Raw genomic sequence first — 107,560 nt, forward strand, 5'->3', positions numbered from 1 at the left:
TCAGATGCCAAGGCTCCTCCTACAGCCCATGGGGGGTCCTAAGCACCCAGGAAAGTGAAATACACAATGTGGCATGCTGAGAAAGGAGCCACACAGCTAACAGTCAGATCAGACTTGTCCTTCAGAAGTACTTAAGTATGTAGCTCCAGGCAGCTTCCTCTTGAGATTCTTGGTTGTAAACCCTCTCCTATGGTTTGTTGTCTAAGATATTCTATTTCCTTCTCATTGTCCTCTCTGCTCTGCTGTTTCTTTCCCACTCCAAACAATCAAATATGCAACGCAATTAGGAAGTGGGAGAACTAACTGAAAATGTTCCCCCTCCTCTGAATCAGAGAAAGGACTCTGCATCCCACCTCTTGCTCAGCAGTCATTCTCTCAGACTCTGCAGAAGTCTTTCATTTTTAGGACTTATAGCACAGAAAGATCAATGTGTCAATATCAACTGTTCTCATCCATTGAGTCATATCACAGAATGGTTTTGGCTGTGAGAGGCTTTTAAAGGTCTCCTAGTTCACCCCCCTTCAATGAGCTGGGACATCTTCAACCAGATCAGATTGCTCAGAGCCCTGGCCAGCCTGGTCTCAAATCTTTTGAGGGATGGGGCATTTACAGACTCCCAGGGAAACCTGTCCCGGTGCCTCCCTACACTTATTGTAAAAAAATGGCTTCTTTATATCTATCTAAATCTGCTCTCTTTTAGTTTAAACTAATTATCCCTTGTTCTACCACAGCAAGCCCTGCTAAAATTTGTCCCCATCCTCCTTGTCACAGGAGAAGTCTTCCAGCCCTCCAACTATTTTAATGACCCACTCCAACAGGTCCATTTCTGTCTTGTGCTGGGACCCCAGAGATGGATGCAGGGTTCCAGCTGGGGTCAAGCAGAGCAGAGGGGCAGAATCCCCTCCCTTACCCTACTGGCCAGGCTGGTTTGGATGCAGCCCAGGACACATTTGACATTCTGGGCTGTCAGTGCATATTGCTGGGTCATATCCAGCCTCTCATCCATCAGCACTCACAAGTCCTTCTGGGCAGGGCTGTTCTTGATCTGTTCATGCAATACTGTGAAGGCAGCAGGGAGCTTCTAGAAACTTGGAGGCCTGTCATTGTTGAGTGACAGGGTCAGAACAGCAAGGTGTTTGAAACAGATGTGCAAAGTACATCACCACTCATGAAACAGAAATACACGTGGGTTTAGAGATCCTAATTCTGAAAAGAGATTTCTGAAACTGGTGTCTGATATCCCATCCCCAAACATGCAGTAACAAAGGTTATGTCTACGCTCTCTTGAAACTTCTGGCATTTTTTAAACACACCCTATAGAGAAGATTTTTACCACATTTAAAAAAAGAAAAAATCATCCTAAATAATCCATACTGATAGCCTGCTTCCGAAACGAGAATCTCTTTTAACTCCATCAATTGCAAAGGAAAATAAATTAATTTATTTCCGTGCAGCAGGCGCACACCCATTGTCCCCGCACGGCCGAGCTGCCGCAGCCCAGCCCGGACGGGGGCCGGGGTTGCGGGATGGCTCTGTGGCACCGGGCTGCGGCTTCCTCGAACAAAGCGCGGGTGTGCCGGGCCATTTCCTGCCAGTCGGTGCCGTCGGGCTCCCGGCGCGTCCCCGCGCTGTCCCCCCGCGGGCGGCCGGGGAGGGGCATCGGCGGGGGCAGCCCCCGAGCATTGATAACCCCGTGTCGGGCCCGCCGCGGGCAGCCGGGAGCGCCCGTCCCCGCACCGCACAGCGTACCGTGAGTGCTCGGGACAGGGCGGGAAACACCGGGGTGCCTGGGGAAAAGCGGGTGCGGGGGAAAGGAGGAAAGGAGGGGGTTGCCCCAGCCGGGTCTGATGCCGCTCGCAGCTGTGATGCCGCAGCCGGCGACCGCGGGCTCCGGCTGCTGCTGTCCAGTCACGGCTTCCCGGCCGGGGCGGTCCCGGGACGGAGCTGAAGGACGGACGGACTCGGACTAAAAGCCCCGGGGGTTAGGAGCCCGGCGGGATCGGCCCGCTCCGCTCCCCCGGGGCACGGCCAGCCACGCTCCGTGTGTCCGCAGGGCGCGCAGGATGCGGCGGCAGCGCGGCGGCCGCTCGGGGACGCCCCGTCGCTGAGGCACGCCGAGGATGAGGCTGCCCCTGGCGCTGCTGGCCCTGGCCGCCCTGGGGGCCGCCGGCGGCGGCGCGGACCGGGAGGAGGCGCGGGCGGGGCGGTTCTCCACGCCGGAGCGGCAGCGGTGCCGCTGGGAGCTGCGCTCGGCGGCGGCGGCCAGCGAGCTGCGGCTGAGCTGCCGGGCTGCGGGCGGCGGGCCGGCGCGGAGCTGCGCCTACCGCGGGGAGCCCCGCCGCTGCCCGGCCTTCGGCGCCCGCAGCCGCCGCTACTGGCGGCAGATCCTGTCCCGGCTGCGGCGGCGGCACCACCCGTGCGCCCCGGGAGCGCCGCTCAGCGCCCGCCTCTGCGGCCCCGGCCGCGCCCCGCCCGAGGCGCAGCTGCGCCTGCTGCCCCACCCCGGCCCGGCCGCGCCGGCCCCCGGCCCGGAGCACAGCGAGGACACGGCGCAGAGCTACTGCGCCGAGCGCTGGCACTCGCTGTGCAGCTTCTTCGTCGGCTTCTGGGAGGGCTGAGCAGCTCCGGCCCGCGGGAGGGAGCGCGGCCGCCCGGCCCCAGCACCCGGACGTTCCCGGCCTCGCCTGGCCTCAGCCAGCGCCGCCAATGCCCCCCGACCCTGTCCGCTCTCCTCTTTTAGTCCCCAATAAAGCGGTAACTATTTTGTGACAAGAAGCTCGCGTAATTCTTTGTCTCGTCAAAGCCCTGTAACACCTGCAGCACTGTTAGTGTGTGACTAACCCGGGTGAGAACGCCGCGGCACAGCTGCACTCAGGTACCTTAAGCGACATAAATATGAAGAGACAGCCCTTCCCTCCCCAAAACAAATCTCTATGAGACTAAAGTTTAAAGTTACACTGAAATCACCCAAGTATATAACCATACATTTATACCAGGATGAGAAACGACAGAGACCTCACTGAACATTAAGTCCTAGAAAAACCTGCCTTGGTGACAGAGATTTCACGAGCTGTGTGAACCAGTCCTGTCCTGATTCCCACAGGACAGCTGGTCAACTATCTCCAAACAACAGTTTGAACAAGGCTGGGTGAGAAACTCAGAAGCATCTAGATACAAAAACTGGATTTAGAAGATGGATGATATTTCAGCCAGCTAATGGCACAGTGTTGAAGCAGGCAAATTGTTTTACCAGGGGGGAAGGAGAGGTTTGAGGGATACTTTATACACACAAAATGTGGCACATTTTGGTAAGGAAAGCTAAAGTTTTCCTTAGCTGTCTGGGGTCCTATACAGCCCTAGACACCTGCCTATGACCAGGAGCAGCTGCAGACTCTTTCTGTACAGTTTTAAGGACGGCTTTGAAAAGGCCACTAAGAAGTAATCAGGATCTGTCCAGTGGCTCTCACCAGGCTCTGGACTGTTGCATGCAGCTCTTAGTGCCAAGACAATTTCCTTTCCAGCAAATAACTGGATAATGCTCAGCAGCACAATGCAAAAGCTTCATCATCACTGAATGTGACTTGGATGACTATTTTTTTTAATGACTGCTCACTTTTCCTTCATGTGCCTGTCGCCCAAGCAGCCACAGAGCAGGCTGCTGGCCAGAGCATTGCACAGTACCTTGCGAAAATGCTCAGCTTTGTTTTACTTCCATGGCCCTGGAACAGCAGCTTTGTGCAGGGCTGCTAGAGCTTGTATTTCTCACCATCAGATGCAAAGGTGGAACACCATGGCAACCAAGCTGATTACCCACATCACTCTGCATTTAAAAACCCAGCTAGGAACTCTGAACAAATTCATTGTTTACCCGAGAAGGAGAAGAAAGAAGAGGATCCCTTTCTCTGTGTTTAACCACAATATTTCCCTGATTCTCCAAAACAGCTCAAAACCTTCCTTTTAGCACCACTAACTAATAAAATACAACAACCCAAGAGACTGTATTAATTGCATTTACTGTGGTTAATAACACCAAAGTGTACTAGTGCTGAATAGCAAACAAATACCCAGTTTTTCTACTGAAGAACTGATCTCCAGATCCCAAAGGCTGGAAAACCATAGTGAGATCCTCAGATTTGTTTTTAAGGAGGAAGACCATGGCTTTTTGCTTCCTATCTCAACATTTTCATCCTCTCCCAACCAAGGCAGCCAAACCAGAAACACTTTGTAGCCAAGATCTTAACTTCCAACAGAAATCATTCCCTTTAGTCCTGTGGCAGCTGCATAAGATGTACTTGTTACACTGCCCACCCCTGGATTTAGTTCAGCACCCCAGATCTGCTCATGCACCCACTCTGCAGCCACCCTTTACCTCTGCTCTCCCACTGCAGCTGTGGCAGCCCTTCATCACTGCTCTGGTTCCTGGCTTGGCTGGCTCCTGTCATCCATCCTTCCCTCCTCAGCACCTCCTTACTGTCCTCAGCAAGAAGAGCCAGCATGGCCACCCTGCAAGGCCCAAACCCTGACTGTTTATCCCGCTGGCCTGATAAACTCTTCCCTTCCAGAGGAAGCTGGTACTGGGCATAATTAACTTTTCCCACTTGCTTGGGTTGTCATCACAAGGGTGCTGCCAGCTGACATATCAGGATACTTGCTGTGTTTTTCAAGGAAAAGCATAAGCTACCTTAAAACAACCAAATGATTGACATTTTAGCTTCTGGAATTGAATTCTGGGAGCTCTAACTCAGGAAGTTTTCAGAGGCAAAAAAAAAAAAAAGAATAAAAAGAATCATCTTTGTGCCATATTGCACACAGCATTGTTTTCTTTCCTCTGGCTGCTGAGCTAATCTTGGTATCTGGAGGTTCCAACAGAATCTCGAAAGCTGGCAATAGCATTTCTTGATTTTCCTTTGGAGAAAAATCAGTGATGCTGATCTGGGCATGCAATTAGAGTATCTGGTTTTAATTACTCATTTCATACATAGAAAGCCCTTAATCCTATTAAATAGCAGTCATCCCTCACCACCTTCTGATTTTGAAGGAACAATTCAAAGATGTTACTCTAATTTGCAAGGTTAAAGAAGGCATTAAGCTGTCTTGCTGTGTGTAGCAATCCTTTCCTGTAAAGTGATATAAAAAATTAATAAATGGAATGGAATAACTTTTTCATTACTGTCTGAGCAGAGCTTCTCCCACAATGGGTCTGGAGCTGCAGACCTCAGCCTTTGAGCAGTTCAGTCTTTTGTCCCAGTCCACAACAGAAATTACTCTTTCCTGGGTTCTGTGCTAGGCACTTCCTTCTGAAAAATGCTGATTTTCCTGTCTCATCATTCTTCTGAATTCAGAGGTTCAACAAGTGAAATCTGTTCAGGCAGTCATAGTTCAGCCCTCAGCTCTACCAGCTGTACTTGCCTGTATTTGCATATTAATGTTTCCACATGTAATTTTGACACTGATGTTTCCTACGTGAGTTTATGACCAGCCTTGGCTGGGGGAGCCTGCAAAGGGATGCAATGCTTTTGGAGGTTTGTGGTGCAATTTAAAAGCCATCAGACTATTAACAAATAAGAATAAGGAGGAGGCACAGAAAAAAAAAAATTAAAACCATGGAAAATTAAAAAAACAACTACTCAAGCTGGAGCTCGTTGGATAACAGAACCTGAAATCTTTGGGAATCTCTCTTTAATTGGCCCTGACATATTTCAGGTCTCCCTTGTGCTGTGAGCCCTAAGACTTACTGTAAAGCCAAGCAGCACACGAGGTGAGTGAATGGCAGGCTTTGTCAATTTGCCAAACAACAAATCCCCTCCTCTGTGATAATCTGGATTTTTAAGAATTCCAAACTCAGTTCATGAACACAGCTACATGAAAGAGACTTTTAACCGTACAGTATTACAGAGTTTAGATTAACTCTCCCAGCCCTCACTCTCCTTCCTTGTGTGGAAGGGATCTGTTAAGTACAAGTATGAATGAAATATCTACAGCTTTAGAAATAATTTTAGGGCTTAGCTTCATCCGGTCTGTGCCTCGTGAAGCTGCCCTGCCTCTCAGAAAGCAGGTACTTAGCCCAATTTATTTCAAGCCCTCAGCAGGTAAACGATGCACGTTTCTTGGAGGGGCGGCAGGCGCAGCCCGAGCCCTGAAGGCTGAACAGCGGCGGGGCCCGAGCCCCGGGCTCTGCTGGAACTGGGCTCCAGCCCTTCCAGAGCATCCCCGGGCAGAGCCGCCTCCCCTTCCAGGGGCATCCCCGGGCAGAGCCGCCTCCCCCGGCGGAGCTGGGCTCCAGCCCTTCCAGAGCATCCCCGGGCAGAGCCGCCTCCCCCGGCGGAGCTGGGCTCCAGCCCTTCCAGAGCATCCCCGGGCAGAGCCGCCTCCCCCGGCGGAACTGGGCTCCAGCCCTTCCAGAGCATCCCCGGGCAGAGCCGCCTCCCCCGGCGGAACTGGGCTCCAGCCCTTCCAGAGCATCCCCGGGCAGAGCCGCCTCCCCCGGCGGAACTGGGCTCCAGCCCTTCCAGAGCATCCCCGGGCAGAGCCGCCTCCCCCGGCTCCCCCAGCCCGGCCGGCAGGGACCAGCACAGGGCTGCTGGCCCCCAGAAATGTGCCCCACCACAGCTCCCGGCACCCCAGCACCCCTGGGGCACAGCAGCTGCTTCACTGACACAAACACACACACAAACAAGCAGGATCTCTTGATAGACACATTTCAGAGCTCTGTCCCTGCTGCTGCTGCTGCTTGCGCCCTGCACAGGCACACGCGTTTGTTTAACAAGGGCTCTGCTGGGGCACACAGCACAGCCTCGGCCTGCAGCTCACTCACACCTTTTACACACACCCCACAGCTCCGGGATGAGCTCAGAAACTTTCCTGTTAATCTCTTCAAGGAAACCTAGGAATAACTGCTCCATGTAAAATAAGACTGCTCAGGACTAAGTGGTAGCTAATTTTAGGGCTCTAACATGACATTATTTTCTGTTTAGACTGGCATAAAATGAGAAAATGTTTGATGGAAGCATCATGGTGAAACACAGAACTAATTTCTTATTATACATCCACAACGTACTAAGATACCTATTCAACAAAGGAAATCCATAGGACAAAATTTGGTCCAATTATAGAGATCCAAATCCTAAAGTACAAAATTGTATGTAATACCTACTTCAGCAGACAGTCTTAATTTATTAAAGAATGTTTTAAGGTATTTTATTCTCCAGATTATTTACAGATCCCGCATTTAACCTGGATACTGGACCCAGCAGATATTCTCTTATGAGTAAATTAAAGTCTTAGGTCCCAAAATGTCTATAGGGCTTGAATTCTGGGTTGAAAAACAACAAAAAAATCCTACAGTAAATTATTTTTTTTCAGACTGCTGTTGTAGCATGAAAATAAATGAAATGTATCATTCTTAGAGTTAGTTTGGTGAAAAGCAGAAGAAAGTGTAGTGGCTAACCTTTTAAAGCTGTTTCTTTTCAATTTAAAAAATACTGTGCACTTCCCAAAATCACCATCCCCAGCAGCAGCATAATTTGCAGTAACAGGAATAAATATAGCCTTAACTCCATGTGTTTGCTGCTTCTTTTTTAATTTTAAGAGCAAAACCTTCCAAAATTATGAATAAATTTATCACCGATATTCTTTTGATGGGAAAAGAGTAACGAGACAGCCACACAAGGCAGTATTATTTCGTGTTAGTCGAGACAAGATGTTGAGGATTTAGAGCTGATCTTTTGTTTCTGCTCAAAGACAAATGGTATAAAATTTATATGCATGCTTCTGTCCTGACAGCAAAGGGCTTCAGCACGACTCTCGCTGAGAGCTAATGGCTCTTGGGGATGCTGCTCTCTGAAGTCCTTTGGCATGAAATGCTCTCTTGCAATTCATCTCCCGTTAATAGCAGCTCCAAGACTACAGTTTCTTTTTTTTTAAAATTCTTTTATCCCTGGCTGAAGCTGCCTGCCTTCTCATTGGAGCCGAGAGGGTGTAGTGTGATGGTTTTCTCCCCTCGGCTCTATTCTCTCGCAGCCCTCAGCAGACGTCGGGGCAAGCTGGAGGCCCTATGGAAAGCGGGGCCTGATGTCATCCCACCCAGCACGGGGCCAATGAACGCCTGCAGCCCCCTCCCCGCCGCACACGGACACACCGACAGCATCTCAATGGCTCCAGGGGCTCTCCAGAGCTCCACCAGGCCAGGGCAAATGGCAGCTGGAACGGGACAGCTTCTTACAGTGGGCATCTCTGAGCCGGGAACGCCGCGGTGCCACGGTCACGTTGGAAAACAGCAGCAGAAAACACAAAGTAGTTTGGTTTAAGAAGGAAGTTATTATAGACTCAAAGGAGATAAAGCTTCTGTTTTCATTTCTGGGAGATGAGGTAGCCCTGGGGTGGGGGTCAGCCATGTGCAGGGGGCACCTCTGGGGAAAACACACGACTGGGACACCAAACGGAGCCATCCGGCCCTTTCTGCCAGCACCAGGCTGGTGGGGAGAGCCCAGACCACCTGGCATTGGCTGACTTCTTCCTTCTAATGTGCCCATGTGGTAAACATGGCTTAGTAATGAAATAACATCACAAAATAAGGCGTATATGCCTAATGATAATATAATCAGTCACAGCTTGGTCTGCCTTTGACATAGGTCCTCCTCACCTGCAATGGTTGTGCAGATGTTTCATTGCCTTCTTCACACTCTTTGCTGCCCCAAGAGATCACTCTGACGCTCATCTGTGTTTCCACCTCTGTGGTTCCTCTGCCCACAACCTGATGGTTTGCTGGGACTCTCAACAGCTCCTTTCAAATTATTCAAACTAAGGTGCCAGTGTGGAGTAGACTTCTTGTGGGAAATTTGGAGCTAACCCCTGAATGAGGTTAATGAAAATATTTTCATCACACATCAGTTGCAGTAGAAGTCATTTGCACTTGAGAGGAAGTACCAGCTAATTTTAAATCAGTGAAAGTGAGAGTAAAAAGTTGGCACGGGTAACTTGGAAGACAAGGCTGGAAAAGTCAATTTCCTGAAGAATGATAGCTCATTTATTTATTATTACAGTCTATGTAAGGAATAAGTACATATAAATGTTCTTTGTAAATTTAAAACAGTGGTTTGTTGGATACCCTCTCTTTTCTAGGCACCTTAGGAATCCTGTCCAGCACAGGCTTGTGTTGTTAACCCTGTTATTCCACACAGGCACCCCAAGGCTGGGGAACATCGTGAGGGGTGTGTGGCCATTGTCACTCAACACACACAGCAAACTGAAGCCATCTCCAGTCTAGTGACCAGCACAAACTATATTTTACCAACATTGGATAATCCCCATTTATAAATAAATATAAAATAAAAATAAATATGTGGTCTAAGTCTTGTGTGGTGAGGGGGTGAAGGGACAGAGATTTAAGGCTAACATTTTTCAGCTACGTTTCTATTGGTAAATTAACCTTTCCAAGAGCTTCAATAATTGCTCGAAGCTGTAGAAAAGTAGCATTTGTCAGATCTTCTCTCTTTAACTCCTTTAACAACTTTTGTGGACACTCATAGAAATGCATTATCATTCAACTTCATGTGTGTGTGTGTGAGCTCACCCTAGCGAAGAGCATCCTTCCCTGAGCAAAATGGCTTTTACAGCTGTTGCTGCTCTTAAGTTGCATTAAGGTTGTAGCAGGAAGAAGTCAGAACAAGAAGCATGATTTCTGTTAGGTCTGTTAAACCAGTGCTGCCATGCCAAGACTGACTGGAAAAGTGTAGGATGTAAAGAGAGAAAGCCCCCTGTGCCTCCCAATCTATTAAAATGAGCCATGGACACAATACTGATGTGGTAAGTCAGGGCAATATGCAAATGTCTGCATGTCCCAGAAACCCTAATCCTATCGAGAATGCAGAAGATGTTAATTTGGCCATCTTTCACAGCTCATAAATCTATCTGTAGCAAAGCCAGGCTGCCAGATGTCATCCAGTAGCACTTCTTTGAGGCTGGCAGTCCCTGCATACATGCCCGATCATGCCTCAGTAAAGACCAATAAAGAGCATTGTTTGTGTGGCCTGAGGGCAGCTTCTCACATTTTGCTACAATAGAGGAAAACAGTGGGAAATGTGAATGACTGATTGGCAGAACTGGTGGTCTTGGTTGTCCTGCTTTCCACACGGAGCTACAGATTTCACATGCAATTTTCAGCAGCAGAAAGCAATTTAATCTACCTTGTTCTTAACAGTTAGTGATGTATGTATGATGTGAGTTTTTGAATCCTAAACTATAAATACAAGCTGACCATAGTTCCTTTTCTCTCAGGCAGATACTCCTTATTTACTTCAAACTACTTAAAAGAGCAAACAGCTTTATTATGATATGATCTTACTGCTAAGATTTAACACCTAGAATAGATATATTCTATTCCAAAGCAAGTAAAGGACTGTAAATAATATACCTCTAGAACAATACACACATTTTATCCTTCTCAAATACAAGCCCTAGAATTACCAATTGCAATATAGCTTCTCTAATACCAGCCAGAATTAATCCAATTTTTACAATAAGGGTGGTAAAATGGTGACACAGATTTCTCAGATCACCCATCCCTGGAAACATTCAAGCTGGACAGGGCTCCAAGCAAGCTGATGTAGCTGAAGATGTCACCGCTCTTTGAAGAGGTTTGGACTAGGTGAGTTCCAAGGGTCCTTTCCTACCTAAACCATTCCAGGATTCTATGAAAATTTGCTTTTAAAAGGTGTATATTGAAAGCACCAAGCAGATATTTTGTGTGAAGTTACCTGGGAGCAAGGTGGATGAACCTCACTTTTCTGACCTGAAATGTCTTTCAGCTTCTCAGTGGATATCGTGACTATCAGAGAACTTCACGTCAAATCACTTTATTACAGAGTTGGGCTGAAAAAAGAAACGAGATAAAATTATAAAGAATGCTGTAGAGAAACAGGAATTTCCAGCAATAAAAATGACACGTGACTGTCTGCTATTACAGGTACAGACATCTCCATGGAAACTGCTGTTCACTTAGGATGTGTGCATTCCTGTCATAAGCCACCCACATCACTTCATTTTAGATCATAAAGCCCCACAGAACAGATTTCTCCTGCTTGTTCAGATCAGACAGAGGGTCCAGAGAGGGGCAGGCTCTGAACTGAGAGGCTGAGGTGCTTAATGCTGGCACATCCCTGCTCTCTGCAACAAGGGAGAAGGTGCAAAAGGCCATCACACTTCAATAATTCTGATGGGTCTAAAGAGACAAAATGCTGCAACAAAGGAGAAACCTGAATAAAGTCAATTTTAAAACTAAAGGACACAATGAATTTGCTTGGGAAATCCTGTTTGCATTTTGCTGTTAGAATCAGATATGACAGGGGAGAATGCATTGTGTCCAACTATGAGATGATAACTATTTCACTCAACCTTAAAACACTGTATTGCTAAATTATGGTATAAATATAGTTCTGATTAATTTTCTTGAGACTAACAGAATTGTGAGGCAAATACATGTTTACAGATATAATTCATTATGCTAAAACTAGTAGGTCAGTGAGTTCAAACCTGTATTTTAACAGTATTTTTAGTAGGTTAAAGATGCTGAACCACAAACTCCACTAAATGCGTACTGTAAATTCAGCCCAATGAAAGAGACATATTAACCACTATTTTGTAGTTTGTTTTTTTTTAAAGGAAAATATGTTATTTATTGATATTGCAATGAAACATCTGTAATACATAACAATGTACCCTATTACACAATAATATTGTAACTAAATATTTAATTGTACAAAGTCACCCCATTATTTTTTCTTCTTTACAGAAAACTAAACACAACTGAAACTTGATATATGAAATATTTAACTCATACATTTTGTTCAACTGCTTTACTGAAAAGCTAGTATTTCTGAGAAATGGGAGGGAAGTCTCAGAAGACATAGAGGAGGCATACCTAAACCCAAGAGTTTATGGACTATTTTGACTGAGTCCTTGGCTTTTAAAATTTGCCACATGTACAAGGTTCTCATATCTCTTGCAAAGTACTGTCATGATTTCAGTATTTCTGCTGGACTGTGTCCCTACAGCAGACACATGGTACTTATGTGAATAAAACTATCCAAAACTCAGGTTTGGATTTCAGGTCTGAAATCACTATTATTTCTTTCTGTATTTTATAAATATATGTTCCTTTTATTAGTGTTTCCAAATTTATAATTGACTACAAACACTTTTAATAGCAGGTGGTATTTCAGAAGTGCTTTGGAATACAGTCTAATACACAATTACATAAAAATCAGGTTTCCACATTTGTCCAATCCTATCCATAATGGGTGATTCCCATTAGCATTCCCCCCAGGATTTATCTGCTCTGTGCTACTATTGAGAATTGTTTGAAATGAGCTAGCTCATCATTCTGCCTCTATGTATCATTTTGAGTCTAATTATACAAATGCCAAGAGGCTTTTAAAGCTACTCAAAATGCTTACATTGCGTTTATACGTAAGATGTTGGATAGAAGGTTCACTGTAATTTTTTACTTCAGAAATTCAGCAATCTGACACACTTAAGACCAGCATGTTTCCCTAATTTTTCCTCCTTATCAATACATTTGGTGCCTTTCACTCTAATTCAGTGTGGACTGCTTCAGAACTTGTGGTGTACCACTGACCTGATTTTCTCTGTTAATGTAGTTGTCACCACTCTGAGACGCTCAATTACACCCACACCCCTGCTCCCCCTTTTTTTTTAAACTTCACTTTTTTCTCAAGGTCTGTTCTGCACCTTCAGAAATCCATCTCTATAGTAATGTGCTAAATGGTTCTCCATTCAGAGATTTACTCCCAATAGGAGAACATTTTCTTAAAACCTATCATTTTTTAGTTTCTAGTGCATTTTCACGTTCCTAATATTTTGAAATAAGCTCTAACATTCAGTCCATTTAGTCTGAAGTCAGATTTATTCCACTGTCTGATTATTTGGTTTAGAACCTTTGTATTAAATAACACCTTTGACACAATGTACTTTGGGGGCCTCATGTTATTACTGGAACTATGTTGCCTGTAAAATTGCACTTGTGTATTTTTCAATTATTTATAAATCTTTAAATTTTAGTATCAACCTGCTAAGTAGGTTTTTTGCCTAAATACGGCATTAGACTTTGATGAAAACAAGTGCTCTAATGAATACTTACTATTCAAAGTAAACCTTTTTAATTTCAAATCTAATTAATTTCATGTTTACAATGGTTCAGTCAAATACTTTCAAATAGGGAACCACTATCAGACACTGGTCATCACATACAGGTTTACTTATTTAAAGATGACACTTTTGGACTGCTTAGTAGCTCACTATCATTAATTAACACAATACTTAATGTAACTGTTGTCACCTCCTATTTAAAAATAGAAAGCTAGATACAATAGATACAATATCCCTCTTAGTGGGTCATATATATAGACCAATTGATTTACTGTTACTCATTTTTGCAACAAAATCTGTTTTTTCCTTTCACAGGATCAGTATGATTGGAAAAGACCTCCAAGACTGAGTCCAACCTATTTGCTTAATTTATTTACCTGCTTAATTTACTTACCAGCTTCCTTATCAGGCTAGCAAGAAATTCTATTTCTGTACACTTCTATTGATCTATGATGTCCACAGCCCCACAAAATTGAATAAATTTCTTGTGAAATAAGTTTCCAAATGCATTGCTGGCAAAAGTTACCTTTAAAAGTAACTGGACAACACAAAACCAGACCCCTCTGGCCCTGAAAAAAGCAACTACTTCCCAGTCCATTTCTCAGGCTACTTCTATTAGCTACACTATTCAATATTAATCCTTCCCCACATGTACCACCCCAGATCTGTACACAGTACTAGCAGCTGACATGAAGCTGCTTTTCCAACTATAAAAGGCCTCAATTGCACATTCTTAGGCACTGGTGTATGTTCTTCTGCTCCTTAAACAATTCATATTTGTTTTAAATGTTAAGGTTTGCAAACACTTCTGCTGTGGTCTTTTGAAAATTGCTAAAGGGCCTAGCTTAAAAACTCTGCAAGGAAGTGTTCCGCTGGCTGTGTCACTGCACATGCCAGGAGCCCCCCAGGAAGACCCCAGCTGAAACACACTTATAAATGAGCCAGTTTTATCAAGACCGCAGATGGAGAGACCGATCTCACCTCCATTTCAAATTTTCTGGCTGCATTAAAATCCCCACCTCCTCCATATACATCCTACCAGTATACAGAACCACGTGGATAATTTAATGTGACATACTTTGCTCTTATGCTGTCTGCTGGGGATTTTCAGCTTGTCTCTGATAATTAATGCTTCAAAACCAAAGTTTTGAAGACCTATTGTGCAGGGCATTTGCCTTTGGTATCTAAATCCTATTTCTTTTCTTGCACACACTTTTTCCTCAGGTCTAACATTAATGTTTTGAATTGGCTGCAACCTTACCCTTCTAAAATATGTGTGTTCTTCTCAAGAGTAGCCCTTTTGAAATCCCTATAATGTCTACACATCAGTTTTTGTTTGCTTTTTTATGTCAAACAAACTGGGAAGCTGATGTACTATGATTACTTTGGCCATTCCTAACAATTGTATTTATTATTACTACCATGCCTTTTCAGTGCATGTAGAATTTGCCTTTTTTTTGCAGATTATTATTTCTTCTATTCTCTCCCTCCTGTCTTCTATCAGTTGCCAACCTTGCCTCTTTTAGGGCAGGACTTGTTATCTTCAAACCAGTCATCTACATGCTTTTTCTTCTATGTTCTATTCTGGCTCCCTGTAGCTTTTCCTGATCTGGTGAGCCACAGGGAGAGGGAAGAAACCCCTTAATACTCTCAGAAGCACCACTGCTTATGCTTGCTGCACAGGGGCAAGAGGAGGGACATACCTCCCCTGGTGCCCTCCACTGTAGCATTCCCTTGATGGCACCACCTCCACCTCCTACTGCTACTTAAGCACAGCTCCAAGAACCACAGAGGGGCAGGCCTCAGTCAGACTCACTGCCAGGTCACTGAAGGAAAGGGAGCAGCCTTGGTTGCTTCAGCTCAACAGTAACCAAGTCTCTATGCCATTTTTTTAAACTGGAAGTCAGAAGGAAAGCCACCCATGGGGCTGTTTCCAGTGGAAAAAAAAATCCATTTTATTATTTTGTTACATCAAGTTCAGGAGATGGGCTGAAGAAGGGGTCATGGCTCCTAGGCTGCAGCACTCTCACTGACAATGAAGTTTTGCAGGAAAAGAGACATTTAAAACTTTTTATTTTTTTTTTTTTCAGAGAGTGAGCAAGTGTGTGTGTGTACTCACAGATACACACATGGCTAATGAGCAAGTTCAGGCTAGAAAGAAGAGTGGCAATTCCTTTATATATGGTCATTTGCACTCAGAATGAATGCCAACACACCTCTGGATCATCAGCTTTTTCAATTCTATAAAAGAGTATGGTTGAATTGTTTCTTTTGATTTTTAAAAACTAAAGTCTAACTTACGAGTGAATTTTTTAAGATTCTAATATTTCAATTTGTTTAGTTGTATCACTTCTTTTTATACTAATTATTTAATTGAACAAAACCAAACCTAATGCAGAATGGAAAGTTAGTTTTTTACAACCTAGATACATGAAATTTGCAGAGGCAATTTTATCAGCTACATTCCCAAGACCCTTTAAAGACTTTCATTACCACTGATCTTAGAAAACATTTGCTTTCCTGCCCTCTAGTGCTCATGTCTATTTAAGTCTTCTATAAATCTGGTTTTGGAAACCTACCACCATATAAATGGTCCTACTGAAATAAAATTACTTACTTATTGCAATACTACCAGTGATCTAAACATTTCCTTCTGTTGTTGCTCATGTATGTATCACAGCCATGCAGTTATCTGAAAGGTAAGACTCTTGAGGTTACTTTTCATTTTACATAGCCAATGTAAGCAAGTTTTCTTTCTCAGTTTTGGACCATATAATGGAGTTTTAAATGCACAAATTGAAGCTTACTTCTGGGTTTATTATTAACACCTTTGCACTGCTAGCTAAAGCTGTTAGTGAGCCATAAATCAAACTACAAGTTGCCACAGTATTTACAGGTTTTCATCTGCATTAAAAGCTCTCCTATGTAATGTAATTAATTTTGCCTCCACTGATGCAGTTTGTTACAGCACTGTGCATGCCTACATTTAAAACAACGGGTTAACATACTACATCTGTAATTACTCCCATGCAACCAGAAAACCAGTGAATTAAATTTATTTAGTGTTAAATGGATATGGAATGTCATACAGTACATGTAAAGACACTTCAAGATGAGTAAAGCAGAACTAATTGCACAAGGGATTAAAGGTTCACCTCAACAGTCAGTATTATCAAATCATTACAGCTTCCGTCTTCAGAGTGCAAGGTATGTCATGCAAAAAAACAGCTCAAAAAATCCCCAAACAGACAAAACCAACATTGTGGTACCACTTAAAATGCTATCATACCACAATATTTTACAAGACATTAGGTGATCATTTATATAGAATGAAGCATTTTAGCAATAACAAAAAAGTTTTAAACATAATTAACAGATTCTGCATGAACACAAATTCCAGCATTACTATACCTAAGGAACAGGCAACATGCTGGGAGAAAGTACCTAAAAATCAAAGCCTTTTTTATTCATAGCCAATATTACTTTCTGCAAGAATTCTGCAATCTTATTCAGTTTCCTCACATAACTGGGTAAGGTTCAATACATTTTTACATAGAGCATAATCACATAACCACCACATCAGCAAGAGGATTTCATTATCTTGACCAGTTACTACATTTAAAACCATGGTAAGGTAACATGCCCTGCAAACAAATTGTCTTCTGGGACAGTGTTCCATATGTAGAAATATTAAACAACTAAAATATACTCCTACCCACTTCAACCCCAAGTAACTTATAATTTGTATTTACATATTTTTGAAATATGTAGATAAAAACTGCAGATGGCAGAAAAGCAGAATACACACAAGAGCTATGACAGAGCTGACTGAGCAGATGAGTGTAGTCAGGAACCCCCAGTGACACCTGGACAGGGGCTGTACCTTTTGCACTCTTCCTCTGTCCAAGGGGCCTCACCAGGGCTACCAAAGGCAGCTGCTGCTGCAGCAGAGCTGCTCCTCCCCTCCCAGCTGGCTGAGCCGGGAGCAGAACATGCAGCCCCACCAGTTCCACTCAGCTGAAAGCAGACAAACACACTCCTACACACCTGCTTCAACCACAGCTTGAACGTTAACATGGAGAGACACAGGGGATGGCAGGATGGCTTTCAACATTTCCACCTTGCAATGCTCACATTAATCTACTTGCACCAACAGGTAGATTAATCTACCAAAATAAGCATTCAAAAAAGGCCAAGTTGTTTGCCCTCATGTTAGGAATAAAGTATTTAACTTCCTGGCTTAAATGTAAGCAAGAGATACTCAAGAAAGAACTTCTTGAGGTTAATTTTCCATCTACATTCAAAGAAAATAATTTACTAAAACTGTAACTTGCAAGGCCTACTAGCCTTGAAGTGAGGACACAGGTTAACTATACCTATAGTTAAATAAAAAATTTCAAAAGGCATTTTATAGAAATAAAATATGCAACTCTAGGAAGTAGGTGGAAAACCACTTTAGCATTTGTCTGGAACATTCTATTTTCATAGCCCATCATTCCCAGGAATGTATATTTCATAAATAAAAATACAGAACAAAAATTTTTGTATTCAATCTAAAGTTGGATATTTCTAAATCTCTTTAGATAAAATTTGCTTTCTCCCTCACAATTAAGTGATAAAACCTGAAAAAAATTGACAATCTATCTTGCATGAGAAAACAGAGATGAACAAACCAACATCTGGAAAGAACATTTTGTACAAGATTGCAGTTCTAAAACACTTATATTACAAAGCAATGTAAATAAATACCAGGCTAGTACAAAAGCTCTTATTTACAGTTTTACAAATGAAAACGTTTTCAGTGTAAATGCAGTGTTTTAAAGAACACAATATTAGTAAAATGAGTTCCTGTATAGACCATTACAATTTCTGCTAGATTTGAATGCAGTATTGTATAAAACCATTGTTTCAAGTTAATTTTTGTTTATAATTTAGTACAGCCAAAACCCAGTTTATGCCTGGAAGGGTATCTGTTAAAGTGCTGAAGAAGAGGACATTTCTGAAATTTTAGAAAAACATACTGTACATTATTAAAGCTTTATCAAGTCAAAACTGGTATATTTTGTTCACATTTGCTACCACACCACCTGGGAATGGGAAGTTTTCAACAAAAACTTGTAATTATCGGGATGGCAGCCATTGATATCTTCGCATCCAAAGTCTGACGGTTTCCCACAAGTAACTTTTCTTAAGCATCAGTGGTGGCTTCAGGTTTCATAATCTGGTAAGTAATCAAGTATTCTGGATAAGCCTAGAAGAGTGACACACACATTTGTTTATTACTATTTCATTCTCTGGATAAATTCAGAATGTTTGCTAGGGAGGAGAAAAAATTATTAAACACCAAAGGAAAAAAGGGCAAGATGTCAAAGATAAAAATCCCTGGATTGTTCAGGAAACATGCATCCTCCTTCCACCTGCAAGCACAGCTAGAGTTTGTTCTAAGACAAAAGCAAGTCACAGCACCACAAACTACCCCAATGCATTACATGCCTTTGAAAAAGACAAAAGAGAGTCTGTAAAACCAGCCCAAAAGCTATTTACCTGCTCTCCTCTGTAAATGACATATTCTGCCAATGCCAATCCATTTACACTGGGCCGCCCAGTCACTGAATGATGTCCCGGGGGAGAATGAGCCATTTTCATTGCACTGAACTGCAGGAAGGACTTGCCCAGTGTTACACGACAGAAGAGCAACTGCCTGTGTCAAAAGGGAAAAAGGACCATGAACACACAATGCTTATGACTTTGAACCTTGAAGCAACTTTAGTCAGCTTTCATATTTCATAAATTTCTCAGGTTCTGTTTTGCTGAACAAATATTACACTCACTTTGGAAAACTCTAGCCCAAGGAAAGGGTTGGTAGTAACATGGAAAAATGTTTATCTCAGTTACTGGAAACAGCATGCTTAACAATGTACTCAGAGATTGTCACCATCTTTCCTCTGTCTGTTACTTATTTATTTTCTTTTTTTGCATTTTTTAGGAAAAAGTTTTTTATCCCCTCCCCCCATTACTCATCCTGACAACATAATTCACCAGTGTTCTAATGCTAGATTTGTATCCAACAGCCAAGTCAACATCAAGGCCAAGTGCAAACTCTAGGTCAATGCAAAATATGTCAGACTAGCATTTGTCAGTTTGTTATGCTGTTTTCACTACTAAAAGACTCAACAAGGGCTCTTATTTCTGTACACATGTACCAACTGCAATGACAATGGAATCCTGGCATTTTTATAGACCAAGGTAATGTACCATTTCACTCTGCCAAAACTTTTGCTTTTCTCACTCTTTGTAGAAGACAAACTAAAACCCCCTTCTTATTCAAAACTTCAGAAAGTATGAAAAAACTCTTCACATTCTCTGTAACTTCAGAAGACAATCCTCATTATTTAAGTGCCAGAAAAGAATATGCAACATGAAAAGGAGGAGTGACTCAAAAGAAGGATACTGGAAAGATGGCATTATCCCTGTATACCAATGTAAAAACAGGATATACACAAACACTAAATATTCTTCTGAAATGACTGTCATCACCAAAACTGACTCCATGACCTAAGAGTTTATTCTGTACTGATGGTATTGGTAAGACAGAACAGGTGTTTCTGTTGAAAAGTGGATTCAAGAACTCAGTTAGTGGCAGAATCCTCAAATCCATGTCTCTACTTCAGTGTGTGAAAAAGCAGCAATGTGAGGGCTGATTGTTACAAAGTACATCCCCCTTGAAGAATTACTTTATTTGAATATCTCTGAATCTCTTCTTTCTCTACAAAAGGCAATGAACTAAACTCTCATATTGCTGCATCTATCACATAAGCATCTAGCAGATCCTCTTAACTTTCTGTCTCCCTAAGTCTGACTTTTATAGTAAGTTAAGGGTAAAGATATGGTTAAATGCACTGAAGATGATCAAAACTGCTTTAGGACTTAAATGTCAGTTTTCTGAAAGTTTCTACTAGGCCCAGCGCACAGAGAGCACTGAGAAGGTCTGGTTATCAAGCAAATGTTTCTTCAGAGAGAAACTGCTGCATTGATAGTCTAGGACACAATATACAAAAGCAAAATCAGAGTCTTTCAAGGGATTTACCTGTGGCAAACATAGCAAGATCTATCTTTGTGAATTGGACATCCAGTGCCACCTCCAATTCCATACACATACTGATTGCTTTTCGAAGAATTCTCAGCAAAATAAATCCCAGCTCCAAACATGCCGCCTATATAGGCATGTCTCTCATCAAAGCCTTTGTGAATGATTGCATTCACAAACGGGGAGCCTAAGAGAAAGGAAGCAAAATATTGAAAACACAGTTCATAGATTTTTGTACATGTCACAATTCAATCACTCATTCCCACTGTGTTGGGAGCTGTGTAGCCTTCCTTATGAACAAACACTGTGAACTTGGCTCACTGGGACAAACTCTGTATCTGTGCACAGGAAAAACTTCAATTGGCTTTACCATGCTAATGATAAGCTATCTTTTCTGGAACGCTGAACAAAACTAACTTATCAACTTATAATCCAAGAAAACAAACAAAAAAATCCCACAGCAAAACAATCCTTAGCAGAATAAAGTTTGACCTTCAATAATTTTGGTGATACAGTTGATAAAACAGACTCAAGGAGGCACACTACTTAATCTTCATTCATAACTGCTTAAATGTTTTCACTTAGATCTTTGAAGTCCCCTCCAGGAGGAGACAAGGAGATGCAAATTTCAGAACAATGATACAGTACATTGTACCATCCTTTGTGGTACACAAACACTCGTTCATAGAAACTCACCTAAAACCTAGAACCTACTTCCACTGAGGAAATTTACTTTGAGACAGCAGAAACCCTCCAACAATAAAGAGTGCTGATGGTCAACTAAGTTTGTAAAGTGCATTTCAAATTCTCACCATGAAACAGCATTCTTTCATTGGCATGGTTATGATTCTCCTCAGAGACCTCTTTCCTCCTGTGAGTGTATCTTTCCCAGAGTTTTTTGTTGCACACTTTCTGAATCTGAAACAGTCAAAATGACACCGAAAAACTGTTCACTTTACTGGACAGCTGAATAACCAAGTTATAGGCACTACACTACAGTACAGTTACACTGCCACTGGAAGAATACTCTCCTTGGGACTCAATGAAACAAAAATTGACTTATCCTTCATAAGTTGATTGTTGCAGTATGACAAGTAAATAATAGCTATATACTTAAGAATCTATTAATTTTACAGAGCCCCTAGTTAATAATCCTTAAATTAAATACTCTCTAATTTAAATGTAGCAGGCTCAGTCATAATGTCTTATATCTTGATGCCAAATCACTAGTAAAAAGATCAAGCAGTAAATTAAGAAATGTCTTCCATGTACACTTGTGAAGCACTTCTAAAAGAAAGTAAATTACAAACTCCCTGCAGAGGTATGCTGGGCATTGCAAAGTCTTGTGCACACAGATATAGCATAGCAATTCCACTGTTACTTCAGTTCAGACTAAAACTTGGTAGTACTTGCTTGAAAATCAAAATATTTATGATTTTAATGAAAATTACAGTTGCTTCAGAGGCAAAGCCACATAAATACAAACCAAAATTACACTGGATTATTTAAACTTCTCCACTGCCTTTTTTTTTACACTCATTATGATGTTAAATCAAGCCAAAATAAGAGATCAAAAGTTTTGCTTTTCATTCCTGTGTTTTTTTCTGCCATTCTCCCTCAAAAGACACCCTCTTCTGTTTCCTATAAAACCTTCTGCCTTTTTCTTCAAAAATTCTCCAGTTTTAAGTGAGATCCTTCTACGTCAATTCCTCATAAAATTTCTTCCTGACTATTAACCCAGAAGAACCTTTTCCATATAAACTTAAGTCTTCGAATTTCCCTAGAAGATGATCTTTATCCTGTGCATGTCTCAGAATAACACATTTTGTCACATTATAGAACTCAAGCAAGTATAGAGTGTTTTATTAATATGTTCCTTTTAGACAAAACTCCAAAGGTGTAAAACCACTGGCCATAAAGAATAACAGGCACCTTTAAGATGTTGTATCTATTGAAGACACCACCAGCATGTCCTCCATCTCTGTGCTCTCGGACAGTACTCTGCATCTGAAAATTCAGAATTTTTTAAAGAGGATTACATTCTTTCAGTAAACATTCAACACAGGTTTAATTACACAAGTCAAATATGGAAAGAGCTAATTATGTCTTAACACGATTACCAACCGTAAGAGAAATTTTTAGGTGACTGGCTGTTAAGTAATGCCAGATTTTGTGAAGACACATGAACAGGTTTAATGATCTAAAAAAAAACCAACATATTTTGAGTGCTCCATGGTCTAGTTTTCAAACTGGAGAAGACTGTCACTAATCTCCTTAAAACTGTGTTTGTTCAGAATTTTGCCTTATGTGATTACAGCACTTTGAAAGTGATGTAAAATCATGTATGACAAGTGGACAGTCCACTGGTTGCATAAAATTTATGTTACACTGAAGAGGTTTGATATATAGTAGAGGCTTTAAAAATAGTACAACCAATAATAATATAAGAAAGTAAAAAGTTACAGACATCATGAGCACAGATTATAAGTGGTGCAGTCAAAGACAGGAATCTGAAGTACTGTCATGCAAATTCTTCTTAAATTTAGCAATGTTCACTGCACTGTTAAATTGTCCAGCAATACTTCTTTATTTACTTCTTTAGTAGCAATAGCAAAAATACTGAGGGACTAGAAAGAATGGCATTTACCTCTTCTTCTACTGACTGAAATTCCTTGTCTTCGGTGGAAAGGTCTATGAGAATAGTTCCGCTAGCAGAAGTATTTAGAGTTAAGTATGGGTTAAGTCCTGTGAATTTAATAAAACACAGCAAAATGTATGTGATTGTAATAAAACACAGTTTCATAAATTGCAGTTGTTTTCTCTGATCTGTGGACACTGACTGGTCCTTCTCTCATCAAGAATCATCATATCAGATGCTCTAACCCATTTGTCCATGCTTAGCTCAGTATACTAATACACACAACAAGGGAAATACTTTTAATACTTGCTTACTTCAGAATTCATTCCAACTCCAGGCAGTGAAACAGTGAAAAACCAGTCCCTATACAGAGGCCAAAACTAGTGGCAATGGCATCATCAACGATGAATTCAGGACTGCTGGGACTGTGCTGGTATTAACAGTCCCACATAAATAAAGAGGCTTTAGCAGTAATTTCAATGTAAGCTAAAGCTGTTGAACAAAGCAATTACATTAATTTTGGTTTACTGAAAGCACACCAACTCTGTTTTTAAAGAAAAGTGTAGGAATTTCAGCTGGCTTTCTGAGTGAGCAGACAGCATTCTGTGGCAGGACCCAACAAACAGTACAAAACAGACCTGAACATCAACATTATGTGCTCTGCTCTTCAGAGTGCTTTCATGAAGATAAATACTCTCTCAAGGAGCTTATTATGAGCATTTTTCACTAGATCAACATTTTACCTAAGCAAACACAAAAGAATGACTATAGAGAAAAAATATAAATCAGAGAACTGAAAGGTAACATTCACAGTAATTCACAGCATAAATAACAAACACCCAAGTTTCAAGTCAGAAGATACTCTTACCATTTGAAGTGCCATTTTCTAGGTCAGGTTTTATTACCTGATAAATATGTTATTTATATTCTTTTTAGTGAGTTACAATTTGGAATAACGTAAGTAATTTATAAAAATTTATTATGTAAAGGCAGTATTATGTGACAATTTAAAATAAGCATATACCTTGTTGTCCAGAAATAAGTCTTTCGACTCCTTTGATGATTTTATGCCTATGGCCGTAAGCATTAATGCCAATTTCCTTCAATTCTTTGTGTCCCATTTCAACCAATACATCCAATGTTATCTATAATGAAAGCAAGACCATGTTTTTTATACTGGAACAAATGCCAACTGCCAGTGAAAATATACCTCACAACAGCTGTGAGAAAAAGCAAGTGTGAAAAGAACAGGAACATAATAGGCTTCAGTGTACTACTTCTGTATTTTACTCAACTACTTTATTCTAACTTTTTGTGTTAAATCAACATGCTACAAACTAAAAATTGTAACTTGCATTGCTTGCAAGGATCATGTTTCTGATCAAGAAATACTCTTCTAGATGTATTCAAACAAACACTGAAATTACTAATTAACACAGACTACTAATTCTGCCTACCATTTATACCACTGAAAGGAAACACTGCTACAACTGTTAAACTGATATGAACAGTACTGCCCCCACCTGTTAATCTGTAAAAATACATTATCACATACATTTATTTTATGTATCAGTTAAAAATCCAATTACAGGCCTGTCCTTCATTCCATTCATTTTGACAGTCACTCACTTAAAATCTATCTTACTGCATTATACTAACTAGTTGCTATTTATTCCATTGCTTTCTGGTCCAAAGTATTTGGAAATAAATATAACCACTTACCTGTTCTCTCTCAAATATGTCAATTAGATGATCAAGGCCAAGGTTCCGCACAAACTGATTAATGCTAAAATCTACACCTGAAACTGGGTAAGAAGAAAAACTCACAATGTACATTCATTTACTGTATTGTAAAATAAGGCATACACATCTCCCCCTGTCTGTGGGAATAATGAGACAGACAGAAATTCCTAGTCTTTTGCAGATGTGGATTAAATATAGGTATCACTAACCAGCAGCAACTTAATCTGCTCTTCTACCTCCCTAAGAGCAGTCCTTGTGCTTCCACATAACAATCCAACCAACTACCATAAATGCAAGTTACTACAGAAAATATTTTGACAAGTAAAATGTCATAGAAGTAACCTTTTACGATACCTGATCTAAGAACAGCCTCTTAAAAATAAGATAAAATTTGCAGTAAAATACTGCTTGGTATGCAGCCAAATTTCATTTGACTTCTCTTTTAAAACACAATTCACCATATTGGTTCTGTTCAGCAAGAAACATTTTAAAGGCTCTGTAAGGGGAAAACAATAAAATCTTATATTACAAGCCTTTCAGACTTTTGTTCCTCATTAATGACATCATAAGGAATGTAAATATTGCATATGTCATAATATCTCTATGAAGGGAAACTTCACACCTTTGTGTTCTTTATACCATTTGTTAAGAAATGTCATTCACCCCTAAGAAAGCCTCACCTTCTTTTTTCTCCAGAACAGTAGCTCCCTCTGCACAGTTTGTGCCAACAACAGAAGGAAGTTCAGAAAAACTACCAGACAAGTTGTCAAGACTACTTGCAGCAGACAGACTGGATGGACTGGATGGAACAGAAGAGAGGGAATCAGCTGCAGAACCTGTAGTCTGGGACACACTTATAACCTGAGGTTTGTAGCAAGTTGGTAAGGCAGAAGGAGGCATTGCTGCTGTCAGTAATGCACTGACATCGTCTGCCTAAAGAACAGAAAACAACTCATCAAAACAGAGGAACACTTACACAATTTTTCTTTTTTTTCTTAGAATTATATCATTATATCAGATTTCTTAAGTATACTGAAAAATAATATTGGGAAAACATGCATTTTACAGTGCAGCTTACAAATGGTCTTTTCTGCCAACAGCATACACGAAACTGTAAAATGTTTATACATAAAAGCTGTAAAAAGGTAAAAAGTAAAGTCCTCAATATTTTAAAAAAAAATTAGGGGCAGTTAAACAGAATTAATTTGCTACAAAAAATGAACAGAAGCTTCTACTGGCAAACAGAATTTATGAAACAAAACAGTTACTCTGAGTGTAGTTTTGGATTACATTATAATACTTAGAAAAAACACCCCTAAAAACTTAACCAGACAGTTTCTTCAATTTATGCTGCTACAACATTTGCTTATACTTTATTCTCATAATTTTTGTATTAGTCAAACTATAAGCAGTGAATTCAAAGCATCAAATTACAAACCATTAATTCATTTTGTTAGCGTTCTGAGGTTTTTTTCCCCCCAACTCCATACTGAAATAAGATGCCTGAAGCAAGAAATTATTTAAAGAAGGTTTAGAAAGCTCTATTGACTTCCCTTGCCAGGCACATACAAACCCCACAGAAACCACAGTATTTGAAACTTTGCAGAAGTGGTTGTATTACTTCAGAATGAGGTGTCACACATAGATAAGTACAGATTTCCCAAGAGGAGCCCCATCACTTACAGTGACCAGGTCCAACGGTGTTTGTCCTTCTTGGTTTTTCAGAGTAGGATCAGCCCCATGTGCCAGCAACAAGGCACAAAGCTGAGTCCTTCCTTTCTGGGCTGCTTCATGAAGTGGTGTGAAAGCCCATTTGTCTGTAGCGTTCACACATGCATTATACTTTATAAGTAAAGCTGCTACATCAACATGCTGGAAAAGTAAAGACAACTGTTAAATTCCAAGGTACCAGTGTCCTAAAATGTTTCAGAACTATTACTGCTATTTCTCTGTAATCAGAGTAATTTTCAATTTTCTTAGAAAGCATTTAATCATGATTTTAAAAAGTATTAAAGCAAGGTGCTTTCTTCCTCACCTATGACATACCAGCAAAAAGTTAAGTAAGTTTGTTCTCTTGTGAAAAAAGGACAGAGTAAAACAAAAGTCCAAATCCAGAGGAATCTGAAAGGAAAAAAGCCTGATTTTGAACTTCCAGTTTGGAAAGTTCTCCAACTATTTTTGTTAAAGACTTGATTCAAGGATAAAGATTCAGGAAGTTTACAAAAAGAATTGCTGTCTCAAGAGCAGTCATGTAAGTGAAAGTTAGATCTTCCTGATAAAACCTAACTGGCACAGGTAAGAAAAGGCATTTTATAGAACACCTTTCAGCCTGATGGCTTTTTAGGTGTTGTTCATGGTCAGAAAACTACATTTGTGATTTCATAAATTCACAGAAGTCTTTATCTATAACATAAGCTGTGATCTAATTATTCATTCTGTCTTACAGATAAGATTACATTATAACTCAATACCAAAAGCATTCTACAGAGGCTCAAAACGCTGTCAATGTACCTTCTTTTTTTTTAATAAATAAAGTCTCAAAGTTTGACATATTTACCCCATAAGATGCTGCATTATGCAGCGGAATCAAGCCTCCTTTATCCTGTGCATTCACATCTGCTCCATGCTGCAACAGGTATTCTGCGACCTCCAAATTATTGTAACCAGCTGGAATGCAGAAGGACAGAATAAACAGAATTAAAATACCACCCCCAACAGGCTGTGGAGAAGTAGTAATTCACTTAAATTACTTGAAAGTAAATTAAATTGTCAATCCCAGTGAAGACAGTGTAATACCTACTACAAAGGACAGCATTACCTTAAGAGTATTTGGTTTTAAAACCTGTCAATAAACAATAAAAAATCCTCTCTGGCTAGACAGAACAGGAAAATACTTAAACAGTTTGAAAAGCAACGTAAGATTAATATGCATAAGATATTAAATTTTTTTAAAGAAAACGTACTAAATCCTCCAGCTTGAGGCTACACTCTAAGCTTGCATAGACATAGGAAGCTCAGGCACAGTAATTAATAACTGATCAAACCAGTTAATTAGAACACTGACCTGCTAAATGTAGTGGTGTTGAATGTCGTCCTTGTGTGTCACGACAGTTGACATTGTCAGGTGAACAGAGCTTTTTCACTCGGGCCAAACAACCTTTCTTTGCAGCATCGAGGAGAGCTGCATCTCCTCTAAGTAGGTCTTGAATATCAGTATCACCATCTTTCACAAGGTCTAGAGGAGTATTTCCATCCCTGTTTTTCTTAGTAGGGTCAGCCCCATGCTGTGCACACCAAAAACAGGTGTTAAGCACGTCAGTAGAATAAACGTGCTGTATCTTAGGCATCTAATGCCTTGTTGAGCAAATATCCTAACACATATTGGAATCCTGCAGAGAGCCTTCCATTTATTGTGTGAGAGAGGACAATACAGGTGCTAACAGTATCTCTTTTACTGAAAACATTCAATAATACAATACATACAATAATTTAGAAACCACAAATCAATTTCTCAAAGAAGTCCATTTAAGTTTCAAAGTGAACAAGAAAGAAAAGAAAGTTATCTCCCTCCAGCATATGTTACCTGTAACAGGAGTTTGCAAATCTCGTATTTTCCTTTTGCTGCAGCTTCATGCAAAGGAGTGAATTTCCACAAGTCAGCTACGTTGACAACTGCACCATGTTTAACCAACAGTTCTGCAACTTCATAGTGACCATATGAGCAGGCGTTATGTAAAGGGACAAGTCCTCTGGAAACAAAAGAAGAAAAAAACTCTCTTTAAAAATAGGGTATTTTTTTCAACAAGCAATATAAACTTAAAACATAATGCATCTCTGACCATACCAAAGCATAACAGAACCTTCCTCGCCACCCCCAACAGTCTAATATAGTAGGAATAACCATTGCAGTAAAAACTTAATCAGCAGGGCACTAAAGAGAAGTAAAAGCACAGGGCCAGAGAAAAAGCTTTTAGATATTCTTAACACCTTCATTCTAACAGAAGTGTCCATGAAAATAAAAAAATGTCTGAAGAGAAATGGGATGCTTATCAGCTAACAATATTCAAAAGCTGATAGAGATGACCAATTACAATTGCCAAGAAAATATATATTCAAGCATTTACCCCTTATCTTTCGCATGTACATCAGCTCCATGCTGAAGAAGATACTCCACAACGGATACTCTGTTATATCCAGCTGCAAAATGAAGTGGTGTAGACTGACGTCCTTCAATATCTCTGCAGTTCACACTCTGGACTGTACACAGCTTCTGTGAGTTTCCCCAAACAAAACATGTCACTACATAGTGTTGACACCTCTGATTTAGTCATAGAATATTGTTATATACATCTAACTTTGCATAATTGTTTTCAATAAAAAAAAATATTTTTACAGTCTACTTTTTACAGATTGTGCCCTAAGAAAAAAAAATCCACCTGCTCCCAAATCCACACCTCTGACTTATTAATGCTTTTTATATAAGGCAAACATCTGGAGGTGATGAATGCTGTACTCTGTAATCCGTAGCAATTGTACAATACAAAGGCTTTAGGACAGATCATAATTCTAAAGCAGTCAGTGAAGGGCTGTTTGATTGCTTGCTTTGAGAAATTATACACTGACATATAATTCTGTGCTATTTTGGCTGAGGTGGAGTTAATTTTCTTCACAGTGGCTGGTATGGGGCTGTGTTTTGGATTTGTGCTGCACACAGGGCTGATAATACAGAGATGTTGTCATTGCTGAGCAGGGCTCACACAAAGCCAAGGCCTTTTCGTGCTGCCACACTGGTGAGCAGGCTGGGGGGAGACACAGCCAGGACAGGTGACCCCAGGTGACCAAAGGGCTATTCTAGACCCAATGGCATCATGCTCAGCACATAAAGTGGGGGAACAAGGAGGAAGGGGGGAACATTTCTGGTGATGGAGTTTGTCTTCCCAATCCACTGTTAAATGAGATGGAGGCCTTGCTCTCCTGGGGATGGCTGAACACCTGCTCCCCCACAGGAAGTAGTGAATTAATTCCTTATTCTACTTTGCCTGCAAGTGTGGCTTTTGCTTTGTCTATTAAACTGCTTTTATCTCAACCTGCTGGGGGGAAATTGACCAAGCAGCTTTGTGGGGCTTGATTGCTGGCTCAGGTTAAACTGTGACAAATTCCCTCTTATTTTTAAGAAGTTTAAGCTTACTTTTACGGTATCCACATCTCCAGCCTTTGCAGCCTCCAGCAATTGTCGATCTGCATCAGAATTACCTAATGGGATACCTTCTGCAAAATAAATGAAATTGCATGACAGGTAAGTGTAGGCAGTCGAAGAAATTTGTTAAGACAGGAAATAACTTGCGTTTTTTTAAAGGGAAATCCCTGAAATAAAGTTAACCAATTAATGACAAGTTTTGTCTCTGTTTACTATCTACAAGTATAGCTGCTATAGCTAATAGTATTTGGAAGTTGACTTCAGCAACGTGCTTCCTGTATGTTTTGGAATATTGTGGAACTAAAAAAGCATTCTTATTTCAGTTTCAGAATTAGACCAGATCAAGTTTATGTATGTATTATAATGTCCAAACCTTACTCTTGAAAATCCATGTATACTGTTGCTTCCACATACAAATGCAAAGCAAGCATTTTTTGTTTTGGAAACTTATTTTCTACCTTTAAGATACTCCCCACCCTACAAACATCACCTAACAGTGTCTTCTGTAGAACATTTTTTTTGTTGACTAGTCTTCACTATTATTTGACAGCACTTGGACAAGTAAAATGAGGCACCACAGTGGATCTTGAATAACTCATCATACCTTGTAGTAGCTGTTGCACACTTTCAGTCCCCATTTGTAAGGCTGTAAAGCCCTGCAGAGACACGATGGAGGGATCACATCCAGAACTCAGCAGCAGCCTGCACGTCTGAAGATGACCGCAATGTGCTGCTCTATGAAGAGAGGTCTGGCCAAGATTATCTAATGCATTAACCTAAAAATAACACAGACAAGAAATACCACCATCAAGTTAGTATTAAAGATGTTTATATTGCTGACTGGGAACATTTCACAGGTAGTATCATTACTTTAATAAAAATAACATATTTAGTATATTTCCAAAGATTATGACATTTCAAACAAAAACAATTCAAAAAGTAGCCCCCTTTTAAAGGCATGGGAATAATCCACTGCACTTTTACCACAAACAGGCGTAATTCGCTCCTTGCAGTACAGATCTTCAGTGCTAACATGTAGAACAGTTTTCACCTTGCATTAGCTTATTGTGGTTTCTCAGACTGAGGACTTCCTATGTGTTGGCTCAGTCAAAGTGTACTCAACAATTTAAAACTCTGAACCCAAACCTTAGTTTTATTCCATACTCTTCCCGTGAAGTTTAGGAAACTTCACAGCAGTCAGGCTATAATCAAATTTCCATGAGAGAGATTCAACTCCCAATCTTGGAGGGCTCAAGCACTGCAGGAGTCTCTCGTTTCCACATTTTCTTTTTCTTGAAGTTTGAACTAATCATTGTGTTATGACAACATTTTGTCTTCATTTTACTTTTTACTGCATACAACATCATGTAAAGTCTATCTGTCACACAGTTTGGTTTAGCTTCTTGCAGTTCATATACACCTCCCACTTTTTTTCTTTATGTATTCTATTAATCCTGCTGGACAATGAAGCACTGAGTAAGACACTTTGAAAGTTTTCCACTCACAGAGAGAACTGTATCTGCATTTCTTAAAAACAGGACCAAACCAACAATGATTCTATAATGTATAGGTCTGTACTGATGGATTGATGGCCTATAGCTGAAGCCTATAAATTTAGAACCTTCCAAAATAAATTATTTTACAAAAGCTGTCCATTCTCATGGTACGAAAACTTGTATAGCACATGAATGTCAAGGAAAGTATGATACTCATACCTTAGCTTCATGTTTCACAACTACTTCAACAACATCATTATGAGCCTTTTCTGATGCCACATGCAGAGGTGTCAAGAAGCTTTAAAAAAAAAGGAAGAATTCAAAATGTATTTTGCAAAATCTTCTAAAAAAAGAGTTATGAGTATTCATTTGTTACCACTCACTCTTTTGTTTTTTCATTGATATTGGCCCCTTTCCTCAGCAGCAATTCACATACTTGTTTCCTCTTAGGATATGGAGATGCAGCAGCACAGTGCTGTAAACATAAAAAAGTTTACAGTTAATGACCAGCTATCAATATCCAGGTTTTACTACTTGCTGATTAGCTGGCAGTTAAAAGCTGGTGGTGTAAAAAGACCCCCCCCACCCCCGCCAAAACACATAGAAGCTGATTAATTTGGAAGATTTCACATAAACTTTTGAATTTACTTTGGTATTTTCAATAACTGCCCTTTCTAATAACTGCTGGAAACCATAAAACAAAGCTAACATACATAGCTTGGTATTGCTTAAAATGAGACTGTTTTATGAAACCCAGTCATTTAGACATCCTAAACAGGCCTAAATAATTTATATAAGTCTTATCATTAAAAACCAAGTGTTAATCAGTGGTATTTGCTTAACTAGACACTAGATATTCCAGCGTGGTCTCAATGACAACACTTGACACTGCAGTATTTATTGCTAAACTATTAACCTAGTATGCTTAGGTTAGCTACATTATATAGAAAACCATTAATAAATCCTGATATATTACCAATGCTGTCTCATGTGTCTGAGGATGCTTGAAGTTCACTGTTTCCAAAGAAAGATGCTTCTTTATACGAGCTACATCTGATTCTCTTGCGGCCTGTAGCAGTGAGTGACCTTTGAATTCATCTTTAAAAACAAAGAAATACATAACAGAGGGTTAGATTCCTTGGCTCAAGAAGGATCAAGAGAATTGCTTCTTTTAGTTAAAAAAAAAATAAAAAAATAATTTTATTCAGCAGACCATGGAGCACACATTTCCAAGTCTGACTCAAGCTATTACATCACTTTACAGAACTTGTTAGTTAAGTCCAAACACTACACAAATTTTGCTTTGTTTCTAAACCAAAGCCAGACACATCCAAACTTGCTGCACAAGATCTATTTCACTCACAACTCTAAGTTCTACTGTTCACATAGATGCTAACTCAAGCATACAAAAATCCCTACTTCTGATCTATTCTTGGAGAATCATTTCTAGATGCTAGCATGAAGCCTAGACAAGTTTTGTAAATATCCCAGAAAGTTATTGTTTGATCACTCAAGGATGGAATTGGAGGTCACTCTTTTCAACTCTTAAAGTTTGCTGGACAAAAATCAATGCCCTTCATCTACTTCTTTGAACTTTGAGTGATTGTGGGACATTCAAACATATTCAGCACTTTAAAAAGTTATTTTTTCTTTTCTTCAAATAAAAACCTGTGGAATAAAAATTAGTATTTCAACAATCTTGATGCAATAACAGAAACAAGTACAGGAAATCAAAGTGTATTGACAAGGTCATGAAGGAAAGCATGTAATAGGGGAAAAGTTACAAAACCCATCACAACAACTTGACTATAAAACTGACAGTAAAACTATTTTAAATGCCTACATTCAGAAAATCTAGCACTTTCAAATTATAAACAGTGAAATATACTGCGGAACATTGCACAATTAGTTTTAAAGCGTAAGCATTTTCCAAATCTGGTTTCTGGCAGGTCACTGTCTAGGGAATCTAATTACACATTACAAGCTGTAAAACTGTAGAACTGATCCCACTTTATACTCACATGCTAATCGTTCTTTTAATTGGGGAGTTGGAGCCAAATCAATGGTGCTTTTGTTGTGACAGTTCAACAGTGTTGGGTCAGCACCATAACTTAACAAAAGAGAACATACTTCCACCCTGTTCTTAGAAGCTGCTTCATGCAGAGGGGTGAATTGCCACAGATCCATTGCATTCACACATGCTCCATGCTTGAAATGGAAAGGGGTAAAAAAAGATGCAATCAAAACCAGGACGTTAGAAAAAGACTATGTTATTAGTTTTAATACAGTAGACTGTAATAATAAAAATAAATGCTTATATGCAAACCGTTCCAAGACACTCATTTTCAATCTAACACAACATTTCAGCACACTGTGGTTTTTAATCACCTGGTGTCCCACAGGTACATTCAAAGAAGCCAAAGACTAGCTAGTCTTTTCAGGCTTTTTTTCAGAAAGGAAGGGAGATCTGCTACAGGTGAAATCAGAGAAAAAGAAATATTCATATTCTCCAAGTCACCTGCGATCAAGCTCTGATTCTCTGCAACTCTAGAAAATGTCTAGAACGACCAGCTGCACTAAGATAAATACATGTTCTGTGAATATGTATATGAATACCCCAAGATATGAGTGCCATGGTATCCAAAATGAGATGGGCACTCAAAGTTAATTTAAATTCAAAACATTTAAGTACAAGATTCTACAAGTAATGCTCTTGGATGAGTAACATATGTGTAATATGTACAGAATTATTTTGATTGCACTTCAAGTTCAGTCTGTAAGCAAGTACATGCTCTTTCCCATTACTTCTCTTAAAGCTGAATGGCTTTGCAAAAAGTAATTCAGAATTCTCTGGAGCAGAAATCCAATATGGAATATAACTCTAGATAAATAGTTAAAACACAAAGTAGTGCACAGGCAAAAGTTCATTTGTGGGGCTGTGTCTGGTACCACCATTGTAAAAATTCACTTTACAACTGGCCTCTGAAGTAAAAAACATCATGACTCTTCATACTTACTACAATGTAAGATTATTTTAATAGTTTTTTTTACTTAATTTTTTGCTAAACAAATAGAAATGTACATGGAATTAGTGGGGGGCTGAAACACAAAAACAAAACAATAGCTGTTCCCTGAGCAGCCAAATGTCTGGAGTTACATAGCAGAACACTCTCAGCTGTTACAATGATATTGATTTGCTGTGCCAGCTGAGAATACACACAGCTCAAAACTCCTTTCTTTGGTGGAATACACCTATTATGTTGAAGCACACATCTTCAAGCCATTAGTTTAATGTGCATCATACTTATCTTCAAGACTAACATAATCCAGACAAACCACTTCAGTTCCAAGAGCTCCCTTTTGTTAGGAAAACTGACAGGCTTCTCTTCCTTTGGGGCGGAAGGCTACAATTCAGAGCCAGAACTGATACAGTAAAATTAATTTCCTCAAAAGACTGATTGCTCTTTAATTTTAAAGCATTTGCTATTTTTCCCAGTACTCTTTCTAAACACCTCTTATTGCTTTGTCTTCTAAAATATTCTTCTACTGTCAAACTCAAAATATCACTCAGCTTGTAGGGTTTTTTTCAGTGGGGTTCGTTGGGTTTTTTTGGGTGAGTGTAGAAAGATCGAGGCAAGCAGTACTTACTTGGTGGTATGAAAATATTCAACTTTGGAGCAGATCAAGTTAAAAACAGAAAGCACATTTCTAAAGAAAAAGCTTCCTTGCAATCAGAAGATTCTGTAACTCCAGCTTAATAATCACTAACATGTAGAGCAAAAGCAATTTATCATTCTTTAAGGTTTGTAAATCTACGTACAAAATAAAAAAATACGCAACTTCTATTAGTCTATTATAAACTGCTCTTATTTAATAATATGCAATTTCATCTCTTCAAAAACCAACCTTTACTAGAAGCTCTGTTACTTCATAATGACCATAGGAACAGGCATTGTGAAGTGGCACCAGATCTCTACATAGAAGAAAAAGAAGGATGATTATTTTAGTACACATACATTAATTTCAAATGCATCTAACACACTGCAGCTGGTACTATGCTTTACGTTGAATATTTTACAAAAGGAATATGATAAATGTTCGAATGAAACTATAGGGAAATAAGAAGCTGTAGGAACCAGAAAATCCCATCAGCATTTATCAGAACAGAAAGCAACTAAATTAATGAGATGACAAGTGAATGGAATTGTCCCAATTGCATTGCTGCAGATGAAGTGGTTCCACTCAGACTTGGAACCCCAAGCAGGAAGAACTAAGTGCAGGGGTTGTTCAGGAGTGACCCTAACTACATCCTTTTTCACAAGAACAACGCTGTAGTATCTTCACCTGTGAAAACAAATCAACTTGCATTTCTGTCACAACAGAAAGGTTAAAGGTGACAAACAGTCTCAAGCTGGAAATTCTTTGTGGTTAAACAGTATTACTGCTCATAACTTCACCTCAATTTTTAACAAATTCTGTTTATTCTGAACAAAGGGAAACAGGAACCTACCCTTTATCCTTAGCGTGTACATCAGCTCCATGCTGCAGTAAGAGCTGGACTATCTTTACACGGTTATACCCAGCTGCTAAATGTAATGGAGTAGACTGAAACAACAGAATGTAGAATAAATCAGTAACACAAACAACAAACATCAAATAAACACAACAAAATCACGGTTAATTTTGTATTTCTTTTTTCACAACTTGTTAACAGTACTAAATGCCCAAGTCCTTCAAGACTTACAAGTTTAAAAAAAAACATCCCAGTGTGCTTGAATCAGATATTTGGTAACTATATTCTTTGTTCACTGACTACTCTTGAAGTCAACATAAACACAAATTTCAAATTTACTTCATCACTAATACAAAGGCCATTTTGGGGTTTTTAGCCTACCATAGTTGTAAATACTTTGCTGGCACAAATTATGTCCTTGTGAAAGGAGAAAAACAGGAATACCATTAGCAACAAATAACTGTTAAACTATGAAGAAGTCTCTCTGCCTATCAGTGAAGTAAATTTAAAAATTATGAAGAGGAATTATTATTCACATTTGTGAGTGTAGTAAGTGAGCAGGGTGTAGGGGAAATTTCATGTCTTCCCAACTCTCATCCTCCACAGAGCTGACAGCTCTATGATCTTTTCTAGCAAATGCATTCAAGCATCAGCAGCACTAAGGAGCTACAAATTAGTGAGGAGAAACCTTATTCCCTGCATTTACAAACCCATCTACTGAACCAGATTTCTGCAGTTCCTAGAGGATGAACCTCGTAATCAGATGAGAAAATAGAGATGCATCAGTGTTTTGGAGATCCCAGTATTACACACACACACACATATACATAAATATATATATATGTGTATATATATATACATATACATACACACATACATATATATATATATACACATATATATATACACACACACACCACAAAGCCTCACAAAGGGGAAGTAACTAGATCAAAAGTTGGGTGAATGAGTACCAATATTTAATGAGAATAAGGATGCCAAAAAGTGATACTCAATAACCTGAACCTTCCATAGGCTAGAGGCTGAACATAAAAGACTCAGGATTTTTCAGAATGCAGATTTGGAACGTCTGAACATTTTTTTCTTTACCATTGAACAGCTTGTTCCTGGAAGAGGAGCAGCAATTTGCCTAAGGGTGCCTGTGAAACAAAACACCTGTGTGTTTTTTCCCTGCTAAGATCAAAAATCTGTGAAAAGGCCTCCCTTCTTTGTCACTGGAGATCTGGAGGCCAAGCAGAAGTTTCAACTGAAAAGCTGTTTGTTTATTGCTCCTATATAGAATTATTTGCATAGTCCTTTTAAGACTAAAAAAAACAAACAAAAAAAACCTCAGCTGTCTGCTGGAGAGGTGGAATCTTATTTTCTCACATACAGAGAAGAAAACCGATTCTATGTTTAACATTTTTAAAATCTGGTCAAACAATAACTGGACCATAGAAGAGATAACTACTTTTAAATCAAGTGTTACATAAAAATACCTTTCTGCCATCACTTGCATGACAGTTAACATTTAATGGTGTAAGAAGAGACATCATCTTTTCCTCATTTCCACTCCTGAAAAACAAGATATGAAATGAGCAAAAATATTCTTATTCCATTTTTTAGTAGCTTATCCTGGTTATCTATTTTTCACTGTGATAATGTTCAACAGATCTGAAGCAACACATTCCCCTCGGTATTGTCAGCAATAAAGGGAAAACAAAAAAGCATTTATGCAACTAATTTCATAGCTTCATTCACAGAAAATAGCCAAAAAGCTTAGCATTTAGAGGGAATGCAAGCTCCTGAGACTACATATCTATATATTAGTTACACAAAATTCTGAAAATATAACTAATTCCAGTTATTTTCCAAACATACATACCTGGCACTTTCTAAGAGTTCATCCTTCTTGTATTCACCTAGAACAACAAAGGGCTTTTTTTAGCTGTCAAATAAATATCTACATGTGAAGTTCACTACTTATCCTCCTCTTCTAATATTTTATAGAATGTAAGTGTTAGAAGTACTTACAAATACTCTTTTCAGCTGTTAAGGGGAGCTTTTAAACAAAAGGAAGGGTGAGTTTTTACACATGCAGGTATTGATAGGACAAAGGGAAATGTGTCTAAACTACAAGAGGAGAGATTTAGATTAAATGGTAAGAGGAAATTCTTTACTCTGAGGGTAGTGAGGCATTGGAACAGGCTGCCCAAAGAAGTTGTGAATTCTCTGCCCCTGGATTTGTTTAAGGCCATGTTGGATGGGGTCTGGGCAACCTGGTTTAGTCAATGTTCCTGCCCATGACAGGGGGTGGGAACAATGTGATCTTTAAGGTCCCTTCCAACCTAAGCCATTCTATGATTCCAAAAAATTTGACAGTTCATCACTGAACTAGCATGATCAGCTATCCAGAATATATGCCACGGCTAAGATGATGAAAGCCGTAAGGGAATTCTATTTAGAAGTATAAACCACAAACAAGTTAAAGTGGTACCAAAAAGACAACCCCCAAACTACTGTGTTATATCAGTTCAACTGTTACTAGCATAAAGAAATCTGAAGATTATCACTTACCAGTCAGCACTGCTTTTGCAGACGGATCTGCTAAATCCAAAGCTGTCCTTCCATCTGTGTTCCGGATGGTTGGTTCAGCACCATGCTGCAACAGTACTACAAAAATGCCAAAGTATTCCATGAGAAAACAATTCTACAAGACAAGGTTTATGAGACATATCATTACTGTAATCTGCAAGCAACAAAAGAAACATACTAACTTCCTTTCTCAAATTTTTAATGTCAGCATTCTGCAATGTCATCTGTGACTAGCATATCTGATGAAACATGTCTAGACACATTTTAAGAGAAAAAAGCAATCAGAAAGAGAACAACCACAGACTGACAGAGACAATCTCAGCTGAAAGCTTGTGACTGACCCACCAGAAAAACTCAGCAACTATTTTCCATCAGCTCCATATCCTGTGCTGTCCTAATCTGCAGACAGCAGTGGCAGGCTGTGCATGCTGCACTCACACTCAGGCCAAACAGGCAATGTTATCTGTAAAGCTCCCTAGAGCTCTACAGCTCTCTTAAAGTAAGTGGCAGCAAACCACACCATCAAGAAATGTTTCTTGACTACGTGTCTAACTTTCTACCTCTTCCTTAAAGAACTTTCCTTAAGAACTGTGTAGGCAAAACAGGTAGTCAATATAATTGAAGTTTTCCCATCTTTAATTAATTTAACACAGTTGCTACACATAACACAGAATGAATCCTTTATTAAGATCACTTTTGTTCTTTCCACTGCACAGTGATCAGAAGCAGAAGGCAGTATGAGTCTAGGCTGAAATAGAAGAGAATTTAGCACCATCATGACACTTTAAACCACTTTTCCTATGATGTCAATGTGAACCTTTATAGGTAGACAATTATAAAAAATAGAACCAAAAACTTTTATCTTTTAACAGTGAGATATGAATGGTAGTTTACAAAAGATGTTTACTTTTAACCCTTTTATTAGCCATAGCTCCATAGAGAGAAAATGGTCTTTAAAGGGCTCTTGATTTTTCACAGTAAAAACAAGTGAGTCAGTCACAGGAAGAGTGGGAGAAAATTACCAATGCAGACATCTGTCTTCCCCTTAATTGCAGCTTCATGAAGGGGAGTGTAATTCCAATTATCTCGAGCATTAGGATCTGCGCCGTGCCGCAAGAGCAAATTGACAACTTCAGCATGGCCAAAAGAGCAAGCGTTGTGAAGAGGAATAAGGCCTCCATCATCTCGTGCGTGGACGTTGGCACCACTTTGAAGTAAATATTCAACTACATCCTTCCGACCAAAACCTGGAAGAGGAAAAGGGAGAAAAGACTTCAAGGTGGGGCAAGAGAAATTCCTGCCCCAGATGTGCAGGTTAAACCAACTAACTTCAATAATACTCCGAAAGACAATCACAAGTGCCATGTTTTACTAAGGATGTTTCTGAAACTCTTAAAAATCAGATTGAACTCAGTAGAAAAATAATATTAAAGATTACAGAAACAGTATCTGCATAGGATTCCCTCAAATTTCAGCTGTATCTTGCATACTTATATAATGGCAAATGAACTAGGACATCAAACTGTATCTATATTTGCTCCACTATCTCCACATGAGGCCAGAACGCTTTAGGATTTCTGTTTGTAGCCGTTATACCTGGTTATGTTCCAAAGGCCACCTCAATGGCCATGAATTGTCTCTGAATGTTCCATGAATGTCTCTGTGGGTCTCAGCAATTATTAGGGCAGGTAAGAGCCGTATTTTAGTATGTATCAGTCTTCTGCCAAGTACCTTCTGGGAAACAACTCATGTGTGCAGGACTTGGCCTTCCTTGCTTTAAATATCTGAATTACAAACTCTTTTCCTGAACAGATCAGGATCTGGATGAAGTCTTGAGCTTCCCCCTCAGTGGGAATAACTACAAAGTTGTCAACACCATTGATACCCAGCTTGCAGCAAATTTAAACTTTGCTACAGATCACCCATAGGATATCCATGGTCGGTTTAAGTCCTTTCAACCATAACTTAGGAATGGTGTATATTCCTGATAACAACACAGCATTTCAGGGGCAAAGTCACCAAAGCTTACAAGTGTCAGCATTTCAGTTATAACTGAACTTTCAGCCTTAGTTTAGTTGTGACTAAAACTTTTCATAGCATGTTCTTCACAAAATTTGACTTCAGTAAATCCCTTCTATGGAGCAAGAAGCACTTTTACCACCTGGAGCTCCCAAAAAACCCCAATGCCGCTACTGAGCAACTTCTGGATCCCACTTGCTAGGGGAAGATCATGTAGACAAACTGTGTATGTCAGATAGAGAGGCCTGGACAGGTATTCAGAAATAATTTAGTTAAATTCTCACTTTACTCTTCTTCCCTCAAAAATCTCGTAAGGAACCACATTCACCACAGATTCATCATTATTGTAACAATCATTTTATGTCAAACTTTCGAATCACAGCATGAACTTAAAGGTGTTTTCCAGTAACAGTCACAAGGCTATACTGGTGATGTGCTTCTTCAAAATACAATACTAACAATACAAATCTTAGCTTACTAGCACCTTGCCCCTTTGATAGAACCACAGACCCTATAGCAAATTCACTTTTGAGTCTCACCATGACACTTACCCACCTTGCCTGTCCTAACAGAGAACAGGAGCTCAGCATACTTGGGATGAGAACTGGATCAGATACATGGTCCATGCAAAACCAATTTATCTGCACAGGCACAGTAAGTCATTCACTGCACATGCATGCATATTTCTGCTGCCAAAAAAAAATATTAGTAGCTACACCCATGCAGCCTTATTGTCTATATTACATTATATGCATCATGTTTCTCATTCTTAAATATGCTTAGCTATTCTAAGTATTATAAATACTGTTATTTTGCTTGAATGTGTCCTGATATTTTTCTTGCTTCTTCAAGCTTTCAAAAATGTCTGTTTATAGTTTGAATATATACTCAAATCATAATAAATTATTTTGAGAAACTACTCAAAAGAGACCTTCACATGTACCAGAGTTCCTGCAGACACAATCAAAACTGTTATTTGATGACAGACTGCTTGGTATTTTCTTCTCTGAGTACCAAAAAATGCTCTCCAGGACTGCTGCAATTATGTTAGAGAAGACTGTGATCAAATTCTTTGTCCAGAAGTTACATATTTGGTAGCTAAACCACTCATTCTTGTACAGAAGGCATTCTTACCCCTCAAAGTATTGATGCAAAGCCACGCTTTTACAGGTAAAATTCCTCAGCAGGAATCAACATCATAATTGCAAATCAGCTGTAGTAAACCTTATTATAGGCATAGAGAATTCCCTTGGATCCCTCTGTTTAAAACAGAGGTTCAATCAGATACAATTCATGAGCAGTCCATAGCTTCTCTCTCAGCAAAGCCTGCATCTATTCAGAAGGTATCTGAGGTACATACAGCAACACCCCTCAGCTACCTGCAGCTAAAGTCGATGAAATTAACTCATTTGTATCACACCAATTTTTGTAAATTCTCTCCAGCACTGAGTGCACAGCAGGGATTCTTTACTTCCTTGGTGAAGCATCTGTACAACAGGGCACCATATATGGAAGGGGAATTATTTTCCCATAACTTTCTAGTACAGAGGAAGTGGCCAAACTTCACAATGGTCTCTGCCTCTGCTTTTTCCCTGAGAACGGAAAGCAGGGGCAGTCTCTGCTATCACTGGAAGGCAGTCACTGCCTATTCTTTACGGTTGCTCTTCACCATTAGTTGGCTGCAGTAACAACTATTTCAACACTTAAAAAAATTCAAACATTGTAATTTTTAAGAAGTAGGGGTTTTATTTAGCTCTTAAGCTTTTATCAAGAGACCACCTAAATGGGATCACAGCTTTCAACTGTGCAAGGTATCACCTTAATCATCATGAACTCTTTGTTTTTTATTGCCAGTAAGAAAGGCTGGCTACTCTGGACCTCGAGCTGACACTCTTCTACCACCTGTGACACTCACGCAGCTCACTGCACTTGTCCCCTGAAAAAAAGCTGACAATTCCCAATTATTAATCATAGTAGAAATGTACAACCGTGTGCAATTAAAAAAATGTATTTATTTACAGTCACTGTGTGTCATAATTGACATTCAGCTACTTTTGACGGGATAAAAAACTAACAGAAAGAACTTAGCTCAAATTCTTCTCCCCTACCCTGAGTGTTTGTATTTTTTATGAATTTTAGATTGTAGGAAGGGCATTTTGGCACTTGCCAAGTCCTTAAAACCTTGTGATACTTTGAACTTTGACACACACTGTGATGAAAAAGGCTGACTTGAGGAAGTATATGCAGCTTATAATGGGAGAGGATGAAGCCTCTTTTACTGTGAAGGGTGGTGGGCTCTTGATTAAACCTTCAGGATAACTTTAACTATCACACACAGCTGTGTATTACAAAACCCAAAGAGTGACCTCCAGCAAAACTCCAATATATATTACTTCTGATAATGACACATTTCTAGGGAGAGCTTGAAGCTTTTTTACTTTTTACATCTTTTACTTGAAAATCCACCTTTACAAACTGACTCATGGAAAAAGAGAAATTTGGTTTATTTTTTAAAAATAATGTTAGGTAAGATCTGGGAAAAAACTTAGAAAATAAAACCCAGGTTCAGACCCAGAATGTCACTGAAAAAGGAAAAAAGGGCAATACAAAACATGGTATATTTCAGCTTCAACTCTTCTATAAAAGAAGTATTGAAACTGAATGAAACTAGTCAGAGAAGTTTTGTAATGTATTTTCTAAGAACACCCAGACAAGTAGGATAAACAAAGCAGGAATACAACAGATTTTTTGCTTTTACTTCCTGGAATGTGACTCCTTTAGAGGCAAAGACAAAAGAAATGAGTATTACTCCAACTGTGAATAATAGGGGAAATGCAAAACCAGTCAGGCACAAGTCCAAGAGCTACTTACATTCACCTTTCACACAGAGCCTATTGCAGGTGGGCTGAAAGCTCCAGAGCTCGATCTGAGGTGGTAAAGAGAGCTCCACTGAGAAATCACACAAGTGTTTTCTATCACATGTTAACCAGAAACTCTCAGCATCTTCTACAGGCCGGTGGGAGGAGCAATTAACTTCTCTGTACCAAGTCTGAAGAAGACTTGGGCATGACAAGGGTCTCCCATTTACACACCAACCTGTTTAACATTAGAAATCTAAGGGCTACATGAACTTTTTAAAGAAAAGTCTTTCTACAGATCAGGAGTAATTTAAAGTCAAGACAGAGCACCTCTGTTCAGAGAGATAAACTAGATCAATGTAGTGAATGAGAAACATCTTAGGCAAAAAAACCTCAAACTAAAAAAAGCAAATAAATAAAAACAATCCCTCCCTTTTACAAAATGCTCTGAAACATACAGAGTTGTTTAGAAGTTTGGAGTTTATAAGGGGACAGGCAGGATTGCTGCATATTAAAAAAAAGCTACAAAATCTGTTTTCCTCTGACAGGATATTTTGTCTCCTGAGCTGTCTTGCGGATCAAGCTTCTTAAATTTATGAAATACTGCTGGCCTGAGGAGGCTTTCAAGAACCTAGACCTCTTAAGTCTGAGTCAAGCTCTCTTAATATGAGGAAAGGACACCTGAAGCAGAAACCTTTACCAAGACAATCTAATAAAGTAACAAGCATCTTTGTTACTATTCATACTATTTAGCTGAAAAAAAGCTGCTGTTTTCTGCTGCTTGTCAGTCTTAGGGTCCTACATCTAAGGCTGTAATTAAACCAAAACAACCAACATTAAAACAACAGTCACAGTCTGAAAAGGTGGGATACAATCTTCTAGCTTGTTGCCACCGAAAGCAGTTGTCCTGTGACGTCAGTTGTTTGCTTACTTACGTCCTGAATTAACAAAGTCCATTTGTCACAGATAAGAACGCAAAAAGCTTAGAAATGGTGTTATCTGACAAGCACCTTCAAGAGTTCAATTCTAAAAACGCACAGGCCTGCTGAAATCCGTAAGAACTGTACGTGGTACATGCGTCTCCATCAGAGCTCACGTGTCACAACACGAACAGTATAAACCCCACTCCAGATGTGTCCTCAAAGGCAGATGCCTTTTTTTTTTTTAAAAAAAAAAGGAGAAATAAAAAAAAGAAAAAGGGAATAAGCGAGAGGACACAGCTGTACCGCTTGGCGACCCCCACCGCGTGTGTGACACCGACTCGGTCCCGGGGCCGGGCCGGGCCGGGCCAGGCTGCGGGCGATGCTCGGGGCCCGCAGAGCGCTCGGACCCCCGCGCTGCGCCCGGCCAGAGCGGCGAGGCCCGAGCGGCCCGGCTCTACCCCGCGGCCCTGCCCGGCGCCCGGGAAGGCGGTGCTGCCCCCCGGCTCCCCCTGCCCCGGTACCTGCGGCGAAGTGCAGCGGGCTGGACTTCCTGCCCGCCGTGTCCCGGCTGTTCACGTTCTCGGGCCGCACCAGCCGCTTGACCCGCTCCACGTCTCCGTTCCTGCAGGCCTCGAACAGCTCCCGGGCCGGCTCGGCCGCCGCCGCGCCGCAGCCCGGCGCTTCGGCCAGAGCGGCCGCGCCGCCCGCGCACCTTCGGCCCGCCATGGCCGGGCCGGGCCGGGCCGGGCCCCGCGCAGCCCCCGCCGCCCCTCACGGCCCGCGGGGCTCCGCACGCGCTGCGGGGCGGGCGCTGCGCCCAGCGGAGGGATCCGGGCAGCGCCGGCCTCGTGCGCAGGCGCGTGCGGCGGGAGCTTCCCGGCGCCGGGCCGCGGTGCTGCGGCTCCATGGCGGGAGCGGGCCCGGCCAGCGCTGGGACTGCCACAGCGCCTCAGCGCCTCAGCGCCTGAGCGCGGGACATGAGGGACCCTGTCCGTAACCTGCCCCTGCTCCATTATAAGGAATGATGAGGAGCAGAAAAAATACTGCAATAGCGCTTTGTGCCGGAAGAACAACTATGCTTTTTCTGCTTTCAGTAGTTAAATGTTGGGATTTTTCTGTTCGGGGACTTTTTTTCTCCCCTACAAAATGTGTAAGACTGCATTTTGGTGCCAATGGCTTCGTGATCCTTGCACAGCTCCTTACATAGCAAAATACTGTGACTCCGTAGAAACCGAATGCTTGCATAATAACTATGAAATGGAAATTATATTACATAAATGACATAGTTCTCTGTATTAATCTCGAAGAACAGATATCCAAAAACCCCATTAGCTGACTGCCAAATCGAGTGTTGGAAGAAAAGGGAAAGTGTTGTCCCCCCCCAACTCTAGTAAGCCTCATCAGCTTGATGGGGATGAGGCTTACTCATCCCAGATAGGACCAACTAGAAGAGGATTCAGTTGATAATTTTGAAATGTGTTTTTTTCACTCATACCATATTCAAACACTTACTTTGGAAAAGGTAGTTGAATGGGGTCAGTACCTTCCTGTTGCGAATGCAGAGATGCGTACCTCCAAACTCAATTGATCTTGCAGACTACTGTTATATTAGGAAATCAAATCACAAGGAAAAAGATCTAGCACATTTGTACAGTCTAGTCACTTCAATTCTGTCAAACTCCCTGTCCCTGAAACAAGGCGGTTCCATCCAAATTTTCTCTCCCTGGTCCATGCTAATGCCTAAAGCGCAACCATGATTTTTTTGTGGGGGGAGACTACAAGCTGTACCAGGCTGTCACCAGGTTCTAGTGACAGATCAAGGTCTGATGCTTGTGGCCTGTTCAGCTTAGTGATTTACACACAGGCACAGCATCAGCGTGACAGAAGAATGCAGCCAGCATGGGGCAGAAACCACATGCTTTGACAAACGTGATGCCTCGGTCATGTGTGTTTTCTATAATCCCATCGGCTTCGCTCTGTGTCTCCATTTAAATTTCAAGCTGTGCTCAGCAGGCAGGGAATAGCCGGGCTATGGCCAGAGTCCCAAACTTACATAATTCATCCACTGCTTTGCATGGGGCCATAATGTTTCCACATAAACTGTCATCAAATGTGACTCATAGGCCTGCAGCCCTCTCAGACCTTCCCAGCTTCCCCAAAGCATGCATGATGAGAGCTTCCCTTCCTGCATGAAGGTGCCACAGACTGAAAACAAGACCTGCAATGCTGCTGTTTGTATCTTTTATTATCATCATTAGCATAGCTGGAAAAACTATACAAGCTTTTGAGTTCATAAACCTTCTCTGAGCCTGCAGCAGAAGTAGCAAATGCACTACCTTGACTGCCTTCATTTCAAAATTAAAGGGATTTTGTATCTAGAAATCTGTGGAAGTGCAAATACCTGTGTAAATACAAACACATCCTGCTCCTCAGGTCTTCTAAGTCATTTTAAATCCAGAAAAATATTTCACTGTTATGCTGGAACACAATTGTAAAGAGCATGGCCTGAAATAAACTAAATATTCTCTCCACATCACTATACACAAAAGGTACTATTATTCTAAATTACCAGTAGCCTGGTTTCCTTTGCCATCATGTCTTTGTGATAGTTCAAATGTGAAACTACAGCAGGTCTATATGAATGGAAACAATTAAAAAAATATTATACTGTAAAAGCAGGATTCAATTAGCCTTGAATTCAAGGAGAAAAAGGCTCTCAGCACCTTTTAGGACTGGTATGTTAATAGCCTTCACAGTGGCTTTTGAGATTCACCATACATACACCCCCTTTTAAAATGTTATTTATGTTTATTCATTTTATGAGAAAATAATCTATAAAATACAATATTTTCCTCTTTCTTGTGTACAATAGCATGGTTAGAAAACCACAGCTGAAATATATGCCAAATCTCACCCAGTGGTAGGGACTTTCCTGGAGGCAGCAGGGGGTTTGTAACCTGCCTGTTATTAACCCAGTCTGAGAGGCTCAGCCATGAACAGCTCAGAAACATGTCACTCTTATTCCCATTAGTGTAATTTGTGATATACCAATGGCCTCTACCTTTGATTTGTTTTTATTCTGGTGGCATAACCTCAAAAAACAGAAGCCTGAAGTATTTTGGAAGTGTGCTCAGTTTGTTTAGAAACATGCTTGGTTGTTCACTAGAGGGCAGGAAAGGAAAGGAGATAAAAAGGAAAGGGCAAAAAATAAAGAAAAAAAATGAGGGAAAAAAGAAAAAGACGAAAAATAGAAATAAATAGAGAAAGATATAGAAAAAGAAAAATAGAGACTGTTTGGTATAGAAAAACTAAAGCAGCCTTAAAAATAAATAATTTTCCTTTCTGTTTAGGAGATTAAGGCTTACTTATGGGGAGAGACATTGTTCATGCCAATCTACAAGGCAGTCCATCAGATTTAGGATTTTCAGCTGTCAGTCCTTCATGTTATGAGGATTTTCCACTTCTTACTATTTGGTCTCTGCAGTACTTTGCCTTGTTCTTGGAAGAAAAGTAAAATGATAGAATAAGTAGAACATTTCAAGAGTTCAGAAATGTAGCTTATTCAAAAAAGAGAATGATTTTAAATTTATACAATTTGAAGTATTTCCAGATGAGACTTGGGAAAAAGATCCCAAGCCAGGGATAATTAATGTGTACCTCAGGATATAATAAAACATTCCTAGAAAGAAAAGGGTTTATTTTGGAGAGAAACAGAAGTGATCTGTTGTTTATTACTAATTTTTTATAACTATAAATAGAAACTTTCTCAGTTGAGAAAGCTTCTTTTTCTAAATGAAAAGATCAATTTAAGGAATACAGGCTCACTGCAAAATCAAAGCAGTACAGGCTGTACATCAGGGAGTATGTGTAATATTGAATCTTTAAAGAAACTTTCTCCCTTCTCCTTCTTATTTCTTTGTAGTTTCTTTCAAGTACTTTGGCTATGTCTCTTAAACAAGCAGGAACAAGCTCTTTTTCTCTGCCAGTTGCCCATGTGTAGTTAGTGGTGTTTTATATGTACCACCTTTATTTTACCAGCAGTTGGGGGTAAAGTATAATAATTATAAAATGTTGTTCTGGAATAATAAAAGGATAAAAAAAAAAAAAAGAGACATGGAGATGGTGAAATGTTAAGAGACTGAGCTTTTCAAAGAGAAGAAAACAAAGCCAAAATCTCCCTCAAGGAGATGAGAGTACACTGGGAGTTGTTAACAAGGTATAATGGTAGGCCATTTAGTTATCAAAATACTGTATCTGTGTATGCAGCAACCAAGATAATTGTTCAGCAGCTTCCTGACCAGCTGTAGTGACAGCAGTTAGAGAAGATTCTTTTTAGTGGCAGGAAGAAGTTTGTGATCTAGATACCAGCAGCACAGATAAGTGCATGAGAGTTCATGGAAACTACACAGAATAAAAAAGCTTTTGGTCCAGGATGCCTGTGATTTGTTTAAAATTGTTCCAGTTTCTGTCAAAAACTGCTAGACAGAATCATGTCTAGAGGGCTTAAAGGGAGCTCTTGTTTGCTTCTCTGTAGTGCCTGGAATACTCTGAGATGACAGAGAGCTTTTTTAAAAGCGTAGGCTCCTTGCATGCAAAGCAGAATTACACAGGATGGGAACATGGCAGAGGCCTGGAAAGTTGTTATTTTTTATTGGGAAGAAACCACAAGCAGCAGAGGAGCAGTAGGGCCAAAGATCAGCATTCACCGGGGATACCAGCAAAACAGATTCCTCTGTACCTCAAATAGGTAAAATAATATGAAAATGCTAAAAGCAATTAAAGGCAAACCAGAATATCTGTCCAGCTATGAAATTATTTTTTCTGAAACTGATCAAAAGAAAAAAATGATGGGCTAGTTAGGTTATAATCTGTGTAGAACTGACAGAGATAGTAATAGGGAAAGAGCAATTCTCTCAAAAAATCATCTTGAGGGAGAATATTTCAGAGAAGCAAGCAACAAGTAGCAAGAGACTCCCCATGCATTTAAACTGCAGTTCAAGCAAGTTTTTATTAACAAATTTCAGTATTTTTTTTATGTCCCAATTAAAAGCAAAAAAACAAAAAAGGCTTCATGAAGGTTCAGACATCTTCACAATCTGTCCTGGGAATTTAACAAAAAGTGTTCAGGTTTCTCAGTGTTTTAATTGCCCTCTGAAACACTGTTCCTCTTTCCATTGATGGCATAAGAAGCCAATACTTTTAATTAGGATACCTAAATTGGTTGCCTATAGTATGTAAATACCATACAGAGCAGGCAGTGTGAAGGAAAGCAAAGAAGAAACTAAATACAGTGTTTTTTAAGAAAGTAGTAGTGTACCACTCCAAATAGTTGCACGTAGACTGTCAAGTTGTTATTTCAGGACAGATCTTTGAGAGGCAATTTCTCAACAATTCAAATGATGGCTTCTTTGAACAGCTAGTTCCATAGTTCAGGGTCAAAATAGGAAAATGAACAGACTATTATTGACTTCAGCCTAAGAAAAAGTTACTTAGTTTAAGAAGTTTTTACAGTTTCACCATGAAGTAATAATTGTCAAATCCAGTGAATTTCAGTATTTCTAATGGAAGGCTTCTGCTGAAAAGTAGTCCATGGCAGTGATCCAGAGAGGAACTGTGATGAGAAGAAGGAATGTCATTACAGTGGTATTAAAATCAGACATGAAACCGTTAAAATCCTAAGACTTACTGTGAAGAATATATTTATGCAATATATATTTAACTGAGTGACAGAAAGTAGGAACCACGTTTAAATGGTTGTTAGAGTCACACTCTAATGATCAGAAATTCTCAGTAAAAACCTATAAAAATAAATACAATTTTTTCTTTTTAAAAGGAAGATTGTGAGAAGTGAGCACAGTTATGTATATGTCCTACTAAACATAAGTTATCATGGTGCTAAAACAACATTACAACTAGAAACTTCTCCTTTGGGAGGATTTTTCCCACACCTGAAAATTAATTGTAACCAGTAATGTCTCAAGAAAAGTAGAGCATTTTGTGATGGATATTCTTTGAGGAATAAAGTGCTCCATTAAGACAATTCTTATGCTCCTGCAAGCAAGGTTTAAAATCTTCTTCCAGAAATATTTTTAACAGAAGAACCTGATAATACTCAGATATTTGCCAAGTAAAGATATTCGCCTTCCTCCCCAAATGCAGAGCAGACAGACACACTGCAAATAAGTGGCTAATCCTCACTTAAGGAATATCTATTTCATTAATTTGTCCCTTTATCGGACCTCTGAGATTAAAAAAAAGCAAGAGAACTTCTGGTTACACCTTAAATTTATTGAAGACTTGAGTCTAACAGAAGTTAGAAAACATTGAGTAGTCAGAAAGTTCTAAAATAACTGTGCACTTTAACAGTGTTGAAAGCAAATTAAACTGCAAAAATAAATTAAATGCCCTTAATCTGGCAATATTTTAAGACTCTATTACATAGGTCTTTTTTTTTTGTATGTATTACCTGACTAATATGTGCAAGAAAAAGGATCTTGTGCCAGTTTCACTGATGCTTTATAAAAAGCTTACTGAATTTTACACTGGAATTTATTAAAACATTTTAAAAGTAAAATGTCTTTGGCGTTATTCTCTCTCTCTCTCACACACACACACACACAAAACCCATTAGTAAAGCAATTTTAAAATAGAATAGCAAATTTGTTGGCTTTTTTTTTATTGTCAGTATTATACATTTAAAGGATGGGAGAATATTAGCAAATGAAGTATTATTGGTTTCCATCACAGGTCAGGGACATAAATTCATGTCAACATACCATTCATTTATGTGTAGCACAGCCTTTCTCTGGATTTTGGGTTTCTTTACCAAGAGAGGGAAAATTTTAAGCCCTTCTAGTTTTTTCTAGGATTATATCTGTGATCTACTTTTTTTATTCTCTAATTATCATAACCAATTGAGATTTCTTCTATATAGTTTATATGAAGCCTCATAGAAGTAATTTAGGTCTTTATTTGTCCATGGAAGATAATTTTTCCATTCAGTCCAGAAAAATACTCGTTTTCCTCTTTTATCAAACATGCCTTGATTGTTGAAATGTTGCCTTATGGTCACTCTAAGACCATGGGTAAACACTGATGTAATCTGACTGCTTAAAAATAGTAAATGGTGCTAAATTTCACCTGGGAATGTGATTATTTAGCATGGCACTCTGTAACTGGCCAGTACAACTGATGCCTAATACCTGATAAATTCCTCTTTAAATGGCAATACTGTTCAGGTATAGGGTAATGCTGTATAATGAGGATTTTAGCTATCTGGGAAATACATTAAAAAGTTTTCCTTTTTGTATTTTAGAGATTACTGAATACATTTCTTTATAATTAAGAAATAGGTAATTTTTACTTTACATAATTACATAAATGCTAGCTATTGCTGCTAAGGTGAAGTTACACAAGATGTCATTTCAACAGCAAGGTTACTTGGGGTTAGAACTAAATATATCCCAGGTTCTATCTCCCTGGAATCATTCCAGGAGCAGGAATGGTCATCCTTCTGTCTTCCCTTTTCAATTCTTTGCCTCATCTGACCAGGCCCTTTGGTCTTCAAAGTGAGAAATACTTAACTGAGTCTTCTACCTCACTTCCCCAGAAAATGCCCAGTGAGGGCCTGTTTTGCTTCCAGATGTGCATCATGACTTGAACAACTTCAAGACTGGACACAGACCAGCTGAATGGAAGGTTAGACTGGTGTGGAGAAGTGGGCATGATGAAGATCTTAAAACCTTACAGACATTTGAAATGCTATCACTGCACACAGTGTATGTACATGCAAGTAAAGATACCGTAGGCATTTAACACTAAAATAGCTTTTCCTCATTAGGTTACTAACTGGTTTTCTTCACAAATATTTTCACTAATGATCCTTCCTTTGCTATCTGGACAGCTCATGGAGCAGAGCTACTGCTGTCTTCCTCAATACAGTCCTTGCATGGAAATTATTCAGTGGTGACCAGAACAGCCTTTGCAATTTAGATGACAAGGCCCAGATGTTCTTGTGGCCCTCTTAGCTTGTAAACAGAAGTCCTCTGCAACAGATAAACACTGGATACAAGTTGGCCTAATTTGTATTTGATCCAAGATAAATTGTTTTCCTGGAAAAAAAAATAAATGGAATGCATGCTAGTTACTAGGGAACTTAAATTGTAGGCAAACAAATTATCACTTGAGGCAGTTGGACACAACCAACAAAGTCAGCCGTGCATTCAGAAGGGGGCAGAGCAGTGTAGAACTGATGACAGCATATGCACAAATGGCTCAGGGGTTTTCTGCTCCATTCAGGCACTTTACACTGTAAGAGTATTTAATAATGCTATTAGGAATATCAGTTTCCCTTTTTATAGCTACATCAAGTGGTCCAAAAGCTGTCTGTGCTGTAGCGAAGATCTGAGAGGCCACAGTGCAGATCAGAAAAACTGATACATGCTTGTGTTCATTTTATCCAAGACAGAGCAATCAGGAAAAATCAGGAGGTATTAGGAATCCTCCAATTTGGCCAAAAGAGCTTTTAGCAAAACAAACTTGGAATAAAATAAAATTGTACTTTTTCTGGGCATCTCACTGGGCATCTACTCAGGTAACAGGAGTTCTGGGAAGTTGGATTTACATTACAGAGAGTATGAAGTAGAAACTGTCTTTTCCATCTAACGGCACAGCAACAGCATCTTCTGGGGAAGAACTGGTCTGCTTATAGCAGAGATCTCACAGAGTCCTGTAGGTGTAGCCCACCTTGCCTGAGAGCTGAAGTAGTTATTCTTTTCTCCACACATGGCCTAGCTCTGTCTAGAAAAGCATTGGAATATTTGGAGTAGTCATGTTGACTTACATACAGAGACCTGCTCATGGGAAGTTCAGTAACATGCCTTAACGCTTTGCTAATTAAGCTGGTCAACTGCCAGTCCCTTTAGGATAGGAGAAGAATCTGAAGGCTATGCCTCTGCACTGGCAGAAGAGTGGGAGAGAAAGAAATAAATCTACTATAGATTCCCTTAGCTAACATTCCTCAGTACTGTGTTATTTATTTCTGGACATATTTATGATGTACTTTGATGCTGAGCTCTTAACATTCTTAAAAGGAATATTTAATAAGTCTCTGAAGAGCAGAAGCAGAAATCAGAAGATATTATGCTTCAGTATAGTTAGAAATTAAACAAGTATTCATGCTGCTTACATTGTTCAAAAAAAGCTATGGGAAACCATAGTGGTTAAATCTAAATTATTCATTAATGGCCACCCTGAGACCTCTCTCTAAAGCAACATCCTTGTCCAGCAGATGCTGACTTGGAAGCTTGGGTTAAGACATGGTATGAGCTGGTGTCTTACACTTCACAGGGCCACTAAGGCTGCAGGCTGCAAGGAACTTGTGAGGCAGCAGGATGGATGGAGGATGAGCAGGGAGTACAACACTGCTGTGTGAACGCTTGCAAAGCAGCATTTATACAGCTATCTTGTTTTTTTACTGAGATAATAACCCAGTTGGGATAGTAGAAGAGTTCTCTGTATGTGTGGTAAGAGCTAATTCAAGAATGAAAAAGGAGTGAAGTAAAAGCAGATGCTCTGCAAAGTGATATTAGAACCACCTAAATAGTTCTGTTGGCAGAATGGAGTAGTCATAGCCTTGCTATTATTATTAGTCTGATCAGAAACCATGAAATCCAAGCTATGCTCCCACAAAGGCCAAGCTCTCAGAATTACTCAAGACAGAGATCTGTATGTATGGACAGAAGTCAGCTTGGCTGAACACTGAAACTCCTCCTTTAGGAAGGCAGCCTGAGGAACCAGATTTAACCTTTAGCTACTGACTTACTTTGGAAATACGCTTTTTCTTGACAAAGAAACAAAGAATCCAAGATTGTGTGTTTGTATTCTGAAATTGCCTGGTTATTGATTCTTTTTAATTTCTAAGTTACACTTTGTCCAGACACTTTAGACTGAAGATTTATTGGCAGTTTGTTTTGTGGGGTTTTTTTTTTTTTTCAGGCAAACTGCCAATGTCCTCTTTTAAACCCCTGCTTCTGCTCTAGCTGTTCCCAGCACAAATGTGAAAGCATAGGTGACATTACACTCTTTGGACAGGGGTTCCAAATTCAAACTGTGACAAGGCTTAATATAACCCCTCTGTGTCTATATTGGGAGGAATTGTGCAAAGCAGCTGGGTACGTGGTTACTGAGAGTAATGGCAAAGTCTGACGTTCTTTTTAATTCTGATGCCAAGCACTGTGATAAATCTTAGAACATGGTGCCATTTAGAAACCCTGCCTTCTGTCCATTGTATAGGGAAAAAGAAGTTGAATGAAAAGAAAGCACCATAAGCATAATGTGAATTATGTGTCAAAAAGTTTCAAAGCAGAAATTTAAAATCAGTAAAAGACCTTGATTTTTTTAGGCCAAAACAGTGCTTTTGTTATGCTAAAAACTGCATTAGAAATATGGCTAACAAATTAAATTGTAATTCTGCACACAGGGTATTTTTTACCCTGTTCTTTTGCAAAACAAGACAGCACTTAAAATTAACAAATGGAACTATTTACATAAATGTTAACCAAGAATCCCAAACAATAAAAAAACCTCCATATACAAGAAGTCTAAGAATTTTTTGAATTTTGGGAGGTGGGGAGGGAAATATTTTAACCAGTGACTGACAATTACCTGCACTTTGTGGCTACTTAATAGGAAAAATTACATTCCTTCTCTTTTAGGAAAAAGTAAAAAAAAGCCCCAAACAGTAACAACTTTTCTGGGGACTTGTCACAGAGAAAGATCTTCCATAGTTTCTTAGTACCTTGATTGATGTTCACTTTACATTCTGTCTTTCAGTTCAGGGATCTCTAAACCACTTCCTAACTAGCAAGTTTTCTTTCAGCTATTGGAAGGTTTTAAGTTATCAAGTGATTAAGAAGGAAAAATATGAAAAAGATAATGGAATTTGTTTTTCTGTTTGCAGCTTCGTTTGGACCAGTTCTGTTGTGCTGTGCATAAAAACAGCTTGACATGGGCATGGACAGTCCAGGCTAAATTTGGAAGGAATTCAAAGCAGGGCCAAAGTGACCTGCAGGGATTTATTTGAATGTTCTTTTACTTTGCTATGTACCTTTTATTATCTTATGCCAGTCCTCCAAGTTTATCTATGTGAAACTAACACTCTCCTATTTTTAAGTTGCTTCTGAATATGGTGTAGAACCTTTCCTTTAAAATATATGTTAATAGCTGTGCATTTGTGCTACCAAATCAGCACATGTTTGCAGCAGATCCACTGACATGCTAACCATGTTTTTGCACCTGGTGTCTTAGCATATGTTAAGACTAATTCACTGATTCTGTGAGGCACCACTTTGGAGCTCACAGGCTGCTCACCTTGGAAGCTGCCTCTCAGCTGCAACTGAGAACAAGACTGTTCTTAGTAATTTTTCAGACAAGGGTGTTCATCTCAGCTCATGCTCTGTCTTCAGCAAACCCCTGACCTGACCCTGAATCTTTTAGCAAGGCTCACTGAATCAATTCTTGACTGTCTTCTCTTAGCTACAAGTGAGAGGAGGCAAGGATGAATCTGATCCCTTCCCCTTGCATCCTCTGGGCAAGAATGGCACATGGAGTCCCTGTTATATTCCCTCCAGTAACCTGCCTTGCCTCAGTCCAGGGATGAATTTTCCACTGTGGAGAGTTCGTTGCGCAGACATGTGAGCCCAGCCCTAAGACTGGCTCACAGAGCTGTTAGACACCCGTGACTAGCACAGCTCCTCTAACTGCAGGGACAAAAAAAGAGGTGGGAGGAGAACTGGGATGTCAGGAAAACGTGCTTCTTAAAATGTCACGTGTCATTTTAGCTGTCACCTTTTCCGAAATTTTGTGCTGCATCACTTGAGGCACAAGGCGAAGGAAACAGAGCAAAGGAAGGGCAGTGGCCACAGCATCTCCTCTGAATTAGAGGCCCTGTGCTTAGCACTGCTCAAGGACACTAAAAGATTTTGTTTGTTTTTTAAATAACACCCAAGACTGAATTTCCATCAGATAATGATGTTTAAATAAACTCAAATGTGGCTGTAAAACACTTACCTGCAGTGAAAATACAGAATTTATGAAGACTTAAAATTTCTCTTCATATTTACACAATGTATCTAAATTATTTTCGCTTGGTTCTTTCTTGGCACATGTTACATTTAAATTATGACACTTATGATAGGAGAAAAGGACCAACATGAACTGGCAGTGCTCCCTTCTGGGTCCTATATGAAGAAAATATGACCCCATAAAAATAGAGCCCTGTCATAGCATCTCTTCAGATACAGAAGAAAGCCTCTAGATACAGAGCCTCTATCCCATTTTTTTCCTAGCCTGACATCCATTTTTTCCACCATGATTTCCTCCTGCTCTCTGCCTCCTACTACAAGTTAAACCAAATTTAGTAGGCAATTCCAGACATTCCTATTCAAAACTGTCCCCTGGCAGGAAATCAGTGCCCTGTTTTTCAGATTAAAAAAGAGCAAGCAAATGAAGCAATTTCTCCGGATGTGTGCTTGTATCTCTCTCACCCACTCCAAATCCATGCATATGCTTTTTGCATCAGCCACTCTATCATCAGCCCTCTGAGCCTGGCTACCAAAGGCAAATTTAAGGTGGTTGAGTAATCAGTTATCTGCAAGAGTGAAGTCTCAGTGGGTAATTGGACTCATCTACTCGGAAGACTTAGAAAATAAGAAAACTGGATTTAGATTTGATACTATATTTCAACAACGGAGGCACAATACGTTTTGGTAGTAGTTAAAATACTGTGTGACATAGCAGCAGCTCAAAGAGTTCTATGGTTCTTTGGCTACAAGTTTCTGGAGTGTATATAGTCTGGATTATATGTAAGTCATGCTTCCTTCAGGCTATAAAGTCTTGCTCTGATTCAGATCTTTAGCCATCTAGCTCTTTTGATAAGGCATGGAAACATTTTCATTCCAGTGTTAAACTCACACCAATATGAATTTTCAGGGAAAGTAGGTTTGCTCAGCTGGTCTGCTGAACCACCCCTTCATCCATAAACAGACAATACAGACAGATGAAATAAATGTTAGGCAACACTTCATGAAACTGTAAGTTTTTTATGGCTTTTCAGCATTACAACAGATTTGGGTTGGTTTTTGCCATTTGATCTGATTATAGTAAACTGATACTGAAGTACAGAAACCCACGGATTCAAAGGAACCCCATCCTCTGTTAAATTTCTGCAAACTATTGTTGCTGTGGGGATGATGCACAGTGAAAGTATAATTGTCCCTAAACTCGGAACACATCCCACTGAATGTGTTTCTAAGCATCATCTTGCCCCATCAAGAAAAGCCTGGTAGGAGTTTCAAGTGGGAGTTCTCGCCCTTGTTATTAGCTGCATTGTAAGGGTTACACGCCAAGTGTGGTAACATTGTTCAGGGAAAGATCTTCAGCAGTATCATTAGTCTTTCAAATTCATATGGATAAAGAAAGGAAATGATCCTGAGAACAGAGGACCTCAAAGACCCACGAAAGCAAGAGACTATATATATATCTATTGACTTCGCTGAGAAGGTATCATTAGAAATGTCAGCCAGAGAATCATGGCAGAGACATTTTATATTTATGTGGTAGATGTTATTCATACTTCACACCAGTCTAATGTGGTTCCACTGGAGTAGGTCTCATGCAGTTTCATTAGGAACAGCTGTTTTTTATCAACTTTGCATCCAACTCTAACAGTTTATACAGTTTAAACAAAATAGAGATTAATGTCTTATTTTGATAAAAATGGTAGAAAGAACATTTTGCTAACTTTGGCAAAGTGATGTAAAAGTAAAAACCATAAATGTCTGAGTCCAGGAAGCTCCCTGTCTTGGACAGAATGACTTTTTCTTGCAAGAAGGATTAATTTGCCTTCATTTTTTTATATGGCTATCATAAAAAAATCAGGGCACAAGCATAAGCCTGGAATAAAAAGCTATAGTATGCTATCAACTATATTATGTATTTTTAAAGTTCCATATGCTATTTGAAAACACAAAGGACAAAATAAGTACTAAATCACTTGCAAAGGGATGGAAGAAGTAGGGTATACTAGAAGAGACATTAAATGCTACTGACTCTAAGGCTGATCTAAACCATTTGATTTTAGAACAAGATCAGTGACAGAAAGCATAGCTCATCTCCTGTGCACAGCATCTAGAAAGATGATTTGACAATAGTCAAGGATATGTTTAGACTTGTGAAGCTTTAGGATGTAGTATGTGAATCAGCATTCTTGGTGTTTGGATGAACAGATAATGAATCATCACTTCTCTTCCTCTATCTGTACTTACTTTATGTGTTACATAAAAGGGCCAGTTATACCATTTTCTGGTATTATACCTGCAGGGCATGCATATCCTGATTTTGAAACTAGCAGCCCTGATAATAGGATGTAATTTCTAAAACAGAGACATTCCATTGACCAACACCCCATCCTGCTTTCAACATTGTTGTGCTATGACTAGCAGAGAAGTTTCTCCTTAAATACCTTCTTCATGGGATATTCAAACAGACTGTATAAATTATGAATATGGCTATTATCTTGAGAAGCCAAATGTGTAATATATGACAGCAGCAATAAAAGGAATGCATAATTTCTATGTTGTTTTATACAGAACTAGAGTTTATTTTCTTTCATGCTTACTGTCTTTATTACTGCCCTTAGAAAAAAAGCTACCAAGGGAGCAACTTTTCCTTCCCTTGGGGTACAGAGAAATATCAAAAGTTAGTGATTTAAATGGGATGGAAAAAGATTTATTGTGTAAATATTTTACTTCCCTCCATTCCCTCACTTGCTCCCAAAGGACAGAAACACAACTTCCTCTCCCATAATAGCCAGTTGATATGGCCAAGCCCTGGCTTGCTGACAACCAGCTCCTGTCCTATGAATAGGCTGAAAACCATTTTGACTGGACTCCATCTCTCTGAGAGTCTCCTGTTACAGCTATGCATCTTTGCATGCATAAATATACTGCAGAGAAATATATGGGTATATAAAACATGATCAAGTACTTCATGATGGGTTTTCCCTTACCTAGGAGAAGGACATGAATGCCATGCCACCGATGCCATGTGTTATTTTGTGTCCCACCTCATTCTCTGCAAAGGGGTCCTTGGTAGAAATCTTTGCTGAAGGCAAAAAGAAAGGTTGGCTTTGTTTAATTTTGTTTTTTAATGTTATGTTTCCAAGAAACACACTGTTGGACATTTATTCCTTTAAAATTACAACTTCTTTAAAAAGAAAAATTTCTAACTACGTCTGGGTTAAGAGAAGTTTTTTACTTTCACCTAGTCTGGGAATAAAAACAAAATTCCTTTTTCCCCCCAACACACTCAGTGATTTCTCTTCAGATGAAAGCCCTCAACTCCTCATACCCTTAAAGTATACATTATGACTAGGAAATGCGTGTCAGCATCACCAAGGTGAGATCCATGCCTTTGCAGCAGAGTGAAGGGTAGATGAAGTTAGGGCATGAGCTTTGTTTCACTCAATGGACTAAGTCCATCCAGTTGCCTGGTTAACACAAAATGGTTAAAAAGAGCTAGGTAGGAAGGATGTGTGGGGGTTAGGTTTGCATTTGAGCACTAGGTTTGCACTAAAAGCAGTGGAAGGTCATCAGCATGGTTAGTGGCCTGGAATGTGCTGCAGAAGGTGAGACTGAGGGAGCTGACTTTGCTTAACTTGCAAGAGAAAAGCTAAGTTAGAGTGGGTCAGAGTGCAGCTTCTCACTACTAAGAGGAAATTGAGAGAAGATTGAGCCAGACTTTTCCTTGAGAAGTCCAGCAAAAGGAAAAGAGGCAGCAGTCACAAGTTGCAGAAAAGGAATTCCAGAGAGATAAATAGAAAAAAATTAATGGAGTTGTTTGCACTGGCAGAGGTTGTCTAGAGAGGCTGTGTCCTTGAAGATGTTAAAAGCTCAGCTGGACAAGCAACCTGAGCAGCCAGATCTAACTTTGCCACTCCTATTTTGCTATTCAAAGCTATTCCTGCTTTAAGGAGGAGACTGGATTATGGGACCTCTAAAGGCCTCTTGCAATCTCCACTATTCTGTGACTGCAGTTCTCCAGAGAAGCATGCAAGATTATTCTCACTGATTAAAACCATTTTAAATCTTGCAAAACTTTCTGTAAGCATTATTACATATATGGAGCAAGCACATTTTGACAATAAACCATCTGTGTTCTGGGAAGCAGCATCTAAGAATAACCCAAAGAAACCAATTTATTGCAAATATATTATTTAGGCCACAAATCTTTCTACACTCAGGACCATAACTACTTCCCCTTCCACTGCAGGATGAAAGATGTTACAGCACTTGGATTGAAGAGCTTCATTCTTTCCAGCAAATCTAAAAATGAAGTGAATGTCTGCATGAAATTTGATCCCTGTGAAACTGGGGAAATATACATTCATATACATATGTATGCTGCACCCAAAGAGGGATAACTAGGTCAGATGCTGGGAAACTCAATTTTTTTGTCTGAAGTAGTTAGAAATTAAACTAAACCTGAAAGAGAAAAGATTCATTCATTCATCTCTTAGATGTATGCCATAGGGGAGCTTTTTCCCCACACAGAAAATCCAAGAAAAACTTGGCACAGAATTTCACTGTACTGATTTCCAAGCCCCATTCTTCCCTTGTGATACACAAGACAAAAAGGACCTTGTAAGAGAACCTAAAACAGAGAAATGGATCATGTCTCTTGGGTGGCAGAACAAGAAAAGGAGTGTTACTCAGACCCTTCAAGGGCTTCTAAACACTCTGTGTGAACATCTTGCAGCTGTTAGTTGGGCCACTGTCAGATATAGCAATGCTTGTTCAGGATGAAGGTTTTATTCAACATGAATTTGATGGGAATGGTAATCATATTGAATAATCATGTGGCTCCTGCAAGTCTGTAGGGAATTGTGCACATGTGGATAAAAAAACCACATTTTTCCTTGAGAGATTGCAAAGAACAAGAATACTGCCCACACAGCTGATGGAAGTGTCTGCTCAACTAACATTTGCTTCTTCACACAACATTAAGCATAAAACAAATTGCACAAAGCAGCATTTCACTTACTGTTTTCTTTGGAAAAGACTATTCATTAGCAGAGGTAATTCCTTCACCTGGGCCTAGGAAATAAAAGAGAGAATAAATACTGATTAACTACACACAGCAACCTGATTCATATTTATAAAATGTTTGGCCACAGATTATCATGGTTCAACTGTCTAAGGTGTGTGGTTAAAAATAAAACCCACAAAGAATGGAGAAAAACAATGTTGTAATATTGAAATACTGCATTTATTTCAGATATCTAGGAGAGCCTTTGCATTCTCAAAAGTGAGTCTGGTCTGACTTTATAGCCAGATTTATACTCATGTATAAAATATATGTGTGTGTTTTGTTTTTTGCACTCTTGTAAAACACTTAATGGAAAGTTCCAGTTATTCCAAGAATGAATACCTACATTTATGCTCTTCCTTCTTTCATTTTTCCATCCTTTTTTACTCTACATTGCAGCAATTTATAAATAATGGGGCATTGTCTTTATTTCATCTTACTACATACTGGCAAAGAAATTATACTTCTAAAAGATTGCATTTTGCATAAAATAAGTTTAAGGAATTTTGCTCATAATATCCTGAATTTAATACAATCACACAACACTAAACATTTGAGCAGCCAGAGATATGTTTTCTTGCTTTTTCTTTGTCACAATTTTCAGAAAGCAATGCACTTCTCTGCCACTATACATTTTCAAAGCGATGGCTCATATACAATTGACTAATTTATCATTAATCAGCCTTAACAATATTAGATATTTTAAGTCAATTACTAGCTACTAATTCAGTCCAAAGCTTCCAGTTTCAAGGAATTTAAATGTCTTTGAATTTAACCTTAGAGAGTTCCAAGAGTTGTAAGAACTTGCACTATTGACTGAAATAGAATGAGACCTAGAACCCCTATGAATGTCCAAAGAATTAGACCTATGTCCTGTTTCTGTAAGAAAAGATAAACCCCATCCATCTTTGTGTGTTTGGCTGCATGTTGCTTTCCCTGCTCCCTAGGGGATGGTTGTGGCAGTATTGCAGTGAGGGCAGTGCAATGGTTTTTTTCTAGGCTTTCTCTGACTTGCCCATAAACAAATGATTAGAGTTTAGAGGTATCTCAGTGAGGGCTTCCCAATGGCTTTTGCATGCTGGATCTGGTTGGAACCACCCTCCACCCCAACCATGAGAAATGGGCTAATAAAAATTATAAAAAAAAATTATTTCTTCCTTCTACGGATTGTGCCAGTGCTGAAGAAGTTCCTAAAACAATAACAGAGTTTCCCAGGACTAGTTTCCTTGGTATATATTTGCAACCATTAGTTATTTGCAAAGTTCACCAGAGGGCTCTGAGAAGCAAGTAAAGACTTAAGCAAGTTAAGACTTAATAAAACTTCTGCTCACTGTATTTCATCAGATAAACCATTAAAAGTCATTTTAAATTTTCAAAGGCTTACAGGCTCAACTGACTTGCTATGTACCTGAAAAATCACTATTTTCTTCATGGTCACATTCATGGAAAAGTGCAATCCAACTTCATATATAATACACATTTACAAAGATCAGTCTTAGTAGCAGAGAACAAATATTGAACAGAAGAGCTCAAGTCAAGGAAAACAAATGGCTGCTGTAAACCTTGTGTGATAGAACTATCCCTGTCTATTACCACAGATGTTCTTTAAAGTCATTAAAGCTCTGTCTCGTTCATAGGTGGTGTGTGATGCTGCAGGAACAAAATACCTGCCAGCCAAAATAAAGTGGACATAGTCTGTTTTCTAATGACACCAGTATAGTGCCACTGGCCTAGCAATTGGTTTTAGTTTCAAGCCCAAAACCAAATCAAAATCTTCCCTGCCCAATTGCATACTGTAATAGCATTAAGCTACCATTACTCTCCCACCCAGTAAACAGCAAAGATTTCTCAAGAGATGCATTACTATGCAAGTGAAATGGAGATACGTTTTTTCTCTCTGAACATTTTTACCTATAAATGTGGCCATGACTTTACTTTGCTCTGAGGAAATATTTGCTTATCTTTGCTTCAAAAGGCTTTAATTAAATGCCAATGGCTCCTCTACTCTTTGTATATCCTGCACTGCAATGTATTTCTTTTCTTCCCTCCTGAAGTTGTGGGGGAGGATAGCAAAGAAGCAGAGCGACCTGAAAGTAATAAAGTCAGTGTAAACCACAAAATCCTTGCTTAATTACTCAGTTACAGAACAGAGGCTGAAAAAAAGCAGTTCTTTCATTCTCATAAAATGACAAGAGCCAGCAAACAGATGAGCCAGAGCAGCCCATTGCAGTGTGATAGCTGACAGGAAGGCACAATCACTCATTATCTGTTCCCAGAACTGCTGATTGAAAGGTCTTGGTTAGTTCAGGTGAGGTGAAGAATGGCAAGACTGGGAGGACCGTCTGCATATAAAAGCATCCACTGTGGAGCTAATACCATATATTTGTCTTTCAACAGAACAGCGTGAACCCAATTGCCTGTTTGTCACTGAGCAGCCTCAGTGAACCCCTTGAAAGTGACCCTGTGCCTTACATTGCATCTGGACCATCTAGGCTGCAAAGTTTTTTTAAAAACATACATTTAAGGTTTAGTGAAACTACGGTAGCTATAATAAAACTGTGTTTTCTATAGCTAACTTGTTGGAATTAACTTACTACATCTAACATGCCACTTTTTCAGGAAAAGACAAAGAACTAGACTGGGTGATCAATTTATGTTTCCTTCTTACAGAAGCAGTTGGAGATACAACTCCCTATGATGGGGCTTGATTTTATAATCAGATGTGCTTTTTCCAGTAATATATTTCTGCCACTGTGCACCTACAAATGTCAGAAAAGCTGATATGTCACAAAGTGCTGTCAAATGCACAGTAAGACTAATATTTTTTTCTTCTGGTGCTCCCATTTTAGCAGGTATGTTTGAAAGGCAAGATAGACAGAGAGATCTACATTTTAAGATGCCAAAAAAGTATCTGGAAACCTGAGTCCTCTATAAAAAGCACAGCTAGGGAACCATCACTGACAGGACAAACTGGTATGCTAACTCAAATAACCCTGTCAGTTTGCCTCAGTGCAGGGATGCCTCCCTGGATGAAGAAAGAGTTATCCTGGCTCTGCAGAATCCTCTCTGCTTGTATTGGCAACCAGGAACTGGGACACCAGTCCACGGCCATGAAATACGTGCTCCAGATTACCAATTAGGCACAAAAATATTGGATCCAGTCTGTATTTACTGACTTGGGCAATGATCTGCCCGTGAAAGGCTCTGGATCTCACTATTGTTTTTTTTTTTGCTAAACATATCACTTTAAATAAACTTTCAAGATGTTTTCCAAGTTGGGAAAACCAGGTATTTTACACAGCAGGAGCAAAATATTTTATAGCACCCAACAGTGCAATGAGCTACTGCATAGCAACAGAAATATGTGTAGGAAAGCCTTGAGGCAGCTCCTGTTTTACAGGCTTCAAGCAGCTCTTATTTAGTGCCAGCAGACAGTGTGATAGAGCAGCCCCAGCTGCTGCACGTGATCCCTGATAACACAGCAGCCCAGCTAAGCAGTGTGTGGAGGAAGCTGCAGGGACAGATTCAAGTAGCACAGGCTCATAAAACTCCAGAGTTATTTACTAATATTTTGTCATGGGTAAGTAGAAGAGATTTGGTTAGTGCCAGCCATGTATCCAGTCTTCCCTTATACCCACGGGTATGTTTGGCCAGGCTTAGGTTTGGCCTTGCAGGTAGGTGGCTGGGTCTGAAAGTCTTTGTGGCTCCTCCAAAAAAAAAATAAACTTGTGACTAGTAAGGCTACTAGGAAGGCTTCCAATACACAGATGCTGTTTTCTATCACTTTCTGTAGACAAACAATGAGAAAATATATGCCTTTGAGAGGGAGCCAGCAGTCACCAAAAGATAAGAGAAGGGAAAAGAGAGGAAGAGCAATGGGAGCAGCAGGGATGCAGCTTGAGAAGTGGAAGACTAGGGAAGGTTGTCCTGAGTAACTGGCTCTGGGGAACAGAGCAGGACTTTCCAAAGCCTTGTCTGCATTGCCAGTTACTGCTTCAGGCTTCATCTGGGTGACACTTAATGTCATGTATTGTCACGGAAGGCAGAACTTCAGTCACCAAGGGGCAGAAATAAGAAACTGAAGTGTTACTGTCTTGTGAATATTCTCATTATATGTACAGAGGCAGATACTGATCCATGTGCCATGCATCCATCACCAGGAGCCTCTAGCCTTTCCTTATTGTTTGTTCCCCCTGCTTATATGTAGCTTGAATCTAAGATGGAAGCGCCCTTGTCATCATCTGCTATGCTCACACCCTATCTTCTAATAAATTCTCACACATAAGCAGCATAAGAGCTTTTAATTTCCTTTCCTCACAAATCAAGAACAGAAAAATCCTTTACTGTTTGTTCATTGCTCTAAGCCCCTTTGCTTCATGTAGAACACAGGACTTCACATTTGTATGTGGTCTCTCATACCAGTAAAAGCTGTGAACTCAGAAAATCACAGTTCACAGACTCCCTATCACATCTTGTAGGCTGACTGCAAGTCATCTACCACCCTTGGGAAAGAGCAGCTGAGCAGCAAGAAGGTGGCAGTGGAACTGTTGATCCACAGAAGACACAGAGAGGAAGCGGGTAACCAGGACATGGTCTTTGAAGAGCAGTAACTCAGGGATGGATCTTTTCTAATAGGATTGCTCACAGGGTGCAGAGGACAGCACGCTGTCACCTGTGGGCTGTCTACAGCCTCTGCTAGGGCTTTTCTGCCACGGGGCCTCTGGGAAGAGGGACACCAGCAGTGCCACAGTGCTGCTATGGCTAATGCTGTGGGGCTGCCTTCCACTAGTTTTTGTCCCTTTCCTCCGGAAAAAGGCAGTAGATAAAATGTGGGACCTACAGCAGGGCCTGTCATCCTCAGACAATGCACTGATTACAAGGTGTGGGAGGTGAAAAGCTATCAGCACCATCCACATTAGAAGTTAAAAAGTAAATCACATTAAGTAAAGCACATCCACATTAAAAGTACTTTTTCACTGAGGACAAAGGCAGTTTTATTCCAGAGTGATGGATTTCTAGCCCTGGGAGCATTACCTTACACAGGGTTCCAGCTCCTTTCCAAGGAGGCAGAGAAGGCTATAATTTAACATTTAACCACGGGCAAGGTCCTTTAGCAGCGCCCTGAAGCAGCCCCGCACCGGCATGTGGAGCACGCGAACAGCCCATGCAGCGAATCCCCGTTCGCTCCCTGGCCGCAGGAAAAGCCGCGTGCTGGGGCGAGCCCTCCCCGGAGCCCTGCGTGCCCTCAGCTGCCGCTGCCCTTCCCGAAGGACGAGGGAGCAGGGGCAGCTCCGGCCGCCGGGGGTGTGTCCGGCGGCGGCGCTGGGGCCCCGGGCAGCCCTGGGCAGCCCCGGCCGCAGCCCCGGCCGCAGCCCCCCCGCACGGACCGGCGGGGCCGCCCCTTGGCCACGGCCCGCCGCCCGGCCCCATAAAGGCGGCGGCGCGGCGGGCGCGGCCCGGGAGCGGCGGCGGTGGCCCCAGCGGTGGCAGTGGCCCCAGCGGTGGCCCCAGCGGAGGCGGTGGCCCCAGCGGTCCAGCACAGCAGGTAAGCGCCGGCCGCGCCCCGCTGCCGTCCCGGCCGTGCGAGCGGGCCCCGCCGGGCACTGCCCCCGCCGCTGCAGCCCGCAGCTGCTCCGCTTGTGCCGTGGGGTTTGCGTGCTTGGCTGTTCTTTGCTATTTCGGTGTTGCGTGGGCTTTGTTCCTTTTATTTCTTTCCGTTCCTCTTTTTTTTTTTTTTTTTTTTTTTTTTTTTTTTCCCCCGACACTGCAAAAACTCGGGTCACCAAAGTTGCAGAGAGAGTATTTCTGAAGCCTTAGTTCTTTTCCTAATAAAGCAAAGCAAAAGTTGATTAATTTGATTTGGGTACTCTCCTCCTACTTCTTATTATGGTAAATATTGCACAGTAAAAAAAAAAAAAAAAAAAAAAAAAAAAAAGAGACCAGTGCAGTTTCTGCTTTATTTTTGGCAAGGCTCTGGAATACCAGTGAGAGCTCTGGGAAGCAAAAAGCAATTTATTTAAGTGACAAAGCAAATGCCTTTCTGTGACTCAACAAAACTCTGCATTTCCAACACGGACTGCATCCATCTCAGCAGAGATGTGGTAGAGTTGAAGCCCCTTAGAAACAGTCAAGCTGTCTGGCCTTGAGTGGGCCATGGCCTTGCACAATAATTTTGATATCCATCATCTGAGATGGAGGGCTGTGAGTAATTCTTTACAAATAGAACTGTAGCATTCTTACTGAATACTTGCAGCAGTCTTTCAGCATGGTCTTTGGGGATTATCAAAAGTTGTTTTAAAGTCAGTTCTTGAATCCTAATGAGGTGAAAAAATAGTATGTCCCTCTCTTCTCCTGCTTTTTTCCCTGCTTCACTCAGCAGTTGACATTAACTGTGCAAAGAACCCTATTACTTAGACCTGGTTCATAGTCTATAAAAATATTTCTAAAGGTGCTTTAGTATTTTTAGTCAACCAAACAAGTGCCTAAAAAGAATGACTAATAGTTGTTCAGAGCCACAGAATGATGGTTCTGCATGAAGATACGCAGAATCCCATCTGATGCTCCAATGGCATAGGCAACTTGCTTAATACAGTGCTGCCTGTGCTCAGAGATGAAGCAGCTGATCCAGCTTGTTGGAATTTTAAAACCTCACTCCAGGCCTCTAAGAGGGAAATTCAAGTGGATGAGCACTTCCACTTTAATTGGATCTGTTTTACTTGTTACTAGAATGTTCTTTTCGGTATTTTCAAGAAAATATGTTCAATTAGCTTTCACTAAAATCTGTTTTTCAGAGGTTTAGATAAAAAAAGGAGAATAGATTTGAATTGAAGAAGTTTAGGATTGGCAAGAAATGACTGACTAGTCTTGCCCTGGTTCCTTAGGTAGAACTGTCAATTTTGATTTAGGCTATATTGTTTAAAGCTATATAGAGATGAGGCTGTGAATAATTAAGAGAATGGATGAAGTAAATACACATTCTTGAGAAGCTTCTTATCTGATGTAATAAACCATAACATCCTGTGTTTCTTCTCCATTCAGAATGATACAGATCTTGGACCCGAGACCCTTGCCCAGCTCCATCATGCCTGTGGATATGGCCATGCGAATTTGCATAGCCCATTCTCCACCGCTGAAGAGCTTTCTCAGCCCCCTCGAGGACTGCCAAAGAAACAACTTTGTGAACAGACTCAAACCTCTCAGGCCATGCCTTCACGTGAAACGTGACTCTGACGATCAGAAGAGTGACTGGAACCACTCGCCAGCCCGAGCCAAGAAGCACGTTGTGTTTGCAGACTCCAAGGGGCTGTCCCTGACAGTGATCCACACCTTCTCCGAGTTCCAGGAGCCCCCTCTGTGGGATCTGCAGTTTGACCTCTTAGGCATTGAGGACATAAAACTCCATGAGGAGAAAAACTTGATTCTGGGTTTCCCTCAGCCCTCAGCTGACTACCTGGACTTCAGGAACCTTCTGCAGAAGAACATGGTCTGCCTGGAGACCTGCACCCTGCAAGAGAAGGTGCTGTCAGGTACCGTGAAAGTAAAAAATGTGAGCTATGAAAAAAAGGTTCAGGTTCGTATTACTTTCGATACGTGGAAGACCTACAAAGATGTTGAGTGTGTGTACATGAACAATGTTTACAGTGATTTTGAAAATGACACCTTCTCATTCACCATTAATTTCCCTCCTGCCATTTCCTCTGAAGAGAAGATAGAGTTTTGCATTTCTTACCAAAGTGGAGAACATACCTTCTGGGACAATAATGAGGGTCAGAATTACAAAATTGTACACACAGAGTGGAAGCCTAATGGTGTTCAGGTACCATCTGCCAAGGAAGGCTATGTAGATCTGCAGACTTCAAGGAGAAGACAAGAGAGAGAACCTGATCAGCTGGGCAGTCCAAGGTTGTCCAGTGGCCTCTTCCCCCAGTGGCAGAGCTTGGGTCAGATTGAAAGTTCATTACCATATTGGTGATCCACACTACCATTTGGCAACAAAACAGTGCTAGTTCACATACTGCATGGTGAAACCATGGTGAAACCAGCTGGCAGGTTTTGTTTGCTGTCTGAACAAATCCAAGTTCATTAGACTGTGGGACTTACTAAACCAAGTTATGCTCCTGAAGTTCTTAGCCAAACCTTATCCTCGAAAGGAAAGAAAACCAAGGTGCAACTTATGTGTATGCTATGTACTGTAGTAGTAGCTTGCCTGTATCTCAAGTATATGCTGCATTCTTCCTGCTATCAGCTCTCCTGGGTCACTAGGAGAAAGAATTGCAAAGTAGTATGGAAGGCAGTGATGTCTCAGCAAGCTGTGGTAGCTGTGTGTGAGTATGTGTGTGTGCACAGGGATGGAAACAGAATGTCACAACTCATTTTGTACCTACCAGGAGTGCAGTAGATGGTGTCAGGAGGCTTGCTGTGACCCTCTACATGCTTGTAGCAAAGGCAGGTAGGGATGCATGGCAAAGATTTGTGGCTTTAATGCATGTTAAGGAGAGGATAATGGAAAAGTGGGAAAACGGGAAGAGGTAGAATGTGCTACATAACTTGGAGATGTGCAATGTTCTAATTACTTCTTTCCAAAGCTATTTTTGTAAATCTCAGAGAAAGATCTATGGGATAAAAAGGAGACTAAAGAAAATGATGCAAAGTGAGTAGAAGTGACCACTGCTTTAAGAAGGCATCTCTGTCCTTACTGTCTTTGTGAAGCCTTGCATTTCGTTTCATAGGTAAGCTTGACTTCACCATCCTGCTTATTTAGCAGGGAGATGGTTGCCTTTCAATCTTAAAAGAAAAACGTGCCTTTGAAAAGATTTTAAAGCCACCCTAATATGTCAAAAATAGGGTTAGGCAACAAAATAAAGCGGTTTGTGAATTTCCTACTCTGTAGTATCATTAGGTGATTCCACTCATCACCTGATCTAATCTTACAGCATCTGATGGTTGAGTGTCCTGCTCCTAGTTGCAACATTAACTGTGACTTTTCACAAGTAACATAGGCAAGGTCCTTCATATTGAAGACAGTGAATTAGCTGCACTTTGTGAGAGCTAATTTCTTTAAAAGAGCAGGGTTGTTACTATTTTTTTTTCTAGACTGAATATAGGCTTGCACATAGAAAACTGTTCTGGTTTATTTTACCTCATTTTAAATTTTTTTTTAGACTTGAGTAAGCTAATATATATTTTGTATGCTTATAATTTAGCTTCTGAGCTGGGTTTCATGCAAGACTTGTTTGAGAAATTGTCCAGTACATGCTCAAAAGGTGTGAATGCCGGCACACCTTTTATCTATACAGAAATGATGTTAACATCAAAACATAAATCACATTTTTGTCCACGGCTAAGAAGTATAATAGCCTGAGTGTGAAGCTACTTGCAGTGCAGCGAGATGTTAAATACTAAGGTGAAATTAGCCTCCTCCACTAATTGTACTTTTCCTTATGTAACCTTTGTTGTTATGTGTAAACTAGCATTTTAAGAATAAATTTTATTTTGGTACATCTGGTTCTCTGGTTGTGTTAGCTCAATCTATCTATTTTCTCAGCTTCTTAGCTGTGATACAAGGTACAGCCAGTTTGTTCTGTGCTATGGGGTCTGCTAAAGCTGGCTGTGGTATGGCATCTCAGGTCAGAAGCTGGCATTACCCCGAAAATGAAATCCAAGCTCTTCACTAAATGAGAGATCCTTGGAAGTATTCACCTTGCAAGTTGTATCATTTTAAAAAACACTGTATCTTACTAAATTTATTTTGTATAATATAATATTTTGGTTTGACAGATTTTGTCAAGGATCTTGCTGTGTTGTGGGCAAGTCTGGCAGGAGTGCCTTTTAATCTGAGGGCCAGACTTACCTGCTGAGCTAGAGCATATGTGATGTGTAGATGGGTGAATCTAGACAGCAGCACTTAATGTTTTCTGGCTTGGTTTCACCTTGATTTGGCTAGTTGTGCTGCCTCCTGCGGCCGTGCTGCTGTTTAGGGCCGTGGGAGGCTGTACCCAGGAATCCACAGAACTGCCATCAGTCCCAAAGGCCTCCCTGCAAAACAAAGTGTCTGATGCTGCAGCGTGGCCTCACGGGCACTGAGAATGGAGAGAAGGGTGGGGTGGTTTCCAAGGGCCCTTGTCCCCTGGGGCGTGGGCAGAGGACATCCCTACTTCTCCTCCGTGGCCATGGACAGCTGCACAGAGGGACATTTTTCAGTACATTAACTCACTGACAAGATGCAGTTTAATTTGGTCTGCTGCACAAAAGGTCAAGGGTTTCCAGCAAGAAATCTAGCTTTAATTGTGGAAAAGCAATTCCCAAAAGGCAGAAAACATGAAGCTAACAGCAAATTGCTGACCTGAGGAATTAATGTAGTACTTCCACATGGCTGGACACAGAGCCCATCTACCAATCTCAGACTCATTTACTAAGTACCTAGGTCTTAGTGGGAAGGAGTGCCTATATAATGGACCACCTCTGGTCCCTGCTCTAGAAAAAAAATGTGAACTAAAGAGAGTTTTGTAACTTAAATGGCTCGAAGGCTGCTTTGCCTCAATGTGAAATTTGGCTTCAACAAACCAGATATAAGGCTACTGGGCAATGCAGAAACCCTCTAGCATGAGGAAAAGCAGAATTTCTTATCCTCCAGCCAGGCTTTGAGACCAGCCCAACTGCCCTGCTCCTGACTGAGACATAAATCACTTAAAAATACTAGGAGACAGATTCCTTTGACCAAGCCTTGGCTTTGAGCCATCTGCTTTGCAAAGATGCCTTGCAAAACGTCCTGCTTGCCCAGCAGAGAGTCAATGTGGTGCTGTGGTGTCACTCAGCAGCTTCAAAGCCCTCCCTCAGCTGAAAGGGAAAAGGATTTCTCCTTTTTCCACTCAGTACCAAAGCAACAGAGTTTCACTCCTTCCTCTTTTGAAACAGCTCATATTTAATGCTAAAGCTTGCATCCATCAAAAAGGTAACAGGCCCCTGGAGAAAAGTATTAGTAACGCTCAAGTGTATTAACTGAGAAAAATACTAATCTTACAAATCTTTTTATCAAGCACTGAGAAAAACATCACCATTGGAAAATTGTCATAGCATCCTAGATGCTGCCCTTTCAGACGTGATGTGGTCCTGGAGAGAAAAGCTTGCAACCTGTGGCATCATCTCATTCTCTCAGGAAGTCAGTTTTTCAGCTGCACTGTAAGTCTGTATTTCCACCTCTAATGTGACAGCAGTGAATGACTGGATTCACTCCTATACCTCTGCAGTGTCTGACTTTCAGTAATAGCCTATGGGTGTCACAGTGCTTACAGACTTTATTCTTCAAATGTGAGTGTTTCAAGTTGGATTCCTAATAGCTGTTCTCACTTTTGCAAAACTAGATCTAATTTTGCCATGCAAAATTAAATTAAAATTTGCTGGTGTTTTATATTAACAAAGATCTATCACACTGGAAGATCAGTGTCTGAACATTTCCTGAGAACATAATTAGAATTTTCATGGGCAATTAGCGAATGTCTTTTTCTGTAGTTAAATATAATTAAGCAAGTCACCACAATTTATATGGTAAATCTGGTGTATTAATGGTAATGTGGTAGATGTTATGGTATTAAATATGCAATACAGTATCAAATAAAGCAACAACTCCCATCTCTCTCAGACACTTACGAGATTTAAAATTAAATGTAATCAAGAATAAAATATTTCTGTGAGGCTTAAATAAAAGAAAGTAAGAATGCACTAAATCCTCTTGAGAGATCTCTGCTCCTGTTTTAAGAACCACCGGTACTTCAGACTTTCCTGGCTGGTATTTGCTTCACCTATTTTTACAGCCTTTCAGCTATGGTGGCTTCCAATTATTCTTTCCTCATTTTAAGAGCCTCCTCAGGTTAGCCTGATTAAAATTAAACTCTTAGCTTCTTGTTTTATTCCGCATAGGCAAGAAGAAACACCTACCTATATCTTTCTTTTTACAATAGTCTAATGGCTTGAGAGCAAAGAACAGCTTTCTCTCCTCTCCCCACATCCCTTCTCCAGGCCATGTAACACTTCATTTCATTAAAATGAACATTTTGGCTTTCCATCCTTGATTGAAAAGAACCTGTTAAACCTTTGAATTTTCCTTAATGCAGAATGATCACTCTTGAGTAGCTCTGGCAAAAGCCTTATGGTGTGGTCCTCAACGTCACCAGTGAAAACTTAGCACATTTCAATACCCATTTTTCATTGCTCAGCTGGCTTCATCTATCTCACTCAGGAAGGTCTGGGGAATGTACAGCTCATTGCAGTGCTCGAGAGCCTGTCTGTGAAGCTCATGACAGCTGGGAACATTGAATCATTGATGCACTTCACTGATCATTTATTCTAACAATGGCATTTCCTCCATTTAAAACATTTGTCTTTTTCCTCTTCCTCCTTCCTATATTGCGAACTACTCCTAACACTCCAGCCTTTGTTTACCCCTTTTCTGGAATAGTCATTAACTTAGTGAGCTTTCCTTTCTTCTGTGTGACGTGCAGCATTCTCTGCTCCAGTAACAAAATCCACATGAGCATGACAGGATTGGTGCAGAGGCAGCCTACTGACATTTGTTTTTACCATGCTCGCTGCAGGTGGGCCACTGTCAGTTTTGGTAAGTGAACCTTTCAAACAGCGAGGTATAAATTAGCAGGGTTAATTGTGGTAAGGCCAAGCCTGAGCACGGCAGGGTGGAGCTGCTCTTAGGCACCGTGGCCTGAACACACAGCAGTGGTGGACCTGTGTTACAGCCCCAGTGCTCTTTGGGCACAGCAGGGAAAACAAGGCTGCTCAACAGCTAAAGGCTTGGCTCTCTGGCAGCAGGGGCTGGCAGCAGGATTATGGCTGCAATAAGCTAACATCCAGATTCAGGGGAAAGGAGTGAGCATCAAACAAGCAATCAAAAATAGCATAGCGGAAACTTTAAGGGTGCCAGGCAAAGAAATTGGTCTACAGTTTACTATATTGTAAAAGGAAATAAATGGGGAAGAATTAAATAAAATTATTTGCCTCATAGGTGTTATTGAGGGAAAACATCTGCTATCTCTTCATATTTCAGGTCATTGTAATATTTTATATGATTTTGGACTTACAGCACTTCAAACCTTACTTTCAGGAACAACATGAAAGTGGCTGTTGCTACAGACTTGGTGGCAATGAGCATGTTAGGGCAATTCCCCTTGCTTGCAAAAGTGGGAAAACAAAACAAAAACCTTCACACAGCAAAACTCCTGCCCTGAAAGTCCCGGCCATCCCTGAATCACACACACAGCAGTAGTTAACCATGAAGTCAAATCTGTGAAATTGTTATACCAAAAGCAAGTATCTTAATTGTTTTTTAAAAAAATATCTCTTATTGTTATCCCTTTGAGAAAACACATTTTAACAGATGAATCCAGAGCATGCAATAAGAATAATTAACTGAAATCAGTGGAAGGTCAGTGAGGGTTTTTTTGTGTGCATTCTTTTGGTTTTGTTTGTCTGTGTTTTTTAAAGTGCTTTTCTTCACAGAGCTTTGTCTTTTTCTCCTGCCTTCTCATTCACAGTCTCCCTCTGGTTTTCCTTGCCTGGAGCTAGATCAATATTGAACCAGGTGACAGATAAATTCTCAAAGCATCCAGCCCTACTTTGGCCCAAAAGTGAATAGAATTTATAGAGATATTCCAACCCTCAAACAAAAACCCGTAACATACCAACAAAGCAAAAAACCAAACCCCCTATTCTTGTTCTCAATTTCAAGCTAATTACACACTGCAGGTGAGGTACCAAGAATGTTATGGTACAGCACAGACATCTTTGACTTGGCTCTGAGTGCCACAGCACATCTACTGACCCCAGGAAAATAGATTTGTCTGTAAACCCAGAGCTCAGCCACAGCCATTACCAGCCACGCCCCTTCAGAAACTCAGGTCACACACTGATACAGCACAGAAACTCACAGGAGCTGCAGAGTTGGATGGGGAGAGCTAAAGATAATTTTTGTGTTCAGGGGATGTACCCACATGTCAAATATTGATACCCTTCACACTCTCCATCTAGAAAAGGCAAGTAATGGAAGACCTTCTAATATTTTCTGCTTCACTTTCTTGTTTTCTTGGAACAGTCACATTGTTCCAAACCAGCCTGTGGTCTCTCTGTCTGTAACTATCACCTGAGCAGCTGCACCACCAAAAACATTTCTCTTTGGTCTGCATTGGGAAGTCAGGAAAACTTTCAAACCACCCTCCACAGTCCTAGAGTTTCTTTTCTTTTTCTATGAGGCTATAAAATCCTTCTTTTCTTACCTGCCATAATCTTCTGAAAGACCATGGTTGTCTGAATTTCTGGAAAATATCACTTTCTGAGGTCTGTCATCATCTTTGTTCAGGAAGGACACCTGGCAGGATAATCCCAGTACAAAAGAACCGTCTGCTGGTGCAAAGGTGACCCCAGCAACTGAGATAGGATGAGTTAGGATCAGTCATAGCTCCAAAGGACAGGGACTAAGAGCCACTGCCAGTAGCAGGAGATAGAAATTATGATTTAGGGATAGCTGATATTGCTGAAGCAAATTTTCTGCAAGCCTGATGTCATCCTGAGGGTGGTGGGTGAATACTGGCAGCACCTGAGAAAATGGGTGTAGCAGATGCTGCTTGTATGGCACACATAGTGGTGATTAGCTAATTAACTGAATTACATTCCTTCTCCTCCAAATCAAACCTTTGTCATGCTGAAGAAAAACAAAAGGGGTGTTTCACAGACCCCTATCCCTGCATCCTAGGTGTACTGGGACCAGTTGCCCAATTTTGTGCATTGAATCATGGTGAAAGCATGAGGTCAAGTTGCCAACAGAGAAGCAGCTGGGGCTGTGCTGAGTGCAGTGCAGACCCTGCTGGAGTAACAGCTGTGCTACAGAGCATCTCTACTCAGCTGGAAGAAAGCAAACAGGCACTACACTAAGAGCATGCTCCTCTATTGCAAAATCCATGAGCAACTGAATAAAGAACTCAACTCCGATATCCATTTTAGGTAGTTATTAGGAAAAAATGTTATTTCTTATTTTCAGTGAACAGCAAATGTCTTTTATTGTATTATTATTCTCAAGATCAATTACATAAATAATATTGCATTTTGTTCTATATAGTGAAAAATATGCTACCTCAAATATAAAACATCATACAAATGCTGCAAGTTTACATCTTGGACATGTGCAAGTTAAAGTGTCGTGTAACTACAACCTCAAGCAGCCTACTGGCAGAGAAGGTCGTGCTGGATTTCTCCCCTTCATGCTTCAGAAGGGGAAAATCAAAGAGGGATGAAGTGTGTTTCTAAGGTCACATCCTGCTAGCTGGTTATTAGAACTCCCATCTTACCCCTGCCAGCTCCAGGAGAATGCCCAGGGCAGGGTCATGGTGGCTGTGAAGTCGTTCACCCTGTAGTCTTTCTTGTCTCTTGTGACAGTATGGGAGTTACCTTCTCTCAGCATGGAAGTGATGAAGAATCACAGAATCAAAGAGAGGTGACTGAATCACAGAATCACAAAGAGAAGTCTGTGTAGTCATTTTATATAATCAGTCACATTTCCTGGACTAAAAGCTCCTTAGAGAAGGAAAATTTTATCCTTTAGGACCTATGGTTCAGAGGTATGTACTAATGCCTTCTTTAGCCACTGGTGAACATATTGCAATGCCTTTACAATGAATAATTAGGCAGAGATATATATTTATAGTTAATTATCTTGTTAGGGCAGCAAGAGCAGAGTGAATTCCAAATGCAAAATATTCCCCCCCTTCCTTTCCATATGGATTATATTAGCCCCTCCAGTGTTTGTTTATTCCTCCTGGGAGCCTTTTCAAAGACTTCTCAGCTCTGAGATTTAATGCCTGGCATTGCTGACATGCAGAATTAAAAATGTAAAGCGTATTTCCTGCCTTCTGTTTTTAGATTAGCAATAGAGAAAGCGGTCCTTGACCTGCACATAAAGCCAGAAGGGCCCAAGGGACACAGCTTGCAGTGTGAGCAGAGTGGGGAGAAGAAAGCCCATTGCAGGGCAGCCCAGAGGGGTGGAGGCAGAAGTCTCTCTGGAGCTACAGCAGCAGCTGGAGGAGAGGGAAGCTGTGGATAAAAGCCCTGTCAAATGTTCATTGCTGGCATGGACATCTGTTGAAGTGTTACTTCAGGAGACAAGAGAAGAGTGGTTTTGTCTAGGGAGGCCAGGGAAAGGACTGGGTTGCAGTTTTACTGATACCTGCAGTTTGTGATCAAGTGGTTTGAGGAAAGAGTAAAACCCCATGATTTTCACTGGATGTTTCTGATGTACAAAACTAAAAATCTTTAATTAAAACAATAAGGAGAATAAGGAGAGTGTTTTTCCACTTTCAGTGGAACATTATTGAGAGCTCTAGTGTTTGCTTTTTGAAGTGGCCTACAGATAGTTTCCAGACACCATTCTACCTATTTTTCAATTTGTCTTGTTTACTGAATATTTTTTAAACCCTCAAGGCATAACTATTAAAGAAGTACTTACAAAAAAGTTTCTCATGACATTTTTGAAGGATTTTCTCAGACAACAGGGTTACCACACCACCCTTGCATAACTAGAAACCAGAATAAATTCCTACTATTTTAACTCTATTTTTATACTGTTCTTTTGGTAAATAGAGCAGTGTCATTCACAGGCACATAACCTGAGGCTTAGGTGCCAGAGGCTCATTTGCCACAGATTTAAAATAATCTTGGGACAGTGATGGGTTTTTTCATCTATGGTTTCAATTTTTGTCAGAGCAATTTCTTGCCTTTCCTGCTCTGAGTCACAAGTTTTAGAGAACAGAAAGCAGCTCCTGAGGTAATTTTCATGAGGGTTTATTTGTGCGCCTTTCTAGAGACAAATCTGCACGGTGGTTTGGGATGCATTCTTTCTCAGCTGAAGTTCTGGCCTCCCACAAATAACCTTTCACATTATTAAGAATTTGCTGGGTTTGTGACTACACTGGTGAGGGAGAAGTGTCAGTAGGGCAGTTCCTCTTAAACTCATGCCAGTCCTGCTGGAAGTGACTTTGGCTCTTACTTTCAAGCATCTTTTGTTCTCCAAAGGGCATTCCTTTTCAACACCAGGAGCCCACATGATTTCTTGGACAGTTTGGATTTTCCTTCACATAATGGTGCAAATTAAGCATCTCTGGCCTTCAGTAAAATTGGGATATGCGTGGCTGCCTCTCAAACTGGCCAGAAGCAGAAAAGTGAAAAAGGACAGACCGTGGACTGAAGTCCCTGGATGTTTTCCACCATCCGGCCGTTAATGCTCGCCACAGCTCCTCACTTCCCACGCCGGCTGCCAAGCACAGCCCAGGCAGCTCCAGACACGGGGTAAGGGGAAGGCTGAGCAACTGAGGGCTGGGCTGCAGCTCAGTGCTTCTAGAGGAAATATTCCTCTGCTCCAAGGAGATGCTGAAATAGTTGTACTGCCAGCATCTGCTTCCTCTTAGACATCTATTTTACTCCTACATTTGACAGATGGACCAGTGATGGGGAGATGAGTGCTGAGAGCCTCCTGCTAATTTCACTGATCTGGAAACAAAACTGAGAAATACATATATTTTTATCTCTCACTTCTTTCACAGGCGTTCTACTCCTTCATTCAGCAAGGCCAGAGCTACAAATCAAACTTGGATTTTGTTGAGCAAGGAGTGGAATAGAAGATGGAGGTGTGGTTGATCTAAACCACTTTACCTGTTTTCATGTTTCTGCAGGCCTGAATATTTCAAACACAATTAAAAAAAAATGTTCTTGCATAGCAAGAAGCAAAGACTGCTTCTGAAGCAGAAGGAGCTATTTTTCAATATCCAGCTGAATTTCCAGCTCCTGAACATGCAGTAAACAGTTAAGATTTCTCCTGGATAGCTCTCAGTTCTGTTGGTCAGGTGACACAATAATTCTGCTTGCTCCTGTTCTTGGGCTTCCTGTAATTTTCCCTGTCATGCATCCTCGATTCCCAAACTTGCTGTGGATCCATTCTCACCTCCTGCCCTGCCTGAAATTCACAGGCTGTGTGTGCTAGTGTGAGTCAGCAGTAATTACACTTCATCTGTAGGAAAGACAGTGGTGAAGGAGCTGGAGGTGATTCAGCAGAACACTTTATTGGCAATATCACTCTGGAAATCACCACACCTGAGTCCTCAGGTCGAGGGCTTCACAATCACAGATCATTGTGTACTAGACAGCCATCTTAAAGGCTTTCTGCAGAAGTCAGAAATTTGCTATCCCATTATACTTAGACTGCCAATCAAAGCACCATGGCAGGGCAGGGATAGTGCCTAAGTGCTGTGAGCAATTTCCCATTTATTCTCCATGTCAAATGCTCTCTCGATTCTCACAAAACACAGCACTGTAGTTAGAAGTATTTGAATCTGATGAGTCAGAGCACATAGTATTATTCTGGCACAAGTGAGGCACTAGCAATTAAACCTTATTCTCCAGTTGTTCTGCCCTTTTAATCACTGCCAGCTCTCATGTGTTCCTGGCTTATTGGCTGCCTTGAGGGAGCTGGAGGCAGACAGCTGATCAGGTATCACAGAGATGTGCCATACTGATGCCAGTCTTACTGCAGAGTTAAAATCTACTGTCTGATCAAAAATGATTGGATTTATATAATGAATCCACCACGGGGTTATGTTACCACACTCATTAAAACAAGAGCAAAACAGTACTGCATACCAGTATCATAAAAGGAACCAGCAGCGTTCCTTTATGTTAATTGTGTGATTGGCTTGGTTAATTTTTGTTATAAATTACAGAAATTAACAGTGTAAACAAAAGTCAAAATAATTTCTTCCAAAATGTAACTATTTATAATTTCTTTTTAACACTGTATGGCTGGGAATAGCTCTTTATGAGCCCCCACTGGACTGGGCTGCACAGAGCAGGCTGTTCTGTGGGACGTGTAAGTCTGCATGTTCCTCTCCAGCCCTGCCAGCACTCTAACCCTGGGTGTGGAATCTTCCCCTCTGGTCTCCCCTTCCAAACAAAGCCTAGGAATTACGTGGTACTCTGTACAAGACAAACCAATAAAGGGTCAACACAAGAACAAGAAACTCCTCATTTGTGGCTTAAGAAATGCAATGCTTAACATATTTTCCCTGTAAGTATTTTGCAGCAATGACATGCTGTCCTCACAGTGCTTTATAAGGCCAAGGCAAGATAATCTTTCCTTATCTCCTAAATAAGTGTAATACCCTGAACAGCATTCACAGATGCTAATAAAGACAGTGTATTTTATGGATGTTCTAATTTTACAAAACCACATTTCATTATTTGTTCATTTAGTATATTCTCCAAATGTTCTCTTTAAGACTGACATTATTTTGAACACATGTCAGAACTGAAGTACTTGGGGTTTAATGTCAGCAGAAGAGACTGTCTGAAGGCCAAGTAGGGAAAGATGTGAGTGGAATGAGAGCACTGTGGCTGTGCGGGGGGTGGGGGTCACATTCAAGAGCAGATGTGAAAGCTGCAAAGCCTATTACTGGATCTTAAACATGCAAAGATCTTTTCACCTCAATTCAGAACTGAGACTTCTTTTCATAAGGGGAAACAAGGCATTTCAGGAATAATTCTGTAAAATGGTAATGGTTATGGAAACCATTGACATTAGCCAATATGAAAGTGTGTGTTAAGTCTTTCTTCTCTCAACTTATTTTGCATTTTTACTAAATTATACTTCAAAATATTCTCTTAATTTGCTGCTGCCAGATGCTTTGATGCTTTTGGGTTTCCCTCTTTTTCCTAAAAGCCTGGATTAAAACCTACCCATCTCCTTTCAAGATTCCCATTTCTGTCAAATAAAAGAAACAGAAAGAGGGATATAAAGATAACAGAGGGAGACTAAGATTAAATTGAAAAGGGATTTTGATAGCTTGGCTCTGATAACTCCATTTCCTCTCACTTTGCCCCTCAGGCACTGAACCACAAATGGGTCCTTCTGCAAGCATGGAGTGACTGAGTTCCTGCTCAGCACTTTTCCTTCCTACAGGACTCTGACAGCACTGCAGACATCCAGTGCAGTGAGGAGCATCCACAGGCATGGAGGCAGCCAGTGCCCTCCTCAGCAGCTCAGTGCTGGCCCTTCACTGAGACCACACGGAACGGGGGCTAGCTCAGATGGCAAACTCGCCTGTGGAGCACAGGCTGAGGGAGCTCCTGCAGCCACTGCTGTCTAACACCCTCATTTTTAGATTGTCACTAGCTACCTCAACACCAGTACAGGATATTCAGTCTGATTCCTTTTCAAATCTGAGAAAACTAATATTTCCTAGAAGCATCTCCTGCCCACAAGGCAATGCTCCCTTTGGATCTAAGTGAAAATTCTTGGAAACGACATTTTCAGGGTATTGCACTATGCATTATAGTCAAAAAGCTTCCTTGCATACAATAAAAAAGTGAATATATCTTAACAGTCTAAATTATAAAAATATTTAAAGTGTTTAAAGTATTATCCTGGTTTGCCCTGCCCTTCACACTTAAGTGTTTTTAAATTGCCATTGGATAAAATGCACAAGCAATTTCTGAAGTTGTCCAGAGGAAAGGTATTCCTCCACTTATATGCAACAGTACAGAAATGGCAGAATCCCTCTCTCAAATGCATAGAGTATTCACCTTCTCCAGAAAAAAAGCAAATCTATATGGTTTGGCACAGTTCCTATATAGTTCTTAGCTGCAAAAAGTTAATTTTTTCCAAGTATATATAGATTTATGAGCATTTAACAATGGCTAGAAACAGTCAACACTGAAGCAGCATCTAAGCTCTTGATAAATACCTTGTTTAAAGGTACTCAAGATACCACAAAATATTTTCCCTAATAGGAAATAAAACATAGTCTTCTGTTCTAATTGCAGTGATGCTGATGCAGCAAAATATGTATTCATCAATTCACTTTATCAGAGAGTATCATAAGGACATGACTACCACATTTCCAAGGAGATCCCAGAACAGATCACATTTAAACAATGTTTCAGCTTCATTTTCAATGAACAGAATTTTCTTTTTAATTTAAAAATGAGATATGATCTGAAATGTACATGTACTTACTCAAGCTGTGGATTAATGAGGCCCTGCCTCCAGCTGATGCCTCTCTTATGGAGCTTATAACAGAAGGTGTTTTATGCCCACCTCAGGAACAGCTTTGCCTACTTTTGGTTAAAGCTCTTCTTTTTAGAGAGCTGACAGTGAAGGTGAACATGGTGTGTTCTTATAGCCTCATTTACACATTTTTTAGATCACGATTCTTTATCTAGGTTATCCCACCTCACCCTTTCTCTGAATAATTGGGCAGTGAGTATACAGCAAAATTGGAAGATGAAGAAGAAATATCTCAGGAAAAGATTGTACTACCAGTAGCTTCCCAGGGACCCCCAGGGAGGCTGAAGGGAACTAAAAGTGCACTAGGTCAGGTTTGCACTTTCTGGACCTGGCCACAGGGTAAGGAGAGCTCAGCTCAGCGAGGAGCTGCTCTCGTTCATCATTGCTTTGAGCAGCAGGGTGGGCTGCCCTAAGTTACAAACTCCTGGTCCACAGAGCACTTAGGCCTGACTATATTTCTGACTCTCCAGCTTGTCCTCCAGACCTTTCCTGAGGTCAGCCTGACTCAGTGACTTACATGTGGGATTACAGGGGCAATTCGCAGTGGCAGACTCTTGGGCACCACAGCCACATATCTTCACAAACAGAGGAGGAAAAGGGGGTGTGTGTCTTCTGCCAGGCCACTTTACAGTGCAAAGACTACTAAATCCCAAAAATACACAGGGTCAGGTGGCAGGTTTAAAAGCATAGATATGAAGAGTATCATAAGGACCCACAATTTTAACTTATTGCAGAGTCAGAAGACAGATGTATTTACAGCCTTAAATCTCTGAAAAATGAAGGGTATGAGGCCTCTTAGTCTGCCCTCTGGACTCAGTGTGCTCTTGGGATCTAGCATTCACATCCTATATCTCAGAACTAAATGAACCTTAAAAAAAAAATACAAGAGCAATTTAAGAGGTCAGGAGAAATGCCAGAAGTGCCAGTGGTAGGCATCCTTTCCTACCCCCAGCCCACCAGCCATGCTCAGTGGAAGGTCTTCCTTGCTGGAGCTGTATTAAAACCACTTTGTCCTGGAGATGATTTCCATGAGATCTATTCCACATGCTTGTGCCAGAGCTTGGCCCCAAGCTTGCATTCCTACTGTCAGAAGGTACTCTTATGCTCAACAAAACAACTTGATTTCAACCTGCAAACCACAGACAGTTTTAAACTAAAACACGGCAGATTTAGACTAAATATAAGGAAGAAATTTTTATGATGAGAGTGGTGAGACACTGGATGAGGTTCCACAGAGGGGGTGGTTGTTACTGTCCCCAGAGGTATATAAAAAGATGTGTAGATGTGTTGTTAAGGGACGTGGTTCAGTGGTGGATTAGACAGTGTCACGGTGATGGTTGGACTCAGTGACCTTAATGGTGACTGCCAGCCTAAATGATTCTATGATTACTCTTGAAATCCATTGTAGACAGTGAGTCCTGATTGTTCCTCATGCTCCCCTCCCCTTCTAAAAAATTTCCCTGCATATATCTTAGCTCAGTGTACAGAAGTCTGAACTCTTCCTCCACTCCTTTGGATGCTAGAAAACAAACAAACAAAAAAACCCCAAACCAAACCAAACCAAACAAAAAAAATAAATTCCAAAACCAGTGTTTCTTTTAATAAGGGAGAGAGTTCACGTGAAGGCAATATTCTATGCTATGAGAAACACTCATTCTCTCTACAGAAAATCAAGAAAGGATCTGTGAGACAGTAGCGTTCAAGAAGTACTTTTTTACAACCCTGTGCTAGCCTCATTGCTTCTTGAGAAACATCTTTCTGGGTAGTTCTCTGAAGAATTTATTATTCCACCCAGTGACTTAAATTTATTCCATATAAAGCAGTTATATTTAGAAAAGTTGCAGTCAAAACCATATGATGCCATCATTGATTTATGTGCACAGCAGCAACAATGACTAATAAAGTTAAAAAGCAGTAAGAGAGGTCTAGCAGATGGGCAAAACATAAAAATAAATGTTCTGATCAAAACACAGATTTAGCAAACCACCAAACCCAGCAGATTCTTGGGAGTTTGGCTTTATTTGGGTTAACTCAGTAAATATAATAGTGTAACAACATTCTTAGCAAATTAAGGCACAGAGCATGGCCAAGGACAGTGGAACATAATCTGGATATCAGAGGATGAGGCTATCAGAGAGAAAATGCAGACCATTCTGTAGCTCAGTTGCACTTTCCCCCCATCACATAAACTTATAAATCCTTCTAGAAGAGCTGCCCTTTCCCACAATCCACGCCACTAAAACTAGATGCAGCAATGGTATTTGTGTACTCAAAGCCCTCAGCTACTGTTCCTCACATCATGCCTTCCCATTTTTTATGAAGCTGCTTTTATTTCAGGAAACTGGGCTCAAACTCAGGGAAGAAGGCACAATAATGCAAGTGTATAAAATACTGAGCCTTAATGGGACATGTAATTTTGGCAGATAATTTCTCATTAACAAGGTTTCAGCTCAACTGGGCTCCTGTTTCCTGCACCAGGAGAGGAAATATTAGTTTAATAATACTTTTGTATTTGGGAATGTGGCTTCATTATCACTGGGGAATCCAGTGCCATTACCAGTAGTGGTTTAGGTGAAGATTCTGAAACTCAGCAACTGCCTTATTTCCCATATCTGAGAGCTTTGAACCTGCTCACAGATGGCTAACCCCCTCCTTTTGATCAGAAAAGACAGTCACAGGCTTTACTCTGTGATAATAAAAGAAGATTTTTAAGTGGACAGCCCTGCTGAACAACCCGTTACAATCTGAAAATGAAATGGAAAGATTATGAGGAGCATGATTTTCTTGTATACAAGGCTTCCATACAGAACTAACATTTAATTATATCTTTTTGTGCTAAAAAGATCTGAAAGTAGCTTCTAACTGCAATTATAACCTGTGGATGGAAGAACATATTTTCAGAGATAATCATCTGTTCTGGGCAGATAATGAGATTTACATGGCCTGAGACCAAGACTGATGTTTAGAAACACTTAGAGAAATAACTTCTAGAGTGATGATTTCTCAACAACTCTAAATCAATCCAGCTGTAAGGTGCATTTGCCCTGCCATCCTCCATTGCCTTTATGTTTCCTGCCTTCTGCTGGACCTATGGAATCAGACAGTGACAGGAGCAGGACACTGTAAGCACAGCTCTAAACCAAGCTCTTCCTTAGCTGCAATTCAGTTTTCTACAGACCAATGGCTTTGGTTACAGCTTTTGAACCATGTACAATCCCAGCAGTTCTTTGACTGCTGTAAATGAATAACCTGGTTTGTGCTGCAGCAGCAGCAGCAGCTCAGGAGGATGGGAACCACAGTGTGCTCACCCTCCAGCCCTGTGTGGTCCCTGGGGCCCAGAGCTTGCAGCCCACCGAGGGTCTCCCAGCCTTGGGCAGAAACCCTCTGCACCGCTGGGAGCAGGGCTGGAGGACCTGCCTGTTTGCTGCCAGCCAAAATCTCTGGGCCTGAGCAAACCTTCTAACATGAAAACTCACAATGAATAGAGTGTTACAAAAATATGGCATGCAACTCATATAAGTAGGTTGAATCAGAAACAAAAGCTGAATACTGTACGAATGAGGAAATTTTGGTCACAGGAGACTGTAGAGCAGTTTTCTCAAATATGCACTTGTTGGCTATGGCTGTCTCAGTCTATCAATTCAACATTTTCTAAATTAGGAGGGATTTATATAAACAGAGCATGGTCACTAAGGTGCTGTTTATCGTCTGTCTGCTATAAATATTTATGATCATTCTAAAATTAGCGATTTTTCTAAAGTGCGCATTTGTTTAATACAGCTTCTGACAGTCTCCTTGGAAAACATGCAATTTTGTTTCTTATAAGAGAAACAGAGGCAACAGAGAAACCAACTGAAAATACTGCTACAATGGTGGCCAATCAATGGAGGGTCGTTCTCAGCTGTGAACCACAGACTCTGCTGTCTGAGGAGAATTCCCTCCTACACACTTCTCCCCAGGGCACACAATCCTTTCCCCACGTGCCCATGCAAACCTATCCATGCCATGCAGGAATATATATAGGAACAGAGTGCTGGGAGGAAGTGCTGGAGCTGCTGCCTCTGCAATAGAACACGTGTGATCACAGGGAGTGCATCTGCTTACTCAGATCTGGTGTCAGAATGATAATTCATGTCCTCTCTGCAGAAATAAAAATAAACTGGGTTCAGGCTGAGTTCAACAATCTAAGGTTGCATATTAGCAGTTACCAATCTTCCTGGGAGGTGAGGCATTTTCCAAGTTTCCACTAAGAGGAAAGAAACCAGATAAAAGGCTGGTGCATGATGAGGGGCATGGTGCTCACACTGGCATGACTCATACTCATTGGTCGTGACTTCAGTGGGCTTTTGTGAGCCATGACTACAGCATCTTTGAGCAGGATTTCCTTGAGTCACTGGCCTGTCTATTATGGATCTACAGATCTGTGGAACCTGAGCAAGTTGATAGAATAGACTGTTCCTGTTCGTGTACTGCATTACGAATTGTAAAGTGCAACTGTGGGTAGACTGTCAATTCATTTCTATCTTAATCTCTCTTTTGAATAACAAAGCTGTATTAAAAAATTGTAACCATCTCATTGCCAGATCTGGCAAGTAAAATCTGCTCCTAGTACAGAATCACCAAAAAAGAATAATAAATTACTGAAAATTATTATTATGAACTTCCAAGTCTCTTACCAAATTCAGTCATCCAAGCAGTGTCCCTTCTTCCTGTGTCTCCTCCCATTCCCACACTTCTCCCTTGTTACACAGATACACAGAACATGGATTTCAGAGCAAGAGTTAAACAAGTTTGCTATGGTCCTCCACTTGAACCACTTCAGTGAATCTCAAACATAGAAAAATTTAAATTCATTTACAACAATTTACCAGGAAAATGGGAAATTGGCAAACTGTAAAGAGGAAAATCCACTGCTATAATTCAATCTGCAAAAGTTGATAAGATGAATGATTAATGTACTTTTGCAAGTGGGAACGAATTTGTCCAAACTGGGACAAGCCAGGCAGTGGTCATTGAAAGGGAAAGAAGTGGGTTCTGAAAGGAATTTGATGTCACAGGGAATAATTAACTGGACATTGTATTATTTTTGATAAATACTTGATAGTTGTGGTGAGAAGGAAAGCAGAATGAGCCAGACTTTTCTCTGCAGTGACAAGACCAGAGGAAATGGACAAAACCTGAAACATAGGAAATTCCTCTAAAACAAAAGAAAACACTTTTTCTCTGGGTGTAGTGAAATACTGAAACAGGTTACCCAGAGAGATTTTGGAGTATCCACCCCTGAAGATATTCAAAGTTGGACCAAGGAGAGCCCTGGGCACCAGCCCTGGCTGCAGCTGCTCTCAGCAGAGGATTTGGACTTGACAGCATTCAGAGATCCCTGACAACAAACACCTCTTGTGATTCCTCAGTACCTGCACAGAGATCAGAAATATGAGAATAGAAGGACCAGAAACTTGTCCACGGTACAAAATTCAAGAAATAGGAGCTGATAATAAATGCTTGAAGTTAATTGCAAAGTTTTGACCATTTGACTTGCTGGAGCAATTTGCTAAGGACTATTGTGGACATTACAGCAATACCAACTTTAAAATCAAATTAGACTTTATTCTAAATATAGTGATGGAACAAGGGGGAATGGCTTTAAACAGGAAGAGGGTCTTTTATTTAATGTTCTATTCTATATAAAGTATATTCTTATACTTCATAAAAAACATTCCTGACTGGGACCTATATTCCAGTGAATTTAAGTATCCTGGTGCATCCTCCAGCTCATGATTTTCATTATATTCTTTTGGCCTCAGAAAACTGAAAAAATGCAAAATATATTTTTTTGCATAGCATTGTCACCAGGTAGAAAAATCCTACAGTGAGAAGACTAGTGTATATGCCTTTTGAACACCAGGAATATATCTTTAAAGAAATAAAAACACCTTGGAAAAAGAAAATATAGCAAAAGAAAAGCCCTGTACAAGCAATATTTCTCCCTGGGTTGCTCTGCAGGATTGGTCTTTGCAGGGAGAAAGTATTGGTGGATTTCTTAGGCTGTGGTTTTTAAAAAAGAAAAAAAAAAATCTCCCAAAGTACAGCTGTAACCACAATGCCCATCTTCTGTAATTCTTTCAGTAACTTGTGGAAGACGTTCCTGCTTCCTTCTGACTACAGAGGATGATCAGGATGATGGGCACAGAACTGGGGCTCATGAAGACCTTTTCTATTCCAAGCTAGCTCAGAATGTGGGAGCACGTGCACCTGAGCAGCACAATTCCAGCTCACTGTGCCACTGGGACAGCTGCCAGTGCATGCAGTGTGTGGCACATGAACAGAGGGCCTGAAGAGCCTGCTTCAGTTCAAATATTTATCTTGTAGATAGTATTCTGATCGGGTCTGTGCAGCCTCTTTGTCCAGCTATAGCGTGCTGAAAATGTTCAGGTTACAGCACTCCTTTTGCTGCATGTCCAGCTTCTGTGAAAAGCAGAATATCCTTCCCATCCTTCCCTTTGACTCTGGCAATTTTCAGAAGTGAAGGTGCTACAGCTTGTCAGCATCTTCTGCGGGACAGCTGAGTAGAGCCAGCCTGGGCAGTGCCATCCTGGGCTCCACACTGGTGTGAGACAGACCAAGAGAGAGCTGGGGGCTGTTTTTCACAGCCTTCTGTCAGGCAGCCAGACCAAATACCTTCAGACACAAAGAGGGCATTTTTAGAATAACTAATGTTCAGCCAGTGACAAGCTAGACAAAGTGGTGTGTTTCAGAAAATTGATGCTCAGGAAGGAAGATTGGGGATATCAGGGAAAGTGGATTCTCAGTTTTACAGAGCCATATTAAATATGTGCTGAATCTTTTCAAAACGAAAAGAAGTCAAAGTAATTTTGCTAAAACCACCAAGTATATTTGACCTTTCTTTCCTATAAGCAAAATCTTAGAGTTGAGGCCTCCCTCATATGAAAAGAAAAGATCTTGCTGCCTCTGGTAGATTGTTCCTTTCTGGATGTGGGGAAGATGCTATTTGTAATCTATGTGATTCCAGCCTTTCACCCTAATCTCAGGACCTGCCCACGAGATGGGACTGCATGGCAGATCCTCCTCCCCACAGAAAACAAAGCTGTGCCTTGCCAATGCCTTGGAGCACTCTGGGACAGACCTTTGAATCTGTAAGAATCAGGGCTCAGAATTGTCCAAGACATCTCACCTGCCTTCCCCTCTACCCTTCAAAGCAACTTTGTTTAACAGAAAACCAAACAAAGGTATCACACACACACAAAGAGATATATAAAGAACATTTCTCGCAGTTACAATTGCACTGGGTCCCAGATCCCTTCCTCCCCACCCCCAGACTCGCCAGCCCCCAGGCAAAAGTGACTGGAGAGGCTGCAGCAGCCCTTGTGCAAGAGTGCAGAAAGGGCACAACTTGCTCTCTCACGTGAGCAAATTTCTAAATACCCACTGTGAGTAAATTAAATACCAACATTATTTGCTAGGACTGGTGCTTTGTTTAAGTGGTTCACCCACAGAGTTCATTTTGGAAAAGAAGTGCAAATAAGCACTGCCATTTCTTTTTTAATCTGAATCTGATGGTGGGCAGAGTCTGTACCAGTTTCCTGGGCTGCTGAACAGTGGGTCACCTGCCCAGCACGTAATTCAAAGAGTATCTCACAAATTGTACAAAATAATTGTTGTTGGTGTTCTTTTAAAATTTTTCATTCCTTCAAGGAGAGGAGAGGAGCAGAGAGGAGATGAAAAAGAAAAAGAATTGCTAACTTATAACATTTTCTGTTTTTTAAAAAATGTACCAGAATCTTACAGTACATTAAAGATGAAACCATTCAAATTTTGTGCTAAAAAAGTTGTATTTAAGTCCTAGGGGACACTATACTTTTTGATCAGCTTTCATGTGTTTACTAATATGCTGATGTCTAAAAATATGTATGTACCTATCAGAGGTTACCTAAGTTTAACATATCAAACAGAAACTGTAATGTCTGTTAAAATTTAACAGCTGTCTTCTAGCTTGGGTGGCTGCAGACTCCAAAGCCATGGCCAGAATCAAGCAGGAGCTCTCTGGGACTCACCTGATTTGAGCACGGTTGGAGGGTAACCTTTTGAAGGACTGCCAATACAAATGATCCTTCCTGATAACATCTGCTTTGAGCATGATGAAATGGCTTTTGGATCCAATTCACTAAAAATTCTGTCCTCTTTGAACACCTTTCAAGTTAAAAAAAACTCCACAAAAACCACCAATAAGAATTCCATGAAATTTCAATGAAAGTTGACTCTAATGATAGGTCTAGATTAGACCTAAAGTGGGATTGCCAAGGCACTTTTCAGGTTTTACTAAAAAATATATATTTCCTCTATAGTGATGATAATTAATAAATGTCTGATGGGCTGATTTGGAGACTTCATGATGGGACTGAACAACCAACAGCAGAGTCTTTTCTCATTTAGCTTGCATGGGCTGCTGAAATCAGACCCCTTCCTCAGTTCCCCTAGGATGAATTTAGAGAAATTAAGGTTGTTTGCAGACACAGTTAGATCTGCTTGCTGGAGCTGGGATGTGAAGGCACTGATATTCTCATTCTCTCATCTCCCTCCTTTCCCCAATACAGTAGTACCATTTTTTAGTGTGCAGCTTGTGCTGAAAGTACCACAGAGCCCAGATGTGGACAACTACAGCTATGCAATAGAGAATTTTAGTTCACACTGAGCTTCAAAAGTCTCTTCTAGGTAGTACTTTGACAAATGGGAACTTGAATGTGCCCTGTACATACCTTGCTTTGCATCTGGGAAGGTGAAGGGAAATACTAGGTACATCTTTTTGGTCCATTTTCCTTATTGTTTATTCCAATAATGCAGATGTAAGAGAGTTTTGTCTGGAACATGTTTCTTCATTTGTGGCAGGATTTCCTAAACTTCTGATGGCTGATCCTCCTGCTTCAGGAAAAGGAGCAAAGTCTTGGCACTTGGCACTTTTCTGTGTGCCCTGCATGCTTCCTCCCCATCCCCATCCTGAGCCACTTTGGATAACCCCAAGGCATGTCACCATTGCCTCAGGCTTTGTGTTCTCAAAAACATCAACTCAGATTGTCCTTTCAAAAAACAACCCCCTAACAGCTCCTCTTTAATGCCAGTATTTTAAGAGGTTACTTGATGCCACTGTGAATATCAGTATTCACCCAATCTATACCCCTTGTTTGACACAGATCTCTCCTGCTATCCTATTAGTAAAGTATTACCACTTTTAAATCCAATTATCATTAATTCCAAAGACAGTCAGCAGTGAAAGCTCTTTGGTAGTTTTAGAGGTTGGAAATAAGTGTCACTGGTTCAACTTTATGTTTGTTTATATTTTTAAAATCAGGTGCTGACTTTATCCCAGGACTGAGAGCATGAACTCCTCTACTTCAGGCACAGGGTCCCTAGGCATGACCAAAATGTTACAGGGATTTCTGAAGCTCTGCAGCAAATTTCAGCCTCTGTTGGAGATGCAATGGAGCAAACTTGCAGCAGAATGAAGAACCTCTGCTTTCAGTAAAATTAACAGCTACCACCGAATTGTGTTAGCACATACATAGTGCTTCAATTCCATCTGCCTGGTTCAAAAGCACGTGTAAACTTGGATTTTAGGATATAACACTCGAAGAGCTGATGTAGGCATGTAAGGAGGTGGTGACAAAGCTGTAAGCCTTTGTTGTGACCTCTGCAAAAAGCAGAGATGACTTGTCTGGTTATGGGAGAAATCCTGACAAAATCCTGTGCCACAAATGAGCTACATGGAATGTTTCTGAAATGTGAGAACCTTCTTCTTATTAATACATTTTAGAACACAATCTCCTGCTAATATTTTCCATAAACACACAGGACAACTCTGTGCAGCACAATAAACCATTTCTTGGCTCTGTGCTTTTTGTATTTGAACACCCTTCCCTGGATTCTGCTCTCAGCTAAAAGAGAGGGGTTGTTTCAGCATTTAGCAAACAAAAATGCAAGTACTCTGAAGTTTAATGAACTAAATTCATGTCATGAACTAGAGGCCTTCCTCTCCTGCCTCCTCAAGCAAGTTTTTCAACTGGCCTCTATGCAAGTTTTTAAACTTCTTTAAAAGCAATACTGACAAAAAAAAATAAAATCAAAGCAGCGTTCACTCTCTCTTCATACCCACTAGCTATTACATATGGAAATACCTTGCAACTAATTTCCAAAAGGCTGGTATGTGGACCAATAGATTCACTTTCTGGACACAGAAAACACAATTTCCCCTGCAAACAGCTCAAGTGCTGCCTGGTGTTACAGATGACCTGTTCACACAATGCAACTCCACAGGTCTCATCCAGCAACACTGGAACCAAAGCCAGCTCTGGGTAGTTACACTAAATAAAATCACACTAAATAAAAATTTTCAGTTATGTTTAAGCAGTGAACATTTCTATCCCAGATCTACACAGCTGTGATACGAACTCAGACACAGAGAAGATCCACACCACAAACACAAAAAACACACACCAGGAGTTATACTGCTCTGGTTCTGGTTCTATTAAACCCTCCTTAGGGAATTTTGTGACTGAAAAGAGGGAATTTCATGCTGTCAATGTTCCTAGAAGCTGTGCTGGGGTCACAGCAAGTGGTGTGCCAAACCTGACCGCACCTCACCAGGCGCTGAGGAGCAGGAAGGGCCACTGTGGTAAAGAAGTGGTGGCATGAAAAGGGCAATTTGGTAAAAAGGAACAAGAGCAGCACTCTAGCACTCCAGCCCCTTGCTTTGACCCAGGAATAACAGAAGTTGAGGCTGGCTGCAAGTTTGTGGTTTTATGCTGTCTCTCACAGACTCAGGACTCAGTTATCCTATTTGCCCTCTGCAAAGCTTCCCATGAAGAAATAAAACAGTCCTGAGATTGTGTTGGTTTGCAGCAAAAAACAACCATCATATATAGGAACATAGGCTGCACTTTCTTGCTCTGTCAATGCAATGCTAATAGTCCTGGAGACCATTGTCCTGGGGAAAACTTTATTTGGAAGTATGGACACCCTTCTGCTTAAGTACGGTGAAGGTTTTGGTAAATAATTATTCCATGAATAAATGAAGTCTGATACTTTAATAATAATTAAAAAAAAGCTGAATATGGATCAATCTTGGGGGAAGGTGATCAAGAACAACATATTTCTTGTGAGGGAAAGTGGGCTGCTCTAATTCTTATCAGCATAATTCTTTATTGATGCTATCAGCTTTCAACAACTGACTAGAAGTGGTGGGTTTTGCACCCCTCAAGCATAAAAGCATCAGTGCCACACTCTTTCAAGAAATTGCAAAGGATGCCCAGAAACACAAAGTATGTTTCTTAGGCTGTGATGATGTTATTGAGAGTGGGCTGAGCTAGATGCAGAGAAACACGAAACAACCATATAAAGGCAAAGAAAGTCTGTTGTAATCACTGGCTGAGTTAAATCTGTATTTGTAAGAAGTGTGTCAACTCAGCCAACAGAAGCTGGCAGCTATGTGTGTGCAGCTAGCTTTTCCAAAGGAAGGCCAAAGTAAAACTAGAGTGTTTATTCTGGCATCAAGACAGTCTCACCCCAGCTGAAATCTCAGCTATGTTTGTTCTAAGTTCAGCATTATCTTAATTCTACTCAGTGTATTATTATTCCTTTCAGATACACAGACATTCTTGAAACAAAAAGTAATCTCCATCCAGAAATTATGTTTCTGGGGAAGGTTAGTTCTGGTGAGGTTACCTGACCATTTATCAAGCAATAAAAACAACCACAATCTGCTGTCCTTCAGTATCAGGAGATTTTATAAAACCCTGCATTGCTCTCACTTTTTGATATGGAAAAATAAGCCTAGGGAGATCATCTGATGTACTGTAGGGTCAATAATTATCAGTATTGTTGCAGTCTCACTTGAGAAAATGGACAACATATCAGAATTCCGAGGTAAAGGCTATTGGTGTTCAAACCAGAGCAGTAACAAAGTGCACCAATGTTTGCAAAAGTCATGTCACACACAAACTATGTAGCTGTACTAAACCCAAAAGCAAAATAATCACATTAACCTTACCAGAGAGAGGTCTGTGGCTGCCTTCATTTACTCAGGTGTTTTCTGGAGTTGTCTGGGAGCTGCAGTAAGATGGGTAGAGCATCACTGGAGTCTTGAAAAAAAGCTATGGAGAGTGAGTGGAACATTGCTGTGGTTGGGATGAGTTCCTGGGAAAGGGACAGAACTAAAATTCTACCATGCTCTACCAAAGGTGGGTGGGTGCTGCTGTGTGCAGGCTGCAGGTGGTGGAGGGGATACTTGCCCCAGGAGTTGTGTGCTCACCAGATAAAGAGGGGCTGGGCAGGTCTGTAGGATGCTGGTGACTCTGCCTAAACCTGGGTGAGCATCAGTTGTGGTCCCACCAGGAGCAGCTTGGTGCTCCCAGGCTTGGCCAGGACTGCTCCTGCACCTCCTGGCTGGCAGGGAGGGACAGTGTGGAGCCACCAAGCTCTGCCCAGAGCCAGGCTCCGTGTCCAATATGTCTTGTCTGCTCCACAAGCCTTGCAGGGCTGCCCCTGGGCACCTGCTGCTGCCTGTTCTGGATCACACAAAAGCTCTAATACAGAGCCAGGTGCACAGAACCACAGCAGCCAGTTCCTTCATCACAAAACCCCCTTCATTTTCCATCAAATCACTTGCACTTACTCTCCAAGGTGCATGACTATCTGTGAGAGGTAAAAAAGAACAGGAAGAATATCAAAAGAAACCTAAAAACTGTAATTACTTTATGGAAAAAATCTCACAGAATACAAAAATGAAGACTGAATTTTACATAAAGAGTCCCACAGAAATTATAATGTGAAGTCTAAATAATTTTATCAAGAATTATTACTTGTTCTTTTCATCTAAACCTGTATTCCTTCTAGAGGTTTCTGCAAGCCTGAAAATTCCACTTATAAAGCAATACATTATAATTTGGACCTTACATAAAGATTTCCAGAGGAATCATTCCTTCTGCAAATCAGCAACTTCATATTTGAATGAGAGTTCACCTTTAGCATTCATTATTATTGTTCTAACTGAACAGTTTTAGGAAACATTTTTTGCTACCTTGCAAATGCAGTGAAGTACTGCAAGATAGAAAAGATAATTACCTTTGTATCTTTTTAAGACACCTGCAATGGGGATGAACATTGTCATCTAAGTTCCCACAAACATATTTATAACATATTTATGCCTCATAGCAGGACATGAGTTACATTCAGAGCTAGATTTGTATCTTTATCCATACAATTCCAGCTGTGATGAAAGTATTAGGGATATTAGTCATTGCCAATTGCCAGTCCCAATATACCATTAGATGTAAAAGCCTACTATTCCTAGATGGGAATTTAATGGCCTGCTAGGTTGGCATAAACACAGTGTCTAGCTGCTGAAAAGAAGGACTTTGGTACCCCAGTGATTCACAAGACTCATCTCCCAGAGAAGGCAGACACAGAAAATGTATCAGTCTGAGTTTAAAATATGATATAATTTTGTAAATTGTATTATCCAGACTTATCATGCATGTATCAGCTTTGAATTTAATCTTGGCATTAGCTGACTATTCCCCAGAGACGTACCTTGCCAACGAGATGTACTTTCATTACTTTCCTATTTGATTTTTATAATACTAATCCTGAGGCAAGCTTGAAAAAGCAGAACAGTGGTTAAATCCCCATCTGGTTTTGCAGAAAGTTTGTGGAGGTTGGAAAAGGGCTTAGGAAAGGATAATTTACAACAGATACATAGCTTTCAGATCAGATTTAGCAACATGACCAGCCCTAGGGAAACAGGACAGGCTTTGCTACTGAAATCCTTGCAGATTTATTGCCATATCCATGACCTTACAATTTGCATGAGATGCTGTCTCTTGCCATCAGCTGTTCAAGATGCTGATGCTCTGCCCTCAGCAGTAAACTGGCACCAGAGGGGAGAGCAGGCTCCTATGACGTGCTGTGGCTCATGTGGCAGATGAACCATTTCCATTAAGTAATCTGGGTTTTTTTCATTCCGTTTTTCTTTTTTTTCCTGGCACCTGATAGATGAGTTGGCTTTTGTAATCTTCTGAATCCTGTGATCACTCATTGTTTTACTGAACTGGTAAAAACACAGGACTTGGGAATATGCAGGGGAAGAAAAGGGTACTTTAGTTAGTCTACCATTTCCCTTTTGATCTGTCTGTTCATGCTCAGAAGTCTGACTATAGCAGAAAGAAGTGTGTGAGCCTTGGGCAGTGGGCTCAGCCAAATCTGCTTTGCTCATGGATGCTCAGAGGCAGTTTCTGTCACAGACAAGGCCTAATGCAAACCTAAATTTACAAAGTCAGAAATTTGAGGTAAAAAGAACATGAACTGTTCTTTCTTTCACTTCATTCCCCATCTCTCTGCAAGCTGCTGTGCTCACCTTTAAGAGAAGTGTCTGCAATGAGACATGACAGTGAGAGTATTGGAAAGGTGCTCAAGAATAGTCTTAAACAGCGTTTTTGCTTGCCTGAAGCATGCCTGTGATTGCCAAGTCACACTGACACATTAATCTCAGAGCCTTGTTACTGAGAGGCAGCTGATAGCCTTGGCACAGGAAGTTGTTTCTTCAGCTGCAAATTCAGTCCAGCTCACAAACAGACTTTGGCTCCATCCTGGAGAAGCAATGTTGGGTTCCTCCCCTGTGGGCTGTTACCAGAAGTCTTTAAAGAGCACAAAACAAGGGAAATAATCTCCTTCTCAAAATCAGCAATTTCACCCTTGAAGAAGAGAGAGCTCATCTTTAACAAAGCTAAATTAAATAAAGGTAAATTAAATTATAGTTTCATTTGAAGAATTTTGTGAAACTGTGGGACTGGGACTGAAGGCACAGCCCTCTGCCAGGAGAAAGCTCCTAGTGATGAAGAAGACCACCAGTGGGGCCAGAGCCCACAAAAACCCAGCTTTAGAGAGCGAGTGCCAGACACCTGGTTACTCTACTCTAAGTAGTCTGATGTCCACAACGCACAAATGCCAGCATTAAGTGAAAGTTCTGTGCTTCAAGAATGCATTATTATATTTAGAAAGTAGAGGTAATTTGGTGGTGAATTGGAATTAGATAAAGAAAACATCTAACAATGGTTAAAAAAGTTATAACACAAGTCTGAGTATGTTCCTGCAGAGGAAATAGTTACAGGTTTTTTAAGAACAGATTTCTTTACTCTTTTTTTATATCTTAAAGTGTCAACACTCTTTTGGGCAAACACTCCATCAGACTGAAGTGAGCATTTATGTGGAGGTAGGGGCAGATTCCTGCTTAGTGTGAACTTGGACCTTGAGGATGGAGGATGGCTCTGCTTGTTTGAATAGATGTCTTTTTGCTAATACTCTGAATTACAGCTCTTGGTGCTGACAATATACATGACTCCAGCAAGCTCTCCACATGAACTCCATGCCAACCTATCAACAGCATTTCTTGCCTTGGACCAAGTCAAAGTTCTTCAACAAGTTTAGAGGACAACTGGCAAACACCTCATCCCCTATTGAAACAGAGGGAAAAACAGCAACAGGTCAAGTGATTAGTGGACAAACACCCAACCATTTCAGAATAAATAGGAAAAACAGACTGGAAAAGTAGTCTATTTTTTGTTGTTGTCTTAGAAGTATTTACAAAATGTGATTTTGATGAAGTTAAAGGTGATGATTTATACAAACCCATGTTGAGACACCAATACAAACATGTACCTGCAGAAACTGCAAAGGTTAAACATTCTGGACAGTGATTTACTTTATTCATTCAGCCTCATCATTCCAAACTAAACATTCAAAAGTGGTCAACAGTTTTGCAAGAGAGTCTTTGTAAGGAAGGCACTGCCTGTAGATCAGTGCCAGGTCTGTACCCCCTGCAGCAGGCACATCCTCAGGGCAGCTGCACACTGGTGACACAGAGTCCTGGAAGGGAATGGAATGGTCAAACTCACCTCAGGCACAATTTCATCTTGAACCAAGGGAGTTATACTGGAATATAAATAGGCACAGTTAAGCCCAAACACAGAATTGGAACAGCTAATTTATGATACTATTAGTTCTCAACTGAATAGGATGCATGTATAAAATGGTTTAAATGTACGCTGCATAAATACCCATGGGAAACAGACACAAAAGTGCTCATGGTGTTTTTTCTTTTTTCTTTACAGTATATTCAGAACCACAGTGTTCCTGCAGCTGATTATGGTCTCTCCCACAGATTGGAGAGTTATAAGCCCATTTGAATCTATTTTCCTTGTCTTGACAAAAATCAGTTCACTAAAAAATGAGAGGTTCCTTGAAAAATATGCATAATGTTTGGTGCAATAGTACTTCAAGGCAGAGGGGGAAAGCTACAGGAATGCTATTTACCTGAAAACAAACACCTCCTCAATTAAAACTGAAAGTATTTGTGTTCCAAGGGTTTACAAGAAGTAACTTAATAATAAGGCAATTTAAGAATATACAGAGGGGATAACAGCTTCATGTGGTTTTGGTGCGCTCTATGCTTTACATAAACATTCACAAAACATACAAGTTTGATAAAGGGGAGAAATATTAGAAAATAAAGATTGAAATATGCCTTTTCTGCCTTGTGCAGATTGCAATTCTATGTGCAAAGTTATGATTTTTATATGTAAGGAAAGAATGATGAAGTTGTTAAGTTTGGGGAACATCTTTTGTAAACCACTGAGTATATAAATAGTTGTATTAAAGTCTTTGCCAATCAAGTTGTCAAACTGAAATTTCTACAGTCAAAACTTGAGTTCTGTAATGACAGCATTTTTACAAGTTGGCAAGTATGGGATTCATCCAGAGCCCACTGAAATCAGCGATCATTTTTATGGGCTTGAATAAGTCCTTTAACAGGATATGCGCCATAATGCAAATGACACAGCATTCTCAACACCTATCTCTGCAAAATTGCTTGAAGCTTTATAATAAAAAAAGATTATTTTCAGCTTAGAATTTTTCAGCATATTAAAAATTCAAAGTCTCATTGGGGCTCAAAATGCATATTTTTCAAGACAGTATTTTTCAAAGCTTTCTGTATTTTATTTACCCGTATGAAAAAACACAGCTAATGAGTAGAAGAGAGAACCAGAAGTCACGAAATCCAGGTTGGGTTCAAATCTGAACATGATTTTCTGCAAAATAGTTTATTCTTCAGTGATGGAAAGAGTTTCAAAGTGCCATAGGCATGCTCTCCTCCAGCACTTGAAATGCAAAGATTTTTCTACTAACCAAATCTGCAAAAAACAATTAAACTTCTTTTTTCAATTATCTGCAACCCAGCAGAGTTTTGCAGAAGAAATGATCTATAAAGAATTCATAAATTTTCACTGGCTGGTAAGGCTCTTGCAAATACCCACTAAGAAATTATATATACAAATCTCCCCATATGTTATAGAAGTGGTAATTTTAGGATGCCTAAAATCTTGCTTGTTCACAGAGAATTACTATCCAGTGTGGGATGTGGACTTGAATATTAAAAAGTTACAGTAAGAATTGGTGATAAAGCCTCTTTCTCTCATAGAAGAAGACAAACTGGCATGAGGAAATAAATCCCACACCCGATGTGAAGGGCGAGTGTGGGATGCAGAGGTTCCCTGCCTGCTCCACTCAGTGGCCATTGAGCTCAAAGCCTGACCCAACACTAGAGCTCCCCAGAGAGAAGGCAGTTCCTCCAGAGAAAATAATCCTTTCAGTGCTTCAGGGTCCAGGCTTCTTCAGAGGTTTATGAAGACTTGAAGGCTCATTGGAGCCCAAAGATTGTAGTGCTGATATAAGGATAAAACATGTAATTTTCAGAGTTCAATAATAAAAAAAGAAGATAGTAATAAGCTATGTAATAACTGGACAATTTTCCAGGATGGCTTTCACAGTATTCTCTGTATTTTCAGCCAATAATGTATTTCTGGCTTGTTATTTTTGCACATTGCTCAGGAAAATTGCACACTGAGATATGAAGAAGAATGGTAATTTAGTTTTCAGACTTACCACACTTCCCAGAATACTTTCTTGTTCTCAGGCCCTTTTGTCCATTGTTCACACCTGCCTTGTAAGTAGGAGGGAGCGTTTCAGGCATGACTCCTGAGCACTATTAATATGTGGTTTAGCTAACAAATCATAATATTTACAGGAAACAAGGATTGCAATCAAATTACACAATCATGGAACCGCTTGGGTTGAAAAGAACCTTAAAAATCATCTAGTTCCAAACCCCTTGATACGGGCAGGGACACCTTCCACTAGACCAGGTTACTCATAGCCCCATTTAGACCAGTCCTGGACATCTCCAAGGACTGGGAGCCCACAACTTCTCTGGGCATCCCATTCCAGTGTCTCACCACCTTCACAGTAAAGAATTTCTCCCCAATATCTAATCTAACCTGTTCTCCAGCTTTTAAGGCCATTTCTTCTTGTCCTACCACCTCATACCTTTGTCAAAGGTCCCTCTCCAGCTCACTTGTAGCCCCTCAGTACTGTACTGTGCTGTAAGGTCTTCCTGGCACCTTCTCTTCTCCAGGCTGAACAGCCCCAGCTCTCTCAGCTTGTCTTTATGAGAGAGGTGCTCCAGACTTGAGATTGACTTAGTGGCCCTTCTCTGGACTCAATCCAACAGGTCAATGTCCTTGTGTTGGGACCCTCACAGCTGGACAAAGTACTCCAGGTGGGGTTCCAAGATAAATCAAAAGTGCAGTGGGGGCTATTTTATCTTCCTGAGGTGAGGAAGTAGAATGTCACAGTTCCCACTGAAACAGAAATGAAGTTTTTATTCCACTTGGAGATGTTTAACAAGAGCAACCACAGAAGTTAAAAGCCCATGCACCACTCATGACAGTGGGAGAATCCTACTCTCTGTGAGTGACTCAGTATGCTCATCTGGAGGAAGAGAGGACCAGCCTCCCTCTGCCAGATTCAAACCACAAATTTAGGAACTCAAGGGTTATGGACAACAAAAATTCAAGTCCTGCCTTCAGAATGCAGATTCTCCCCCTCATTAGTAAATACTCTGACCACCTGAGTGTTGAACGGGACAGGCGGAAAAGCATGGCACCTTCCTCACTTTGTAAATCAAGTATTTCTCCCCACAAAGCTCATAATTCAAAATTAGCCATTAAATTTATCAGCAACTGTGGATCAAATGAAAACCTCCACTGGGGTCTGAATACCAAAGAGATAATTGCTATAGGTTTGAATAACTGCAAGTATGAAAAAGCCTGTAGCTGTATTTTATGGATGCTCTATTTATTAAATGTAATTTCTGATGTATATCATATAAATATATCTATAACATCTTACTGCAAAAAACAGACACCTTTTCTACAAAAGTAAGTCATTGGTGAAATAAGCACTTACACTAAGGGCTAGATGCAATGCTGAAGGTTAGGAGCAGTTACAAAGTAGAACATTGCCCTAGAATTACCTCGGTGTTAAATTTCCTTTGGCCATAGCCAGCCTGTGCTCTGCTTATGGGCAGTCTGGGAACCACACCAATAAATCCACTGAAACAAAATCCAAATCCAAAAAAACTGCCCTTACATACATAAAAATGAACAAATATTTTCTCTTTATATGCAAGTTGCCAACATGTGGTTTGGTGTTTTCTGTGGTTCTGTCTTCACATTCTGCCTGTGCTAAAATAATGAGGGAGATGGGAAAGGCTGTTACCCAGTTTTACAAGTTATAATGGATATATACTGCCCAGCATGTTAAAATAATATGAGACTACTTTATTTAACTGTTTTGGACTGGTAGTATTCAATAATTGTGACGAAGCTCTGATCTTAAAAATAAATTTCTACAATCTTTTTATATCACTGCTTTTAGGTTTGATAAACTATGCAAAAAATTCTTTGCTATTACAAATAAAAAGCTCTAAGATTATATTTGGTGCAGATGTTTTATCTTTTAATCTGCAGTAGCAGACACAAATGAAGCAATGACATCAGTGTTACACATTTCCAAAACTGTCTTGATTTAAAAAAACTCAAGGAAAGTCACCAACCAGCTGGTTGACAACTTGGTAGTAGTACCTGATCCATCTGAAACACAAGCATTTCCTGCTGTTTTTCTCCTTTGACCCTCGATTTGGAAAGAAACTGGGCTTCAAATTGAGTGAAGTAATCACAGAGATATCTAGATGCAACTAATTAGGGAAGAATGCTAATGGCAGAAATTTAGCACTTCAGGGTTTTGCATTTAGGGTGTTTACAGGACAGCTCTGTGGCCACATACTACAAAGCATGAGCAAGAGAAACCAAAAAGAGGCAGGTAGATTGTGGGTTTATTTTTTAATAAGTATTTTCTTCAAAATAAATTAATAGTATTTGACCTACTAATCCTATCAATTTGGTAACAAGCCTACATTTCAAATTTATTTGCTCACTTCCACTTATCAATTTCTAGCAAAACCTGTTTGAAAAAGATTGGGAAATCATGAATGGAATACTGAGCCAAAATACCCAGTGAGCTTCAGCTGTGATCTAGCCTTCATTGACTGAGTGACACAAACAAGTGGCAATGACTTCAAAGTGAAAAACTGGGAAGCACTCAGAGCTGAAGGGAAGGGCTGCAGCTGGCTTGCTGCACTGCCAAACCCTGCTGCAGCCTCTCTGCTGGCTCAGCAAACAATGTCTCCCACCAGCATGGATCAGGCTGGCTTAAAAAGGGTCCCTCTAGACAGACTTGAGATAGTTTCTGTTAAACGCTTCAGCTTTCTACTTATTGTTGAGAAGGTTGGGATTTCATATGGTGCAAGACAAGCCTTGGCTTCTTTCTCACTCCTATGTGGGGCTCAATTGCTCAATTCTGACATTCAAAGCAGAAGAAACTCATGACTAATAGAAATTAGGCAAGCATGAGCTATGAAAAGATCAGTAGGGAAAAAAGCAAACATCCCCAAGGTAATTCAAATAACAAGCTAGTGGCAATAAAAAGGAAGAGCAGATTGAGTTGCAATGACTGATCTGAAGCTTGCAGTGATTTCCATCCCTCAGGTATTTTTGTCCCAAGATATCTTCAATATGTAGCATCTGTCTAGCTCCTCAAAAAAGAGAACAGCACAGCAATTCTCTCCATGTCCCCCTGCCATCACCTTGAACCCATTGTTTCTAACCTGCCTTTCTTTATTTCTTGAGGCAGAGATACATTTACAAGTTGCACTCTAGAGACCAAAGTTATTATCCTTTTGCAGCAGCTATATCTATGTATTCTTCCTTAATATTAGAATCACTTTGATTTATGAAAATGTGCTGCAAATAGAGGATTGACATCACATGTAGCTAGGATAAGGACAGACAAGCCAAATAACACATGAGTGCAAATGACAACTCAGTTCTAAAATGCCTGTTAAATTCCCCTGTGTAAGTTACGCTGTGTTTTGAGAAAATACAAAATAAAACATGATGCCTAGTGAAGAAAAACCCACAAACATAGAAAGAATGGTCACAAATAACCAACAGAATGGTTTTCTAACCTAGGAAAATTCAAAGTGAAAGCCTCTATTTCTTTATCATTCTTCAATTACATATCTACTGTACTATGAATGACAGTAGATCTTGAACAGGGTGAAAGGCAGCAGAACTATACAAAGAATACAGATTGTTGCTATAAGTAATGACAGGAGAAATTAATCTAGGATTGGTTGCGCTGCATGAAAGTAGCAATTTCATCTTCCCAGTACACCTACAAGTATGAAAATGCTAACTGGATGTATGATTAAGCATAGCAGCTGTGCTTATGTCATATAGAATTAATAAGCCCTACTAATAAAGCCAGCAACAAATAAATTGAGATGAAAGGGCAGAAGATAAACTTTGCACCATAGAATAGGAAAACTACAAATGAAAACCACACACAACTACAGCTACCACATGGGGATGTAAGCAATGAGATAAAAAAATTCAAACACTATTACTTTCACATAAAAACTTACTCCTAACACATCTCCTGTTTTTGTTACATGCCTACAGCAGTTTACTCAAAACCAACCAGGGAATAAGGAACAGAAGACACAGTTGTTGATGTTATCTCAATACCTCTGATTATAGGATGGTGTTTAATGTTTAAAATCTGGTATAGGAAAATAAAATGGTTTCTAAACTAATTTCATTGAGATTTTATTTCTGTACCTGAGACTTCTTGGCCAACATTGTAGACTGTTGAAGAAACTGACTTCCCTTTTTGAAATGAAGAATTAATGGGTATTAAATTTGTCAGTGTAAGATATATATGAAAACATCCCCTGTAAGGCTGTGAAACCCATCACCAGTAGAAACTGGGCTAGGAGATTATCAATAGGAAGAAAGCAAACATCCCCCTGGTATTTCAAACACAGCTTAGTTTTAATACCCCAGGAGATTTCAGCCCCTATCTGGCAACTAACAAAGCAATGTAAACAATTATTAACTTGGAATCCTTTTCATATATTTTCAGTAATTTCCAGTAGAACAAGCTACTGGAAATAGAGTTTTCACCTTCCAGAATGTGCCATTTGATGTAACAGCCTAATGCTTTTCAACCAATGTGCAGAAATATGATATTGAATAGATTTTGGATCCTAATGCAAAACCACCCAAACCAAAATGCAGCAAGCTTGTTTATGTGCAATGGTAACAAATGTCTGTTATTACTTTAAAACTTTCAGTTTGAATGGATACTGACTGCTTTCAGTGCTTGGGAAAGCTTTTTTTTCACGGTAAAAATTGCCCAAAAAGTTGGAATTTCAAAAGAAAAATTATGAAGAACAGTTTATTGATATCAGTCCAATCAGACAATGCAATAAGCACTACACAGAGGTGCATGTAGGAAAATATTATAGTTTACTCAAATTTAGGTTTATCTAACACAGTTATTGAATTAAAGAAAGTAATTTCAGTTCTTAAACTCCCTAAGATATTCTACTCTAGAAAAATAAAACCTCATCAGGTAAGGAAATAAAATTAGATTTCTCCAACTAAAAAGCAATTCCATAATTCCATCAAAATGTTAAGGAAACAAACTTCTTCTATTCTGCTAGTATGCTCGCCCCTATTTTACTTATCTGTTATGGTTAAATACATTTTCTATTAACAAATGTTAAAGACTTATTATCCATTTAATATCTCAAAACATGTTTTGTCTGGGTGTTCAAGTATCTGAGTAGGATAATTCTCCATCTTGGAATCCGGAAAGATTTGGAAAAAGATCCCTCTTTAAAGCAGATGAGCAAGATGACAAAATGAAGCACTTTCTTTGCTAGTGTGGCACATTACTGCTAATCAAGGCCAACTATTAAAAGCCACAAGCAGTACATTTGCTGCCACCACAGTCTTTGGAAACCAGGAATGTGAGGTTACATAAATTTACCATAAGAAAACCAAAACCAAGACCTCCATGGTTGTGTTTAAACCTTTCAAAGCCTTAAGGCTTTCAAAAATGACTGTGCTTTGATTACTTTATATCCAGCTGGATTGGGTTTTCCAGAGGACAAAACAGAGTTCTTGAGTTCCACAGTATTGCTACTGACACAAAACAAATAACAAAAGAAATTAATCTGCTAGAGCAGAGATTGAATGTACACTGAGTAAACTCACCCATTGATAAGATGTTTGAATTACATAACGTAGCTACAAATAGTTCTGTTCTGGTAATGTCAGTGGGGGCTGGATTGTTATTATCCATGGAATTGCAGCAGCCAGAGAGCCTGGTGTGAAGATAACTAATGACTCTGAGAACAGATTCATCTCTCCTGGCTAACAAGAAATCATGTTAAAGCAGCAAATAAACAGGAAGCCCTTAAATTAAACCTGAACATCATATATCTACAGAATTTAGGACACCTCTCATGGGAAGAAAATACTGCATCAAAAAGTAAAAGTCTTACCCACTACAAGTACCAAATCATTAAATTGATGCCAAAAAGAAATACAGTAAATGAAACCTTTCTGTAGTAGACACAAGAAGACACAAGACATTCATTGATATATCCTTTGATAATGCATACAGGCATTACTTGACTCTAGTGCTACAAGAGTCCAGAACTGAACTTAGTTTGCCCAACTTATGTGAACTTCTCCCACCCTTCCAGTGTCTAATGAGCAACTGCTTCACCAGATCATCTGAAAAAAATCTTTCAGTCTTCCTTGACCTATTGTGTTTTACATAAAACCATTGGGGTTCAAAGAATTCAGTAAGAATTTAATTAACAATTTGAAAGGTGCAGAGCACTGGGACCATTTTTGCTCGTTAATTTAACAACAAAACCTACTTCACTATTAATTAGAACATTTCTAATACAAGCGAAACAGCTGTGGCAGTCCAGGCCATCTCATTATTATTTTCTTATACACATGAATATTTAAAAGTGCAAGGAACTTCAATAACAAAAACAACAATACAGACCCTGAAAAAAAAATAGAAATAGACTGAAAAATTACTTGATCCAAACAAATTTATTGGAAAAAAAGTAGGCGCTCTAGAAGAAGAAACACATTATTGTCTGACAGTCAGGACATGAAACCAGAGGCTTTGAGGGGCCTTTCAGATATTTTCATTTTTTCAGGAAGGAGTTCTGAAAGAAAATGAAATACCACAGCTATGAAGATTAACAATGGGTATAGCATTTGCTTCTGGAGCAAGTCAACCAGTACCAACACCAACTACTACTACAGAGAAGGAAACTCACTGCTTTTGGCCAAAAAAGCAAAAGGAAATACTGCATTTCAATTTTAACCTCCAGTGCCAGCCATCTGATCCCTATCTGAAACAGCACAAGGCAAGGCAGGCTTTCTAATCTCTTTCCAAAAATCAGTCTTGAGGCTATTGACTGGTCAGAGATCAGGTATAACAAATCTCCTCTCTGAGGTTTTGCCAGAATCTTTCATTGGTCCCAAAAGTACATTAGGAACTCTTAGTGGAAAGAGTGTCACTTTCAAAACGCAGCACTACATCCAGGAAGCTGCTTCTCCTTTCTCCATATTTGTTTGCTAAAAGTCAATTTATATTTTCTGACTTTGCAAACCTGCACTTATTTGTGATTTGAATTTTTAAGACATGACTTTTTTCTTCATTAAGTGCATTTATAA

At 40.1% G+C, this 107,560-nt stretch overlaps 3 protein-coding genes and 2 long non-coding RNA genes across 11 annotated transcripts; 2 read left to right on the plus strand and 3 right to left on the minus strand.

The window, feature by feature from the left end:
- The first annotated feature begins 1,680 nt into the window (after positions 1 to 1,680).
- Positions 1,681 to 2,749, plus strand: FGFBP3 (fibroblast growth factor binding protein 3). The gene is made up of 2 exons (XM_086900278.1): positions 1,681 to 1,750; positions 2,054 to 2,749. The coding sequence occupies exon 2, from the start codon at positions 2,121 to 2,123 to the stop codon at positions 2,616 to 2,618; it is 498 nt and encodes a 165-aa protein (XP_086756404.1). The 5' UTR covers positions 1,681 to 1,750; positions 2,054 to 2,120; the 3' UTR covers positions 2,619 to 2,749.
- Positions 2,750 to 7,560: 4,811 nt separating this feature from the next.
- On the minus strand, positions 7,561 to 44,988 carry TNKS2 (tankyrase 2). Of its 6 annotated transcripts, XR_015290119.1 has the most exons (31): positions 41,005 to 44,633; positions 39,453 to 39,677; positions 38,413 to 38,508; positions 37,721 to 37,757; positions 37,335 to 37,410; positions 35,836 to 35,930; positions 35,232 to 35,298; positions 33,347 to 33,533; positions 32,302 to 32,423; positions 31,709 to 31,800; positions 31,545 to 31,623; positions 30,434 to 30,605; positions 29,821 to 29,900; positions 28,757 to 28,902; positions 28,216 to 28,381; positions 27,697 to 27,916; positions 27,190 to 27,299; positions 26,316 to 26,504; positions 25,313 to 25,565; positions 24,612 to 24,694; positions 23,914 to 24,034; positions 22,899 to 22,996; positions 22,184 to 22,258; positions 21,064 to 21,169; positions 20,252 to 20,438; positions 18,709 to 18,865; positions 18,252 to 18,415; positions 15,782 to 15,856; positions 10,755 to 10,869; positions 8,642 to 8,850; positions 7,561 to 8,232 (listed from the first exon to the last, which is right to left on the minus strand). XR_015290119.1 is itself a non-coding variant. In XM_086900688.1 (28 exons), the coding sequence occupies exons 1-28, from the start codon at positions 44,954 to 44,956 to the stop codon at positions 18,353 to 18,355; spliced, it is 3,582 nt and encodes a 1,193-aa protein (XP_086756814.1). In that variant the 5' UTR covers positions 44,957 to 44,988; the 3' UTR covers positions 16,205 to 18,352. The 6 variants fall into 6 exon arrangements, 3 of the variants coding, with proteins under 3 accessions (XP_086756814.1, XP_086756811.1, XP_086756812.1); XR_015290118.1 differs by lacking the exon at positions 41,005 to 44,633 and adding an exon at positions 44,752 to 44,988 and having other exon boundaries at positions 7,561 to 8,850; XR_015290120.1 differs by lacking the exon at positions 8,642 to 8,850.
- Positions 44,989 to 46,457: 1,469 nt separating this feature from the next.
- Positions 46,458 to 66,711, minus strand: LOC111931183 (uncharacterized). Of its 2 annotated transcripts, none has more exons than XR_002865476.2 (4): positions 66,410 to 66,711; positions 61,331 to 61,383; positions 59,298 to 59,392; positions 46,458 to 49,841 (listed from the first exon to the last, which is right to left on the minus strand). It is a non-coding gene; the product is annotated as an uncharacterized LOC111931183 (long non-coding RNA). The 2 variants fall into 2 exon arrangements; XR_015290121.1 differs by lacking the exon at positions 46,458 to 49,841 and adding an exon at positions 52,018 to 52,341 and having other exon boundaries at positions 66,410 to 66,616.
- Positions 66,712 to 66,766: 55 nt separating this feature from the next.
- Positions 66,767 to 70,873, plus strand: PPP1R3C (protein phosphatase 1 regulatory subunit 3C). Its single transcript, XM_086900689.1, has 2 exons — positions 66,767 to 66,920; positions 68,414 to 70,873. The coding sequence occupies exon 2, from the start codon at positions 68,415 to 68,417 to the stop codon at positions 69,345 to 69,347; it is 933 nt and encodes a 310-aa protein (XP_086756815.1). The 5' UTR covers positions 66,767 to 66,920; position 68,414; the 3' UTR covers positions 69,348 to 70,873.
- Positions 67,319 to 75,988, minus strand: LOC147651894 (uncharacterized). Its single transcript, XR_015290122.1, has 4 exons — positions 75,655 to 75,988; positions 71,226 to 71,410; positions 69,122 to 69,228; positions 67,319 to 68,879 (listed from the first exon to the last, which is right to left on the minus strand). It is a non-coding gene; the product is annotated as an uncharacterized LOC147651894 (long non-coding RNA).
- Between the last annotated feature and the right edge of the window lie 31,572 nt (positions 75,989 to 107,560).

Source organism: Cyanistes caeruleus, chromosome 8, assembly GCF_971803275.1.
Source record: "Cyanistes caeruleus chromosome 8, bCyaCae1.hap1.1, whole genome shotgun sequence".
NCBI lineage: Eukaryota > Metazoa > Chordata > Aves > Passeriformes > Paridae > Cyanistes > Cyanistes caeruleus.

Coding starts and splice junctions, on each gene's coding strand:
- FGFBP3 (XM_086900278.1), top strand. CDS start 2,121: ATGAGGCTGCCCCTGGCGCTGCTGGCCCTGGCCGCCCTGGGGGCCGCC.
- TNKS2 (XM_086900688.1), bottom strand. CDS start 44,956: ATGGCGGGCCGAAGGTGCGCGGGCGGCGCGGCCGCTCTGGCCGAAGCG. Junction 33,534..35,231: donor TAACAGAGCTTCTAGTAAAG/GTTGGTTTTTGA, acceptor TTCCATTTCAAG/CATGGAGCATGTGTGAATGC. Junction 22,997..23,913: donor ACTTATTTCTGGACAACAAG/GTATATGCTTAT, acceptor TTAAATTCACAG/GACTTAACCCATACTTAACT.
- PPP1R3C (XM_086900689.1), top strand. CDS start 68,415: ATGATACAGATCTTGGACCCGAGACCCTTGCCCAGCTCCATCATGCCT.